The sequence below is a fragment of the Panulirus ornatus genome, chromosome 40 (assembly GCF_036320965.1).
Source record: "Panulirus ornatus isolate Po-2019 chromosome 40, ASM3632096v1, whole genome shotgun sequence".
Classification (NCBI taxonomy): Eukaryota; Metazoa; Arthropoda; class Malacostraca; order Decapoda; family Palinuridae; genus Panulirus; species Panulirus ornatus.
In genome coordinates this window covers 7,850,365-7,994,543 of record NC_092263.1, presented here as the reverse complement: position 1 = coordinate 7,994,543, position 144,179 = coordinate 7,850,365, and the positions used below count along the sequence as shown (strand labels likewise).

Sequence of the window (144,179 nt, the reverse complement as noted above, 5' to 3'; positions counted from 1 at the left end):
CCAGCTACAGATGACCTAGAAAAAAGTATTTACATATAAGCAAAGCCTGTTGTAAATCAATGGCATTAGTTCAGTACAATTACTACACTAAAATTAGACCTGCATCATTTCTTTGATAACTATCTCTGTCTAGCTTATTCCATTCATACAAGCTTTTAATTCATTCTTTGTGTTTCTCACTCTTCCACTGATAAAATGATATCACTGAACTAGGTGAAAAAAGTCCAATTATCACTTAACTGACCCATGACAAAATGGTACATAGTTAGAGACCACTATGAAAAAAGGCATTATTCTCAGTTATGCTCTGCCATCATGCCAACAGGCAATATTCTCATTTATGCTCTTCCATTCCTTATGCCAGATTGGATGTTTTCTATAACCTTTACCAGAGATCATAACTTTGTTATACACTGTTATCTGTGATAGGGATATTTTCTCCACCATCAGCAACCACCTCCTGAGTTTCCTCCTGAGATGGGGTGGCCTCTTCTTCAACTGCAGATGATGGATGCCTCTCTTGTTCCTCATCTTCAAACTCCTCTCTAGCCTCTTCAGCTAATTCTACAGAGTCGTACTTACTAAACTTGTGAAGAGCTTTGTGAAGGGCACTGAAATGACATTCAGATTAAAGAGGAACATTTCAGAGAGCAACAGTCTTTAAAGGCCATAATTTCAATATATTTCCTTAATAATTTCCTTGTGGATTAAGGCCATACATTCAATATACTTCCCTTATATTTTTTTTGTGGAATAGTGCTATTTTTTCAGAAAATTTAATATTAATAACAATATGCCTCACGAAAACACAGCTGCACTACAGTACTACAACTCAGTGCAACACATTTAATTCAGAATCATTCATACTTTTGCTTGTAATTTTTCAGCTGGTCTTGCAGTGAAAGAAGCAAGGATAGTCTCTCCAATTCATTACCTAATAGTATAAAAACACATCAATATATTTTAAAGAAGACTGTGGTATACTACAGTGAACTTACTCACCTGAGGATAACAATAGGGATTATGAGAAGCCCAACAGCCATCAGAAATGTGAGTCCCCGAAATATGTGCCGTGTAGCAGGATAGATACTGTTGAACAGTCCTGATGCAACCAGTGCACAAGCATTTTCCAGCAGAGCTACACAGGCAAACATTTTCCCTGAAAGATCCAAAAGATATAACATGAGTAATTCTTGACAAAATCAGTGAAATTTGAGAATTTAATGTTCATACCTTTTTCTTACAAACCACTGGATGCATAAGTATGCATGGTACACTTAATATTTATAGTTAAAAGTTTGTCTGGATTATCATTATTGATATCATTATTATCATTATGGGGAGAAAGAATACTTCCCACGTACTCCCTGCATGTTGTAGAAGGTGACTAAAAGGGGAGGGAGTGGGGGCTGAAAATCCTTCCCTCCTCATTTTTTAATTTTCCAAAAGAAGGAAGAGAGAAGGGGGCTGAGAGAGGATATTCCCTCTAAGACTTAGTCCTCTGTTCTTAATATGGGAAATGGCAAATATGTATGAAAAAAACACTATCACTACTATTATTAGGGACAGTAGATTGAAAAGTGTGATGGATACCAGAAAATAAGGGCATGAATGATTGAATAAATAATACAAACAATTCACTATCACACACTGCTTATTTTTAATACCAATGATTTGTTCTGCACAGGGTGTGTGTGTGTGTATGTGTGTGTGTGTGTGTGTGTGTGTGTGTGTGTGTGTGTGTGTGTGTGTGTGTACGTGTGTATATGTGTGTGTGTGTGTGTGTGTTTGTGTGTGTGAGTCACATACACACATGCTGAATGGCCAAGGTCCTGCTTTCAATGCATTGCAAATTCAAAACTTTCTGCCAGTCAAGCTCAGGTGTGGCTGGAATCTGTTGATGTTGTTTATTCAATATCTATATCTTATTTTTCGTCAACAAAAGGTGGTGAAGGGTGTCACATTAGGTACTCAAACTAATGTAAATGATTAAGCAAGAGAAGCTGTGACACTGTGAATAAAGGATGATCTACTTATAAAGACCATCAATTACCAGTGTGTTATTGCAAGAATATGCACTGAGAAAAAAAAGAGGAGGTTAAGGATGATTTCTATAGAGAACCTGAAAGAGCAATAATGGGGATAAGCATAGGGATAAACTCAGTTTAATTGGTGATTGGAATGGATGAGTCAGGAGCAGAGAGGTGAAGTGACTGATAGGTGGTTATGAGATTCCCCATGTATAAATAGAAGTGGTGGAAGAATAAGTGACCTGTGTTCATCAGTAGTCATGATTATTGCAAATACATGTTAACAATAAAAATTTTCATAACATCATATACATACATTAAGGATACAAGGAGGGGGGTACAAGCTGAATGATGATTCAGGAATGATGAAAAATACAGGTAGCAAGGACGATGTGCAGTCTAGGAGAGGATTGAGATGGGGTTTCTCAGATCATAGTAATGTATAAATTAGCCTTTTACTGTTGATAATGTAACAACGCACCAGTGAAAAGATTAACCAAAAGGTGAGGAAGAAAAGTGTAAAAATATAAACTTCTAAGGGAAGTTGAATGAAAAACTGGCGAAATAATAAACATTACAGGGCAGTCTAACAAAGCATTATTCTTCCATGTAGGTGTGTGACACTATGTATATAAGTGGCAGAGAGGAACAGTGCAAAGGAAAGAGGATTTAATCCTTTCACTGCAGCAGTCCAATATCCACCATATGCTGAGTGTGGGATATTCTCATACATTCTGTAAAAAGATTCCTTAAGTTTGCTATGATTAATTGTGTAAGCATGTTTTGCAACCTTTAACTTGATGCAGCTAGGTTGCCAAGTGTAGGAGATATGCCAGGAGTAGACAGGCATACTCAATGAGACACGAAGCATTTCTGAAAGTATTTTTGTCACTAACAGATACGATTACAAAGTGTTTTCTATCATCTTAAGAGAGTGTTTCTAAGGATTTTCACTGTTAATATCTCTAATCTTGTAAGGGTGTCACAGCTGTGAAAACTGTTACATAACATGACGGCACAGATCTAGTAAAGGCCTGGTAAGCACCTAATGGTGGTCATCACCTCCTTGGCATCACACAGACTGACTAGTGTATGGAAAAAAATTAAGCTATTATATCTGGTGACAAAGCATGGTATGCAACTACAAATGTCAATGTCAGTATATCTTGCCTCGAGGCAGAAATGACCAATTTTCATGGTGCCAGAGGAATGATTTGGGATCATATGCAATAGAAGTAATCTGTTTGTGGAGATGGTCTGAATGCAGTTATTTGCACTTGACTAGTCACCTTTAAGCACGATATGAAAGATTAAAAAGCAATGTAAAAGTGTGGCATGTTTCAAATTAATACAATACGTATGAGTTGAGGATGTGCAAGAGAGTGATAAGAAAAGACTGCAAGGACGTGATATACCTCATGAAAATCAAGAGGAAGCAAGTCATAGGGTGGGGAAGGGGCGAAGGTTCCAGGAGCGTTGAAGAATGTGTGGAAGGCGAGAATGTTACCTCAAAGATCAAAAATGGGTATTTTTGAAGGAATAGTGGTTCCAACAATGTTATATGGTTGTGAGGCATGGGCTATAGGTTGGGTTGTGCGGAGGAGGGTGGATTTGTTGGAAATGAGATGTCTGAGGACAATATGTGGTGTGAGTGGTTTGATCGAGTAAGTAATGAAAGGGTAAGAGAGATGTGCGGTAATAAAAATGGTGTGGTTGAGAGAGCAGAAGAGGGTGTATTGAAATGGTTTGGTCACATGAAAAGAATGAGTGAGGAAAGATTGACAAAGGGGATACATGTGTCAGAGGTGGAGGGAACGAGAAGTGAAGGACCAAATTGGAGGTGGAAGGATGAAGTGAAAAAGATTTTGAGCAATCAGGGCCTGAACATACAGGAGGGTGAAAGGCATGCAAGGAATAGAGCAAATTGTGTACCGGGGTCGACGTGGTGTCAATGGATTGAACCAGAGCATGTGAAGCATCTGGGGTAAACCATGGAAAGTTTCCTGGGGCCTGGATGTGGAAAGGGAGCCGTCGTTTCAGTGCATTACACATGACAGCTAGAGACTAAGTGTGAATGAATGTGGCCTTTGTTGTCTTTTCCGAGCACTTCCTCGCATGCATGCAGGGGGAGGGGGTGCCATTTCATGTGTGGCGGGGTGGCAGTGGGAATGGATGAAGGCAGCATGTATGAATATGTACATGTGTATATATGTATACGTTTGTGTATATATATGTATGCATACGTTGAAATGTATAGGTATGCATATGTGTGTATGTGGGCGTTTATGTACATACATGTGTATGTGGATGGGTTGGGCCATTCTTTCATCTGTTTCCTTGTGCTACCTCGCTCACGCGGGAGACAGCGACAAAGTATAATGAATAACCACAATAAAATACTTCATATCACAATGCTTTGTCGTTAATTTTCCACATATTAGCTCCTTTTTTTTACATCTCTTGTTTCATAACAATAAATAACCAAAATAAAATACTTTATATCGCAATGCTTTGTCATTGCTCAAAATCTTTTTCACAAATTAGCTCCTTTTTTACATCTCATTTGTTTCATAATAAATAACCAAAATAAAATACTTTATATCACAATGCTTTGTCGTTAAGTTTTCCAAAAATTAGCTCCTTTTTTTGACATCTCATTTATTTCATAATCACATTTCTTATATTCCAAACTATAAACTTTTGGTAGTAAAAATTTCAAAATACCTATAGTAAATGCATGTCATGTTTGTTCATGCAAGCATTTTATACTGTTCCTTTCCCTTTCCCTTCATTTGTAGCATCACCACCTGTTTAGAAGCCGAAACCCATTGCTTGATTCTACACTAAACTTTGGATTGAACTTTCCAACACTTTTTCAAGTTTTTATGTCACCACCTGTTTAGAAGCCGAACCCCACTGTTTGATTCTACCACTAAACTTTGGATTAAACTTTCCAAAACTTTTTCAAGTTTTTCTGTAGTTTACAGCATATACCTTTCTTTACAGATGCCTGAAAGTCTAATGGACCACAGTACTACGACAAATAGTGACAGAGCCCACAAAATAATTTTAGATGTTAAGTTAAAGGTGAAAAGGTACATGAAAACTGATGAAAAACTCAGCAACATCTCAAAGCTTTAGGATAAGCTCCCTCTAAAGTAGCTATAGTGAATCAAAATATGGAAAATTTAAAGGTAAGTTTGAAGAGTTACATTTCTATGAGTCACCAAGCTACCAAGGCAAAATATACTGGTTTCAGTGCACTATACATGACAACAAGAGTTAATGTGAGCAAATGTTGCCATTGTTCATCCGTTCTTGATGCTAACCAGGTAAAGCAAGAAAAAGTGAAGTTATGAAAAAAGGCAAGTTGTTAGAAGCATTGAAAAGTTTTTATTGAGGATGTAAGGCATGTGTACGTGTAGGAAGAGAAGAAAGTGACTGGTTCTCAGTGAATGTAGGTTTGCAGCAGGGGTGTGTGATGTCTCCGTGGTTGTTTAATTTGTTTATGGATAGGATTGTTAGGGAAGTGAATGCAAGAGTTTTGGAAAGAGGGGCAAGTATGCAGTCAGTGGTGGATGAAAGAGCTTTGGAAGTGAGTCAGTTGTTGTTCGCTGATGATACGGCGCTGGTGGCTGATTCATGTGAGAAACTGCAGAAGCTGGTGACTGAGTTTCGTAAAGTGTGTGAAAGAAGAAAGCTGAGAGTAAATGGGAATAAGAGCAAGGGTTATTAGGTACAGTATGGTTGAGGGACAAGTCAACTGGGAGGTAAGTTTGAATGGAGAAAAACTGGAGGAAGTGAAGTGTTTTAGCTAAATATCTGGGAGTGGATTTGGCAGCGGATGGAACCATGGAAATGGAAGTGAATCATAGGGTGGGGGAGGGGGCGAAAGTTCTGGGAGCGTTGAAGAATGTGTGGAAGTCGAGAACATTATCTCAGAAAGCAAAATGGGTATATTTGAAGGAAAAGTGGTTCCAACAATGTTATATGGTTGTGAGGCATGGGCTATGGATACAGTTGTGCAGAGGAGGGTGGATGTGCTGGAAATGAGATGTTTTAGGACAATATGTGGTGTGAGGTGGTTTGATTGAGTAAGTAAGAATAGGGTAAGAGAGATGTGTGGTAATAAAAAGAGTGTGGTTGAGAGAGCAGAAGAGGGTGTTTTGAAATGGTTTAGTCATATGGAGAGAATGAGTGAGGAAAGATTGACCAAGAGGATATATGTGTCAGAGGTGGAGGGAATGAGGAGAAGTGGGAGACCAAATTGGAGGTGGAAAGATGGAGTGAAAAAGATTTTGAGTGATCGGGGCCTGAACATGCAGGAGGGTGAAAGGCGTGCAAGGAATAGAGTGAATTGGAATGATGTGGTATACTGGGGTCGACATGCTGTCAATGGATTGAACCAGGGCATGTGAAGCATCTGGGGTAAACCATGGAAAGTTCTGTGGGGCTTGGATGTGGAAAGGAAGCTGTGGTTTTGGTGCATTATTGCATGACAGCTAGAGACTGAGTGTGAACTAATGTGGCCTTTGTTGTCTTTTCTTAGCGCTACCTCGCGCACATGAGGGGGGGAGGGGGTTGTTATTTCATGTGTGGTGGGGTGGCGATGGGAATGAATAAAGGCAGACAGTATGAACTATGTACATGTATATGTATATGTCTGTGTGTGTGTATATATATGTATATGTTGAGATGTATAGGTTTGTATATTTGCACGTGTGGACATGTATGTATATACATGTGTATGTGGTTGGGTTGGGCCATTCTTTCGTCTGTTTCCTTGCACTACCTCGCTAACACAGGAGACAGCGACAAAGCAAAATAAATAAAATAAAGCAAATAAATGAAAAAAGGCAAATGTGTATTCAAATCCTAGTTCTTTTCAGTATATTTACATACATACTCACCTTGTTCATTAGGTTCAACCAACTTTGACATTGCAGATCTCAGAGTTGGAAGAGGCCAAGTGCTTAACATGGATAGTGCTGAACCTGGAAAAATATGGTAACTATATCAGGAACTGAAATTATCCATTCATTCTTAGATTCTAAAAGTAATATCACATCCGTGCTCTCATTAAATATAAGAACAGATATATTGATTTATCTTTCCTATCAAAAAGTACCTCATTAATAGGGGAAATGGCGATCAAAAATGAAAAAAATAGACTATAAAAGATCTACAGCAGATCTGCATCTGGTTGTCAAAAGATCAAAGAAAAATATTTGCATGACCTTTGTTCATGAATATATTCCCAACTCCCAAATGGCAAACTCTGTGGAACTTTTAATAGCATTAAAGGTAAGGCACCCCTCAACAATTTTCCATTCATCTTCCAAGTTATTCATACCTCTCAAGGTAAAGCAGTTATAAGGGGTGATTATTATGACATTATAGGATAATGAATGCATTCCCTGGGGATAGGGGAGAAAGAATACTTCCCACGTATTCCCTGCGTGTCGTAGAAGGCGACTAAAAGGGAAGGGAGCGGGGGGCTAGAAATCCTCCCCTCTCTCTCTTTTTTTTTTATTTTCCAAAGGAAGGAACAGAGAAGGGGGCTGGATGAGGATGTTTCCTCAGAGGCCCAGTCCTCTGTTCTTAACGCTACCTCGCTGACGCGGGAAATGGCGAATAGTATGAAAAAAAAGAAAAGAATGCATTCTAATACTGAAGAGGACCTGCTCAAAGAAATCTCTTCTGCCATCCAAGGCAGAGGGGATTATTACACAGTAATACTAAATTCATTTATATATATGTGTATATTAAATCTTAGGGAGAATAAAAAGATGTTTTGGAAGGAGGTAAATAAAGTGCGTAAGACAAGAGAACAAATGGGAACATTGGTGAAGGGGGCTAATGGGGAGGTAAAAACAAATAATGGTGAAGTGAGAAGGAGATGGAGTAAGTATTTTGAAGGTTTGTTGAATGCTTTTGATGATAGAGTGGCAGATATAGGGTGTTTTCGTCAAGATGGTGTGCGAAGTGAGAGGGTCAGGGAGAATGGTTTGGTAAACAGAGAAGAGGCAGTGAAAGCTTTGCAGAAAATGAAAGACAGAAAGGCGGCAGGTTTGGATGGTACTGCAGTGGAATTTATTAAAAAACGGGGTGACTGTGTTGTTGATTAGTTGGTAAGGATATTCAATGTCTGTAAGGTTCATGGTGAAGTGCCTGAGGATTGGCAAAATGCATGCATAGTACCATTGTACAAAGGCAAAGGGGATAAAGGTGTGTGTTCAAATTACAGAGGAATAAGTTTGTTGAATGTTCCTGGGAAATTATATGGGAGGGTGTTGATTGAGAGGGTAAAGGCATGTACAGAGCATCAGATTGGGGAAGAGTAGTGTGGTTTCAGAAGTGGTAGAGGATGTGTGGATCATGTGTTTGCTTTGAAGAATGTATGCGAGAAATACTTAGAAAAACAGATGGATTTGTATTTAACATTTATGGATCTGGAAAAGGCATATGATAGGGTTGATAGAGATACTTTGTGGAAAGTATTAAGATTATATGGTGTGGGAGGTAAGTTGCTAAAAGCAGTGAAAAGTTTTTACCAAAGATGTAAGGCATGTGTACGAGTAGGGAGAGAGGAAAGTGACTGGTTCCCAGTGAATGTCAGTTTGCAGCAGGGGTGCATGATGTCTCCATGCTTGTTTAATTTGTTTATCGATGAGGTGGTTAGGGAGGTGAATGCAAGAATTTTGGAGAGAAGGGCAAGTATGCAGTCTGTTGTGGATGAGAGGGCTTGGGAAGTGAGTCAGTTCTTGTTCAGTGATGATACAGCGCTGGTGGCTGATTCCGGTGAGAATAGTGATTCCAACAATGTTATATAGTTGCGAGGCATGGGCTATAAATAGGGCTGTGGGGAGGAGGGTGGATGTTTTGGAAATGAGTTGTTTGAGGACAATATGTGGTGTGAGGTGGTTTGATCGAGTAAGTAATGAGAGGGTAAGAGAGATGTGTGGTAATAAAAAGAGTGTGGTTGAGAGAGCAGAAGAGGGTGTATTGAAATGGTTTGGTCAAATGGAGAGAATGAGTGAGGAAAGATTGACAAAGAGTATATATGTGTCAGAGGTAGAGGGAACGAGGAGAAGCAGGAGACCAAATTGGAGGTGGAAGGATGGAGTGAAAATGATTTTGAGCAATCAGGGTCTGAACATATAGGAGGGTGAAAGGTGTGTAAGGAACAGAGTGAATTGGAACGATGTGGTATACCAGGGTCGACATGCTGTCAATGGATTGAACCAGGGCATGTGAAGCGTCTAGGTAAACCATGGAAAGTTTTGTAGGGCCTGGATGTGGAAAGGGAGCAGTGGTTTCGGTGCATTACACATGACAGCAAGAGACTGAGTGTAAACGAATGTGGCCTCTTTTGTCTTTTCCTAGCACAACCTCACACCCTATTATATGTGTGGTGGGGTGGCGATAAGAATGGATGAAGGCAGCAAGTATGGATATGTACATGTGTATATATGTACATGTCTGTGTATGTATATGTATAATCCTTGGGGATAGGGGAGAAAGAACACTTCTCAAGTATTCACTGCGTGTCGTAGAAGTCGACTAAAAGGGGAGGGAGTGGGGGGCTGGAAATCCTCCCCTCCCATTTATAATTTTCCAAAAGAAGGAACGGAGAAGTGGGCCAAGTGAGGATATACCTTCAAAGGCTCACTCCTCTGTTCTTAAGGCTACCTCGCTAATGTGGGATAAGGCGAATATGTATGAAAAAAAAAATGTAAATGTATGTATACGTTGAAATGTAAAAGTATGTATATGTGCGTGTGTGGGCGTTTATGTATATACATGTGTATGTGGGTGGGTTGGGCCATTCTATCATCTGTTTCCTTGTGCCACCTCACTAACATGGGAGACGGCGATTTAGTATAATAATGATAATAATAAATGTGCATATGAATGATTAGGCTATTCTTTGTCTGTTTCCTCGTGCTACCTAGCTGATGCGGGAAGCAGCGATTAAGTTAAATATATAATAGATAAATAATACTAAATTTAGAACATATTCAAGAACTCAAAAAAATACACTAGTAACTTTATCCAAACATAAGGCAACAAGGAAAGAAAACACCCCTAATGATTTTCACCTCATCTGAAAAATGGTAAATTGTTTTCATTGAATTTAGTCAACCAAAGTTGGGTGGAAAGATGTTTCCCCATACCTTTTAAACAATGCATTAAATCTGCTCTTCTTGGAATAAGGCAAAGCTTCCTCATAACCACATTCTAACAGACTTATCTCTTTACTTTCAACAACTGGAAAAGTCTTAATAAAATGGTCTACAATAGACTATACTGGTATACTGAAACAAATAATAAATATTACCTTCTTATCAGGTCAGTTTTATAAAACAAAGATCAACCATTGATCAATTAGAATGAAGCAGTACAAGAACTGTGAACTTAAGAGAGAGAAAAGTAATTTTAGCTGTTTGTTTTGATAACTCAAAATCTTTAGACAATATATATCGCAGAGCAGTGCTAATCAAACTAGCTAGGTTGGTGAAGAAGCTTTTTAACTGATCCTAAAATATTATAAGTATCATTTATTAAGAAAGCTGTCAGTGAAAATGAATATCGATTCCAGAGTCCCACAAGGAGCCATCATGAGCTCACTATTATTCCAGTGTTTAAGGCAGATAAGCAGACAACTAGTATGTAGTGTAAAATGCTTTGCATTTGAAAATTATATTTGTTTTCATGTTGTAACCAACAATTACAATATAACTATCCAACATATGTAAGCTGCAAATGATTGCTTTGATCTTTGGGGAGAAACCAGGATGCTGATAGTAATATGGAAAAATCATATTCCCACAAAACTACCAAAAAAAGTGATACATCCCACCCATATTACCTTATTCATCTATTTTGTTAAAGGAAATATCAAGGAAAATACACAAAATGTTTACAGTTAAAGCTTACTTTTTCATGAAAAACAACCAAATAAAAGATAAAATTTTGCTTGACAGAAATAGAATTAGCATATATCCCACCCATATTACTTTATTTGCTTATTTTGTTAAAGGAAATATCAAGGAAAATACACAAAAAGTTTACAGTTAAACTTACTTTTTCATGAAAGACTACCCAATAAAAAATGAAATTTGCTTGACTGAAATAGAATTAGTATCTTACACTGGAATTCCATGTCAAAAAAATAAATCTATTATAAGAGCAGACATAATAAGATTAAATTTGAACTTTCCAATTATATCCAATGTAAGCTATGTTTTATCGTCACCAGTGTGTCCCCTTGGCCAGGTTTCTTGCTCCTAGTAAACATCCACCTTATTATTAGAGCCTACAATAGTCTACCAAACAACATCTAAAAGGTATTTTTGAGATTACAATCAAACAAAAGTATGTCAACTCTACAGAAACATATGCAGATGGCTCTAATCAGATGTAAATGAGGTTTCACATGTTGGTGCAGCATTCTATAGTCTGTCAACTGCTGTACAAAACAAATGGAAGGCATTTGGTATTGATAGCAGAATTTTTTGTATCTGGAAAGCACAATCAAACAAAAGTATCTCAACTCTACAGAAACATATGCAGATGGCTCTAATCAGATGTAAATGAGGTTTCACATGTTGGTGCAGCATTCTATAGTCTGTCAACTGCTGTACAAAACAAATGGAAGGCATTTGGTATTGATAGCTGAATTTTTTGTATCTGGAAAGCACTAGCATGGGTATCATGCTCTTTATAACATACATCAGTAGTTTTTCTGTGTTGATTCAACCTCATCACAAGAATCTATAGTACCTACGAAACCCAAATATCCATTATTACTATATACCTGTTCATTCCTATGAGTCCACGGGGAAAATGAAACACGATAAGTTCCCAAGTGCACTTTCGTGTAATAATCACATCATCAACTGACTGTTATATTTCTCTCTTGTTTCTCCCCTGATGATATGATTATTACACGAAAGTGCACTTGGGAACTTATCATGTTTCATTTTCCCCGTGGACTCATAGGAATACCTTGATCATGCGCAAAATTGTGATCCTTTCCAATAACTGTTTATATGATTAAAAATTTCTTTAATAGAGAATTCAAAAAATTTTTGCCTTCCAGCAGACTTCATCACATTTTGGCATCATGGGAAATGAAAAAGCAGACGCAGCTGCAAAATGATGTTTCAAATTACCAGTAATACGATATAAAACCATGGGAAACTGTTTGTGGAAAGAAATCATCAAGAAAGAAGTTTTTCAAAGAATCCAAGAAGAGTCATGCAAGAAAGAATTTTTAAGACAAAGTAACTGGTGCTCTGATCCTTATCCATGAAGCTTAATTGAAGTGACAGGAAGGGTATCAGTTGTTGATAATAAATCTAAGAAATCAACTTTAGATGAAAGAGAATATGTGAAACTAAGATGTGTTCTAGAAAATTATTCTAGTGGTGGTAATGAAATTGGTTTTTATAAATTCAGTATTCAGTATAGCATTTGCTCTCATAAGTGTGAAATATATGTATATATTTTCAGTGTTTCAGAGATGTGGTAATTTGTTCTTATATATTCTATTCTTGTAGATTTATGTGCTGAAAAAGGACTGATGATTGGGAATACCTGGTTTAAAAAGCGAGATATACATAAGTATACTTATGTAAGTAGGAGAGATGGCCAGAGAGCGTTATTGGATTACGTGTTAATTGACAGGCGTGCGAAAGAGAGACTTTTGGATGTTAATGTGCTGAGAGGTGCAACTGGAGGGATGTCTGATCATTATCTTGTGGAGGCTAAGGTGAAAATTAGTATGGGTTTTCAGAAAAGAGGAGTGAATGTTGGGGTGAAGAAGGTGGTGAGAGTGAGTGAGCTTGGGAAGGAGACCTGTGTGGGGAAGTACCAGGAGAGATTGTGTACAGAATGGAAAAAGGTGAGAACAATGGAAGTAAGGGGAGTGGGGGAGGAATGGGATGTATTTAGGGAATCAGTGATGGATTGCGCAAAAGATGCTTGTGGCATGAGAAGAGTAGGAGGTGGGCTGTTTAGAAAGTGAGTGGTGGGATGAAGAAGTAAGAGTATTAGTGAAAGAGAAGAGAGAGGCATTTGGACGATTTGTGCAGGGAAAAAATGCAATTGAGTGGGAGAAGTATAAAAGAAAGAGACAGGAGGTCAAGAGAAAGGTGCAAGAGGTGAAAAAAAGGGCAAATGAGAGTTGGGGTGAGAGACTATCAGTAAATTTTAGGGAGAATAAAAAGATGTTCTGGAAGGAGGTAAATAGGGTGCGTAAGACAAGGGAGCAAATGGGAACTTCAGTGAAGGGCGTAAATGGGGAGGTGATAACAAGTAGCGGTGATGTGAGAAGGAGATGGAATGAGTATTTTGAAGGTTTGTTGAATGTGTCTGATGACAGAGTGGCAGATATAGGGTGTTTTGGTCGAGGTGGTGTGCAAAGTGAGAGGGTTAGGGAAAATGATTTGGTAAACAGAGAAGAGGTAGTAAAAGCTTTGCGGAAGATGAAAGCCGGCAAGGCAGCAGGTTTGGATGGTATTGCAGTGGAATTTATTAAAAAGGGGGGTGACTGTATTGTTGACTGGTTGGTAAGGTTATTTAATGTATGTATGACTCATGGTGAGGTGCCTGAGGATTGGCAGAATGCGTACATAGTGCCATTGTACAAAGGCAAAGGGGATAAGAGTGAGTGCTCAAATTACAGAGGTATAAGTTTGTTGAGTATTCCTGGTAAATTATATGGGAGGGTATTGATTGAGAGGGTGAAGGCATGTACAGAGCATCAGATTGGGGAAGAGCAGTGCGGTTTCAGAAGTGGTAGAGGATGTGTGGATCAGGTGTTTGCTTTGAAGAATGTATGTGAGAAATACTTAGAAAAGCAAATGGATTTGTATGTAGCATTTATGGATCTGGAGAAGGCATATGATAGAGTTGATAGAGATGCTCTGTGGAAGGTATTAAGAATATATGGTGTGGGAGGCAAGTTGTTAGAAGCAGTGAAAAGTTTTTATCAAGGATGTAAGGCATGTGTACGTGTAGGAAGAGAGGAAAGTGATTGGTTCTCAGTGAATGTAGGTTTGCGGCAGGGGTGTGTGATGTCTCCATGGTTGTTTAATTTGTTTATGGATGGGGTTGTTAGGGAGGTAAATGCAAGAGTCCTGGAAAGAGGGGCAAGTATGAAGTCTGTTGGGGATGAGAGAGCTTGGGAAGTGAGTCAGTTGTTGTTCGCTGATGATACAGCGCTGGTGGCTGATTCATGTGAGAAACTGCAGAAGCTGGTGACTGAGTTTGGTAAAGTGTGTGGAAGAAGAAAGTTAAGAGTAAATGTGAATAAGAGCAAGGTTATTAGGTACAGTAGGGGTGAGGGTCAAGTCAATTGGGAGGTGAGTTTGAATGGAGAAAAACTGGAGGAAGTGAAGTGTTTTAGATATCTGGGAGTGGATCTGTCAGCGGATGGAACCATGGAAGCGGAAGTGGATCATAGGGTGGGGGAGGGGGCGAAAATTTTGGGAGCCTTGAAAAATGTGTGGAAGTCGAGAACATTATCTCGGAAAGCAAAAATGGGTATGTTTGAAGGAATAGTGGTTCCAACAATGTTGTATGGTTGCGAGGCGTGGGCTATGGATAGAGATGTGCGCAGGAGGATGGATGTGCTGGAAATGAGATGTTTGAGGACAATGTGTGGTGTGAGGTGGTTTGATCGAGTAAGTAACGTAAGGGTAAGAGAGATGTGTGGAAATAAAAAGAGCGTGGTTGAGAGAGCAGAAGAGGGTGTTTTGAAATGGTTTGGGCACATGGAGAGAATGAGTGAGGAAAGATTGACCAAGAGGATATATGTGTCGGAGGTGGAGGGAATGAGGAGAAGAGGGAGACCAAATTGGAGGTGGAAAGATGGAGTGAAAAAGATTTTGTGTGATCGGGGCCTAAACATGCAGGAGGGTGAAAGGAGGGCAAGGAATAGAGTGAATTGGAGCGATGTGGTATACAGGGGTTGACGTGCTGTCAGTGGATTGAATCAAGGCATGTGAAGCGTCTGGGGTAAACCATGGAAGGCTGTGTAGGTATGTATATTTGCGTGTGTGGACGTATGTACATGTGTATGGGGGGGGTTGGGCCATTTCTTTCGTCTGTTTCCTTGCGCTACCTCGCAAACGCGGGAGACAGCGACAAAGTATGAAAAAAAAAAAAAAAAAAATATTCTATTCTACTGTATACTGCAATCATAAATTTTTAGTAGTCAAGCGCTTGTAAAATCATAGTTGCTTAGACTTGATATTGTTTATGTTGTTTATCTTCTGGATATATTTGCCTCTGGGAAACACTGCACTGGAGTTGCCCTCCTAAAGGATAAGAAGTGGCTCTAGAGTACCAGTTATGCTGGGGAGTAAAAAAGGACAAGCAATTGTGGGCAATGGCTCTGAATGTTACGTGAGAGAGAGAGAGAGAGAGAGAGAGAGAGAGAGAGAGAGAGAGAGAGAGAGAGAGAGAGAGAGAGAGAGAGAGAGAGAGAGATTTAACCTGACAAGAAAATGGAATTTTGCTCAACAGTTTTTTAGGCTATCACCGACTCCCTGTGGTGCATATTAGCATAAGGGAAGAAGCTGCATGCAGCTTTCATGAATCTAAAGAAAGCATACAATAGATTCCAGTGGAATGCTTTTTGGGATGTGTTAGGGATATAATAGATAGGGGTACATTTGGATGGTGTGAAAGCCTTCTATAAAGGATCATATACATGTGTAAGAGTGGAAAGAAATTTGAGTGAAAGTTCTGGTATACATGTTGGTGTGAGGCAGAGCTGTGTGATGTCGTCATGGCTTTTTAACATATTCATGAATGGAGAGATAAGAGAGATGAATGCAAAACTAGGGAAAAAGAGTGTAGAGATGGAGTGTGTTGGTGAGGTATGGTGGCTAGTGATATGCCTGTTTGTGGATACTGTGTTGTTTGCTGAGAGTGAAGAAGAGTTGCAGAAGGTTGTAATTGTGTGTTATGACGTGAGTAAGCATTGGCGTTTGAAGGTATATGCATATAAAAGTAAAGTAATGGTGTATGAAAGAAAACAGTGAAAATATAGACTGCAAAACATACAGAGTGAGAGAAGAGAGTGTCCTATACTTTGTTAAAGATATCGGGGAGAAAGACTAAAGAGCTGACAGAATTTTAGTATTTGGGAGCTATCTTCGAAGTTTTGTGATGTAGAGGTAGAGATAAGAGAGAGCAGTACAGAGTAGAGGAGTAATTTTGGTTCCTTGATAGAATAGCGAAGGGTGGAAGGTCAAGTAAGGAAGTAAAGAGAGAATCCAATTAAGGGACAGCATAGTCCTCCCAACCTTGACCTGCAGCTCACAAAGATCAAACTAAAATTATCATAAATATTTTTCTTCAGTACCTTTCCATATATCAGCCTATTATTAATTTACAAATCATCTAATGCAATATCTCATAATAAAAAAATTAACAATAAATAACATTCAGTATGTTCCCTTTAATTTCTAACAAATACAGACACAGTACTGGAACAAGTATTTCATTTGCACATCCATAATGCTCTTCACTACCACAGAGATGGCATTCTGAATCTGAAACAATCTTGTGAAAGTGGATATATGTAATGGCTCATACAGCATCACCTAGTTACAATAGTGTTATCTTCCAAGATGAGCAACTTTGCTGGAATTCTCAACCATGATTTAATATGCTTTTTAATTTTCAAATGCCAAATGTCTCCAAATGAAGAATTGTAGAGCAAGCTCTTGGGGTCATCACATGATTGCTAATGTTCCCAGATATTTTGACTCATGTTTGGCTGCTAAGTGTCACCTTGATCACAATAAATGCGTATTTCAAGGACTACCACTCTGTACACAATTCTGAAGTGTAAATATATATGTAAAATAAATGTAAATATGGGTGTCACTGGACTCTGCTTACTCAAGGTTACTGAGTAAGGGAAAAGTAACCTTCTCATAGGTACTGTGTTAAGGTAACAAATTGATTACATTTTTTAGGGAATGTTTTTTTTTTTTTTCCGGTCTCCCGCGTTTGCGAGGTAGCACAAGGAAACAGACGAAAGAAATGGCCCAACCCACCCCCATACACATGTATATACATACACGTCCACACACGCAAATATACATACCTACACAGCTTTCCATGGTTTATCCCAGACGCTTCACATGCCCTGATTCAATCCACTGACAGCACGTCAACCCCGGTATACCACATCGATCCAATTCACTCTATTCCTTGCCCTCCTTTCACCCTCCTGCATGTTCAAGCCCCAATCACACAAAATCTTTTTCACTCCATCTTTCCACCTCCAATTTGGTCTCCCACTTCTCCTCGTTCCCTCCACCTCCGACACATATATCCTCTTGGTTAATCTGTCCTCACTCATTCTCTCCATGTGCCCAAACCATTTCAAAACACCCTCTTCTGCTCTCTCAACCATGCTCTTTTTATTTCCACACATCTCTCTTACCCTTACGTTACTTACTCAATCAAACCACCTCACACCACACACTGTCCTCAAACATCTCATTTCCAGCACATCCACCCTCCTGCGCACAACTCTATCCATAGCCCACGCCTCGCAACCATACAACATTGTTGGAACCACTATTCCTTCAAACATACCCATTTTTGCTTTCCGAGATAATGTTCTCGCCTTCCACACATTCTTCAAGGCTCCCAGGATTTTCGCCTCCCCCACCCTATGATCCACTTCCACTTCCATGGTTCCATCCGCTGCCAGATCCACTCCCAGATATCTAAAACACTTTACTTCCTCCAGTTTTTCTCCATTCAAACTTACCTCCCAATTGACTTGACCCTCAACCCTACTGTACCTAATAACCTTGCTCTTATTCACATTTACTCTTAACTTTCTTCTTTCACACACTTTACCAAACTCAGTCACCAGCTTCTCCAGTTTCTCACATGAATCAGCCACCAGCACTGTATCATCAGCGAACAACAACTGACTCACTTCCCAAGCTCTCTCATCCACAACAGACTACATACTTGCCCCTCTTTCCAAAACAGGGAATGTAAGTGCATAATTAACTATGAACACTGATTCTTTTGCTAGTGCAATAACTCATGAATGCTAGGTGATGGAAAGTAAAAGTCATAATATCTATGTATTAAGCTGTGCAAATATGACATACATGATTATGCAAATCACATTTTCACTTGGGACATACAAGTGCTTCTTGTCTATTCATCTTATTCACCTTCTCCCTTGCTTCAAGCTATCCCTAAATTCATCATGGGTTCTACAATGTAGGGATAGGTTAGGTTCAGTGGCTTTCATGTTGTAAAATATTATTTCAAATACCAACCTCTTAGTCTCCATCAAAACCTACATATTTTGGTCAGAAAATGTTAAGAATTATTACGGCAAGTTTGTTTCCTGATTCTACCCATCACCTTCACTATATTTCATCAGTAAGAGGGTTTACTGTAAGATACCTCTAAACCTATGGACTTACTGATGAATACTGCAGTATCTTCGGAAGCTACGCTGAGAAGTGTCAAACCTCCAACCTTGCTCACCAGGCCAATCAAAGCAAGGATCATATCTGGTACTTTTGAGCAAAATGGAAGAATCCCAAGCAGTGTCAAGGCTCCTAGACCATACTTGAGTGAGAAATACCAGGTGAACTTCTCAAAAGACCACTTAATTGGTTTATCCTTAACAAACAGATAAGAAATGTCCATCTCCCCTGAAACAGAAAACATGGTAAACATACAAGAAGAAAATATTTATACACTGTTATAATACATGATAAGATTAAGTCTCTAAACAAAAATATTTTCAGAGACTGATTACTCTTGGTAATATAAACCAAGTTTTTATGCATGTCAGTAATTTTATGGCATCATTACTCAGGTTACAAATGGATGGTTGTATGGTTGTTTGGGCTCTAGGCCTATCAGCTACCAGAGTTAATAAAGCCATCAATGTCAATGTATATCCGCTGACCAGGAAATGCTTACCAACTTATGCAGGTGGTAAGGATAATGCCAAGACTTCATGCACTGTCACTGTGCATGTGGCCCACTGTTACCAGACTTCTAAATGACACTGAGCATTCTATGTGAACTCTAGAATACAAAGGGCATGCTGATTTTATGTGAATATTCCACTGATAATGATAGTGGTTATCTCATTCATGTGTTATTACTCAATTTTATCATTCATGCACTATGTGTAGAGAGTGATTAATAGTGATACATTTTGGTTGATACATTATTGCAACTAAACTATAGTGAAGTACTGCCTAAGCCACAGTTATGGAAATGTACGTATGAGCAGCACTGGAAATACTGACAAAGCAAGTGAGGTACTGATCTGTCATCATACAATAGTAGTATCCTGTGGAAATCACTGAGATGGTGGAGTGCTGCCATTTGGAGTGTTAGTGAAGTAAGGGTAAGGCCTCTGCAGTCTCTGGTGCCATTATTAGAATCATTATCACTGAAGGCCTCTGCAGTTAACAGTGCAATTATTCCTATTAACTTCATTATTATTTCTACTTTGCATTTGCATTTCCTACAAAATGAGGTAGTGCCAGAAACAATGAAGAATGGCATCATTTGCTCACATCCACTCTGTGAATGATCGAGGCTGATCTTCACCTGTTCCTGATGCTACCTCATTAAGTGGGAAACAGTGAACAAGTATGAAAACAATAATATTAGTTATTATTATCATTATCAATCTTTTTTTTTTTTTTCTTTTTGCTTTGTCGCTGTCTCCCGCGTTTGCGAGGTAGCGCAAGGAAACAGATGAAAGAAATGGCCCAACCCACCCCCATACACATGTATATACATACGTCCACACACGCAAAATATACATACCTACACAGCTTTCCATGGTTTACCCCAGACGCTTCACATGCCCTGATTCAATCCACTGACAGCACGTCAACCCCGGTATACCACATCGATCCAGTTCACTCTATTCCTTGCCCTCCTTTCACCCTCCTGCATGTTCAAGCCCCGATCACACAAAATCTTTTTCACTCCATCTTTCCACCTCCAATTTGGTCTCCCACTTCTCCTCGCTCCCTCCACCTCCGACACATATATCCTCTTGGTCAATCTTTCCTCACTCATTCTCTCCATGTGCCCAAACCACTTCAAAACACCCTCTTCTGCTCTCTCAACCACGCTCTTTTTATTTCCACACATCTCTCTTACCCTTACGTTACTTACTCGATCAAACCACCTCACACCACACATTGTCCTCAAACATCTCATTTCCAGCACATCCATCCTCCTGCGCACAACTCTATCCATAGCCCACGCCTCGCAACCATACAACATTGTTGGAACCACCATTCCTTCAAACACACCCACCCCTGCTTTCCGAGATAATGCTCTCGACTTCCACACATTCTTCAAGGCTCCCAGAATTTTCGCCCCCTCCCCCATCCTATGATCCACTTCCGCTTCCATGGTTCCATCCGCTGCCAGATCCACTCCCAGATATCTAAAACACTTCACCTCCTCCAGTTTTTCTCCATCATTATCAATATCTACCTATTTATCTATCTGTATCTTTAAAGCCTGTTCCAACTGGATCTCCCTCAAGGGGGTGGCCACAGCAATAGTCTCCATAACTATTGAACTGCAGTGCTGCTTCTTAGCCCTTAGTGCCTTACCCTTAACAGGCAACTGGCAAAGGGCAACTCTTGCTCAGCGTTTGCAGAGGCTCCTATCTAATGCTCCTACTGACTACTACTACCTAATGCTACTACCCAAAGGTTCCTACCTACTATTTTTATCTACTGCTCTTAACACTTTGCCAAAAGGCGGGCCTAGCACATAGTTCTCACCCAAAAAATTTGGAGTTACGAAGCATGAGCTCTGTGAGTTAAGTGTTGTCAAGTGTTGCATATAAGGAGAGACTGTATGTTTGCAAAATGCCATCAATGCCTTTTTCTGCAGTTTTACAATAAAATTTCTTATATTGTCTTAGTATGCCTATTTTGCCATTTTCTTAAAAAAAATCAAATATCATTCTGCTATAAAAAAAATTCCTAAGTGTCTTTATATTGCTATTTGGTTGTCTTCAAAGACAAGAAAATATCCTGGTCCTTTCCAAGAAGATGATTACAACTGTTAAAATGGAACATTTTCTGTGGCATTGTTCTGACTGATGCTGGATGTGTGTTTATGACTAGTACAACATGTGAGAATATATCTCGACAAGGTGCTTTGTCCTCTGTGGACTAGACCCTAGTGTTTGAGTCAGTCGGTTGTCTTTCTAACAGTGCTGGACACATTCCGTTTACAATGCCTATCGTGAGTCCTTCAAAACTTAGTGGGTTAGTCAAAGAGTTTGGTAGCAATTTGTTGTCTACAGATGGGACAGCATTAGTCTCCAAAATATGTGAAAAATCAGTGAACTACAAGAAGCACAAAGCCTCTGCTGCTTGTAAAACTGGTCATCAGAGCAAATCTCCTTACTTAATGTACTACAGCTTCCAGTCAGCAATCTCAATGTATTTTTGTTGTTGTTGTGGTTGGAAAGGACATGAAGTTTATATTCTCAAATGTGCAATGTTCACATTAAATGTAAAAAATTTTTGTGTTCTACATGTTTTAGAGGGGGACAAGATGTAAATTATATCAATTTAATAAAGAAACTGTTATGTTCTGAAACCATTAAATGTACTTTTGTTTTCATTATGTTCTCCTCAAAAGGAAATTCAAAATCTTTTATGAGAATTTCTGTGTTTTTAATGAATACAAAAACCTGCCAGTTGTTTCCTGTAGTATCTATCCGAAGAAAGAGTGTTATGAAGGGAGAATATGAGAAGTTGGTAACAAAACTATTCTGATGTGGTGCAATCTGTAACTGCAACTTTTTTTACCATGTTTTCTATCAGAGAATCAACAGTTTTAGTTGTGAAAATTAATAAAAATTAGGTAGTTTTGCAAGCAAGTGACTGGTTAACAATAATTCATTGTACAAAGAATGTTGTAATATTACGCATAATATTTGTAAAATAATTTTTCTCAAGTGAAATGATTATTGCCTTTTTTTTAGTTGCCTATTTCTGCCTATTTTAGCAATTTTTTAAAGATCTTAATTGCCTAAACATCCAAGCTCTCCTTATTATCTTTGTCATTACTTCTTCTACATGTTCACTGCTTCCCCTGTTAACAAGGCAGTGTCACAAATTGTCAAAAGACTGGCCTCATTTCCTCACATCTTGTCTCTAGCTATCATGTATAATGCACTAAACTAGCAGCCCCATCCACGACCAAGCCCCACAGACCTTTCCATGGTTTCCCCTAACCACTTCATTTCCCCTGGTTCAATCCATTGACAGCACATTCCCCAATATACAACATTACTCTAATTCACTCTATCCTGTGCATGCCACATACTCTCCTTCATGTTCAGGCCCTTTGCACTCAAGACCTTTTCCACTTCATCCTTCCTTCTCCAATATGGTTTACCCCTTCTCCTTGTCCCCTCTACTTCTGACAAATATACTCTCTCTGTCAACCTCTCCTCATTCATCCTATCCATATTTCCAAACCATTTCAGCAAACTCTTCAGCAATCTCAATCATATTCTTCTTACTAACATATCTCTCTCTTACCCTAACAATCTTTGCTTGATCAACTTTCTTCACACCATATCCTGTCCTTAAGCATTTCATTTCCAACACATTCACCCTCTTCTGAACTTTCTCATTTAAAGGCCATGCATCACATCCATACAAAACCATCAGGACTACTATAGCATCAAACATCCCCATCTTTGACCTTACATAAAATGACCTATATTTCTACACACCATATATTCTTAGTACCTTCCACAGAGCATCTCTATCAACTTTATCATATGCCTTCTCCAGATCCATAAATGCTACATACAAATCCATTTGCTTTTCTAAGTATTTCTCACATACATTCTTCAAAGCAAACACCTGATCCACACATCCTCTACCACTTCTGAAACCACACTGCTCTTCCCCAATCTGATGCTCTGTACATGCCTTCACCCTCTCAATGAATACCCTCCCATACAATTTACCAGGAATACTCAACAAACTTATACCTCTGTAATTTGAGCACTCACTTTTATCCCCTTTGCCTTTGTACAATGGCACTATGCAAGCATTCCACCAATCCTCAGGCACCTCAACATGAGTCATACATACATTAAATAACCTTACCAACCAGTCAACAATAAAGTCACCTTTTTTAATAAATTCCACTGCAATACCATCCAAACCCACTGCCTTGCCAGCTTTCATCTTCCGCAAAACTTTTACTACCTCTTCTCTGTTTACCAAATCATTCTCCCTAACCCTCTCATATATATATATGGATTGAATCAGGGCATGTGAAGCGTCTGGGGTAAACCATGGAAAGTTCTGTGGGGCCTGGATGTGGAAAGGGAGCTGTGATTTCGGTGCATTATTACATGACAGCTAGAGACTGAGTGTGAACAAATGGGGCCTTTGTTGTCTTTTCCTAGCGCTACCTCGCACACGAGGGGGGAGGGTGTTGTTATTCCATGTATGGCTGGGTGGCGAAGGGAATGAATAAAGGCAGACAGTATGAATTATGTACAAGGGTATATATGTATATGTCTGTGTATATGTCTATACATTGAGATGTATAGGTATGTATATGTGCTGTGTGTAATACCTCTGTAATTTGAGCACTCACTTTTATCCCCTTTGCCTTTGTACAATGGCACTATGCAAGCATTCCGCCAATCCTCAGGCACCTCAACATGAGTCATACATACATTAAATAACCTTACCAACCAGTCAACAATAAAGTCACCTTTTTTAATAAATTCCACTGCAATACCATCCAAACCCACTGCCTTGCCAGCTTTCATCTTCCGCAAAACTTTTACTACCTCTTCTCTGTTTACCAAATCATTCTCCCTAACCCTCTCATATATATATATGGATTGAATCAGGGCATGTGAAGCGTCTGGGGTAAACCATGGAAAGTTCTGTGGGGCCTGGATGTGGAAAGGGAGCTGTGATTTCGGTGCATTATTACATGACAGCTAGAGACTGAGTGTGAACAAATGGGGCCTTTGTTGTCTTTTCCTAGCACTACCTCGCACACAAGGGGGGAGGGTGTTGTTATTCCATGTATGGCTGGGTGGCGAAGGGAATGAATAAAGGCAGACAGTATGAATTATGTACAAGGGTATATATGTATATGTCTGTGTATATGTCTATACATTGAGATGTATAGGTATGTATATGTGCTGTGTGTGGACATGTATGTATATACATGTGTATGTGGGTGGGTTGGGCCATTCTTTCATCTGTTTCCTTGTGCTACCTCGCAAAAGCGGGAGACAGCGACAAAGCAAAATAAATAAATAAATAAATATATATATATATATATATATATATATTTTTTCATACATATTTGCCATTTCCCGCATAAGTGAGGTAGTGTTAAGAACAGAGGGCTGAGCCTTAGAAGGTATATTCTCACTTGGCCCCCTTCTCTGTTCCTTCTTTTGGAAAATTAAAACGAGAAGGGAGGATTTCCAGCCCCCTGCTCCCTCCCCTTTTAGTCGCCTTTTACGACACACAGGGAATACGTGGGAAGTATTCTTTCTCCCCTATCCCTATCCCCAGTAAATAATGAAAGGGTAAGAGAGATGTGTGGTAATAAAAAGAGCATGGTTGAGAGAGCAGAAGAGGGTGTTCAATATTGAAATGGTTTGGTCACATGGAGAGAATGAGCGAGGAAAGATTGACAAAGAGGATATATGTGTCAGAGGTGGAGGGAACAAGAAGTGGGAGACCAAATTGGAGGTGGAAGGATGGAGCGAAAAAGATTTTGAGCGATCAGGGCCTGAACATACAGGAGGGTAAAAGGCATGCAAGGAATAGAGTGAATTGGAACGATGTGGTATGCTGGGGTTGACGTGCTGTCAATGGATTGAACTAGGGCATGTGAAGCATCTGGGGTAAACCATGGAAAGTTTTGTGGGGCCTGGATGTGGAAAGGGAGCTGTGGTTTCAGTGCATTACACATGACAGCTAGAGACTGAGTGTGAACGAATGTGGCCTTTGTTGTCTTTCCCTAGCGCTACCCCGTACACGCACACAGGGGGAGGAGGTTGCCTTTTCATATGTGACAGGGTGGCGATGGGAATGGATGAAGGCAGCAAGTATGGATATGTATATTTGTATATATGTACATGTCAGTGTATGTATATGTATGTATACGTTGAAATGTATAGGTATGTATATGTGTGTGTATTTTTTTTTTGCCGCTGTCTCCCGCGTTTGCGAGGTAGCGCAAGGAAACAGACGAAAGAAATGGCCCAACCCACCCCCATACACATGTATATACACACGTCCACACACGCAAATATACATACCTACACAGCTTTCCATGGTTTACCCCAGACACTTCACATGCCCTGATTCAATCCACTGACAGCACGTCAACCCCAGTATACCACATCGATCCAATTCACTCTATTCCTTGCCCTCCTTTCACCCTCCTGCATGTTCAGGCCCCGATCACACAAAATCCTTTTCACTCCATCTTTCCACCTCCAATTTGGTCTCCCACTTCTCCTCGTTCCCTCCACCTCCGACACATATATCCTCTTGGTCAATCTTTCCTCACTCATTCTCTCCATGTGCCCAAACCATTTCAAAACACCCTCTTCTGCTCTCTCAACCATGCTCTTTTTATTTCTACACATCTCTCTTACCCTTTCGTTACTTACTCGATCAAACCACCTCACACCACACATTGTCCTCAAACATCTCATTTCCAGCACATCCATCCTCCTGCGCACAACTCTATCCATAGCCCACGCCTCGCAACCATACAACATTGTTGGAACCACTATTCCTTCAAACATGCCCATTTTTGCTTTCCGAAATAATGTTCTCGACTTCCACACATTCTTCAAGGCTCCCAGGATTTTCGCCCCCTCCCCCACCCTATGATCCACTTCTGCTTCCATGGTTCCATCCGCTGCCAGATCCACTCCCAGATATCTAAAACACTTTACTTCCTCCAGTTTTTCTCCATTCAAACTTACCTCCCAATTGACTTGACCCTCAACCCTACTGTACCTAATAACCTTGCTCTTATTCACATTTACTCTTAACTTTCTTCTTTCACACACTTTACTAAACTCAGTCACCAGCTTCTCCAGTTTCTCACATGAATCAGCCACCAGCGCTGTATCATCAGCGAACAACAACTGACTCACTTCCCAAGCTCTCTCATCCCTAACAGACTTCATACTTGCCCCTATTTCCAAAACTCTTGCATTCACCTCCCTATGTATATATATATGTATGTGGGTGGGTTGGGCCATTCTTTCACCTGTTTCCTTGCACTACCTTGCTAATACAGGAGACAGTGACTAAGTATAATAAACAGAATAAATATATATCATAAGTGGAGATGACAAAGAGAAGGGAATGAATTAGAGATGGAAGAATGGAGTGAAAAAGGTTTTGTGACTTGAGGCCTGAACAAGCAGGAGGGCATGAGGAGTGCATGGGATAAAGCAACTTGGAGTGATGTTTTATACAGACTGCGACTTGCACCATATTGACTGAACCAGGGAATATGAAGCAGTCACAGAAAAGTCTATGGGACCTGGTTGTAGAAAGAGGGATGTGGTTTTGCTGCATTACACGTGATAACTTGAGAATGGACATGAGAGGATGAGGTCTTTCTTCATCTGTTCCTTGTGCCACCTCATTAATGTTGGAATCAGCAAACAAGTATTAAAGAAATAAGGAATGAGTAAAAGTAATAAACCCTGAATCATTCATCTCATTACTGTGGAAAAAAATGTGAAAACTCCCTTACTGAATGTTCTAAGTGTACTTACCAGCTGTACAAATCATAATAATAGTGGCAGCAAGAAGCAGCCACAGTAGGTAAGTTCGACGATTCTCCTGCCTCTCTTTTATCACAGTTTCTGCAGAATCTCTGAGATGTCGACAAGTACACCCACTTCGAACCCATGAGTCTTGTGGAGGATGCCTGAATTCAAAATGCATTGCTCATAAACTTAAGGTAGGTGGAAGGATGAGTAATATTTGTTAAAAGAAAAAATACTTAAAAATTCATAACTAAGTTTGGTTTTGAAAAAAGTAGTTTGCTATGTTGCCTGACATGGTTACTATCTACATCTTTCACCATTTTGTGAGGGAGATGCATGCCTAGAAAAACTGGTGTACAGTGAATCAAGCAAAGCGAACTGAGATTGGGATGCTCTCCTGACACATCCCAAAGTCCCCCTTTTCACTTCCAGCAAGGAAAAACAAGCACTCATCAGTTCAACAGATATGATTTACATAGAGCCTTTGTACAGATTACACATGAGCTTCCAGGCATCTACTTCTATTCCCATTATACATTCAGACCGCCAATATTTTTTTCTCCATTTTCCCTGGCAAAGGATGTCTCATACTTGTCATCTTCCTAACATTTATCTAGTGCCACAGCATTTTTAAGTGTCCCTGCATTCTTCTTAGTCAACTGATTTTTCTGAATTCATTTGCTCACATGATGATCATATCCAAGGACAACAACATACTTGCCAACCATGGCAGTTTGGTAATTTCAAGTTTCATTTTCAATTTTAATATCAACATTATCTTTGCTTCCTTCATAAGGTAAGGAAGGAGGGGGCCATAATGCAAGTAAGTGGTTAAAAACAAAGTAAATTCATGCAAATTACAAGCTCAGTGTATAGATGGTATGTGGAACAAAGGTATGGGTCACAATGAGGCTACATATGGGCTGTAGGTAAAGCCTGTTAGGCATAGATTGTGGAAGCCGTTGAAATACCAGTGCCTTGGCCCAAAAAGGGCCAAGGCTTGAGTAAACATTTTTCACTTTAACAATATCAAAGCCTCCTTTTTGACACAGTAATGAAAGAATGCAGTATCAAATCAATACACACACAAAATGACAAAAGTTCTAATTGGAACTTTAAGCTGATATGAAATTTGTTGCATACATTTGCAGCATTTTTCACTTTTGCAAGTAACTTGAGCTTAGCTAGCTTTGTCCCTTATAGTTTTCTCATATGACAAAGATAAGAAACAGCGATGCTATATTATTCGGTATCAACTGATGATTCAGATGTATTAAACAGAATCCATTCAGTGATACTATAATGATATTTTCATAATTTTTTTTGTCTAAAGGCATTCCCCATCTTAAAGGCAAAGTAGCATCAGCAACAAACAAACAAACAAAAAGAAAAAATAATAATGGTTTCACTTGTACAAGTGGAGCATAAAGCTGGCAATTTTAATGCAACAAAACCTGAGCCCACCTCAAAAACCACTTTTTTCTTCACATCATCTGCACAAATTCAGCTCTATGGAAGCCACATCAATACCAACTCCCCCACACTAACACGCACACATACACACCACAAATCCATTAATTTTATGCATGTCTCTCATCCCTGTTGAATACTCTGGTCCCGATACCCCAATGCTTCCTTCATTCTTCTTTCCATCTTCCTCTAAGTCTCTTCCTCATAGATACTACTCCTTACTCTTTCCATCCCTAACATCTAAACCCACTTAGTCAGCCTTTCTTCAATCATCCTCTCTCTCTCTATGTCTAAAGTATTTCAAAACACTTTACACTGCCCTCTCTGTCAGACTAGATGAATATCATGCCTCTACCTGACACTGTCATCACTTAAGTGACCAATCTATTTCACAATTTTTCATCTTCAGACATTAAATTTCCACTGCATTCACCTTCCATCTTTAATTTGCATTCAAGGCCCAAGGCTCACATATATACCATACTGTCAAGACTACTATACCTTCTGACATACCAATACCTTCTGACATACCTAATTTTGCCCTAATCAACAGTGACTTCTCCTTTCATACACTCCTTAATGCATCAAAGACCTTAGACTCTTCTTCCACTCTATAATTCACTTAAGCTGTATTTCCATCCACTGCCATGTCCACTCCCAGGTATCTAAAATAGGGCCATTCCTCTGTTCTACCAATCAAATTACCACTCAACCTATCCTGTCTTGCCCCTTGCTGCACCATATCATTCTACTTTTACATACATTGACTCTAAACTTCCTCTTTTCACACTCATTCTCCCAAACTCTGATACAAACATTTTGAACTTCTTTCTAGTATCAGCCATCAAAGCCTTGTCATCTAAAAACTGCAACTGACTTACCTACCTAGTCACCCCATCCCCAGCATACTGTAAATCCAACCCTAACATGTGCCTTTCTGATCACCCAGTCCACAAACAGATTAAACTGTCAGGAAGAAATCATGTATCCTTGGCAATTTTCACAAGGAACCACTAAACTTTCCTCCTTTCCTTCTCACACACATGCCTTATTCTCATGGCAAAAATTCCTCACTACATTTAGCTTTCCTCCCGCATCACATACTCATTGCAACTTCTGAAAGGCATTTCTGTCCAACCCTATTATATGCTTACTCCAAATCCAAAAATGTCACTCATATTCCTCTCATTCTCCAAGTATTTCTCAAATGAATTTTTCAAAGTAATCATGTGATCCACACATCCTCTACCACTCCTGAAGCCACACTGCTCCCAAGGTATACTTAAAACATTTATACCTCTATAATTCAGACATTCATTTTGTCCTGCAAACCTCAATAAAGAGACACTATGCATGCATATTCCCAAACCTTTGGTACCTCAGCATGTCAGAAAGCCTAACTAAAGAATCACTAACACTTTCACGACCTTTCCACTCCTACCCCTTTGACACACTTTATCTTATGCAAGACTTTGACGACTCATCTATTTTTACCATTAAATCTGCTATGATTCTCACACTCCACATGCTGCCTCAACCCAAACATACCATGTCAACCTCCCTGCCATCTACCACATTTTGCAATCCTTCAAAATACTAATATCATTTCTTTCTCACATCATCTTTGCCTGTTACTGCTTCCTCATTCCCTCTCCTAATGGTGACATCACCCCCATCTGTTCTCTTGTTCTCGTCACACTATTCTCCTATCAAAACTTTTTATTTTCCCTGAAGTTCACTGATACTTTACTTCATCTTTACTTCCCTTCTTTCACAGCTCCTGCACCTTCCTCTTGCCATCCAGCCACTTTCCCTCTGCCTTCTCCTAGATGCTTCCACTGCCCCACATAGCTTGCCATTCATATCAAACATAAGTATCAATTCTGCTCATACAAACACTGTGAGAGTTACAACTCTTTTATAGCTCTCATATACAGTAAACCCCCATTCTAACAGACTTCAATCTCTATGTATTTTTTCTTGATATCATTTTCAAGTTATACTCACTCTTGTGTTATTTGCAGAACTTATATAACTATACTCATTAACATTCTTATCAGTGGCAGACTTCATAATTATAAATATCACCAAGACTAATACTTTAACCATATTAGATGTTAAACTGGCTTGTCTATACTGTTTAAGTAACAATTCGGATCCCCCACTTTGCATATATCTACTATGGTAGGGTTGGTTAATGCTTTGTCTCAGTAGTACTGTAAGAGGGCTTGCAACTGTTTTCTTTCCTCTTATCTTTTTTTTTTTGAAATACTGTTGGGATTCCATTAGGTTCTTCTGATAAGCTGTCTTTCAAGTTATTAACAGCATTTTTATATCTCATTCTGATACATTAATGTTAGCAAGTGCAGCATGTTCATTATAGTCACTAAATGTAATGTTATCCAATTCTTCAATCACTCTTTTACTGACTACAGACTTAAACTGGTTGATCAACACTTGGCCGAGCCTATTAACACATTACTTATTTATACTGGTTGATCAACACTTGGCCGAGTCTATTAACACATTACTTAAAAAGGGTTAATTTCTTGATTTCTTGGCCTTTTCTTTGTTCATCCATGCTTTGAACAAATTTCTCTCCGTTTAGTCTTTGAGTCTTTGTTCCTTTCTTCTAATTGCTCAACTCTATCCCTGCATGCTGCAATTCCTAGTTTCTACTTCTGCTCTTTTATTATCTATCCACTGTATTAAGAGTGTAGGTATGTTTCTCTTGGTTTTTACATCCTCTTTTGTAAGGCACCATTTTGTGATCAACTGATTTATATACAGGTCATAAACAGGTGTGTTATTCTTTACAATGTTGCTTTGGAGAATTTTTCCAACATGTGTTACTGACAGTACTGTTTACTTCATTCTACTTTGTTAGAGTAGAAATTGAAACTGTTTGTATTGCTTCTGTCTTCACTCATTTCTCTCTTACTGTCTTTGTCAAACTTTACTTTATGGTTTGACACTTGGGTAATGTGATCATCTGACATGCTCAATTTAGTAACCGTAACGTCAGTGATAAGGGCAATGTCATGTGTACACATTTGATAAATGATGTGATCATTTCTTCTTAGCTGGTGCATAACTTGCATTAGACAGATTTCTTTACATATGACTGTTAGTTTAATAAGTTGTTATCCTTCATCAACCAATGCCTTGTTATCAAGCTTGAATTTTTCATTTATCAATTTATTATACTTTGTCGCTGTCTCCCACATTAGTGAGGTAGCGCAAGGAAACAGACGAAAGAATGGCCCAACCCACCCACATACACATGTATATACATACACATCGCATGTTTACCAAATGGCATCCTAGCTTCGTCTCTTCATTGTATATCAACTGACTGTTATATTTCTCTCTTGTGTCTCCCCTGATGATGTGATTATTACATGAAAGTGCACCCGGGAACTTATCAGTGTTTCATTTTCCCCAAGGACTCTTAGGAATATACTTGATCACGCGCAAAATTGTGATCCTTTCCAACAGACATATACATATATACACATGTATATAATTCATACTTGCTGCCTTTATTCACTCCTGTTGCCATCCTGCCACACATGAAATGACAACCCCCTATCTCCACACACGTGCACAGAAGTGCTAGGAAAAGACAACAAAGGCCACATTCGTTCACACTCAGTCTCTAACTGTCATGTATAATGCACCGAAACCACAGCTCCCTTTCAGCATCCAGGCCCCACAAAACTTTCCATGGTTTACCCCAGACGCTTCACATACCCTGGTTCAATCCACTGACAGCACGTCGAGCCCAGTATACCACATCATTCCAATTCACTCTATGCCTTGCACGCCTTTCACCCTCCTGCACGTTCAGGCCCCGATCACTCACAATCTTTTTCACTCCATCCTTCCACCTCCAATTTGGTCTCCCACTTCTCCTCGTTCCTGCACCTCTGACACATATATCCTCTTTGATAATCTTTCCTCACTCATTCTCTCCATGTGACCAAACCATTTCAAAACACCCTCTTCTGCTCTATCAACCTTTCATTACTTATTCAGTCAAACCACCTCACACCACATATTGTCCTCAAACATCTCATTTCCAACACATCCACTCTCCTCCACACAACCCTATCTATAGCCCACGCCTCGCAACCATATAACGTTGATGGAACCACTATTTCTTCAAACATACCCATTTTTACTTTCCAAGATAATGTTCTTGCCTTCCACACATTTTTCAACGCTCTCAGAACTTTCGTCTCCTCCCCCACCCTGTGACTCACTTATGCTTTCATGATTCCATCCACTGCCAAATCCACTCCCAGATATCTAAAACACTTCACTTCCTCTAGTTTTTCTCCATTCAAACTTACCTCCCAATTGACTTGTCCCTCAACACTACTGTACCTAATCACCTTGCTCTTAGTCACATTAACTCTCATCTTCCTTCTTCCACACACTTTACCAAACTCAGTCACTAGCTTCTGCAGTTTCTCACCCGAATCAGCCACCAGTGCTGATTCATCATCGAACAACAACTGACTCATTTCCCAAGCCCTCTCATCCACAACAGACTCCATACTTGCCCCTCTCTCCAAAACTCTTGCATTCACCTCCCTAACAGCCCCATCCATAAACAAATTAAACAACCATTGAGACATCATGCACCCCTGCCACAAACCGACATTCACTGAGAACCAATCACTTTCCTTTCTTCCTAATTGTACACATGCCTTACATCCTCGACAAATACTTTTCGCTGCTTCCAGCAACTTGCCTCTCACACCATATACTCTTAATACCTTCCACAGAGCATCTCTATCAACTTTATCATATGCCTTCTACAGATCCATAAATGCTACATACAAATCCATTTGTTTTCTAAGTATTTCTCAAAGCAAACACCTGATCCACACATCCTCTACCACTTCTGAAACCACACTTCTCTTCCCCAATCTGATGTTCTGTACATGCCTTCACCTCTCAATCAATACCCTCCCATATAATTTCCCAGGAATACTCAAGAAAGAAACTTATACCTCTGTAATATGAACACTCACCTTTATCCCTTTTGCCTTTGTACAATGGCACTATACATGCATTCTGCCAATCCCTCAGGCACTTCACCATGAGCCATACATACATACATACATTGAATATCCACACCTACCAGTCAACAACACAGTCACCCCCTTTTCTAATAAATTTCACTGCAATACCATCCAAACCCGCCGCTTTGCCGGCTTTCATCTTCCGCTAAGCTTTCACTACCTCCTCTCTGTTTACCAAACCATTCTCCCTGACCCTCTCACTTCGCAAACCACCTCGACCAAAACACCATATATCTGCCACTCTATCATCTAACACATTCAATAAATGTTCAAAATACTCACTCCATCTCCTTCTCACATCACCACAACTTGTCATTACCTCCCCATTAGCCCCCTTCACTGATGTTCCCATTTGTTCTCTTGTCTTACACACTTTATTTACCTCCTTCCAAAACATCTTTTTATTCTCTCTAAAATCTAATGATACTCTCTCCACCCAACTCTGATTTGCCCTTTTTTTACCTCTTGTGCCTTTCTCTTGACCTTCTGCCTCTTTCTTTTATACATCTCCCACTCATTTGCACTATTTCCCTGCAAAAATCGTCCAAATGCCTCTCTCTTCTCTTTCACTAATAATCTTACTTCTTCATTCCACCACTCATTACCCTTTCCAATCTGCCCACCTCCCACGCTTCTCATGCCACAAGCATCTTTTGCGCAAGCCATCACTGCTTCCCTAAATACATCCCATTCCTCCCCCACTCCCCTTACGTCCTTTGCTCTCACCTTTTTCCATTCTGTACTCAGTCACTCCTGGTACTTCCTCACACAAGTCTCCTTCCCAAGCTCACTTACTCTCACCACTCTCTTCACCCCAACATTCTCTCCTTTTCTGTAAACCTCTACAAATCTTCACCCTCACCTCCACAACATAATGATCAGACATCTCTCTAGTTCCACCTCTCAGCACATTAACATCCAAAAGTCTCTTTCACATGCCTATCAATTAAAACATAATCCAATAATGCTCTCTGGCCACCTCTCCTACTTACATATGTATACTTATGTATATCTCTCTTTTTAAACCAGGTATTCCCAATCACCAGTCCTTTATCTGCACACAAATCTACAAGCTTTTCACCATTTCCATTTACAACACTGAACACCCCATGTACACCAATTATTCCCTCAACTGCCACATTACTCATGTTTGCATTCAAGTCACCCATCACTACAACCCGGTCTCGTGCATCAAACTGCTAACATACCGACTCAACTGCTCCCAAAGCACTTGCCTTTCATAATGTTTCTTCTCATGCCAAGTTGCACATGCCCCAATAATCACCCATCCCTCTCCATCCACTTCCAGTTTTACCCATATCAATCTAGAGTTTACTTTCTTACACTCTATCACATACTCCCACAACTCCTGTTTCAGGAGTAAACTACTCCTTCCTTTGCTCTTGAATTTTTATTTGTATTTAAATTCTAGCCCATATTTTTTCATTCAATAAGATTACAATTCAAACAATCAAAATTTCAATTCTTAATGACACATCATTGAACTCTGTTGCTTTTGTTTTGGGTGGTCACTCTGTTACACTGTTAATTGTGTTAACGGCTGGAATGTTTAATTCTAGCAACTCACATTTCTTATGAGATAGCCTCAATCTGTGATTAGCTTCAAACTTATTGTCAACATACTCCACCCAGTTCAATTTTTCCTGTCAGCCCTAAAGGTTTCATGGCCTTCCAAATCTGCTTTGATCTATATTTTCTCATTCATACATGTATCACTTATATTGACAAGTATTGTACTTTTGCCACTCATACTTGCAGAAATAATTGGTCTTGAATTAGCAGCTGTCAGTAATCAAACTATGAATATTCATACATACTACAGTATTTTCCATGGCTTACTTTTTCCATGATCAAATAATTTTCTTATGAGCCTGTTCATTTGTGAGGGAGGAAGGGGGGAAGAGAAAACTGAGGAAGAAATGGAGGGATGAAATGAAATAGGCTTTGAGTTGCCATAGCCAGAGCAATCAGGAGGGTGTGCAGTATACATGGGAATGAACAAATTGGAGCAATGTAGTATAAGTAGGAGATGACATGCCATCGATGGGGTGAACCAGGGAAAACCACAAAATGGTCAGATGACCTTGGTTGTGGATGGTGTGCTCTGGTTCTGCAGCATTATTCATGACAGCTAGAGAGTGCATTTGAATAAGTATAGTCATTGTTTCGTTAAACCCTGGCACTACCTCACTGAGGCAGAAAATGGTGAACAAGGGCAAAAAAGGAATAACAATTAAACCTGCATTAGGTATAAAAACACTCTATATAGGATACAATATGTTCAGGCCATGATCTATGGCCCAAGTACATCTAAAATCAATAAAATACCAAAATTCAACCATTGTTTGGGCCCAAGGATTACTAACTTCTGGCATTTTACATGCATTTTCAGGACCCACAGATTCAGACCTACAAATCCTCTTCACTTACTGACAATCAAACCACATTTCACACTACTAATTCTCTTTTCTTAAACGGCAGCTTATAGTATAAATGTACAAGAAAATTATTCTATTAATTCTAGTATCATTTCTTCTTTCATAATCTGATGGAGTGGATCAGGTACATGAATCCTCTGAGCATCACTGTAAAACAACCTATGCCCAGTGTGCTAAAGTGAAACATGAACATCAACATTTGTATAAGTGCTTCTTCTTTATTACTTTATAAACCAAGGAGATCTGTCACGTGAGATGAACATCTCTATTCTTGCTGCTTCCAAACACAAAATGCTCCCATTACATCATTTCTTTAGCATTTTCATTTGATATTTCCCTAATTTTAATACACTATCTAATTACATTTATCCATATCTTCTGCAGTGTACCTCTTCCCCTTGAAGCTTCCACTATACTGCCAAATGTCCTCTTGAACACCCAATCATGTGCCAGATATTCTTCGTTGCATGTGAACATCAAACTTTCTCTCTCTACACACATTCCCATCATTCCCTCAATACTTCTTTCATCTTTATCTGCTCTTCTTCTTTATACTGCATCATCTATACATTACAATACTCTTAACAGCAACTTTGTACAACAAATTAGTATCTGTAGTTCCAACAAAGACTTCACACAACCCAAATCTAAAATAATTCTAAAAATGAAATGGAAAAGACAAATGACATTCTGACTTAAAACTGAATCAAAGGGTTCTAAGATAAACTACTATACTATCAGGATAGAACTTCTATCTTTTGAAACAAAACTAACACAAGTATCAAATAAGCTCACAGACCTTGGTGGAATGTTTCGGACAAATACAATGATGTAGAAGACAACCGCTGCATGACAAGTCATAATGAGAGTGAAAGTGGTAGCCCTTCCACTAATTTTCTGAACCCATCCTCCTACCATTGGTCCAACAGTCCCACCAAGAAATATCATGCTCTCCAAGATGCCAACACGTACTGTCCTTGTATGGAAACTACTGGCCTGTTGATGTGCAGCAATACATATTCATGAGGAAATAAAAATGGAAAATGAAAAATAAATGAGAAAGTGAAGACTTTTAGGATAATGAATACTCTATCTAATTTTTTTCATACTCAATAACAGTTAAGAGATTAGATATTTTATACACTGATGGAACAGCACCAATTTTATCATTATGAATATAAATACAGCATGAAGAGCAATTAGCTTTGAAAAACAGGAATGATCACTGTAAGGCTTTCTTGAATATCAATATGAACCATAAAAGAACTGGTTACAGGAACCAGTAAATGTAATGTCCAAAAAGTTTCTGTTTTACCAATCCTGTACCTTCACTAATAATCCTATACTTTATCAGCCAACTTACTGCTGGACAGTTAATGCTGCAACTGGGATACTTTTCCTTAATCATGTTTCTTAATGGTATGCAAATCATCAAAAGAGTCAAAGTACATCTGCCTTATCTTAATGCATTCTTATATCAATTTGTACTTTTATTTTCTTCACCTGGAAAAAAACAGCTTCTATGTCATTATGCTCCTTCATACTTCATTTCTCAAAGTCTTACCTGTGTCACATAACTCATACATGTCATTATACATGAGGTGAAGCCACCACATATTCCAGTAAGGAATGATCCCAGCAGGATAAGAGAGACAGGAATCTGGTATTGTTGGACACTCATCACAATGTACAGCAAACTGGCAAACATTGCTCCTGTAAAAAGCAGATATGACATGATTCACAGTACAGATAACTTGCTCAAAACATCTTACCAATGACCTTGAAATTTCTATGCATGTATAACAGAAATCAAGTAACCAATTAAAAAGCATGCTGAATGAGCCTTAAAGGGTCTTTTATATCAGAAATGCCACCAAACAACAACCCTAATTAGAAATTAAGGTAAAACTATACTATTCTCATTTTTTTTTAATATTTCCCAAGTTTATATGGCCCAATGACTATCTAAACATAAATCCTAAGGTTAATGCTCTTACCATAACTCATTAACATACATGTAAAGCTTGATCAAACTATAGATTTTCAAAGGATTCATTCTTTCCTTTTCAATGATATTTTCATCAATATAAACTATTCTTTACACCACAAGACTCCTCAAATAAGGAAGACCTCTGCAACCTGTGTTGCTGTGCACTATCCCACACAAGTTAATCTCTAAAAGAATGTGAAAATGGCTGGAAGAGAGCACCAACTCTATGTCTCACACTCTGAATATCAAGTCTCACATCTTCAAATCCCTAAAACTTCATTGCTCAAGGTATGATTTTTAATTCATATCCTGACTGAGTGAAATAAAACTAAAGCATAAACAGGAAGAATGGTTTGGGAATTTCTTTCAGTTAGTGAGAGGGCAAGAGCTAAGGAAAGGGTAGCACTACTGCTAAAGCAGAAGTTGAAGGAAAGTGTGAATGAGTGTAAGGAAGTGAGCACCACTCTGAAGTGGGTAAAATTGGGAGAGGATTATGAAAGATAGATTATTAGTGCGAATGCACCTCGCCAGGAGGAGGAGGAGGAGGAGGAAGAGAATGTTTGGGGAGTAGCAGAGTTAGTGCATCATAAGTTTTGATGCAAGAGATCAGATATCAGTGAAAGGTAATTCAAATGTGAAAGTGGGTAAAGTGGTAGCTGAGGGTATAATCAGGGGGCATGAGATTTTCAGGAAAGTGAGCAGAAATGGTGAACAACTTATGGAGCTGTGTGATGAAAAAGGGCTGGTGATTGGGAATATCTGATTTAAAAAGAGGGACATACATAAGTCTACATGAGTAAGAAAGATGGTAAAAAAGAATTACCAGATTACATACTAACTGATAGGTATGTGGAAGCAAGACTCTTGGATGTGAATGTGCTAAAAAGGAGCACCTGGCGGATGTCAGATCATTACCTGGTTGAATATTTGTAGTGGTTTTCAGAAAAGAGGAAATGAAATGAATGAGGAGAGGGTGGTGAAAGTAATCACGCTTAGAAAAGAAACAAGTGAAGAAATACCGTGCAAAACTAAAAGCGCAGATGTGAAAGAAATTTGGGGCAATGGCAAGCAAAAGGTGGGAGGTGAGCCAATGAGAAAGAGAAGTGAGCGGTGAGACGACATAGTAAAGTTGCTAGTTAAAGAAAAAAGAGATGTATGGGTGGTACTTACTGATGAGTGTGAGTGACCAGGAGATGTACAAGAGAAAGTGACAGAAAGTCAAGGGGAAGGTGTAAGGGCTGAAAAAAGAGGGCAAATGAGAGATAGGGTGAGTGAGTATCAGCAAGCTTCATGGAGAACAAAACAATCTGGAGGGAAGATGATAGAGTGAGAAAAACAAGATAACACATGAGAACATTGGTGATAGGGATAAATGGGGAAGTGTTAACAAGCAGTGATGAGGTGAAGAGGATATGGAGTATGTTGAAGGAATACTGAAAGCGATTTATGAAAGAGTGGAAGATGCAGGGTGTTTGGGTCAGAGAGGTAAGCAAAGTGAGAGTCACAACAAGTAATTTGGTGAAGATAGAAGAGGCAGTGAAAGCCTTACTTCAGATGAAATGTGGCAAGGTGGCTGGAGTAAATGGTACTGCAGTTAAATTTTTTCAGAAAGGGGGTGACTGTGTTGCTAATTTGTTAGTTAAGATTTTCAATGTGCAGGCAAAGCCAAAAGTTAAGGTGTGAGAGGGCCATCAACTTATAGCGGATATTGTTTCATGCCTAACGGAGGCCCTCGCGAGTGTAATAAGTTAAGTTGTGCATCGACAGTGCTAATCATATGTTTGGCAATAATGAGTCAAAGCCATTACTTTGTGTCTAGCAACCATGAGACTCAAGTATGCCTTCTGTTTCCATATGGGTATTTTTTACAATGTTTGTCCAAAATTATCTAATTTTTGTGCTATCTTATTATGCCCTGGAGAGTTACAATGGAGGAAATTGTAGCAATGATAGCTTTACAAAAAGTAGAGCAAAATTTGAAATATATCACGGCAAACAAGTGTCTCCCAGTGGGGAGTCCAAAGTTTGGTAAGGTGTTTTAAGGAATTACGGATGTCTGTTTTTCCCAACTCCTCCTCCCAGTCTGGAAGGCCAAGATAAACATCTCCTTAGACCAAGAAAGTGATTGCAAGATAATTACAGCATGCTCATCCCTGACAGCACATGAAATCAAGCAAAAGAACCCTAACTTGCTGGAACATGTCTTGCTAGAGTATTCAAAAGTTACTTCATAATGACTTGGGAGTTCGTAGTTTTCATGCCTGAAGTAAACCTCTACAGACTGCCACCAACAAGAATAAACACGTGAAATTTTGCAAAAAATACAGTGTTTGGGACCAAGAAACATGAAAATCATGTTGTGGAGTGATGAGATGACATTTAATGTGACTAGAAACAAAAGAGGAAGAGTGTACAGGACACCTCACTCAGGCCTACATGTGCCACAGTACACAGAAAAAACTAAAACAAACTCTTTCAGCTACTATGGTGTTAGTGATTTGGTAATTTTACTCAAAAAAAAAAAAAAAAAGTAGAGCACTTTCATTTACTTACTGACCATTTACCTGATTCATTTGAAAGTGTAAAGGTAAAAATATTTATTCAAGATGGTGCTGCCTGCCATACTGGTAGGTCTGTTACACAGTGGCTGAATGATAGTGAGCTGAATTATTTCAAGGACAAGACAGGAAGCAGCCCTAACCTAAACCCAACTCAAAACCTGTGGTCCATTGCATACCAAAACTTGATGCAGCAATTAAGCAGCTATGAGGTAATTTATCCCAGGATATTCAAGAATCTTGCTGAAAGCACTCCCAACAGGTTACAGGACTGCATCAAGAGGAAGGGTAATGTAACGAAGTATTATTCATGATGGTAAGCGTTAAAGAATATTTTTTTGGCCACTTAACCATAACTTTTTTCAACTTAATTTTTGGCACAGACTGCATGATCCATAGATCATGGAAAGGTGCCAAGGACTGGTGGAATGTATGTATAGTGCCACTATATAAAGGAAAGGGGGCATAAAGGTAAGTGTTCAGATTACAAAGGTATAAGTTTGTTCAGTGTACCTAGTAAGTTAAATGGGAGAGTGGTGTTATTTGCACCTCCATAACAGATTAAAAAGACATACATTTCTCTTTAAGTTACCCATTTGCTTTACTGCTCTCTCTGCACTAAGTTCTATGTTTCTCATCTCTTCCACTACCCCCAACAGCCTTCAAGGGACCCAATGTCTGTTTCCATTTACATTCAACTGCAATCCCTATTTGCTAGATATGGCCACAAGCTTAACAGATCTTAAAAGTGGCCATGCAGCATACCCTAATAATGAAGACCCTTTCATACAGCTTTAAAAACAGTGGGTTTTCTGACGTGATTATAGGTCTGTTCATGTAAGAAAAATCATGAAAAATGATATCAAACTATAATCAAAAGTTAGTGCTTTAGGCAAACACTAACCCTTCACTATGTGTGGACGGTAAATCCCACTCTGTACTTGTTGAAATTAAGGGAACATAAAGTACAACAAACGAGTAATGAAGGGAACATAAAGTACAACAAACGAGAAATGAAGGGAACATAAAGTACAACACTCACCTACTGGAGGTAACAGCATGGGTATTTTGCGGCCATATGTATCACTCCAGGAGCCTAAGAATTGAGCTGTGACAATCGATGGAAGAGCAAGCATGAAGGTGGATCCCTGTAACCAGTGTGAAGAACCAGTCTGAACTTTGTCAAGTGCCACTTCATTTTCGGGAGCATACAAGTCATCACAAACCTTTTTGCTGAAGTCTTCTAGGCAAACCTGTAATATCAAAATGTTATGTGAGGCATAGTCATGCACAGGTATGATATAATTCAGGCAGAAGTGGGAGACCAAACTGGAGGTGGAAAGATGGAGTGAAGAAGATTTTGAGCAATCTGGGCCTGAACATGCAGGAGGGTGAAAGGCGTGCAAGGAATAGAGTGAATTGGAACGATGTGGTATACATACCGGGGTCGACGTGCGGTCAATGGATTGAACCAGGGCATGTGAAGCATCTGGGGTAAACCATGGAAAGTTTTGTGGGGCCTGGATGTGGAAAGGGAGCTGTGGTTTCAGAGCATTATACATGACAGCTAGAGACTGAGTGTGAACGAATATGGCCTTGGTAGTCTTTTCCTAGCGCTACCTTGCGCAAATGCAGGGGGAGGGGGTTGTCATTTCATGTGTGGCGGGGTGGCGACAGGAATGAATAAAGGCAGCAAGTATGAATTATGTACATGTGTATATATGTATATATCTGTGTATGTATATACATATGCATACGTTGAAATGTATAGGTATGTATATGTGTGTGTGTGGACGTGTATGTATATACATGTGTATGTGGGTGGGTTGGGCCATTCTTTCGTCTGTTTCCTTGCGCTACCTCACTAACGCGGGAGACAGCAACAAAGTATAATAACAAAAATAATAATATATACATTCTTTATTATACTTTGTCACTGTCTCCCACATTAGCGAGGTAGGGCAAGGAAACAGACGATAGAGTGGCGCAACCCACCCACACTGGAAAGGCTGCCAAGAGGCGGCAATGCTAACGTAAGTAGGACTGTATAAAAAGGGACATAAAGAAAGTGTTAGTACAAGGATACTTTCATTCCAATGTAGAAATCGGGAGTGGTGTTTTGCACGAAACAGATCTAACAGACTATACTTTCTCTCTAACGTTACCATTTCATCTGTGAGCTTATGAATAAATCATATGTTTTCATTCTTCCACCCAAAGCTTCAAAGCCCAACCCAAGATCTGTTCCTTTACATTTCAAGCATGCAGTCCATTGCTAATCACTGGCCAAGGCTTAATAGATTAAAAACATGCACATCCCTAATAATCGAATACCCTTTCTACACTTAAAATGGTTTTGAACGTGGATTATAGGTTGTTTCATGAAAAAAACATAACAATGTATCAAACTTAATCAAACGTTATGTTTTACAAACACTAACCCTATAACTGAATAAGTGTGATAAACCCACTTTAAGTGAAATTAAAGGAACCATTAGTAAAACGAAGACGAGTAATTAGTATTACAAAGTCAAATACCGATTATACAGTCCCTAAAGTACAACGGTTACATGCAGGTACAGCTGCATTTGGGTCCAAGTTCACTCCTGGAGCTAAGAATTGAGCTGTGTAATCGATGAAGTGGCAGCATGAAGTATTCCCGTAACATTAAAATCCGTCTGACTTGTCAGTGCAGTTCATTGGAAGCTATCATGCTACAATTTTCTGTCTTCAGGAAACAACCGTAATACCAAATGTTATCATGTGTAGCACAGGTATGATACTTAGAAGTGGAGACAACTGGGTTCCATTATGAGTCAGAGATCTGCGGACATCTGCTCTGCACAGGCAGGTCGGTGACTGGCGTTGGCAAGAATAAGTTATGAATTGGAACGAGTGGTATACATACGGGTCGATGTGCGTTCAATATACTCCGCGACAGGAGCATACAGTGGTAAACCATGAAGTTTTGTGGTTGTTGCAGAAACGCGGACTGTGGTTACACATGTATATACATACACATCCACACACACACATATACATACCTAGATATTTTAATGTATACATATACATACATACATAGACATATACATATATACACATGCACATAATTCATACTTATCCCTAGGGACAGGGGAGACAGAATACTTCCCATGTATTCCCTGCATATTGTAGAAGGTGACTAAAAGGGGAGGGAGCAGGGGGCTGGAAATCCTCCCCTCCCGTTTATGATTTTCCAAAAGAAGGACTAGAGAGGTGGGCCAAGTGAGGATACACCCTCTAAGACCCACTCCTCTGTTCTTAACGCTACCTCGCTAATGCAGGATAAGGCGAATATGTCTGAAAAAAAATATATATATATATATTCATTTATATTCATTATACTTGATCACCATTTCCCGCAACAGGAAACAGACAAAGAATGGCCCATCCACACATATACACATTATATTATTCTTTTTTATCATACTTGATCACAGCAACAGTGACAAAGCACTGAGAACAGTCAATCACCCTTCATCCATTCTCTTCACATTCATGTCACTCAATAATTCTTAATTCTCACATCAATCAAAGCCATCTAAGTAATTATTTTTTCTTATAATTTTCATTCTTATGGTGATCACTCTTCTTAGGTCCATAGCCCCTTTAAAAGGAAATCTATTTACACACTTAATAATCTCTAGAGCAGTGGTTCCAAACCCAGCCCCATGGACCCCTGAGCAGCATGTATGTGTATGATGCACACTTCAAGGACCAAAACTTATATACCTCTGGGCTGTTTTGGTAAAGTAGAACCTTTGTTTGGCAAATAAAGTTTGCTCACAGCTTCATCATTTTGATAAGATTTATCAATACAGAAATAAAAAATAGACAAATCTATTCTAAAATAAAAAACAGTCACCATTAAGAGGATGTACAGAATGCCTTACACTGTAGCCAAAGGGTGCAACAAGAAAAAAGGTTAGGAACCACTGCTTCTATTAGAGGAGACTTGTTCTATAACCATGATTCATTTCCGTACACTAAAATTAACTCCAACAGCACCTGATGCTTTTTGTGTCATGTATGGAACAGCAACATCTGGAATGCCAGACATGATTTTCATTCATTTCAATAAGTGAGAATTCTGATGTTACTAAAGAAAAACAATATTCCTTGTTGTGCATGTTCTTCCCCTTCTTATAACAACTTTCTGCTTTCAAATTAATTTCCCATGCCTCTGTCATCTGTTTCCTATCTGTTAGGCCTATGCAACTACTTTCTTTTTATCCTGATTATATATAAAGCCATAACGATACCATTCTTCATTATACGCCTGCCCATTAAACATGAGACTATATTCTGCTTCCTTAAACAAAAATGTATGTGGATATTTACCTTGCTATATATGAGGTCCTGCAGAGCTGGGTACAGCATAAACACTGACAACATATACAGGAACAATACAGGTTCCACAGTAATCTTGTAGTCATTCGCCATGGTTCAGCCAATCTGGGGAGGCAAACTTCCATGTAATATCAAGTTTATCAATACATCTCTTAACTAGCAGTCTTGATGAAGCTTATATACTACAATGGTCTCCAGTGGACATGTGTGGTAGATCATAAGCAAGATAATAGACAGATGGTTAATCAGTGGAGTACAGATAACACCCCACTACATGAGGACCAACAGACAGGAGCTTATCAAACTAAAAAAAAAAAAAAAGACGTGCATAATCATCAAGCCTGATTACTTAAAGAACACTCTACAGGATCTTTCCACTAGCTGAAAACATAAATGTAACAATGAGTAATGGCCAGAACTGGCACAGCAAAACTATAGTCACATGATGCTAATGTCTTTGTATACTGAGTTATTTTGATTTGGGATGACAATGTAGTATCTAAAGAACAGAATATGAATGGCAAAACATGTGAAGCATCAAATTTCATCCAATGATATCACATTCATGGTGAGGGTTATGAAGATGGGAATATAAAAGTGTAATTAATATAAAAGAAGGTAAAACTCTAGTAAAAACTCAACATAACCAATGAAAACCTCACCTAACCTCTCCTTGCACCTGAGATTCATCTCAATTTTGATTTTAGATAAAAAGTTAAAATTGAACTTTTCTCATGCTCTTCACACTCCAGGAGTCACCAGTTTAGTGGTGTTCTTAGTGGAGTGCTATAGCTTGTTATTCCTTGAATCCACTAGGTCATGGTGTGCCACAAAATCATAGCCTTTGATGGGTTGTTGAGCCTTGGCTGTGTGGAAACCCACTGGCCTCTTCGGTCTGGAGTCACATGGAAAAGACTTCAGGAGCCGAATTGATACAATTGTTGTCTGAAGAAAGTCAACTGTATGACTGCCTTGCCTCAGGTGATCCCCTAGTTCAAAAGGGGACAGCAGGGGACAGTCAAGTCTGGTCATGAAAAAGGGCCTTAAGAGTGAATATGGACCTACTAGGGAGTGCAGGCATCACTGACTGTTGAATACCTAATGAAGGTGAAGTTTCTTTCCTTAAGGTTGAAGTTGGTATGTCTGGGTTGAAAACTGCAGGTTCTGACCTCATCTATGCTGGTTGACTGTGTGAACATGGTGAGGTTAGGCAATCTATGAAAGATGGGTCTTCTCAAGGAGAAGTCAAGTCAACTGCTTAATGTGGTAACAATAACAGTAACTTAACTGATGTCATCACCCAATACTACACTTTCTATCTTGGGGCTGGTTGTTGGTTATATAATTTGGTAAGAGGGGTCTTGGACTGTTGTTATGAACTGAGTGCTGAGAATGTCAATGTGAAATTATAAGGAAACTTTTTTTTTCATTGTGCACGTTCCTATCTAACAAGTACCTACCAAAAGATTTTGGCAAAAATAGTAAGACTAGCACACTGTGTTCACTGCATATCTCATAAATAGTTTCCTGTTCTCAGTTTATCTGGGACTGACTCAAGCCATGCTTCCAATCCTCTTTTAAATGCTTCTGTGGTCATGCCATATATGCGTTTTATCTATCCTGGTACTGCATTAAGTAATCATACCATCTTTGCAGGGAACTCATATGTTTTCACCTCATGATGCTTTAGCAGGTTGAAAGAAATTATCCCAGCTTTATATTTCTGTATCTTCCTTTCAGCAAAGCTTTCCAATTCAAAACACTATTTTTAATGCCCTCTCTTTTTATACATATATATTATCATATATGTCTTTCTAGACAGTAGAACTTAAGCTTTTTCAGTGCCTTTTGGTAATTCATACACTTTGGTCCTTCAGTTTTGCCTGCAAAGTGTTCGTGTATCCTTTCTAATTTGTCAGAGAAAAGCTGAACACTGTATTTAATATTGCAATTTCAGTTGTCTACAGCTGACAGTGCCTCCAAACAGTTTCCAAAGGGTTAAATGATCTTTTGCTGGTCCAAAATTTACTTGCTCTACAATTGCTATATTTTCTCAACAGTAAACTATGAAGGTACAAAAGTGTTTTACAATGTGTAAAGTTGTTTGATTTGATTTCTGTTAGGACTGCATTCATAAGTTTGTATTTCTGTAGAAATTAATCATCCCTTCCCAGTTTATGGTGAGGTTGGTTCTGTGTTGTTTTCAATTTTCTTAAGCTTAATAGTAATAAAAACTTCAAATTCAAATTTTCATAGCAATAAAAAATCATTCTGTAAAACTTTCCTTGCTCAACCTTCTCTGCCTCTTTTCTCCCTTTAAATAACTGCTAAAATACATCATTAAATATGAAATAAATTGACAGGGAGGAGGGCTATGAAGATCAAGGAAGATGAAAGGTTGATTAATGTAACAGCAGGTGAAACTCTACTAGATATCATGAGGACTTATGAAAACCTCTCCTGACTTCACCTAATGGGTGGAGACATAATTCAATTTTCAATAGCAAAGATGAATCATGCAAATAATACTGATGTTTGTTGCATCTGCCCACATGGTAAAGAATATGCAATGGAATGTATTCATGCACATCAAAGCAAATGCAAATGAGTGAATATAACAATCACACATTTCTCAAGTAACACTCAAAATAAGGTAAATCTTGGTTGCTAAGGGAGGTATGGTGAGTTTACTAATAAGTCATTAGTTCAATTATGTACGAAAATTAGATATGAATATAAAGTGAACTTGCTCTGCAATAGTTGTGTGGCTTCAAAAAGAATAACAATTGCAGAAATTGATTTGGAACATTACATTTTATTCTACAGTATTAAAGAAAGAAATAATATTAAGCATGTTATAATATCAGGGAAAACAGGAGCCAAGCCAATGAATATTATGTAAAAAAAAAAATCAAAATCCTTACCAAACCTTCCCTATCAGTCAAGTTTTATAACAACATCAATGGATTAGTATTTGTGATTACTATTTGTGTGTTACAGGGAGAGAGTCTTACACTCATGTTGCCCAATCTCTTTACTTCCTGTACATGAACTATCTTTACTTTTATGTATATATATGCACACACGTATGCTAGGCTATGCCAGGGACATTTTAATGACTAGCCCATAGGGAAGAAATGTGATCTGCTGTTGGGAACAACATAGAATGGCTGCTTTTCGATAGAGTGGATGGTGGCACCAACAGTCTCTTGATCATTCAGCTGACATTCATCAGTACTTGCTATGAAGATCAATCAAAGGTATGACTGGTATATTTCAACGTGAATATTCAAAAGTAAGATAAATCCGAGCTGAAAGAGAAGTTTGATTAAGTTTTCATGTAAAAGAGTTTCAACTAATATGTAAATCATTTCTAAACTTTCCCCTACCTCTAACACCTTATTCAATACCATAGAATATAAGACAAAGCTCCAAATATGGCTCTGAAAATTTTATTCTATTTTCAAAACCACTACAATTTCAAACAACACTTTCAAAAGTCCTTTGCTGGGTTTCATATCTAGACAAACTGGTAAACTAATAGCTTTGTAAAAGTTTTTCTGAATTGTTTTGCCTTAAGAGTTTTTCCCACACTTTTATCCTTTTGCATAAACAACTTCACGTTTTCCGTGATCTTCATAGCCCTCACCACTCTAAATGTACTAGAGTAACATAGAAATTAAATCCAATTCATTTCATCCATACAAATTTCTAATTTCTACCATCCTTTGCCCTTGAAATCATTAAAGACGTATATTAATATATGAATGAGGAAGTTCAAGGATCGTAAACAATTACCAGGTACATGAAAATCCTAAATATGGCTCATTCATATGGCAACCTATAAGAGTGTACATGAAATATACTTTACCAACACACCAGTTTTGGACAATTTATAACATTATCTATCCATCATCAAGCAGGACAACTTACCATCAAGCAAAAAAAAAAAAAAATCAATCCGTTCCCGTTCGTCCCACGACACACAACTTCCCCCCCCCCCCCCCATTTACCACAATGAACCAAAAAAACCTACAATAATCAAACTTTACTGGCAATTGTGCAATATACCCCTCATATAAATAGCTTCTCTCACCTTAAGAATCACTGCGGGAATAAATGTTTTAAATTTTTTTTTTTCGAGAGCATGGGAGACGTGGTGGTGATGGTCTGGGCCGCTGGTGATACACGATCATGTGACGACAAAAAAGTCTATAAACTAACTGATCATCTCACTCTTTCTCCTCCTCAGGTCCCGAGTGGTGGCTGCTGCTGCTCTCTCGCTCTCTCTCATGGCGGATGTATATATATATATATTAAATGTCATCCGTGTCTTACGGTCACATGGGAGGAAGGTGAGATTGGCCCACCTGGGCCCGGGGGTTGTGCGTAGTGACAATTTGTTTTTATTTACTTTTTTTTCTTCCTCTGTCTTGAATCCGCGAACGGATGCCTGGCTGGCTCCACCTCCTGCATCCACGAACGCTGCTACTCTCCTGTATGGTTCCTGGACTCATAACTATGCTTAAATCTTACTAAATCAGATCTTATTTATAAAAGGAAGCGCTATTTTTTTTAATTTCGTTCTACCGATTCGCATCACTGCTAAAATCCGCGAAAGGATGGATGGATGGATGGCTCGACCTGCTTCCACGAACACTGCTACTCTCCTGTTTGGTTCCTGGACTTACAACTATACCTAAATCTTACTTACTTAGATATTACTTCTAAAAGGTGCTATTGTTTTAATTTCGTTCTACCGATTAACATCTCTGCTAGAATTGTCATACAGTTGATATCCAATTATGACTCGATATATTTTGTTTTTAATTACTTTCTAATATTTGTTCTACATGCGTGTGTCATTGCTATTATATCTAATTTCATTCTAACAGTTGAATTTCATGTCCTAGCCTAGCACGTTATCATACCTTGAAAGACGTCGTTGAGTAATTGCATTTCTTTATATAACCATTAACGCAAAGTTTGATGATAATAATAACACGAATTTAGTCACCAGCAGGAGCTGGATAAAGGGAGATGCTTTAAGATTTATCATCTATGCAATATTTTCCACAGTCCAGAGCAGTTTAGAGTTCTTAACAATTACACATATAATGGCATCAGTTGCCAGAGACGCTGTTACAGGTCAGTAGTAATTAAAATGCTACAAATATGCCAGGAAATACAGTACGTTATCTTTAGTTAAACGGAGCTATGGGTGTATTTCATATTCTGTTTTATAGGCGCAGTAATTCTACCAATGTGTATCGCTGAAATCATATCTTTAGATTCGCTGTACATAAAACTGTATTTCAGTTTGCATTTTGCCCTTGAAGCAAAATTAAGGTTTTACCGTCTCATATGTTTTACTAACAGTGGTTTCCATTCAGGGATTAAACCCCTCTCCACTCTGACCAGTTTGTCTCTTCCCCTTGATCAATATCATACCCTTACTTTTATCCATAACATAATTTTCCCTGACTCATACATCAGCTTCTCACACGAGTCTGTCATTCAAAAACAGCATCTCACTCACTCACTTCTCACTCCCAGCATATAGTAGATCTGCCCCTTTCTCATACACTTTCATACCTTCCTCCCTCATCACCTTATTTACCAGATTAAACAGCCATGGTGATATGACACACCTTTAACGCAGACCCATCTTCGGCTGGAACCACTCCTCCTCCTTACCTTCGCGCACACTACCCAAACGCTTTGGACAGAAACCATCATTGCTTCTACTCCAAAAAAACCCAGCTCTAACAGTCCTTATCATACGCTTTTTTTTTTTTCAGATCCCTCAATGAGAGGAATTACATTTTTCTGCCATTAATATTTTCTTTCAGACAACCCCATCGTGGGCCAATCAGGCCTCCTGTTCTCTGTCTCTCTCTCATAACTCATGTAAACTTTGTCAGTGCCAAAGCTTAGTCTACATATCTTCTACCACTGCTGACATCACAGTGTTCCTCCCATACAATCAGATACCCTACTAGGGTCCATACATGTAGGGAGTGTCGTAGTCAACCCTTATACTTAGGCACTGTTGGCTACAGACTAATGCTGGCAGTCTATATACAGTCGACTAGGGTGCATTAGAGAGAGAGAGAGAGAGAGAGAGAGAGAGAGAGAGAGAGAGAGAGAGAGAGAGAGAGAGAGAGAGAGAGAGAGAGAGAGAGAGAGAGAGAGAGATTTAGCTTAATACTTAGGTTGCTCTGGATGAAGTCAAAGGACGCAAATATAATATCATCCTTTCCCTTGCCACACAGTCTGTGCTTACGTCGAAGCTTTCCCGTAAAAAAGAACTAAGAAAGAGGGTTCTATGTGATCCATAAAATCCGTCACGTTCTTTGGATTTCTACGTCTATCGCCAGAGACCCAAACAAATCATCTATCACAGACTGTTGTCTGGAAATTCCCATTCATGTTGTGGTGGGGTATATCTGGTGGCATTTCATCCTTGAGGCTAATAAGCTAAGGCTAAATGAGATTCCGCTGTTTCTGTAAGTACGAAGCCTTTTATTTCTACGAGATACCCATCAGATTGGTCTAAATTCTCGACATGTTTGCGATGCCCTCAACCTAAAAAAGAGTTCTGTACATGAGTATATCTTCTATGCAAAATTCCCCTGGCTTCCTGCGATGTTTAATGAACAAGGTAGGGCGTTAGAGCAGTAACTTAAATGAAGTGCAAGCTATGGTCAAAGCCTTACTAACGTCGGTAAAGATTAAAGCTGTGGGATTTAACGCGGTACACAAAGGATTTTCTGATGCTACTTTAGGGATCAAGGAGGATCTAAACGTTTATAAGACAAAGGAGAATCAAATATTACAGCGTTGAAGTGCAAGCTATGGCCGAAGTCTTACTAAAGTCGGTAAAGATTAAAGCTGTGGGATTTAACTCGGTACATAAAGGATTTTCTGATGCTAGTTTAGGGATCAAGGAGGATCTAAACGTTTATAAAACAAAGGAGAATCAAATATTACAGCGCTGAAGTGCAAGCTATGGCCGAAGCCTTACTAAAGTCGGTAAAGATTAAAGTTTTGGGATTTAACTCGGGACACAAAGGATTTTCTGATGCTATTTAGGGATCAAGGAGGATCTAAACGTTTAGAAAACAAAGGAGAATCAAATATCATAGCGCTACTGAGGTCACCTGTCCCTTTATGATTCCCACATATCAGGTTGAAAGATAAATACACCCGAATGAAGTAATCTGAAAGGGATCCATCATGTAATCAAAGTCCCTTAGCTAGACATTTTAATTATGAAGAATATATATATATATATATATATATATATATATATATATATATATATATATATATATATATATATATATATATCCCTCATGGGGATGTACTGTTATTCTAAAATTGACTCTTAAAAGATACGTTTTGTTAAGAAAATATTAAATTATCTATAAAGTCCTAAGCTTTCCACTGTATTCAAAATTCTAAACCTTTACACCCTGTATTTAGGGAACGTAATTTTTATGTCATATTTCACGAGCCAGCCTCCCCGGGGAACCCAGCTCCTGGGGCGAGGGAAAAGCCTAGTCAGTAAATGGCATCGCCTGGTGGGCGACACGGCTAAATCGGGCAAGCCTAACCTAAACTAACCAGGAAGAAAGTGGGGCGCGGGAGTTCATTTTCCACCCCTACCCGTCCTGCGGGAGTCGAAGCCTCAAAAAGACAATACACAGTGAACAAAAGTTCCAGGAACTGAGTTCAGAAGGAACTCATCGAGAACTTTCGTGGTGTAACGGTGAGAGTTGATGATTAGGAGCCATGTACGGGTCTGCCCAGGGTTTCAAGTTTGACAGTCTGGACAGCTGAACGTTCATCCTATCTTAAAGGAGCAGGTCGAAAAATATAAATACCTGGATACCCTTGAATAGAGCAGTCCACTAACCCGTGCCGCCATAGCTTCACAAAAAAAAAAAAAATAAATAGATAAATGAATAAATAAGAAATATAAATGATTTATCTACATAGACTCCTACGAGCTGGTGCTGGGAAAGGCTGGATCCTTGATGAAGCTACAGGCCTGATGTCTCAATTGGCTTAAGGAGCAAAAGTAATCAGATGAATTCCGAAGTCAAATGCAAACAAATACAGGCAAGGGCATTGTAAATAGTGGGGCTAAGGTCGCGTGGGTTCGAACCTAGGGGTGTGGCAGTTAGCCTTAGGGTTCACCCAAATGCTCATCCTTCACTCGGAGTTGGTCGAATATATATATATATATATATATATATATATATATATATATATATATATATATATATATATATATATTGCTTTGTCGCTGTCTCCCGCGTTTGCGAGGTAGCGCAAGGAAACAGACGAAAGAAATGGCCCAACCCACCCCCATACACATGTATATACGAGCCTACGAGGATATATATATATATATATATATATATATATATATATATATATATATATATATATATATATATACATATATATATATATCACATGTTTACCAAATGGCGTCTTAGCTTCGTCTCTTCGATGTATATCAACTGACTGTTATATTTCTCTCTTGTGTCTCCCCTGATGATGTGATTATGACACGAAAGTGCACTTGGGAACTTATCGTGTTTCATTTTCCCCGTGGACTCATAGGAATATATATATATATATATATATATATATATATATATATATATATATATATATATATATATATATATATATATATATATATATATGCCATTTCCCGCGTTAGCGAGGTAGCGCTAACATCAGAGGAAAAAATATTTAGAATAAGAACCAATGAATCTTCTTGCCAGTCGAAGTTGCAACACAGACAGATCAGATGGTAGGAGTAGCAACACAAGCAGCTTGGGTGTCGCTCCTGTCGTGTGTGACAGGCAGTTGACAACAAGCCCTCATTATGATATAGGAGTCAAGATGAATGGTTAAACCTTTATCAGAACTAACCAGGCTGGTTGGTCCTTATTCACACCGGACAAACTGGATTTAGGGGGAGCGGGAAACCTACCCAACCAGCACCACTGGCTCAAGGACAACGATATAAAGTCCTTGGATCAGACATGGTGGGGGAGGCGAGAGAAAGAATCAAAGCCACACTCGCAGGGTAAAAAAAAGCTATAAACCAGGTAAAAGGCTATATAAACCAGAGGATAAAAAGCTATATAAACCAGAGGATAAAATAGGTTGATTCAGTACCAGAGGATAAAATAGGTTGATTCAGTACCAGAGGATAAAATAGGTTGATTCAGTACCACAAGATAAAATAGGTTGATTCAGTACCAGAGGATAAAATAGGTTGATTCAGTACCAGAGGATAAAATAGGTTGATTCAGTACCACAAGATAAAATAGGTTGATTCAGCACCTATGAGTACAAACATACAATGATGCTTCAAGGAGATGAAGACAGCTTCACGTACAGAGAACCCAAGAGGGAATGAGACCTGCCTTTTTTTTTTGTTTCCAGAAGACGAACCTACACTTTAAAGGACACACTAGAAAATAATATTGCCAAAAAAAAAAAAAAAGGTGACAAGACGACAAGAAACACTGCTCAGGGCAGTTGATACCTATGTGTCAGGAGAAACCCAATACAAAAATACGACCCCGCCCCTCAAGGAAGGATTGTGTGCATCTGCTTTGAGTAGCTAGGCTTTGAGAAGGTCTTGATCCAGCAAACAAGTTATATACCACCTGAAGGCTCGCCATCTTCACCATTCTTGTAGGTAGGTTTGGGCCTTCATCTATCCTAAACTAAACTAGAAAGACGTTTAAGGAGTGGGGGGGACGTTTAAGTTGGAGGATTAAACGGTGTTCCTAGGCTACGTTTAGGAAGGTTTCTATCCCCTAACTTAAACATAACAGCCTAGAAAACCGTTTGAGAGAGGGGAATAATGAGGTGATTCTGTGTTAAGTTAGGTTTCGACTCCCGCTAAACTAACTTAACCTAACGACCTAGAAAAACATTGGCAGATTAAAGGAGAAAAACATTAGGTGGTTCTAAGGTACGATAGGTTAGGTTAGGTTAGGTTAGGTTTTTTTCTCTTTGTACCTCCTATAATAACCTCACCTAATTTTATAATCTCCCTGCTTTTGGCGGATGATCCAACACAATAATGGCCATGACGATGCGCAGAAGTGCGCAGCCGTCGTGGTGTGGTGGTGGATGGCATCCGGTGGGAAATCCCACTCGCGCATCCCGAGAGGCTGTGTATGTGGCCTTGTGTCTCATCTCCGCCATGGGATATAGATTGCATGTTCGCTCTTAACTTATACTTGTACTCATTGCCTTTTGTATTTTCATTATAGTTTTTACTCTAAAGAAATGGTAGATAAATTCCCAGTTTCACGAGTAGGCTTCATTTATTTGTACCTAAGAAGGACAAGACTTTTTGCGTTGCTCCGAAGCCCACTTGCCCGCCACCATAGTTCACATATGGCTCCTTAGGTGGCAGCAGTGCTAGTGTTTTGCATCTATACACTATACAGGAACCTTACCTTTTCTTAATTGTGCCTTTCCCTATTCATTTCATCTATTTCTCCTAACAGCCATGTAATAATAATAATAATAATAATAATAATAATAATAATAATAATAATAAAGTAATTCACGGCTGTATAACCTGTAGTGCCCTTGTATCACGAAGATTTTTCGAGTGGTATCTGTAAATTGAGGTCGAGAAACTTAATTACCCTAGTCTGGACTAAAACCCCCCGAGTAAACCATCCAATTAGCACTCCCTGGCAAGGGGCGGAGGGCGCATGCATGGTGACTTGAACAACGAATACAAAGGTCTTGCGTCATGTCCAGATACAACTGGCCTTACCAACTGGGTACAGCCCGCCTCGCCTTGTTCTTACTTGGACCTCACCCTTGACTACAAGGTTGGAACACACCAGCCAGATGCATGCGTCTGTCTTCATCTTCCTGGATCATTTCGGCCCTCTGGCGGTTATTCTGGAACCACCACCAACAAAAAATATGCCATGTTGGTTCCCTCTTAACCTCCCCTTTTCTTCTATCAACACTGTCTCTATCCCAGAACATTTGATTCTCACTCCTGTAGCAGCTTCACGAGACCTACCCCCCTAGCAACAGTATTAAGGGAGGTAACCTACGGCAGGCAGCGCCGCAGGACCTGGGCAGCAGCAGCACCTACGTTTGCCCTCAGGAGAGCGTACAACACCTCATTATTCCTCGATCAGTATCGTAAATTTTCCACTTCATCTTTAATCATGTTCCTGCTGCTTCAGCAACAGCAGCAGCAGCTACTGACCTTGTGGCATTATACCCTAATCCATGTTGATAATGTCGCATTACCTATGTTTCTGTACCAAAACAATATCGAGTATATCTTGTGGAAAACATTTAAGGCGACACTTCAAAGGACAGCATGTGTCTGGAAGGGCAAAATGTGATTTCTTCCTCATAATCCAAATGTAAACAAGGAAATGCCATGACCATGTGGCTCACAGTACCCGTAACCCTAAATAAACCATATACACAACCTTGCTCAATTAAACACCTCTCGTGGCCATTAAGGATCATGCCACGTCAGTAATAATTTCTGTTTTTCATTTACAGATCTATAATTATTTTTGTTATCGAATGTATTGGGGTTTAGGTGGACATGGTGACCCTTAAAGAAGTATATATTACTCACTCTCTAATAAAGGTTGTGTAATTTGCCTCTCATTAATGGAGACAAGGATTGTCCCTGGTTTAGGTCATGTCTATTGTGGCAAAGGTCATGTAACAGTAAAGCAGAATGATAGGAAAAAAGAATTTTACTGATTGACATACCAAATTGCAACAGATGTATGATGGCGTTCTGAAATGCATTTCGAGTGTTTGTCATTTGTCGATAGGGCGGGTCACACACACACACACACACATGCCACTCCTCTCCATCATGCTGAGATAATCGACTGGGCAATACGGATGTAAAATCCTCTCTCCATAACACACAGATAATTACCACACACCATTCGTTCTTCTTCCATGACTGACCAAAAATATAAGGGACCATAATTCTAAAATACTTGTGTTCATAAGTAACAGAAATACGTGACATTTTATATCTACACAGATCTAAGTATTTGAATATCATTATATATAGGTTGTCTGTATTATATTTGAAATAAGAAATATAGTCTCCAAAATTAAAGGACCATAATTCTAAATTGCATGTGCTCCTAGCGAGTTATAGGAATATGAGACATATCTATTAATGGAGATCTACACATATGAATATCAATATATATATATGTAAGTTATCTGTTTTATGTAGACTGCAAATTTACAATATTAGATAAACAAAGTCCTTGTTATGTGCGACGTGAAACGTTAACTCTTCCTTGGGCCATCTACACGACCACAGTAATTGTTTGTTTTCATGGCATTATTAAGATACAGAATCCTTAGCAAATTTATTTTGGTCATTTTCACACAATGTAACAAAGATGATAAATACTTATCAGACTGGAGGCCGGGCATGGTGAAAAATATATATTAAAATATTAGTTCTACCTAAAACAAACTGGAAACTACTCAGACGCCTGCAGTAACAAAGGACAAAAACTGGTTATATTCAAGCGTCTTATTCACTGACAAATTCTTTGTATATATATATATATATATATATATATATATATATATATATATATATATATATATATATATATATATATATACACTCCGTTTTCTTGAAAATCATGCATAATGACTTTTATCTTAATGAGAATAGACATTGTATTGTTTCCTTATAAATATATATATATATATATATATATATATATATATATATATATATATATATATATATATATATATATATATTCTACTTTTCACTGAAAATTATTTAAAACTACTCTTGTTTCATTGATACCCTCACCTCGACGAGAACCATAGATCTTGTATTGTCTCCTCGAGAATTTTGTTTACCAATTTCAAATCTAATTATATATGTATATAAACAAAATTGGGTGAGGTTGGTAAATAAATAGATGTTTAGATTCTAACCGAACTTAAAGTTTAGAAATTGATGCCGGAGAGAAAACTCCACAAAACAGCACCAGCGGCAGCAGACTAGACTCGCTAGCCAATCCCTGCCGTTGCATTGGTCCTCAAGCATAACTATGGACATCTTTCCCATATTTATTGACTGGAGGGACCGCGGGGGGGAATCGGATCTTCGAGGGAGCTTGAATCCTCTGGGAAGGGTTTGATGGAAGACTTTCTTTCGAAGTGCAGCTACGAAGTAGCTCTCATTGATACAAGGGAGAAAGTAATGGAGGCTGGATATTGGTGCCTGAGTTGAGCTATCCACCCAACATATAAAGCTACTCACACAATGTAGGATAATGATGTGGAAAATCGAATATATACAATCTATAATCTTCATATATGCCTGAGGAGAATTTAATCCGTTTTTTTCCCCCCGCCATTCATCTTTCCCCTCCTAATAATTATAATCAATACAATTTTACCTTGATGTTGATTTATGATTTGAATGAGGTCAGGTATATGACATAACCATTTATTTCTCTACAAAAGCATCAATTATATATATATATATATATATATATATATATATATATATATATATATATATATATATATATATATATATATATATATATAATTCCGAAGAAATGACATAAATAAGGAAGACACTGAAGCTAATTCAAACACAGGAGCAGTGGCAAATTGAAGTGGACCCCAGCAGTATGAACCATTCACCCTTCCTTCTTGGAGCTGAATGGGATCTTTAAATCAATTAGTCATAAATACCAATAAGAGACCATATTTCGTTCTATGTGATACAAAAAATTTAGTAAGTGCCAGACATATCCAACAGTGTTTCACTGTAAGGGATTGTTCCCTTAACCCCAAAGTGTAGATGAATATTAAAGATTGAATATATATATATATATATATATATATATATATATATATATATATATATATATATATATATACAGTAGGAGAGTAGGAGAGCCCTTGGGTTGGTTGGGGAGGCTAGGGCACCTTCTCCAGGTCCTGGGAGGTTGGTAGGTGGGCTGGGGAGACTAGTGCACGCTCTCCAGGCCCTGGGAGGTTGGTAGGTCGGTTGGGGAGACTAGTGCACCTTCTCCAGGCCCTGGGAGGTTGGGTGGGGGAGACTAGTGCACCTTCTCCAGGCCCTGGGAGGTTGGTAGGTGGGTTGGGGAGACTAGTGCACCTTCTCCAGGCCCTGGGAGGTTGGGTGGGGGAGACTAGTGCACCTTCTCCAGGCCCTGGGAGGTTGGTAGGTGGGTTGGGGGAGACTAGTGCACCTTCTCCAGGCCCTGGGAGGTTGGTAGGTGGGTTGGGGAGACTAGGGCACCTTCTCCAGGCCCTGGGAGGTTGGTAGGTTGGTTGGGGGAGACTAGGGCACCTTCTCCAGGCCTTGGGAGGTTGGTAAGTGGGCTGGGGGAGACTAGGGCACCTTCTCCAGGCCCTGGGAGGTTGGTAGGTGGGCTGGGGGAGACTAGGGCACCTTCTCCAGGTCCTGGGAGGTTGGTAGGTTGGTTGGGGGAGACTAGGGCACCTTCTCCAGGCCCTGGGAGGTTGGTAGGTGGGTTGGGGAGACTAGGGCACCTTCTCCAGGCCTTGGGAGGTTGGTAAGTGGGCTGGGGGAGACTAGGGCACCTTCTCCAGGCCCTGGGAGGTTGGGAGGTTGGTTGGGGAGACTAGTGCACCTTCTCCAGGCCCTGGGAGGTCGATGGGAAGGTACTGCCGTAGGCGGGCATGTAGCCCTCCCGCCCAGCGGCGGAGAAGGGCGTGAGGACGGAGTTGCCGACGAAGGCGTGCTGGAGCTCCTCCAGCGTGCGCCCGCGGGTCTCCGGTAGGAAGAAGAAGGCCAGCAGCGCCAGCATGAGCTCGAAGGAGGCGAAGACGATCACGGCGTTCCGCAGCCCGATGGTGACAGACACGTCAGGGAACACCTGTGGTAGAGGGGGAGTAACGTGTGGTAGAGGGGGAGTAACGTGTGGGGATGGTGATAGACACATCAGGGAATACCTGTGGTAGAGGGGGAGTAACGTGTGGGGATGGTGATAGACACATCAGGGAATACCTGTGGTAGAGGGGGAGCAACGTGTGGGGATGGTGATAGACACATCAGGGAACACCTGTGGTAGAGGGGGAGCAACGTGTGGGGATGGTGATAGACACATCAGGGAACACCTGTGGTAGAGGGGGAGTAACGTGTGGGGATGGTGATAGACACATCAGGGAACACCTGTGGTAGAGGGGGAGCAACGTGTGGGGATGGTGATAGACACATCAGGGAACACCTGTGGTAGAGGGGGAGCAACGTGTGGGGATGGTGATAGACACATCAGGGAACACCTGTGGTAGAGGGGGAGTAACGTGTGGGGATGGTGATAGACACATCAGGGAACACCTGTGGTAGAGGGGGAGTAACGTGTGGGGATGGTGATAGACACGTCAGGGAACACCTGTGGTAGAGGGGGAGTAACGTGTGGGGATGGTGATAGACACGTCAGGGAACACCTGTGGTAGAGGGGGAGTAACGTGTGGGGATGGTGACAGACACGTCAGGGAACACTTGTGGTAGAGGGGGAGTAACGTGTGGGGATGGTGACAGACACGTCAGGGAACACCTGTGGTAGAGGGGGAGTAACGTGTGGGGATGGTGATAGACACATCAGGGAACACCTGTGGTAGAGGGGGAGCAACGTGTGGTAGAGGGGGAGTAACGTGTGGTAGAGGGGGAGTAACGTGTGGTAGAGGGGGGAGTAACGTGTGGTAGAGAGGGAGTAACGTGTGGTAGAGGGGGAGTAACGTGTGGTAGAGGGGGAGTAACGTGTGGTAGAGGGGGAGTAACGTGTGGTAGAGGGGGAGTAACGTGTGGTAGAGGGGGAGTAACGTGTGGTAGAGGGGGAGTAACGTGTGGTAGAGGGGGAGTAACGTGTGGTAGAGGGGGAGTAACGTGTGGGGATGGTGATAGACACATCAGGGAACACCTGTGGTAGAGGGGGAGCAACGTGTGGTAGAGGGGGAGTAACGTGTGGTAGAGGGGGAGTAACGTGTGGTAGAGGGGGAGTAACGTGTGGTAGAGAGGGAGTAACGTGTGGTAGAGGGGGAGTAACGTGTGGTAGAGGGGGAGTAACGTGTGGTAGAGGGGGAGTAACGTGTGGTAGAGGGGGAGTAACGTGTGGTAGAGGGGGAGTAACGTGTGGTAGAGGGGGAGTAACGTGTGGTAGAGGGGGAGTAACGTGTGGTAGAGGGGGAGTAACGTGTGGTAGAGGGGGAGTAACGTGTGGGGGATGGTGATAGACACGTCAGGGAACACCTGTGGTAGAGGGGGAGTAACGTGTGGTAGAGGGGGAGTAACGTGTGGTAGAGGGGGAGTAACGTGTGGTAGAGAGGGAGTAACGTGTGGTAGAGGGGGAGTAACGTGTGGCAGAGGGGGAGTAACGTGTGGTAGAGGGGGAGTAACGTGTGGTAGAGGGGGAGTAACGTGTGGTAGAGGGGGAGTAACGTGTGGAAGATGATGATTATTATGATCAGGACGACCCCCCCCCCCCCCCCGAGCAACGTCGCACGACCCTCGAGGCACGACTCCTGATACGAACCTTTACGTATGGTGGCCTTTCTGAGTGTCGTCCCGTCGTGGTCGAGGGTCGTTTTCTCGTGCTGAAGGGGTCGTACCGTCGTGGTCAAGAGGGTCGTTTCGTCGTGCTCAAGGGGTCGTCCCGTCGTGTTCAAGAGGGTCGTTTTGTCGTGCTCAATGGGTCGTACCGTCGTGTTCAAGGGGTCGTCCCGTCGTGCTCAAGGGGTCGTCCCGTAGTGTTCAAGAGGGTCGTTTTGTCGTGCTCAATGGGCCGTACCGTCGTGTACAAGAGGGTCGTTTCGTTGTGCTCAAGGGGTCGTCCCGTCGTGTTCAAGAGGGTCGTTTTGTCGTGCTCAAGAGGTCGTCCCGTCGTGTTCGAGAGGGTCGTTTTGTCGTGCTCCAGGGGTCGTCCCTTCGTGCTCAAGGTCGTCTGTCGTGCTCAAGCCCGTATGTCGGTCTCAAAGGGTCGTACCGTCGTGTTCAAGAGAGCCGTTTGTCGTGCTCAAAGGGTCGTACCGTCGTGTTCAAGAGAGCCGTCTGTCGTGCTCAAGAGGGTCGTCCCGTCGTGCTCAAGAGGGTCGTCTTTCGTGGTTCAAGGGGTCGTCCCGTCGTGCTCAAGAGGGTCGTCTGTCGTGCTCAAGGCCGTATGTCGGTCTCAAAGGGTCGTACCGTCGTGTTCACGAGGTCGTCTGTCGTGCTCAAGGGGTCGTACCGTCGTGTTCAAGATGGCCGTCTGTCGTGCTCAAGAGGGTCGTACCGTCGTGCTCAAGGCCGTATGTCGGTCTCAAAGGGTCGTACCGTCGTGTTCACGAGGTCGTCTGTTGTGCTCAAGGGGTCGTCCCGTCGTGTTCAAGAGAGCCGTCTGTCGTGCCTAAGGGGTCGTACTGTCGTGTTCAAGATGGTCGTCTGTCGTGCTCAAGGGGTCGTACCATCGTGCTCAAGGTCGTCTGTCGTGCCTAAGGGGTCGTCCCGTCGAGTTCAAGAGGGTCGTACCGTCGTGTTCAAGAGGCCGTCTGTCGTGCCTAAGGGGTCGTCCCGTCGTGCTCAAGAGGGTCGTCTGTCGTGCTCAAGAGGGTCGTACCGTCGTGCTCAAGGCCGTATGTCGGTCTCAAAGGGTCGTACCGTCGTGTTCAAGAGGTCGTCTGTTGTGCTCAAGGGGTCGTCCCGTCGTGTTCAAGAGAGCCGTCTGTCGTGCCTAAGGGGTCGTACTGTCGTGTTCAAGATGGTCGTCTGTCGTGCTCAAGGGGTCGTACCATCGTGCTCAAGGTCGTCTGTCGTGCCTAAGGGGTCGTCCCGTCGAGTTCAAGAGGGTCGTACCGTCGTGTTCAAGAGGCCGTCTGTCGTGCCTAAGGGGTCGTCCCGTCGTGCTCAAGAGGGTCGTCTGTCGTGCTCAAGAGGGTCGTACCGTCGTGCTCAAGGCCGTATGTCGGTCTCAAAGGGTCGTACCGTCGTGTTCAAGAGGTCGTCTGTTGTGCTCAAGGGGTCGTCCCGTCGTGTTCAAGAGAGCCGTCTGTCGTGCCTAAGGGGTCGTACTGTCGTGTTCAAGATGGTCGTCTGTCGTGCTCAAGGGGTCGTACCATCGTGCTCAAGGTCGTCTGTCGTGCCTAAGGGGTCGTCCCGTCGAGTTCAAGAGGGTCGTACCGTCGTGTTCAAGAGGCCGTCTGTCGTGCCTAAGGGGTCGTCCCGTCGTGCTCAAGAGGGTCGTCTGTCGTGCTCAAGAGGGTCGTACCGTCGTGCTCAAGGCCGTATGTCGGTCTCAAAGGGTCGTACCGTCGTGTTCAAGAGGTCGTCTGTTGTGCTCAAGGGGTCGTCCCGTCGTGTTCAAGAGAGCCGTCTGTCGTGCCTAAGGGGTCGTACTGTCGTGTTCAAGATGGTCGTCTGTCGTGCTCAAGGGGTCGTACCATCGTGCTCAAGGCCGTATGTCGGTCTCAAAGGGTCGTACCGTCGTGTTCAAGAGGGTCGTCTGTCGTGCTCAACGGGTCGTACCGTCGTGCTCAAGGCCGTATGTCGGTCTCAAAGGGTCGTACCGTCGTGTTCAAGAGGGTCGTCTTTCGTGGCTCAAGAGGGTCGTACCGTCGTGCTCAAGGGGTCGTCCCGTCGTGCCTCGAGGGTTTTATGAGGTACTTTGTCACTACGTGAGTGATCATGAGGTGGACATTAATGAGGGACTCGTAGTGAGGAGAGGCAAGTGAGGGGAGAAACCCCATTGGCTCTGACCCACCCACCCACCTCCTCTCTCTCTCTCTCTCTCTCCCCCTCTCTCTCTCTCTCTCTCTCTCTCTCTCTCTCCCTCTCTCTCTCTCTCCTCACCTCCGTTATGAGGAAGAGGACGACGACGAAGGTGCTGGTGGTGATGGAGGCGCCCAGGGAGCGCACGGGCGTGGGCAGCAACTCCCCAAGCAGGATCCACGGCACGGGCCCTGCCCCTAGACCGAAGGACGCCACGTAAACCATGATGGCGAGGAGGGGCACCCACCCCACGCCCTCGGAATCCGCGTACAAGACCCCTCCTGCAGGAGGGTGAGGACATCGTCAGAAGAAAAGGGAGGAGGAGGAGGAGGAGTGTAAACGCTCTTTAGACTCCGTCAGACAGGTCTTCCTCACCTGTGATGAAGAGGGCGACGCCGCACACGACGGAGGAGACGATGAGGAGAGGTCGGCGACCCAGCCTGTCGATGGTAGCGGCCGAGACGAAGGTGAAGACGAGACGACAGATCCCCAGCAGCACAGAGGACGTGAATGGGTCGAGGGCGGCGCCCGCGTTCTCGAAGAAGTAGACGGCGTACATGAAGATGACCATGGCGCCCCCGAGCTCACGCAGGATGAAGATGCTGGTAACGAGCAGGACTGGGCGGTAGTTGCCTGGTTCCTTCAATGACCTAATCTGTGGCAACACACACACACACACCATTAGACCAGGTGGTTCCACATGTGACACGATTACAGGTGTGTCCTCTACCTGTGGGTACATATGTGTCTATCGATGGGTAACATATATGTCTGTTTATCTATGGGTAACATATGTATCTTCCTACCTGTGGATCAATATGTATCTACCCATAGATACATATGTATATGTATACGTATGAGTACATATCTGTCTACCTGTGGGTACATTTCCGTCTATCTGTGGGTATATATCCGTCTACCTGTGGGTACATATCCCTCTACCTGTGGGTACATATCCGTCTACCTGTGGGTATATATGGGTCTACCTGTGGATACATATGTGTCTACTTGTGGGTACATATGTGTCTACTATGACTACATATCTGTCTACTTGTGGGTACATATGTGTCTACTAGTGACGACATATCTGTCTACCTGTGGGTACATATGTGTGTCTCCCTGCGTATATATCTATGTGTGCATACTTGTGACAACATATGTGTATACTTGTGACAACATATGTGTCTACTTGTGGGTACATGTGTATACTTGTGGGTACATGTGTCTACTTGTGACGACATATGTGTATACTTGTGGGTACATATGTGTCTACTTGTGACACCATATGTGTATACTTGTGGGTACATATGTGTCTACTTGTGACGACATATGCATACTTGTGGGTGCATATGTGTCTACTTGTGAGAACATATGTGTATACTTGTGGGTACATATGCGTCTACTTGTGACAACATATATGCATACTTGTGGGTACATATGTGTCTACTTGTGACACCATATGTGTATACTTGTGGGTACATATGTGTCTACTTGTGACGACATATGCATACTTGTGGGTGCATATGTGTCTACTTGTGAGAACATATGTGTATACTTGTGGGTACATATGTGTCTACTTGTGACAACATATATGCATACTTGTGGGTACATATGTGTCTACTTGTGACGACATATGTGCATACTTGTGTGTACATATGTGTCTACTTGTGACAACATATATGCATACTTGTGGGTACATATGTGTCTACTTGTGACAACATATATGCATACTTGTGGGTACATATGTGTCTACTTGTGACAACATATATGCGTACTTGTGGGTACATATGTGTCTACTTGTGACAACATATATGCATACTTGTGGGTACATATGTGTCTACTTGTGACAACATATATGCATACTTGTGGGTACATATGTGTCTACTTGTGACAACATATATGCATACTTGTGGGTACATATGTGTCTACTTGTGACAACATATATGCATACTTGTGGGTACATATGTGTCTACTTGTGACGACATATATGCATACTTGTGGGTACATATGTGTCTACTTGTGACAACATATATGCATACTTGTGGGTACATATGTGTCTACTTGTGACAACATATATGCATACTTGTGGGTACATATGTGTCTACTTGTGACAACATATATGCATACTTGTGGGTACATATGTGTCTACTTGTGACAACATATATGCATACTTGTGGGTACATATGTGTCTACTTGTGACAACATATATGCATACTTGTGGGTGCATATGTGTCTACTTGTGACAACATATATGCATACTTGTGGGTACATATGTGTCTACTTGTGACAACATATATGCATACTTGTGGGTACATATGTGTCTACTTGTGACAACATATATGCATACTTGTGGGTGCATATGTGTCTACTTGTGAGAACATATGTGTATACTTGTGGGTACATATGTGTCTACTTGTGACAACATATATGCATACTTGTGGGTACATATGCGTCTACTTGTGACGACATATGCATACTTGTGGGTACATATGTGTCTACTTGTGACGACATATGTGTATACTTGTGTGTACATATGTGTCTACTTGTGACGACATATGTGTCTACTTGTGACAACATATATGCATACTTGTGGGTACATATGTGTCTACTTGTGACGACATATGCATACTTGTGGGTGCATATGTGTCTACTTGTGAGAACATATGTGTATACTTGTGGGTACATATGTGTCTACTTGTGACAACATATATGCATACTTGTGGGTACATATGTGTCTACTTGTGACAACATATATGCATACTTGTGGGTACATATGTGTCTACTTGTGACAACATATATGCATACTTGTGGGTACATATGTGTCTACTTGTGACAACATATATGCATACTTGTGGGTACATATGTGTCTACTTGTGACGACATATGTGTATACTTGTGGGTACATATGTGTCTACTTGTGACACCATATATGCATACTTGTGGGTACATATGTGTCTACTTGTGACGACATATGCATACTTGTGGGTGCATATGTGTCTACTTGTGAGAACATATGTGTATACTTGTGGGTACATATGTGTCTACTTGTGACAACATATGTGTCCACTTGTGACAACATATGTGTCTACTTGTGGGTACATATGTGTCTACTGTGACAACATATGTGTATACTTGTGGGTACATATGTGTCTACTTGTGACAACATATGTGTATACTTGTGGGCACATATGTGTCTACTTGTGACAACATATGTGTATACTTGTGGGCACATATGTGTCTACTTGTAACAACATATGTGTCCACTTGTGACAACATATGTGTCTACTTGTGGGTACATATGTGTCTACTTGTGACAACATATGTGTATACTTGTGGGCACATATGTGTCTACTTGTAACAACATATGTGTCCACTTGTGACAACATATGTGTCTACTTGTGGGTACATATGTGTCTACTTGTGACGACATATGTGTATACTTGTGGGTACATATGTGTCTACTTGTGACAACATATGTGTCTACTTGTGGGTACATATACATGTACCAGGACGTAGTGAAGGGAACCCATGGTGTGTGGCCACTTCCTCTCTCACCTGTTGCATGATGGTGTTGTGCTCAGCCTGTTGGCTCAGGGCCTCCCGGATGGTCTGCAGCTCAGCGTCCACGTCGTGCTCGGGGGCCCGTAGCTTCATCAGGGCCCTGGGGGAAGATGGGAAGGTGGGAGGGAGGTAAGAAGGCCCCTGGGTTATCATCACCTGACATGACATGATTTGAGTGCGTGAAAGCACTAGGGGCACAGCTTGTGGACAGGGCATTCACTCAGACCTGCTACAAGCACTAGAGGCACAGCTTGTGGACAGAGCATTCACTCAGACCTGCTACAAGCACGAGTGGCACATCTTGTGGACAGGGCATTCATTCAGACCTGCTACAAGCACGAGTGGCACAGCTTGTGGACAGGGCATTCACTCAGACCTTCTACAAGCACTAGAGGCACAGCTTGTGGACAGATCATTCACTCAGACCTACTACAAGCACCAGGGGCACAGCTTGTGGACAGATCATCCACTCAGACGTGCTACAAGCATCAGTAACACAGCTTGTGGACAGGTCATTCACTCAGACCTGCTACAAGCACGAGTGGCATAGCTTGTGGACAGGTCATCCACTCAGACCTGCTACAGACACTCCTACAAGCACGAGTAACACAGCTTGTGGACAGATCATCCACTCAGACCTGTACAAGCACCAGGGGCACAGCTTGTGGACAGATCATCCACTCAGACCTGCTACAGACACTCCTACAAGCACCAGGGGCAGAGCTTGTGGACAGAACATCCACTCAGACCTGCTACAGACACTCCTACAAGCACGAGTAACACAGCTTGTGGCCAGATCATTCACTCAGACCTGCTACAAGCATCAGGGGTACAGCTTGTGGACAGATCATCCACTCAGACCTGCTACAGACACTCCTACAAGCACCAGGGGCACACCTTGTGGACAGAACATCCACTCAGACCTGCTACAAGCACCAGGGATACAGCTTGTGGACAGATCATTCACTCACATCTGCTACAGACACTCCTACAAGCACGAGTAACACAGCTTGTGGACAGATCATCGACTCAGACCTGCTACAAGCACCAGGGGCACAGCTTGTGGATAGATCATTCACTCACATCTGCTACAGACACTCCTACAAGCACGAGTAACACAGCTTGTGGACAGATTATCCACTCAGACCTGCTATAGACACTCCTACAAGCACGAGTAAAACAGCTTGTGGACAGGTCATCCACTCAGACCTGCTACAAGCACCAGGGGCACAGCTTGTGGACAGATCATCCACTCACATCTGCTACAGACACTCCTACAAGCACGAGTAACACAGCTTGTGGCCATATCCTCCACCCAGACCTGCTACAAGCACGAGTAACACAGCTTGTGGCCAAATCATCCACTCAGACCTGGTACAGACCCTTCGTCATTCACTCCCACCTCTCTCTCTCATAACTCCTGCGGGAGGACGTGGTCGTGGGCTCACCTGAGGGCCATCTTCTCCTTCCCCTTCTTCAGTAGCCAGTAAGGCGACTCCGGGACGAAGAGGACGCCCACGGTGACCGGGAAGAGGAGGATCCCACAGACGAGGGTCGTGCTCTGCCAGTCCAGGAAGCGAGCCAGGGTGTACACCAGCAACACGCCGATGCTGACCACGATCTCCGGCAGCGCCGACAGGAGACCTCGCACGTCCGCCGTGCATATCTCCGCCAGGAGCGGCTGCGGGAGGAGATAGAGAGAAAGAGAGAGATAGAGAGATAGAGAAAGAGAGAGTCTACGTTCTTGTGTTGACCTCATCCCCGACTTTTACTCATGTATATTATGTATCATGGCTTGACTTCGACGTATGCAGACACACAGACACGTAGATCGTCAAGGGCGTTCGGAAATGGTTGAGAACGAGGTGGTGTTGTGGGGGCCCCCCCGTCATTAACGAGACCCATTTGCCACTGAGGAGCTCATGGATAGGTGGTTGTGACATCTGCTTCTTCCCCTACAATGCTTAACTCTGGAACTCTTTACCTTCTCATGTTTTTCCTCCACAAGAAGAATTTGCATTATTATTCATTTTCTTTTTTTTAGTACTTTAGAACACTTCTACGTCGACAGGAGTCCCCACTTACACCACCAGTGCCCACGTACACAAGTGGTATCCACGTACACCAGCAGTAACCATCTACACCAGCAGTATCCACTGACACAAGCAGGACCCACCTTCTCCAGCAGGACCCACCTACACCAGCAATATCCACTGACACAAGCAGGACCCAACTACACTATAAGGGCCCACTCACTCCAGCAGTACCCACCTACACCAGCAATATCCACCTACACCAGCAGTATCCACCTACACCAGCAGTATCCACCTACACCAGCAGTATCCACCTACACCAACAAGATCCACTTACACCACCAGCACCCAACTACACCATAAGCACCCACACATACCCGACCCCACCTGCACCAACCACCACTACCCACGTACAACAGCAGCGACCCCACCTACACCAGCCGGAGCAACAGACCCCCCAAGTCTTGTTCAACCATGGCCATCACACCCACCTGCACTACAGTGGTGAGCATCAAACCCACACCGCCTGTGATGATCCGCCCGATGTAGATCCAGAGGAGGGAGTCCGTAACAGCCATCAGGATCCAGCCGACGCAGGCGGGGAGGAGAACGAAGCTGATGAGACGACAAGGACCCACAGCTTCCACCAGGACCCCACTCCCAGCCGTCGAGAAGATGGCAGCCACCCCAGCGCTCGACACTGCAGAGAACCACACGCCGGACGTACATTATTACCAGCGACCACCTCCTCCTCCTCATCATCACGCCTGCTTAGTATACATACAACATATTTGGAGGGGGAGGTGTGTGTGTGTACCGACGTGACCCAGCTTCTGTACATGTGTACCAACCATGTGACCTAATCAGTCTGTGCCCTAGTGTGACCTTATGTGTCTTCCCGTGTTACACTTGTGTTGCCCGACTCTTCTTAATTTTGTATATTATGCATCATGCCTTTACTTCTACGTATGCACACAAACACACACACACACACACCCTAGCCTATGCCAGGTACTTATTCTGTCGACCAGTCCATAGGGAAGGATGAACAGCTGGGTGGACTGTGGACTGGCTACAGCGACCAGTGTTCGAACCAATTTGGGTTAGATTCTAGAGGCGGGCTGGCCCGTGCAAGCGTGATGATCAGTAACGCAAACTCTTACAACAGAGAGATCTTTGTGACCTGTTGTCTACAAGCAACACTATGGGTGTATTCCATTGTTGTGCCCTTGTGTGACTGAACGTCTGTAAATGTACCATTATAAAGTGTCTTTCATTGTTGTGACCATATTCTTTTGTGCCCTTGTGTGACCCAAAGTCTGTAATATGTACCATTATAAAGTGTCTTTCATTGTTGTGACCATATTCTTTTGTGCCCTTGTGTGACCCAAAGTCTGTAATATGTACCATTATAAAGTGTCTTTCATTGTTGTGACCATATTCTTTTGTGCCCTTGTGTGACCCAAAGTCTGTAATATGTACCATTATAAAGTGTCTTTCATTGTTTTGACCTTATTCTCTGTGCCCTTGTGTGACCTTATTTCTGTACCATAAGTGTCTTCCAAGGGGGCTTGACCTTCCAACACATCTTCGTGTTTACCCAAAATTCATTTGCTACTGGGCACTCAACCCTACACACGTTTACGTTTTCAGTTGAATCACGTCGCTTACATCTTAACCAAAGCCATCATTGCCTCAAAAGAAAAAAAAGAAATAAGAAAAAGATGTAAAAACAAAAGACATTTAGAAATAGATGTAATCTTCACATAGCCAGATCTGGAAGAGCCTGGAACTCCAGGGAGGTTTCGAGTTCCAGGCCCTCACTGGGAGTGGAGTTGGTTCGTTTGGGAGCCACTCACCGAGCCACTGCTGGTCGTCCTGCGTCAGGTTGAAGCTGGCAAAAGGATCCATCATCATGCGCGACACCTCCACTGACCACCCAACCACGGTGCCCGTGCACAACACCGAACACACCAGGATGCACGACACGCAGATCTGGGCACGAAGAAACATGTCAGACTCTTTTGTTTACGACACACAGATCTGGGCACGAAGGAACATGTCAGACTTTGTGTTAGTGATCTGGACACATACCACACCAGCATGCACGACACTGAAGAAGAAAGCGTAGCCACATACGAATAAAGCGTAGCTACAGAAGAAGAAAGCGTAGCCACATACGAATAAAGCGTAGCTACAGAAGAAGAAAGCGGTGCCACAGAAGAAGAAAGCGTATCCACATACGAATAGAGCGTAGCCACGTACGAATAAAGCGTAGCTACATACGAATAGAGCGTAGCCACGTACGAATAAAGCGTAGCTACAGAAGAAGAAAGCGTAGCTACAGAAGAAGAAAGCGTAGCTACAGAAGAAGAAAGCGTATCCACATACGAATAGAGCGTAGCCACGTACGAATAAAGCGTAGCTACAGAAGAAGAAAGCGTAGCCACATACGAATAGAGCGTAGCCACGTACGAATAAAGCGTAGCTACAGAAGAAGAAAGCGTATCCACATACGAATAGAGCGTAGCCACGTACGAATAAAGCGTAGCTACAGAAGAAGAAAGCGTAGCCACATACGAATAGAGCGTAGCCACGTACGAATAAAGCGTAGCTACAGAAGAAGAAAGCGTATCCACATACGAATAGAGCGTAGCCACATACGAATAAAGCGTAGCTACAGAAGAAGAAAGCGTAGCCACATACGAATAGAGCGTAGCCACGTACGAATAAAGCGTAGCCACATACGAATAGAGCATAGCCACGTACGAATAAAGCGTAGCTACAGAAGAAGAAAGCGTAGCTACAGAAGAAGAAAGCGTTGTCACAGAAGAAAGGGTAGCCACTTACGAATAAAGCGTAGCTACAGAAGAGAAAGCGCTGTCACAGAAGAAAGCGTAGCCACGTACGAATAAAGCGTAGTTACAGAAGAAGAAAGCGTTGTCACAGAAGAAAGCGTAGCCAAGTACGAATAAAGCGTAGCTACAGAAGAAGAAAGCGTAGCTACAGAAGAATAAAGCGTAGCTCGAAGGGAAAACGTAATATGTTGATATATTCTAAGAGAGAATACAATACGGTAAAAAAAAAAAAATATAAGCGAATGAAGACTTTTAAACGTGCTTGCCAATAATTTAGACGAGAGACATGTGAAAATTAATATGAATATCACAGAGAATCTCTGAAATGAAGGGTGAGTCTGTGGTTGGTCGCCCTAAATGAAGTCTGTGGTTGATTGCCCTAAAGTTTGAAATTAAGAATTTTTTTTTATTAGTGAGAGTGTGGATCATAGGAACTGAATAGCTTGTATGCGTATTTGATGAGAAATGTGTCAATAGAAAAACGCTAAGTACGTTTGCTAAATGAGGAAACCATATGGGTAGGCGCTGTTGTGGGGAAGATATGGATGTGTAAGGTATGAAAAGAATGGAAGGTATATTCCAGGAGAAGGTAAACTGTACACAAATTGTTTTGGAAGAGTGAAAAAAAAAATTACCTGTTTATGTACAGCACTGACAATGTTGTTACATCAGTTTGTGACTGAGCTGAAGATTAGGTGTGTGCAATGGTTTGGACCTATGGAGAGGATGAGTGAGAAGAGGTTGCTGTCTTTTTGAATGTCCGTGTAGGGAAAGAGGAGGGACTATGGAAGTCAGAGGATACGACTGGGAAAAAACTGATTTCAAAGCAGAAAGAAACTGGGAGCTGACGATGTTTGTGATGAAGGCGAAGCGACCTCAGTTCTAAAGGAGTCGAATTATTCGTTGTGAGTGAATAAACAGAGGGTTATGAGGGGTGAAGAACTTCTTTGTTTTTTTGGATTAAATTTACTGATTTAGGAACAAAAACACAGAAGCGAAAGAGTGTGCGAGATACCATCCAGTCTCACCTGTCGCCATCGGTAGATAAACCAGGTTTTAAAAGCCATGATTTATTCTTATCCTTGGTATATCAACCGCACTTTCTTTTGCCTTTGGCCAATGGCGTCGGAGGTTTGTGCTGCTCGCTCCTGGGGAGGTTGCTGGGGTCTCGGGTCGAGCCTGTGGAACAAGAGAGATTAGGTAGGTGGGTCCCAGCCACTATAATAGCCTTGCTCCTGGTGTACGTGTGCTGGCCTTGCTCGCCTGGCTTAGCTCGCCGCTTCTCATGATCACGGACTTGGAAGCTAGAACTCACGGTGGCTTTTGATAGATTTCCTTTTTTTGGCCTCTCACGCGTGACTTTGCATCATCTTGTGAGAAAAGAGGTACAGGATCAAACAAACGCATGTGATATATAAGGTCCGTACTGAAAATAATACACTGAAATCCTAGTGGATATTGTTGTAAAATGGTACGGAACTTATATGTAATGTATAAGTAATACGTAAGTGACAGGTATAGTTACGATGAAACATAATAAATAGAATAGTAGATTTATTTCCCTCAAAGATATCCAGTTAATTCAGTCAAAACGAGTGAGGGCAAACATAAAAGTGAACAGAGTCATCTGATGAAAATATAAGTAAAAAAAAATTCCATATCATAACACTAGGCTCCTTGGAAAATCAATTTTTGAGAAAAATACTAATTGACAAAATCTTCCCAACTTTCACTGGCAATATATAATCCTCTGGGAACACCAGAATAGCCAAAATGATTTCTATTCATTAAAAATAACAAAGATAAAGGTTACAAGCTGTTAAAGACTTCAAAGACAACATTAAGAAGAGATTTTGCACGACGGAATTCCAAGAGACGGTGAAGAACATAGCTGAAACGGTGGGTCTTGTATTCCAAGACTGTCATAGGGTTTTGTGATATTGCCCACCACAAAAGACTGATAAACAGGTTCGACTTCCAAACATACAACTCAGACGGGGTTTGCCTAAGTGGATTGAAAGCTAAGACATGTTTGGGTAGTTTTCCCAGCTGGGCGATCGGAAACAAGTGAGAGTCCCTCTGAATCCATGGATTAGGATTAGATCCACGGATTTCTGAATAAGCTAACTATAATAGGCTATTCAGACTGATAAGAGCAGTGCGGCAAAGTTTTCATAGCTATGTTCTTTATCAAACACAATGATGTGGGAATAATGATAATAATGATAATAAAACAGTCTGTAAAGTTGGTTAACTTACAGCATGGAAAACTTTAACACTCGATCTATCCAGTTCATGGTAAGGTAAGGTTCGGGTATGGCTGGGGCGTCTTTGAAAAAATTGGCCCAGAGTCGGCCCGCTGAGAGCACTGCCATCCCTGTATAACACTTCCCACCAACTCTTTCCGTCCCATGCATGCCTCTCACCCTCCTGAATGTTCAGATGGAGCCACTGCTGTTTCTCATGTGCCAGTTACTTACCCGTGGAAAAAGGAATCGTATCTGGATATATATGAAGGTGAGGCAGAAATTAGAAAGCAAATGAAGAATAATAAAGAATGCAACATGCTGCATAGCAACCAGATTAAAAAAAAGAAAGTGTGAGTTAATCTGGATACAAGATCCAGGAACCAACGTGTGAAAGAGATCTTGGAATTAACATTATGCTAAGCTTATTATCAGAAAAACATTAGGTGAGTAGGATCAATGTCACCTCTGTCTTTAAGTAAGTGGCTAAATACATGTTCAGAAAGACACATACGACCTATGCTCATCCTAAGTTTAGATATCTTTCTACGATTTAGTCTCCTTACCTGGGGAAACCCACAAAGCTGCTGGAGAAGGTCTCAAGGAATGCAAATGAGGATGCTGCCAATTCTGAGTGAAATAAGTCGAGAGCAGTGTAGTTTTCGATTCTTTTAAGCTACAGGAAAGAAGGATTATGGAGATCACACGACTGTCAAGTCTGTATTCTTAAGTGATGGTGACATACATCTATTGTTTAAAACTCAGAGGACCTGCAGCAGAATCACAGAACATAACAGGAAGATGGGCAAGGTAAGTGAAGGCGTATGATATCAATTCTACATCAACAGACTGGTGTGTAAAGGGGAAATAATGTGGAGTGTACTGGTGTGTAAAGGGGAAATAATGTGGAGTGTACTGGTGTGTAAAGGGGAAATAATGTGGAGTGTGCTGGTGTGTAAAGGGGAAATAATGTGGAGTGTACTGGTGTGTAAAGGGGAAATAATGGGGAGTGTGCTGGTGTGTAAAGGGGAAATAATGTGGAGTGTACTGGTGTGTAAAGGGGAAATAATGTGGAGTGTGCTGGTGTGTAAAGGGGAAATAATGTGGAGTGTACTGGTGTGTAAAGGGGAAATAATGTGGAGTGTACTGGTGTGTAAAGGGGAAATAATGTGGAGTGTACTGGTGTGTAAAGGGGAAATAATGTGGAGTGTACTGGTGTGTAAAGGGGAAATAATGTGGAGTGTGCTGGTGTGTAAAGGGGAAATAATGTGGAGTGTACTGGTGTGTAAAGGTGTATGACATGAATTCTACATCAACAGACTGGTGTGTAAAGGGGAAATAATGTGGACTGTACTGGAACACTGATATTCAAAACTATTGGAAAATTGAGGTTGAATTGTTGGGCCCTGCCAGTGTAAGTAAGTCTCCATGTTCCTTAAGTACAAATACACACGTAAAATGACTCCCAAAGAAGTCCCATCATTTTTATACTTCTGACTGTAGTGCAGCCTTGAAGTTACAGGTGGGGGGAGGCACATAAGAGAGAGAGAGAGAGAGAGAGAGAGAGAGAGAGAGAGAGAGAGAGAGAGAGAGAGAGAGAGAGAGAGAGAGAGAGAGAGAGAGAGAGAGAGAGAGAGAGAGAGAGAGAGAGAGAGAGAGAGAGAAAGAGAGAGAGAGACCTCGTCATGTGGGGCAAACCACCGTGTCACATGTCAAACTTGGACGTGACTTTGGGCGAGTGAGAGAGCTTGTTGGTCAACTGTTCATGTTCGTCTTGTGTAGCTCTCACACTCGCTATATTATACATACATATACATATATATATATATATATATATATATATATATATATATATATATATATATATATATATATATCCCTGGGGACAGGAGAGAAAGAATACTTGCCACGTATTCCCTGCGCGTCGTAGAAGGCGACTAAAAGGGGAGGGAGCGAGGGGGCTGGAAATCCTCCCCTCTCGTTTTTAATTTTCCAAAAGAAGGAACAGAGAAGGGGGCCAAGTGAGGATATTTCCCTCAAAGGCTCAGTCCTCTGTTCTTGACGCTACCTCGCTGACGTGGGAAATGGCGAATAGTATGAAATATATATATATGATACAATACCCGAGGGTTAACACAACAGTTTAACTCGAAGCGGATCATCATCTCAGACGGAGAAGGATTTGATCTCATTACAGGCCTTGACGAACTACGTACACACGGCAAAACAAAAAAAATATATAGCCTCTTTCCGGATGGATACGATGAATTCCGAAATGATCAATACCTTTCGTGTTGTTTACAAACAATTATGGTAGCTCCACTTTATAGTTATTTCCATCGAAATACGGAATAGATATATCATTTATTCCCACAAATGACGGGAAATGTCGCTTCCAATTGATATATAAAGACACGATATATAACAATATCATGAAAGCAGGGTTAAATGTGAGATTAGACCAACGGGTATTTCTCAAAATCCTTCATCCGTGGTGTCATATTGCTTCATACAATAAGTGGTAAGATACTTTTTTTTTTCCACGTGTATTTATGATGTTTTATTAAAAACTGACGTAATCCACGACTCTGGGTCATCTGTTGTACATAAGTCTTGGAATCTTGAGTCACGAGGAGCAACATGGAGAACACGAGCGGATTTACAAGCGATTCAGTCCATAAATTTCGTCTTTGAATGATCATGACGCTTCTCTTCCTCTGCCACGGTAATCTGTGAGTTCCTGATCCCTTCTACTATCACAAAGAGTCTCGGGGATGACCCCAGTGCTCTGTTGCTGTATTCTCTCGGGAAGACTACGTCTCTGGCCTGTCAATATGCTAATAGGGAGGTTCTTGGAGTAACTGAGCGCCCTCGCCAGGTTGCTAAGAGCTTTACTGAACTGAAACCAAGTAAGAAGCGACGACTTATGGTCTATGATAAGAAATTAACCCAAGTGACTCGCTCTGTTGCCTAGGATACATTGTCATCAAGTGTCTCTCGGTCTGTTGCATAGGATGCAGTCACCAAGTCTCTCTCTCTCTCTCTCTCTCTGCTGCATAGGATACATCGTCACCAAGTGTGTCTCCCTCTGCTGCATAGGATACATTGTCATCAAGTGTCTCTCCCTCTGCTGCATAGGATACATCGTCACCAAGTGTCTCTCCCTCTGCTGCATAGGATACACCGTCACCAAGTCTTTCTCCCTCTGCTGCATAGGATAGATCATTACACAAGATCAGTATGAACAAGACGATGTCCACGTAATTCCTCTTTCGTCCAGTGACCACATCTATCGTGTTTGACTGAGGACGTCTCGATTTTGACAGTTTCCTGAACAGAACGTCCCAGTCGCCATTCCCACCGCACACAGACGAAGGAAAATGGCACAATTTGAACACAAGGAACACACGTCTGTCTTTAGTACACAGTAAACACAGATAAAGTTTCTACCACACATCCATAGAGATGAACTTGTCTCCTGAACACAGATAGGAAACAGACCACATCTATACCATATACAAAGCGCAGAAGCGTCTATAGTAGCACACGTAACGAAGTGATCCTGTCCAATATGGGTAATGGCGGGTAACATCTGTACCACAAAGATAAAGACTTGATTTTGATGGCGCACGTCCAGAGCACAGGCCTGATCAGACAGCCCAACACAGGGTACACAAGAATCTATATCACACACAAGGGGATGTACCTGTGACACAGTGAGGGGGAAAAAAAGACGTACCTTTCATATCATATGAAAGACAGATGACCAGTTCTTTAACACACACAGACACACACACACACACACACACACACACACACACACAGACACGAAGGAGACAAGTATATGGGGAAGGAGGTGTCCAACAAGCTGTTCATATCCTCCCGAAAGGCCAAAACTAGAATATGGCTCTCAAATTTGGTCGCCATCTCGAGAGAAGCACAAAGAGCTGGTAGAGAAGGTCCAGAGGAGGAGGAGGAGGACCAAGATGGTATGGGACTGGAGGGAGCTGAAGCTTCGAACCTGCCCGAAGAAGAAGAGAGAAAAGCCAGGGGTTGTGACCTGGTCATAACCTCAAGCTTTTAAAAGGGATTGATGATATGAACAATGAACACCTTCTTCAGGAGATGTAGGGACAGAACAACCAGAGAACATAACATGAAATTAAACAAAATACTTTTTAAAAAGATGCACTAAAGTACTTTCATAGTATAAGGTGGTGGATGAATGGAGTTGAATGAGTGAGGACATGGTTAATGCAGACACCATACCTGAATCTAAGAAGCTGTGTGGTAATAGAAAACGTATGAGATTAGAGGACGCCCCATGAGTGTAAAACTCCCTCCCCTTACACTCCACACGGGTAATTACATACGGGAAATGGGGCCTCCAAGGGCGTAAAGTTCCCTCCCCTTACACTCCACATAGGTAATTACATACGGGAAATGGGGCCTCCAAGGGCGTAAAGTTCCCTCCCCTTACACTCCACACGGGTAATTACATACGGGAAATGGGGCCTCCAAGGGCGTAAAGTTCCCTCCCCTTACACTCCACATAGGTAATTACATACAGGAAATGGGGCCCCCAAGGGCGTAAACTCCCTCCCCTTTCAGTCCACGTAGGTAATTACATACGGGAAATGGGGCCCCCAAGGGCGTAAAACTCCCTCCCCTTTCAATCCACAAAGGTAATTTCATACGGGAAATGGGGCCCCCAAGGGCGTAAAACTCCCTCCCCTTACAATCCACGTAGGTAATTTCATACGGGAAATGGGACCCCCAGAGGCATAAAACTCCCTCCCCTTTCAATCCACAAAGGTAATTTCATACGAGAAATGGGGCCCCCAGAGGCATAAAACTCCCTCCCCTTTCAGTCCACGTAGGTAATTTCATACGTGAAATGGGGCCCCAAGGGCGTAAAACTCCCTCCCCTTTCAATCCACATGGGTAATTTCATACGGGAAATGGGGCCCCCAAGGGCATAAAACTCCCTCCCCTTACAATCCACGTAGGTAATTACATACGGGAAATGGGGCCCCCAAGGGCGTAAAACTCCCTCCCCTTACACTCCACATAGGTAATTACAGACAGGAAATGGGGCCTCCAAGGGCGTAAAGTTCCCTCCCCTTACAATCCACAAAGGTAATTTCGTACGTGAAATGGGGCCCCCAAGGGCGTAAAACTCCCTCCCCTTTCAGTCCACGTAGGTAATTACATTCGGGAAATGGGGCCCCCAAGGGCATAAAACTCCCTCCCCTTTCAATCCACATGGGTAATTTCATACGGGAAATGGGGCCCCCAAGGGCGTAAAACTCCCTCCCCTTGATATCCACACAGGTAATTACATACAGGAAATGGGGCCTCCAAGGCCATAAAACTCCCCCCCTTTCAGTCCACGTAGGCAATTTCATACAGGAAATGGGGCCCCCACGATTGAAAAACTCCCTTCCCTTCCCTCACAGTAGACTGGAGGGAACGACACAAGAGGCTGACCTGACCACCTGACCACACGACGTACCAGGTGAGGGAGGGAGGGAGATGATGACGACGAGCCAGGTGAACCACGACCCAGCCTCCTACACACACAGCTGGAGGTGGACTGACCCCTTTTGCAGGCGTGTGAGGGAAAGGGGGGGCCCGGCGCGCGCGCGCGCAGGAGCTGGAGGCTCAGGCCAGGCGAGGGCACGTTGGTATATACTCCTCCTCCTCCTCCCGTGTCGTAATCCGGGTCAAAGCTGTCGCGTCATCGTCATGTGAAGACCTGCTTACAATCGAGGCTGACTTTGACGGCCCTCTTTTGTGTGGGGGGTCACGCGCGCACCTTGTCTTAACCCACCTCACCTCACCTCCAGCCCCAAGCCCCAGCCCCAGCCCGTCCTGCGTGGCTGCCAACCCCAGACTTAAACACACACACACACACACACACACACACACACACACACACACACACACACCCCAGGTCCACGCCTCTCTCTCTCTCTCTCTCTCTCTCTCTTTTGTCTGTAGCACCCCAGTCTTAAACACACACCCCAGGTCCACGCCTCTCTCTCTCTCTCTCTCTCTCTCTCTCTCTCTTTTGTCTGTAGCACCCCAGTCTTAAACACACACCCCAGGTCCACGCCTCTCTCTCTCTCTCTCTCTCTCTTTTGTCTGTAGCACCCCAGTCTTAAACACACACCCCAGGTCCACGCCTCTCTCTCTCTCTCTCTTCTGTCTGTAGCACCCCAGTCTTAAAAACACACACCCCAGGTCCACGCCCGCCTCTCTCTCTCTCTCTCTCTCTCTCTCTCTCTCTCTCTCTCTCTCTCTCTCTCTCTCTCTCTCTCTCTCTCTCTTGTCTGTGGCACCCCAGTCTCAAAAACACACACCCCAGGTCCACGCCCGCCTCTCTCTCTCTCTCTCTCTCTCTCTCTCTCTCTCTCTCTCTCTCTCTCTCTCTCTCTCTTGTCTGTGGCACCCCAGTCTTGAAACACACACCCCAGGTCCACGCCTCTCTCTCTCTCTCTCTAGCACCCCAGTCTTAAAAACACACACCCCAGGTCCACACCTCTCTCTCTCTCTCTCTTCTGTCTGTAGCACCCCAGTCTTAAAAACACACACCCTAGGTCCACGCCTCTCTCTCTCTCTCTCTCTCTCTCTCTCTCTCTCTCTCTCTCTCTCTCTCTTGTCTGTGGCACCCCAGTCTTGAAACACACACCCCAGGTCCACGCCTCTCTCTCTCTCTCTCTCTCTCTCTCTCTCTCTCTCTCTCTCTCTCTCTCTCTCTTGTCTGTGGCACCCCAGTCTTAAAAACACACACCCCAGGTCCACGCGCCTCTCTCTCTCTCTCTCTCTCTCTCTCTCTCTCTCTCTCTCTCTCTCTCTCTCTCTCTTGTCTGTAGCACCCCAGTCTTAAAAACACACACCCCAGGTCCACGCGCCTCTCTCTCTCTCTCTCTCTCTCTCTCTCTCTCTCTCTCTCTCTCTCTCTCTCTCTCTCTCTCTTGTCTGTGGCACCCCAGTCTTGAAACACACACCCCAGGTCCACGCACGCCTCTCTCTCTCTCTCTCTCTCTCTCTCTCTCTCTCTCTCTCTCTCTCTCTCTCTCTCTCTCTCTCTTCTGTCTGTAGCACCCCAGACTTAAACACACACCCCAGGTCCACGCCTCTCTCTCTCTCTCTCTCTCTCTCTCTCTCTCTCTCTCTCTCTCTCTCTCTCTCTCTCTCTCTTGTCTGTGGCACTCCAGTCTTAAACACACACCCCAGGTCCACGTGCCTCTCTCTCTCTCTCTCTCTCTCTCTCTCTCTCTCTCTCTTGTCTGTGGCACCCCAGTCTTAAAAACACACACCCCAGGTCCACGCCCGCCTCTCTCTCTCTCTCTCTCTCTCTCTCTCTCTCTCTCTCTCTCTCTCTCTCTCTCTCTCTCTCTCTCTTGTCTGTAGCACCTCAGTCTCAAAAACACACACCCCAGGTCCACGCCTCTCTCTCTCTCTCTCTCTCTCTCTCTCTCTCTCTCTCTCTCTCTCTCTCTCTCTCTTCTGTCTGTAGCACCCCAGTCTTGAAACACATACACCCCAGGTCCACGCCCGCCTCTCTCTCTCTCTCTCTCTCTCTCTCTCTTGTCTGTAGCACCTCAGTCTCAAAAACACACACCCCAGGTCCATGCCTCTCTCTCTCTCTCTCTCTCTCTCTCTCTCTCTCTCTCTCTCTCTCTCTCTCTCTCTCTCTCTTGTCTGTAGCACCTCAGTCTCAAAAACACACACCCCAGGTCCACGCCTCTCTCTCTCTCTCTCTTGTCTGTGGCACCCCAGTCTTGAAACACACACCCCCAGGTCCATCTTGCTCTTCCTTGCTGCCCGCTGCTCGCCTTGTCTAACCCCCAACCTCTCTCCGTCTTCCTCATGTTCTGTGTAACCTCAATAAACCCACATACCAACCCCAGTCTACGCTATCCTGCATGACCAACCTCGTCCCAACCTCACTCATTCTTTCGGTGTGTGTCGCCTTGAAGTCTGCTTAACCCCACGCCTCTAACCAACCCCCCAACCTCTCGTTCTCTCTGCCTCCCTCCCTCTTCCCCGACAGCCTAACCCATTCTCCTTCAACCTCAATATCCTCCCTACCTTGTATACCTTAGTAAACCCCCCCCTCCAACCCCACTATGTTGGCATGAATTACCCCAACCTCACTCTACTCCAACCCCAGACTCACGCAGTTGTCCAGTGTGACTTTCATCCCCTACAAAACCCCACATTTCTTGGTCTATAACCCCACCCCAGTCACACTTTGCCCTCCAGTGCGACTTCAAACCTCATCCCAACCCCAACTCTGATACACTGTGTGACTCCTAACCCAAAATCATTCTGGGGTTTCTGTTTGTCGTCCTGTTATCCTGGGGTTTCTGTTTGTCGTTCTGTTATTCTGGGGTTTCATTATGTCGTTCTGTTATCCTGGGGTTTCTATTTGTCGTAGTGTTATCCAGGGGTTTCTGTTTGTCGTCCTGTTATCCTGGGGTTTCTGTTTGTCGTTCTGTTATCCTGGGGTTTCTATTTGTCGTAGTGTTATCCTGGGGTTTCTGTTTGTCGTCCTGTTATCCTGGGGATTCTGTTTGTCGTCCTGTTATCCTGGGGTTTCTGTTTGTCGTTCTGTTATCCTGGGATTTCTGTTTGTCGTTCTGTTATCCTGGGGTTTCTGCTTGTCGTTCTGTTATCCTGGGGATTCTGTTTGTCGTCCTGTTATCCTGGGGTTTCTGTTCGTCGTCCTGTTATCCTGGGGTTTCAGTATGTCATACTTGAAAGCTTTTCCACAGATCAAATGAGAAACCATGACCATAATAGATAAATTCAAGTCTTTTACTTAAGCATATATCCATATATATATATATATATATATATATATATATATATATATATATATATATATATATATATATATATATATATATATATATATAATCATGTTATGAAATATAACAAAATTTCACTGATTTTCGAAAGCTTATCCCTTGATCAAATGAGAGTCCGCGTTCATAAAGAAAAATTTCGTCTTTTATTTGACTTCTCACATTCACTATCCAATGCTACGTGAGATATATATATATATATATATATATATATATATATATATATATATATATATATATATATATATATATATATATATATATTAGGTACAGTAGGGTTGAGGGTCAAGTCAACTGGGAGGTGAGTTTGAATGGAGAAAAACTGGAGGAAGTGAAGTGTTTTAGATATCAGGGAGTGGATCTGGCAGCGGATGGAACCATGGAAGCGGAAGTGGATCATAGGGTGGGGGAGGGGGCGAAAATTCTGGGGGCCTTGAAGAATGTGTGGAAGTCGAGAACATTATCTCGGAAAGCAAAAATGGGTATGTTTGAAGGAATAGTGGTTCCAACAATGTTGTATGGTTGCGAGGCGTGGGCTATGGATAGAGTTGTGCGCAGGAGGATGGATGTGCTGGAAATGAGATGTTTGAGGACAATGTGTGGTGTGAGGTGGTTTGATCGAGTGAGTAACGTAAGGGTAAGAGAGATGTGTGGAAATAAAAAGAGCGTGGTTGAGAGAGCAGAAGAGGGTGTTTTGAAGTGGTTTGGGCACATGGAGAGAATGAGGAAAGATTGACCAAGAGGATATATGTGTCGGAGGTGGAGGGAACGAGGAGAAGAGGGAGACCAAATTGGAGGTGGAAAGATGGAGTGAAAAAGATTTTGTGTGATCGGGGCCTGAACATGCAGGAGGGTGAAAGGAGGGCAAGGAATAGAGTGAATTGGAGCGATGTGGTATACCGGGGTTGACGTGCTGTCAGTGGATTGAATCAAGGCATGTGAAGCGTCTGGGGTAAACCATGGAAAGCTGTGTAGGTATGTATATTTGCGTGTGTAGATGTATGTATATACATGTGTATGGGGGGGGGGGCCATTTCTTTCGTCTGTTTCCTTGCGCTACCTCGCAAACGCGGGAGACAGCGACAAAGTATAATAAATATAAATATATATATATATATATATATATATATATATATATATATATATATATATATATATATATATATATATATATATATACACCTTCCACAGAGCATCTCTATCAACTCTATCATATGCCTTCTCCAGATCCATAAATGCTACATACAAATCCATTTGCTTTTCTAAGTATTTCTCACATACATTCTTCAAAGCAAACACCTGATCCACACATCCTCTACCACTTCTGAAACCGCACTGCTCTTCCCCAATCTGATGCTCTGTACATGCCTTCACCCTCTCAATCAATACCCTCCCATATGATTTACCAGGAATACTCAACAAACTTATACCTCTGTAATTTGAGCACTCACTTTTATCCCCTTTGCCTTTGTGCAATGGCACTATGCAAGCATTCCGCCAATCCTCAGGCACCTCACCATGAGTCATACATAAATTAAATACCCTTACCAACCAGTCAACAATACAGTCACCCCCTTTTTTAATAGATTCTACTGCATTACCATCCAAACCCGCTGCCTTACCGGCTTTCATATTCCGCAAAGCTTTTAGTACTTCTTCTCTGTTTACCAAATCATTCTCCCTAACCCTCTCACTTTGCACACCACCTCGACCAAAACACCCTATATCCGCCACTCTATCATCAAACACATTCAACAAACCTTCAAAATACTCACTCCATCTCCTTCTCACAAACTGATTTGTATTGCACTTTCATCACTACACCTTCATTACCTTTAGATCATTACCACAACACCTCTATCTTTATCATGCCCTCAACTTTACTACATGTTCAGTTTCACTGCACCTCATCCTAACTACACATTTGTATTCACCGTACACTTAAGATTCAGCTGTAAGTCCACTTCATTACACTCTTAAACTTCACTTTCATCGATATACCCTCATGCGACCCGCACTGCCAGTGACCTGCCTCCATCTACAGCTACCCTGGCTCCTACTCGGGTCCACATATAACCCTCCTATGTCCATGTAATGTACCCACTGTACGCTCTATACCGTGTACAGTGTCTGCCTGGAGACCCACTTCATGTAATCATCTGATCATAAAATTAGAATAACAATTCAATCACTGTTGCTGTTATTATTACCACCTTCTTCTGCGGGCATGTAGCCGAGACTTGGCTCTTGCCCGGATCATACTGGGGGAGGGAGAGGCTTTATGTTAAAAGGCCATCTTCCCTACACCCTCGTATCAAATAAACTACATTTTCCCATCTACAAATAAATTTTCAATACTTACATCTTCACTACACCTTTATCATCTGTATGCCCTTCTGTTCCCAACAACCTGGTTTATATTGCACTTTTATCTTCACTACACCCCATCCTAACTAAACATTTGTATTCACTGTACACTCAAGATTAAGCTGTAAGTCTACTTAATTACACTCTTCACTTTCATCAATATACCCTCATCTTTTATTGTATTGTTTATCTTAACGCAAACCTCATTTTCACAAAAACCTTTACTTCCACCATATTCTAACTTCACTCTTTTCACTACGTCCTCGTCTTCACTGCTATGGTCATCATCATTACATCCTTATCTTCAATCAGAGGCCATCACCACCACACACACATATTTAAAGTATAATCGTATCTATACCACTTTCAACTTACCTATTTAGGGCATCAAGGATATTACAGGTACCTCAGCAACCAAAACATTACGATGATTATTAGGGCAAAAATGGCAGAATTCAGACCACATCAAGTCTTGATCTCCGAGGAGGTGATGGACCATATCTATGCCCAATTCTTCCGGGATGCACCAGAATCCGAGCTGAAGGACGTGTACCGATTCTGCTATCGTCTCCAGCGGGCCCGTTGGTATTACATTGAAGAGTGTGCAGAAACACGGCAAGACCAGAAAATAGACCTCTTCTCATTTGGAGAACAACTTGTAAGTCACCCACAGATATCCCCACCCCCTGGTGATCTCCACAGCCATATATTGTACTACAAGGAGTATAAAACCCACATACCAACATATGGGGCCATAATGATCAGTGACGACCATTCCCAAGTCCTCCTAGTCCAGGCACAAAAGTCTAGGAAATGGGGATTTCCCAAAGGGAAAATTGAAGATGGGGAGTCCCCTGAGGACTGCGCAGTACGAGAGGTCATGGAGGAAACTGGTTACGATATTTCCGGTAAAGTGGACGTAAACCATTATTTGGAAAGACAAATAGGTCCTCACACAGTCGGTCTTTACATCATACCAGGAGTCCCGCTCGACACTAAGTTTACCCCAGGCAGCAAGTGGGAGATAAGAGAACTGAGATGGTTCCCCTTGTACGAACTCCCCACTCACAAAAATGACTGGTATTATCAAGGGCAACACGGTTCCTCCAACAAGTTCTATGTTGCCCGACCTTTCATTAAGGATATCCAGTATTGGGTGCGAAGGCACCATCACCAATGAGTTTGAGAGACGTCGCCAGCCAACCGTGTGAGGACCTGTAACCCTTCTCCCTCGCCTGGTTGCTGTCCCTCCCTCTGATCTTTACTCCAGCCACGACACGAATGGACAGTGAGGGAATGATTTCAAAAAAGGACGCCATTTTGATTTCTCTTAAAAAAAACAAACAAAAAAAAAAACTGTCTTTTTTTCTAAAACTTTCATATTTCTTAATTACCTTCACCGGAACCTTAATTTTTAGGAGAAAGATGTTTACTTTATCATTCCTATTATTTTTATTATTATGATTATCAATAGTCTTCTTCTTATCATTATTTTTATTATCATTATTATTATTAATCTTATTATCATTATTATTATTATTATTATTATTATTATTATTATTATTATTATTATCATTATAATACTTGATATATATATATATATATATATATATATATATATACATTATTATAATACTTGATATATATATATATATATATATATATATATATATATATATATATATATATATATATATACATTATTATAATACTTGATATATATATATATATATATATATATATATATATATATATATATATATATATATATATATATATATATATATATAAAGTATTATGATAATGATAATAATAATAATAGTAATAATGATAAGAAGAAGAAGAAGGAGGAGACTATTGATGATTATGATAATAAGAATATATATATATATATACAGTATATATATTCCTATGAGTCCATATATATGCTTTCCAACATATATATGCTTTCTTTCAAACTATTCGCCATTTCCCGCGTTAGCGAGGTAGCGTTAAGAAAAGAGAACTTGGGCCTTTGAGGGAATATCCTCACCTGGCCCCCTTCTCTGTTCCTTCTTCTAGAAAATTAAAAAAAATGAGGGGGGGGGGATTTCCAGCTCTCATATTTATCATTTTAACTTTCATCTTCAATGGCTATGACTGGGATATATATATATATATATATATATATATATATATATATATATATATATATATATATATATATATATATATATATATATTATATACATATATATATATATATATATATATATATATATATATATATATATATATATATATATATATATATATATATATTATATACATATATATATATATATATATATATATATATATATATATATATATATATATATATATATATATATATATATATATATATATATATGGGGGGTTGGGCCATTTCTTTCGTCTGTTTCCTTGCGCTACCTCGCAAACGCGGGAGACAGCGACAAAGTATAAAATATATATATATATATATATATATATATATATATATATATATATATATATATATATATATATATATATATATATATATATATATATATATTAGCGGGGGGCTGGAAATCCTCCCCTCTCGTTTCTTTTTTTAATTTTCCAAAAGAAGGAACAGAGAAGGGAGCCAGGTGAGGATATTCCAAAAAAAGACCCAGTCCTCTGTTCTTAGCGCTACCTCGCTAACGCGGGAAATGGCGAATAGTTTATAAGAAAAAAGAAAATATATATATATATATATATATATATATATATATATATATATATATATATATATATATATATATATCTTTCTTTCATACCATTCGCCATCTCCCGCATTAGCGAGGTAGCGTTATGAACAGAGGACTGGGCCTTAGAGGGAATATCCTCACCTGGCTCCCTTCTCTGTTCCTTCTCTTGAAAAATTAAAAAAAAAAAAAACGAGAGGGGAGGATTTCCAGGCACCCGCTCCCTCCCCTTTTAGTCGCTTTCTACGGCACGCAGGGAATACGTGGCAAGTTTCTTCTCCCCTATCCCCAGGGATAATATATATATATATATATATATATATATATATATATATATATATATATATATATATATATATACCGATGTTCATTTTCCCTTAGGCTTTGAAAGAAAGTCATGTTCTCGCTCCTATGTCTTGTTCTTCCTCGTTTTTCTCTTAACCTTTCCCATCTGTGGCTTATGGTCACAGGCCCGACTTCCCGACTTCTTCTTGCCTCCCTTACTTGTTATCACCTCCCCATTAGGCCCCTTCACTGAAGTTCCCATTTACTCCCTTGTCTTACGCACTTTATTTACCTCCTTCCAAAACATCTTTTTATTCTCCCTAAAATTTAATGATACTCTCTCACCCCAACTCTCATTTGCCCTCTTTTTCACCTCTTGCACCTTTCTCTTGACCTCCTGCCTCTTTCTTTTATACATCTCCCAGTCATTTGCATTATTTCCCTGCAAAAATCGTCCAAATGCCTCTCTCTTCTCTCTCACTAATAATCTTACTTCTTCATCCCACCACTCACTACCCTTTCTAATCAACCCACCTCCCACTCTTCTCATGCCACAAGCATCTTTTGCGCAATCCATCACTGATTCCCTAAATACATCCCATTCCTCCCCCACTCCCCTTACCTCCTTTGTTCTCACCTTTTTCCAATCTGTACTCATTCTCTCCTGGTACTTCCTCACACAAGTCTCCTTCCCAAGCTCACTTACTCTCACCACTCTCTTCACCCCAACATTCTCTCTTCTTTTCTCAAAACCCATACAAATCTTCAACTTCGCCTCCACAAGATAATGATCAGACATCCTTCCAGTTGCACCTCTCAACACATGAACATCCAAAAGTCTCTCTTTCGCGCGCCTACCAATTATTAACACGTAATCCAATAACGCTCTCTGGCGTTATGTTGAAGAACGTATTAAAAATTTCTCTGATTTACGAAAGCTTATCCCTTGATCAGATGAGAGACCGCGATCATAACGAATTCAAGTCTCAGTGATTTACGAAGGCTTATCCACTGAGCTAATCGGATAATGGCCTGACGGTAATATATATATATATATATATATATATATATATATATATATATATATATATATATATATATATATATATATATATTATCCCTGGGTGGGGATAGGGGAGAAAGAATACTTGCCACGTATTCCCTGCGTGTCGTAGAAGGCGACTAAAAGGGAAGGGAGCGGGGGGCTGGAAATCCTCCCCTCTCGTTTTTCTTTTTTTTTTTTCTAATTTTCCAAAAGAAGGAACAGAGAAGGGGGCCAGGTGAGGATATTCCCTCAGAGGCCCAGTCCTCTGTTCTTAACGCTACCTCGCTAATGCGGGAAATGGCGAATAGTATGAAAGAAAGATATATATATATATATATATATATATATATATATATATATATATATATATATATATATATATATATATATATATATACATATATATATATATATTTTATCTTTTCAAACACTTAAAAGAAATTTACATCAGTCAGGCATACATTATGAGAGCTTGATTTTTATATCCAGTTTCTTTTGTCCTTGTTTATTTACTTATTTGTTTTCTGTTTTCCAAGTCGCGCTCACCTGCAGCAGAGAGAGAGAGAGAGAGAGAGAGAGAGAGAGAGAGAGAGAGAGAGAGAGAGAGAGAGAGAGAGAGAGATCGTGCCGCGAGCCAGCGCCAGCAACGGCGCGTAGCGCTCACCACAGGACAATGTAGGGTTACGAAGACCGAGGCTTGTGAGTTACATGTTCTGCGACGTCATGTGTGTATGTGTGTGTGTGTGTGTGTGTGTGTGTGTGTGTGTGATATCAGCAGGCCACGTGTGATGGGTGAGATAAAATGAAGAAAAATGAATGCAACCTGGGCCGAGGGACACGGAACTCAGCGTGAAGTAAGTGACACGGGACCTGAGAGACACGGAACTCAGCGTGAACAAAGTGTCACGGGACCTGAGAGACACGGAACTCACAGAGTTCCCATCCACTTTGAGAAGCAGCTGGCCTGGGGCTGGACGCTGATAGTGGTATACAGGGTTAAATGACGTTATCTTCAGGTATATAGAAGAGGCTTCTACTGATAACTTAACTCCACAAGATTTATCTAACCTTGAGCTAATGGTAGAGATAACCAAGGAATGGACTAAGTCTATATATATATATATATATATATATATATATATATATATATATATATATATATATATATATATATATATATATATATATATTCCTATGAGTCCATGGGGAAAAATGAGACACGATATGTTCCCAAGTGCACTTTTGTGTAATAATCACATCATCAGGGGAGACACAAGAGAGAGAAATATAAGTCAATCACATGTTTACCAAATGGCGTCCTAGCTTCGTCTCTTCGATGTATATCAACTGACTTATATTTCTCTCTCTTGTGTCTCCCCTGATGATGTGATTATTACACGAAAGTGCACTTGGGAACTAATCGTGTTTCATTTTCCCCGTGGACTCATAGGAATATACTTGATCACGCGCAAAATTGTGATCCTTTCCAACATATATATGTATATATATATACATATATATATATATATATATATATATATATATATATATATATATATACATATATATATATATATATATATATATATATATATATATATATATATATATATATATATATATATATATATATATATATATATATATATATATATATCCCTTGGGGGAGAAAGAATAATTCCCCCTCCCCTCCAGTTTTTACTTTTCCAAAAGAAGGAACAGAGAAGGTGGCCAAGTGAGGATTTTCCCTCTAAGGCTCAGTCCTCTGTTCTTAACGCTACCTCGCTAACGCGGAAAATGGCGAATATGTATGAAAAAGAGTGGGGGAGGGATGGGATGTATTTAGTGAAGCAGTGATGGCTTGCGCAAAAGATGCTTGTGGCATGAGAAGCGTGGGAGGTGGGTTGATTAGAAAGGGTAGTGAGTGGTGGGATGAAGAAGTAAGATTATTAGCGAAAGAAGAGAGGCATTTGGACGATTTTTGTAGGGAAATAGTGCAAATGACTGGGAGATGTATAAAAGAAAGAGGCAGGAGGTCAAGAGAAAGGTGCAAGAGGTGAGAAGAGGGCAAATGAGATTTGGGTGAGAAAGTATCGTTAAATTTCAGAGAGAATCCAAAGATGTTTTGGAAGAAGGTAAATAAAATGCGTAAGGCAAGAGAACAAATGGGAACATCGGCGAAGGGGGCAAAAGGGGAGGTGATAACAAGTAGTGGTGATGTGAGAAGGAGGTGGAGTGAGTATTTTGAAGGTTTGCTGAATGTGTTTGATGATAGAGTGGCGGATATAGGGTGTTTTGGTCGAGGTGGTGTACGAAGTGAGAGGGTTAGGGAGAATGATTTGGTAAACAGAGAAGAGGTAGTGAAAGCTTTGTGGAAGATTAAAGCCGGCAAGGCGGCGGGTTTGGATGGTATTGCAGTGAAATTTATTAAAAAAGGGGGTGACGGTATTGTTTACTGGTTGGTGAGAATATTCAGTGTATGTATGGCTCATGGTGAAGTGCCTGAGGATTGGCGAAATGCATGCATAGTGCCATTGTACAAATGCAAAGGGGATAAAGGTGAGTGTTCAAATTACAGAGGTATAAGTTTGTTGAGTATTCCTGGTAAATTATATGGGAGGGTATCAATTGAGAGGGTGAAGGCATGTACAGAGCATCAGACTGGGGAAGAGTAGTGTGGTTTCAGAAGTGGTAGAGGATGTGTGGATCAGGTGTTTGCTTTGAAGAATGTATGTGAGAAATACTTAGAAAACAAATGGATTTGTATGTAGCATTTATGGATCTGGAGAAGGCATATGATAGAGTTGATAGAGATGCTCTGTGAAAGGTATTAAGAGTATATGGTGTGGGATGCAAGTTGCTGGAAGCAGTGAAAAGTATTTATCGATGATGTAAGGCATGTGTACGAGTAGGAAGAGAGGAAAGTGATTGGTTCTCAGTGAATATCGGTTTGCGGCAGGGGTGTGTGATGTCTCCATTGTTGTTTGATTTGTTTATGGATGGAGTTGTTAGGGAGATGAATGCAAGAGTTTTGGGGAGAGGGGCAAGTATGCAGTCTGTTGTGGATGAGAGGGCTTGGGAAGTGAGTCAGTTGTTGTTCGCTGATGATACAGCGCTGATGGCGAATTCGGGTGAGAAACTGCAGAAGCTGGTGACTGAGTTTGGTAAAGTGCGTGAAAGAAGAAAGCTGAGAGCAAATGTGAAAAAAGAGCAAGGTTATTAGGTACAGTAGGGTTGAGGGACAAGTCAAGTGGGAGGTAAGTTTGAATGGAGAAAAACTGGAGGAAGTGAAGTGGTTTAGATATCTGGGAGTGGATTTGGCAGCGGATGGAACCATAGAAGTGGAAGTGAATCATAGGGTGGGGGAGGGGGCGAAAATTCTGGGAGCCTTGAAGAATGTGTGGAAGTCGAGAACATTATCTCGGAAAGCAAAAATGGGTATGTTTGAGGGAATCCTGGTTCCAACAATGTTGTATGGTTGCGAGGCGTGGGCTATGGATAGAGTTGTGCGCAGGAGGGTGGATGTGCTGGAAATGAGATGTTTGAGGACAATATGTGGTGTGAGGTGGTTTGATCGAGTAAGTAAGAATAGGGTAAGAGAGATGTGTGGTAAAAAAAAATAAGTGTAGTTGAGAGAGCAGAAGAGGGTGTATTGAAATGGTTTGGTCACATGGAGAGAATGAGTGAGGAAAGATTGACCAAGAGGATATATGTGTCAGAGGTGGAGGGAACGAGGAAAAGTGGGAGAGCAAATTGGAGGTGGAGGGATAGAGTGAAAAAGATTTTGAGCGATCGGGGCCTGAACATGCAGGAGGGTGAAAGGCGTGCAAGGAATAGAGTGGATTGGATCGATGTGGTATACTGGGGTCGACGTGCTGCCAATGGATTGAACCAGGGCATGTGAAGCGTCTGGGTTAAACCATGGAAAGCTGTGTAGGTATGTATAATTTGCGTGTGTAGATGTATGTATATACATGTGTATGGGGGGGGGGCCATTTCTTTCGTCTGTTTCCTTGCGCTACCTCGCAAACGCGGGAGACAGCGACAAAGTATAATAAATATAAAAATATATATAATATATATATATTATATATATATATATATATATATATATATATATATATATATATATATATATATATACACCTTCCACAGAGGCATCTCTATCAACTCTATCATATGCCTATTCCAGATCCATAAATGCTACATACAAATCCATTTGCTTTTCTAAGTATTTCTCACATACATTCTTCAAAGCAAACACCTGATCCACACATCCTCTACCACTTCTGAAACCGCACTGCTCTTCCCCAATCTGATGCTCTGTACATGCCTCCACCCTCTCAATCAATACCCTCCCATATGATTTACCAGGAATACTCAACAAACTTATACCTCTGTAATTTGAGCACTCACTTTTATCCCCTTTGCCTTTGTACAATGGCACTATGCAGCATTCCGCCAATCCTCAGGCACCTCACCATGATCATACATAAATTAAATACCTTACAACCAGTCAACAATACAGTCACCCCCTTTTTTAATAGATTCTACTGCAATACCATCCAAACCCGCTGCCTCACCGGCTTTCATCTTCCGCAAAGCTTTTACTACCTCTTCTCTGTTTACCAAATCATTCTCCCTAACCCTCTCACTTTGCACACCACCTCGACCCAAACACCCTATATCCGCCACTCTATCATCAAACACATTCAACAAACCTTCAAAATACTCACTCCATCTTCTCACAAACTGATTTGTATTACACTTTCATCTTCACTACACCTTCATTACCTTTAGATCATTACCACAACACCTCTATCTTTATCATGCCCTCAACTTTACTACATGTTCAGTTTCACTGCACCTCATCCTAACTACACATTTGTATTCACCGTACACTTAAGATTCAGCTGAAAGTCCACTTCATTACACTCTTAAACTTCACTTTCATCGATATACCCTCATGCGACCCGCACTGCCAGTGACCTGCCTCCATCTACAGCTACCCTGGCTCCTACTCGGGTCCACATATAACCCTCCTATGTCCATGTAATGTACCCACTGTACGCTCTATACCGTGTACAGTGTCTGCCTGGAGACCCACTTCATGTAATCATCTGATTATAAAATTAGAATAACAATTCAATCACTGTTGCTGTTATTATTACCACCTTCTTCTGCGGGCATGTATCCGAGACTTGGCTCTTGCCCGGATCATACTGCGGGAGGGAGAGGCTTTATGTTAAAAGGCCATCTTCCCTACACCCTCGTATCAAATAAACTACATTTTCCCATCTACAAATAAATTTTCAATACTTACATCTTCACTACACCCTTATCATCTGTATGCCCTTCTGTTCCCAACAACCTGGTTTATATTGCACTTTTATCTTCACTACACCCCATCCTAACTAAACATTTGTATTCACTGTACACTCAAGATTAAGCTGTAAGTCTACTTAATTACACTCTTCACTTTCATCAATATACCCTCATCTTTTATTGTATTGTTTATCTTAACGCAATCCTCATTTTCACAAAAACCTTTACTTCCACCATATTCTAACTTCACTCTTTTCACTACGTCCTCGTCTTCACTGCTATGGTCATCATCATTACATCCTTATCTTCAATCAGAGGCCATCACCACCACACACACATATTTAAAGTATAATCGTATCTATACCACTTTCAACTTACCTATTTAGGGCATCAAGGATATTACAGGTACCTCAGCAACCAAAACATTACGATGATTATTAGGGCAAAAATGGCAGAATTCAGACCACATCAAGTCTTGATCTCCGAGGAGGTGATGGACCATATCTATGCCCAATTCTTCCGGGATGCACCAGAATCCGAGCTGAAGGACGTGTACCGATTCTGCTATCGTCTCCAGCAGGCTCGATGGTATTACATTGAAGAGTGTGCAGAAACACGGCAAGACCAGAAAATAGACCTCTTCTCATTTGGAGAACAACTTGTAAGTCACCCACAGATATCCCCACCCCCTGGTGATCTCCACAGCCATATATTGTACTACAAGGAGTATAAAACCCACATACCAACATATGGGGCCATAATGATCAGTGACGACCATTCCCAAGTCCTCCTAGTCCAGGCACAAAAGTCTAGGAAATGGGGATTTCCCAAAGGGAAAATTGAAGATGGGGAATCCCCTGAGGACTGCGCAGTACGAGAGGTCATGGAGGAAACTGGTTACGATATTTCCGGTAAAGTGGACGTAAACCATTATTTGGAAAGACAAATAGGTCCTCACACAGTCGGTCTTTACATCATACCAGGAGTCCCGCTCGACACTAAGTTTACCCCAGGCAGCAAGTGGGAGATAAGAGAACTGAGATGGTTCCCCTTGTACGAACTCCCCACTCACAAAAATGACTGGTATTATCAAGGGCAACACGGTTCCTCCAACAAGTTCTATGTTGCCCGACCTTTCATTAAGGATATCCAGTATTGGGTGCGAAGGCACATCACCAATGAGTTTGAGAGACGTCGCCAGCCAACCGTGTGAGGACCTGTAACCCTTCTCCCTCGCCTGGTTGCTGTCCCTCCCTCTCATCTTTACTCCAGCCACGACACGAATGGCCCAGTGAGGGAATGATTTCAAAAAAGGACGCCATTTTGATTTCTCTTAAAAAAAACAAACAAAAAAAAAACTGTCTTTTTTCTAAAACTTTCATATTTCTTAATTACCTTCACCGGAACCTTAATTTTTAGGAGAAAGATGTTTACTTTATTATTCCTATTATTTTTATTATTATGATTATCAATAGTCTTCTTCTTATCATTATTTTTATTATTATTATTATCATTAATCTTATTATCATTATTATTATTATTATTATTATCATTATCATTATAATACTTGATATATATATATATATATATATATATATATATATATATATATATATATATATATATATACATTATTATAATACTTGATATATATATATATATATATATATATATATATATATATATATATATATATATATATATATATATATATATATATATATATATATATATATATATATATATACATATATATATACATATATATATATATATATATATATATATATATATATATATATATATATATATATATATATATATATATATATATATATATAAAGTATTATGATAATAATAATAATAGTAATAATGATAAGAAGAAGAAGAAGGAGGAGACTATTGATGATTATGATAATAAGAATATATATATACAGTATATATATTCCTATGAGTCCATATATATGCTTTCCAACATATATATGCTTTCTTTCAAACTATTCGCCATTTCCCGCGTTAGCGAGGTAGCGTTAAGAAAAGAGAACTGGGCCTTTGAGGGAATATCCTCACCTGGCCCCCTTCTCTGTTCCTTCTTCTAGAAAATTAAAAAAAAAATGAGGGGGGGGATTTCCAGCTCTCATATTTATCATTTTAACTTTCATCTTCAATGGCTATGACTGGGATAATATAATATATATATATATATATATATATATATATATATATATATATATATATATATATATATATATATATATTAGTGGGGGGCTGGAAATCCTCCCCTCTCGTTTTTTTTTTTTTTTAATTTTCCAAAAGAAGGAACAGAGAAGGGGGCCAGGTGAGGATATTCCAAAAAAGGCCCAGTCCCCTGTTCTTAGCGCTACCTTGCTAACGCGGGAAATGGCGAATAGTTTAAAAGAAAAAAGAAAATATATATATATATATATATATATATATATATATATATATATATATATATATATATATATATAAATATCTTTCTTTCATACCATTCGCCATCTCCCGCATTAGCGAGGTAGCGTTATGAACAGAGGACTGGGCCTTAGAGGGAATATCCTCACCTGGTCCCCTTCTCTGTTCCTTCTTTTGGAAAATTAAAAAAGAAAAAAAAAAAAAACGAGAGGGGAGGATTTCCAGGCACCCGGTCCCTCCCCTTTTAGTCGTCTTCTACGGCACGCAGGGAATACGTGGCAAGTATTCTTCTCCCCTATCCCCACCCAGGGATAATATATATATATACATACATATATATATATATATATATATATATATATATATATATATATATATATATATATATATATATATATATATATATATATACCGATGTTCATTTTCCCTTAGGCTTTGAAAGAAAGTCATGTTCTCGCTCCTATGTCTTGTTCTTCCTCGTTTTTCTCTTTCCTTTCCCATCTGTGGCTTATGGTCACAGGCCCGACTTCCCGACTTCTTCTTGCCTCCCTTACTTGTTATCACCTCCCCATTAGCCCCCTTCACTGAAGTTCCCATTTACTCCCTTGTCTTACGCACTTTATTTACCTCCTTCCAAAACATCATTTTATTCTCCCTAAAATTTAATGATACTCTCTCACCCCAACTCTCATTTGCCCTCTTTTTCACCTCTTGCACCTTTCTCTTGACCTCCTGCCTCTTTCTTTTATACATCTCCCAGTCATTTGCATTATTTCCCTGCAAAAATCGTCCAAATGCCTCTCTCTTCTCTCTCACTAATAATCTTACTTCTTCATCCCATCACTCACTACCCTTTCTAATCAACCCACCTCCCACGCTTCTCATGCCACAAGCATCTTTTGCGCAAGCCATCACTGCTTCCCTAAATACATCCCATTCCTCCCCCACTCCCCTTACCTCCTTTGTTCTCACCTTTTTCCATTCTGTACTCATTCTCTCCTAATACTTCCTCACACAAGTCTCCTTCCCAAGCTCACTTACTCTCACCACTCTCTTCACCCCAACATTCTCTCTTCTTTTCTGAAAACCCATACAAATCTTCAACTTCGCCTCCACAAGATAATGATCAGACATCCTTCCAGTTGCACCTCTCAATACATTAACATCCAAAAGTCTCTCTTTCGCGCGCCTACCAATTATTAACACGTAATCCAATAACGCTCTCTGGCGTTATGTTGAAGAACGTATTAAAAATTTCTCTGATTTACGAAAGCTTATCCCTTGATCAGATGAGAGACCGCGATCATAACGAATTCAAGTCTCAGTGATTTACGAAGGCTTATCCACTGAGCTAATCGGATAATGGCCTGACGGTAATATATATATATATATATATATATATATATATATATATATATATATATATATATATATATATATATATATATTTTATCCCTGGGTGGGGATAGGGGAGAAAGAATACTTGCCACGTATTCCCTGCGTGTCGTAGAAGGCGACTAAAAGGGAAGGGAGCGGGGGGCTGGAAATCCTCCCTCTCGTTTTTTTTTTTTTTTTCTAATTTTCCAAAAGAAGGAACAGAGAAGGGGGCCAGGTGAGGATATTCCCTCAGAGGCCCAGTCCTCTGTTCTTAACGCTACCTCGCTAATGCGGGAAATGGCGAATAGTATGAAAGAAAGATATATATATATATATATATATATATATATATATATATATATATATATATATATATATATATATATATATATATACATATATATATATATATATATATTTTATCTTTTCAAACACTTAAAAGAAATTTACATCAGTCAGGCATACATTATGAGAGCTTGATTTTTATATCCAGTTTCTTTTGTCCTTGTTTATTTACTTATTTGTTTTCTGTTTTCCAAGTCGCGCTCACCTGCAGCCGAGAGAGAGAGAGAGAGAGAGAGAGAGAGAGAGAGAGAGAGAGAGAGAGAGAGAGAGAGAGAGAGAGATCGTGCCGCGAGCCAGCGCCAGCAGCGGCGCGTAGCGCTCACCACAGGACAATGTAGGGTTACGAAGACCGAGGCTTGTGAGTTACATGTTCTGCGACGTCATATGTGTGTGTGTATGTGTGTGTGTGTGTGTGTGTGTGTGATATCAGCAGGCCACGTGTGATGGGCGAGATAAAATGAAGAAAAATGAATGTAACCTGGGCCGAGGGACACGGAACTCAGCGTGAAGGAAGTGACACAGGACCTGAGAGACACGGAACTCAGCGTGAACAAAGTGTCACGGGACCTGAGAGACACGGAACTCACAGAGTTCCCATCCAGTTTGAGAAGCAGCTGGCCTGGGGTTGGACGCTGATAGTGGTATACAGGGTTAAATGACGTTATCTTCAGGTATATAGAAGAGGCTTCTACTGATAACTTAACTCCACAAGATTTATCTAACCTTGAGCTAATGGTAGAGATAACCAAGGAATGGACTAAGTCTATATATATATATATATATATATATATATATATATATATATATATATATATATATATATATATATATATATATATATATATATTCCTATGAGTCCATGGGGAAAAATGAGACACGATATGTTCCCAAGTGCACTTTTGTGTAATAATCACATCATCAGGGGAGACACAAGAGAGAGAAATATAAGTCAATCACATGTTTACCAAATGGCGTCCTAGCTTCGTCTCTTCGATGTATATCAACTGACTTATATTTCTCTCTCTTGTGTCTCCCCTGATGATGTGATTATTACACGAAAGTGCACTTGGGAACTAATCGTGTTTCATTTTCCCCGTGGACTCATAGGAATATACTTGATCACGCGCAAAATTGTGATCCTTTCCAACATATATATGTATATATATATACATATATATATATATATATATATATATATATATATATATATATATATATATACATATATATATACATATATATGTATATATATATATATATATATATATATATATATATATATATATATATATATATATATATATATATATATATATCCCTTGGGGGAGAAAGAATAATTCCCCCTCCCCTCCAGTTTTTACTTTTCCAAAAGAAGGAACAGAGAAGGTGGCCAAGTGAGGATTTTCCCTCTAAGGCTCAGTCCTCTGTTCTTAACGCTACCTCGCTAACGCGGAAAATGGCGAATATGTATGAAAAAGAGTGGGGGAGGGATGGGATGTATTTAGTGAAGCAGTGATGGCTTGCGCAAAAGATGCTTGTGGCATGAGAAGCGTGGAGGTGGGTTGATTAGAAAGGGTAGTGAGTGGTGGGATGAAGAAGTAAGATTATTAGCGAAAGAAGAGGCATTTGGACGATTTTTGTAGGGAAATAGTGCAAATGACTGGGAGATGTATAAAAGAAAGAGGCAGGAGGTCAAGAGAAAGGTGCAAGAGGTGAGAAGAGGGCAAATGAGATTTGGGGTGAGAAAGTATCGTTAAATTTCAGAGAGAATCCAAAGATGTTTTGGAAGAAGGTAAATAAAATGCGTAAGACAAGAGAACAAATGGGAACATCGGTGAAGGGGGCAAAAGGGGAGGTGATAACAAGTAGTGGTGATGTGAGGAGATGGAGTGAGTATTTTGAAGGTTTGCTGAATGTGTCTGATGACAGAGTGGCAGATATAGGGTGTTTTGGTCGAGGTGGTGTGCAAAGTGAGAGGGTTAGGGAGAATGATTTGGTAAACAGAGAAGAGGTAGTGAAAGCTTTGTGGAAGATGAAAGCCGGCAAGGCGGCGGGTTTGGATGGTATTGCAGTGAAATTTATTAAAAAAGGGGGTGACTGTATTGTTTACTGGTTGGTGAGAATATTCAGTGTATGTATGGCTCATGGTGAAGTGCCTGAGGATTGGCGGAATGCATGCATAGTGCCATTGTACAAAGGCAAAGGGGATAAAGGTGAGTGTTCAAATTACAGAGGTATAAGTTTGTTGAGTATTCCTGGGAAATTATATGGGAGGGTATTGATTGAGAGGGTGAAGGCATGTACAGAGCATCAGATTGGGGAAGAGTAGTGAGGTTTCAGAAGTGGTAAAGGATGTGTGGATCAGGTGTTTGCTTTGAAGAATGTATGTGAGAAATACTTAGAAAAACAAATGGATTTGTATGTAGCATTTATGGATATGGAGAAGGCATATGATAGAGTTGATAGAGGTGCTCTGTGAAAGATATTAAGAGTATATGGTGTGGGATGCAAGTTGCTGGAAGCAGTGAAAAGTATTTATCGAGGATGTAAGGCATGTGTACGAGTAGGAAGAGAGGAAAGTGACTGGTTCTCAGTGAATATCGGTTTGCGGCAGGGGTGCGTGATGTCTCCATGGTTGTTTAATTTGTTTATGGATGGAGTTGTTAGGGAGGTGAATGCAAGAGTTTTGGAAAGAGGGGCAAGTATGAAGTCTGTTGTGGATGAGAGGGCTTGGGAAGTGAGTCAGTTGTTGTTCGCTGATGATACAGCGCTGATGGCGGATTCGGGTGAGAAACTGCAGAAGCTGGTGACTGAGTTTGGTAAAGTGCGTGAAAGAAGAAAGCTGAGAGCAAATGTGAAAAAGAGCAAGGTTATTAGGTACAGTAGGGTTGAGGGTCAAGTCAAGTGGGAAGTAAGTTTGAATGGAGAAAAACTGGAGGAAGTGAAGTGTTTTAGATATCTGGAAGTGGATTTGGCAGCGGATGAAACCATGGAAGCGGAAGTGAGGGGAGGGGCGAAAGTTCTGGGAGCGTTGAAGAATGTGTGGATGTCGAGAATGTTATCTTGGAAAGCAAAAATGGGTATGTTTGAAGGAATAGTGGTTCCAACAATGTTGTATGGTTGCGAGGCGTGGGCTATAGATAGGGTTGCGCGGGGGAGGGTGGATGTGTTGGAAATGAGATGTTTCAGGACAATATGTGGTGTGAGGTGGTTTGATCGAGTAAGTAATGAAAAGGTAAGAGAGATGTGTGGTAAAAAAAAAAAAGAAAAGAGTGTGGTTGAGAGAACAGAAGAGGGTGTATTGAAATGGTTTGGTCACATGGAGAGAATGAGTGAGGAAAGATTGACCAAGAGGATATATGTGTCAGAGGTGGAGGGAACGAGGAGAAGTGGGAGAGCAAATTGGAGGTGGAAGGATGGAGTGAAAAAGATTTTGAGCGACCGGGGCCTGAGCATGCAGGAGGGTGAAAGGCGTGCAAGGAATAGAGTGGATTGGAACGATGTGGTATACCGGGGTCGACGTGCTGTCAATGGATTGAACCAGGGCATGTGAAGCGTCTGGGGTAAACCATGGAAAGTTTTGTGGGGACTGGATGTGGAAAGGGAGCTGTGGTTTCGGTGCATTATACATGACAGCTAGAGACTGAGTGTGAACAAATGTGGCCTTTGTTGTCTTTTCCTAGCGCTACCTCGCACACATGTGGGGTGGGGGGGGGCGACGGGAAGGAATAAATGTAGCAACTATGAATTATGTACATGTGCATATATGTATATGTCTATGCATGTATATATATATATATATATATATATATATATATATATATATATATATATATATATATATATATATATATCCCTGGGGATAGGGGAGAAAGAATACTTCCCACGTATTCCCTGCGTGTCGTAGAAGGCGACTAAAAGGGGAGGGAGCGGGTGGCTGGAAATCCTCCCCTCTCGTTTTTTTTTAATTTTCCAAAAGAAAAAACAGAGAAGGGGGTCAGGTGAGGATATTCCCTTTAAGGCCCAGTTCTCTGTTCTTAACGCTACCTCGCTAACGCGGGAAATGGCAAATAGTATGAAAAAAATATATATATATATATATATATATATATGTATTCGTTGAAATGTATAGGTATGTATATGTGCATGTGTGGACGTGTATGTATATACATGTGTATGTGGGTGGATTGGACCATTCTTTCGTCTGTTTCCTTGCGCTACCTCGCTAACGCGGGAGACAGCGCGCGCGTGGCTGAAAATTCCCTCCTTGCAGTGTCTGGCAACCCTGACGGTCTGGAAGATGACAACATGGATGATATCATATTAAAGTTACGTACCTGAAGAAGGTGCAGGAGATTATTCGAGTCATCATAATAAATTGACATCTGTGGCCTTAACCTTGGCGATGATCAGCTTAGAGACGTGATAAAGAACCAGCCAACCACCGAAAAATACATGGCAACTCGGCCATTGTGTGTTGACACAGCAGTACGTTCAAATTCCGTCGTCGAAGGAGATAGTTAAGGGCGATGTTGAAACCCCCCCCGTAGCTGGAGGCTTCTGTGTTCGGGTGTGAGGTCACCTCCCTGTGTAGGGTGTGCAGGGGAGTGGCTTGTGTTTAGGAAAAGCTTCGGGTTGTGGAGGAGGTGGCAGTAGCTTGGGGGGCGGCTGGCAGCGGAGTGGAACTGAGGGGGAGGGTGAACAATGGCGTGGTTGTATATACCCAGAATGGAGGACGGGTTAGCTAGGCTGCATTTGATCACGGAGAACCACCAGAGAGACAGTAAAGGATCATCTTAATTGGTCGAAACCTCATTTATGTTCTCTGTTCTTTAACCATAACTTCTTTTTTTTTGGATTTTGTTTGAACCTGAATGTTGTAACAGGTGTGTCTTGTTAACTGGTGTTTGCGGTGGGACTCGCTGCTATTTTGTATTATGAATATTTATGAAGAAGCCATGCGAAGTTGATTGGCTTTATCAAGCAAATCACTTCTATTAATCTGTGGATCTGTGCTACTCAGGAAGTGAGTAAATACAGACAATTTCAGTCCAACGCAGGCCATTCTCAATCAGCAACAAATGTGGTTTCAGCCTTTTACCTTCGTAAATATCTACGACAATGTGTTGTTCTATCTCTCCATCTTTCTATTTATCTATCTATCTATCTATGCATCTATCTATGTCTATCTATCTATCTATCCGGCAGTCGGCCCACAGTCAACCCAGCATCTAAGATGGAAACAATATGTCTACAAGCAATATACATATTTTTGATGGCCACGAAACCACACACACACACACACACACACACAGGTAAATAACATCACGTAAGCAACTGTTCTTCTAATCTTATGTAGAGGAATGCTACTACAAGTCTCACCTTGAGGGCGTGTGCTGGTCCGCTGATCCTGACTTTGCAATCATACCCAGCCCAACCTGTTGACCTCCGCCATCTTGTCGGCAGCCGTCTTTTATTCCTGACCGCTTTTTATGTTCCTGGAGCAGGACGCTTTTGAGAGAGAGAGAGAGAGAGAGAGAGAGAGAGAGAGAGAGAGAGAGAGAGAGAGAGAGTCAGTCAGTCAGTCATGGAAGTCCGGTAATCATTGTAGTTGTAATAATAACCGCAAAGATGAACACTAGCTAGGTGCTAAAGTTTTGATTACGCTTTGGGTACATGGCAATAGGTTACGTTTGTACCTATAACTATAATCTAAGAGCTTAAGAAGAACAATGTTTTGTATAGGCGATGGCGAATCTTCACCAAGTGACATCCCTCGATATTTCTAATTTATAAATGTGTTACAACTTTAACAATGGTTTCTTTATTGTCCCCCTTTGACCAAGCTGGCTTTTTTCGACTTTAACCTGTAAGGCTCCGATTAAATGTATCTTCACCATACCCTCAGGTCAGGTCAGAGGCCAGGGTAATGGGTGTTGATTGTCGTACAGGTGAAATTAAGAAAAGGAAGTTAATGCTAGTGCCAGAGCCAGAAGTCAACATGGATGCCATCATTGATGCCAATGCTGCTAGCAACCAACACCATACCGGCATCTGTACCACAGCTGGTTATATACCACTCTGTTCATACCACTAGGTGTCAACACTAGTGGGGCCCACTGACGCCACAGTGGTGACGATAATGGTGCCAATACTGGTACATAAAGATAGTAATTCTACAATACTTATAAGATTTTTTTTTTCAAGAACTAGTTGGCAACATTAGGCCTCCAGGCTATGAGCACCAATCAGAGGAGGCGCTGCCAAATGCATCAACCTCGTTAACGAGAATCCATTGCAAGTAAAACATTTTACGGTGAATGGCAGCAAAGATGGAGCCAGCTACCAAAAACCCACTTCATCTGAGCAACTTCTCTGAAAATTACAATTCAGTCCAACCAACAGTTGCTGAGATATATGTGCAGTAGGAGAAATAACGAAGATAAACCACTACAATAAAGCCAGTTTCCGAAAGAGATTAAAGATATTAATGATAAAAGTAACAATGATAATAATAAATAATGATAATGAAACTAAATTATCCCTAATTTCGACCAGCAATCAGAAAAACGAATGTTTCAAAGGGAGAAAGATATATACAGTGGCAACTCTAAGTAATGAACTCAAGTGGGTTCTAAGGATCACTTGTAGGTAAGCCAAGATGGGTTCTAAAACACAACGACTTAACGAATACTTATATCTAAAAACCAGTGGCAAAAGGCAGGAGAAGACTACATCTTTATATATATATCATAGGGATAAGATTTTTCAAGAGGATTACCTGGCAACACTAGGCCTCCAGGCTGTGAGCGCCAATCAGACATGGATCCGCCTCGCTACCAAGAACCAGAAGTGATAATTACGATTTCCCAGAAAATAGAAGCAAAATTAAATGCCATTAATAAGTAATGTTTCTACACGTACAAAAGTGTTGATAATTCACTTCCTATTGATACTAAGAACAACTTTCTAAGGGTAGTAATGTATGGAGGAATTGCGCTCACATAATGACCCTCAAAAAAAAACCTAAGAAAAGGATATAGAAAAACAGCTGGGATCGTAGGTCATCTTTGTTCATAGAAGAATAGCAAGATACTGAACAAAAACAATATATCCCTTCTAGACAAAGAGACGAGAGACGTGACTGACAGAATATCTTTGTAAATTATATGTATACACGCATGTAGGTACAGAATGATGAGAGAATATTAAGGTTTTTCTCACAAGCAGAGAAATATGTCCACCGTTATCACTGTCACAGAAGAACAATAATTCTAAGATACTGTAACATGTTATGTGTAACGTATGTCGGTAGTAGACTGCTTTTCTTAATGATATGGTCGGGATTGTATTACTATTTTCCCCTTAAATCAAGGATTAACGTAAACTAAACAAATCTAGAATTTTCATGGAATTGATTAAGCCAGTTACATTTTTTTTTTTTACCTATAACGCATAATCAATAACTTAGCCCCATTATACAGTACGAATTAGTAAATGGGCCGGAAAGGAATCATTGTTTCACTTATTGATCATGAACTAAGCTGTCGTTAGCAGATGTTCACACTTGAACAAAAGAAAAAAGATCAAAGGTTCGATGCTTGGATTACATAAGTATGTAACATGCTAAAATGATCTATTCCCTTATTTATCAAAGATACACAATATAGAATATTTACCTTCCAACACTTGAGATAATGCTTTTAAGATCCATTAATAGGCAAAATCCACTGTATATTGTGTATTGACGTTATACAAGAGCTGGTATTACGTAATTCTCACTTTACAACGTTTAAATTCTCCCGCGGACGCGATCAGCTGGTACGGCGTCAGCTGATCCTTCTGGCATCTGGTGTATACTATTAGCGACTTTTGTTGAACGTGCAACGCTATCCTAACTAAGAAATATAGATCAGGCCACGATAAAGACAGTAACTGGAAAAGGAAAAATCAGATAGACGATGAGGCGTCTTTTATGAAAAATAAATCCAGTAGACGTGTGACAAATGCGCTTTTCAGCTGGTTATTACTAGTTACAGAAATCCTTCGTATGAGATAACGGGAATACATTGGGCCCCTAAAATCGCCAGAAAAGTTTATTCCCCGACGAGAAGTGATTCAGGGGACCAAGGGAGGGACATATCCTGTGACGTAGAAGTATAAATTCGAGGTGGGGTCGTGAAGGACCACGAGAGTGTGTGTGTTGTGTGTCGCCATCATCATCAAAACAAATGTGTTGCTCTGGCGGGCTGGACCCCGTGACTAGACTTTAAAAGAACACTCTCCTCCCCTCTCGTATATTTTTCTCTCACCGTGACTTGGACTGTGATTGAAGTCTTGTCTTATGGATCAGTGAACGACATTCCTCGCAGTTATGCCTCCCAAAAACAGAAAAGTAGCCGTGATGGGTTACAGAAGTGTTGGTAAGGTCCCCCCCACACCTAAAACAACCACAACCTCCCCCCTAACCAGAGTGTTTTGTGCTATCCTTAGTGTACCAGGGATGTGCTTATGTCTGTGTCGTCCTAACACTTACCCTAGTGCAGTCAAGCTGGGAAAGGCTGGGGCTTGCCTGTTATCTGCTAACGGGTGGAGGCGGCATGGCATCTGTTAGGAGGTAGATGGGTTCAAGTTAGTTGGGAGGGTTTCCTTAGCCCCCATAGTCCTAACCTCCCCATATAACAGTGTGACATGAGATGAAAAGGGCTATTCTTGTAGTTTATATGTTCATTTTGGGGATTAGAATGCATTTCAGTGATCACCCTTACTGCTGTAGTGTGTATTGTCCTGTAGACCCTAAAGGAGCAGTTAGGCAGCTTATAGATTTAGGTTCTTGTATTTCTGTAGAATATATTTGGTTTGGCAGCAGTGATTTAGTGTATTATATACTTTCCCACGTGGCATGCTGTTTGTATATTATTAACTTTTACTGTAGTGCTATAGGGTAAAGTTCCTTTGAATACGCAACGCAAAATTAACTTACGTACTTTAAAGAAATGCTTGTAAGTGGGTTACTTATACTTAGTAGGAATGATTAATACCAGGGGGCATTATTAAGAGTAATATTTAGTCATCCAAACCTACATGAGTGGGTGGGGATGGTTTTAATAGATGAATCATGAAAGATCATTAGAATCAAATAAAACTTTGGCTGACTTCTCCTAGAGGCTGAGATTTCCCTTGATTTTCAGTCATATAGTAATGACATTGTTGCCATCTTCCTTCATTTGTTTTGGACTCGTTCTGTGAGAGGAAGTAAACTCACTGAATGCAACAAAGTCATCAGTCGAACTTCTCGACAACTGAATGCAAAGATATTACCGTTCTATATAATGTTCATGTATTTTTCAAATGAAATTGGAGATAGAATTAGATTGTTAGGGGAAGTTAGGTGAGGTTTTCATTGGTTCTTTTGTTTTCTGAAGTGTTTCAGTTCTAAGCCCATGTTTTTTCCTTGTGATCTCATTTATTGTTTTAGGGGATAAAAATGTAGTTTATCTCTGTATTGCTATTGGCAGTGGACATTAACTGATTTTTTTTGCACTCTTAGTGTAATATCCTGGTGTTTTGAGACATGATTTAGAACATATTGAATGATTTTAGATAAGGTGAGGTGATTGAGGGTTATGTAGAACTGTTGAAAAACTCCACTTAATTTATGTAAGACTAGGTAATACACTTATTATTTATTGATATAACATAAAACATCCTCACTCACTGGAATTCTAGGAGAAAGATTAAATTAGTCTTGGTTGCTAGGGAGGTTTGGTGAGGTTTTCATAGGACCTGTGGATGTTTTATGAATGTAACACTTACTTGTACTTTGATTAACCCAACAGTTTTCCTCATATACTATTGTCACTGAATTTGATATTGTTTGATAAAGTATAGTGCTCAAAATAATTTTCTGTGGTTGTTATTGTATTCGTCATTCATTACACTGGCTTTGCAGAACAGAATGGTTAAACTGCTCGTACTGATAGGGTTAAAGATTAAACTGCTTTTACTGATAGGGTTAAAGATTATGCTCTGAATTGCACTCCCCAGTTGAAGGAACTTTTGATAAGTTTAAAGAATTCATTGATAGGTTAATGTTTTTGTTGCCCCTAAACTGGAACTTTACTAACAAGATGTTGCACTTTTTGAGAATGTCATGGTCTTTTTTCTAACAAATTGGCACCATTGGGCTAGTACTGGCATCACTGCTAACTTTCTGTTTTCCATTGCTCTGCTAGGTTTCTGGATTTATTAAAACTAATAGACACTTTTGGGATGCACTTAGGTTGCATAGAGCTTGCAATTTTGGGTATGTTGACTCCTGCTCCAGGGTTAGATGAGGTTCTTTGCTTGACTGTTTTTACGTAACACTTTCCTAGCATTTCAAGGTGGTAATAGGTATTATCTCTAGTGATCCCATTCGACTTAAATAAATCAGAATTGTTGATTTTACTCGGCAGATTCAATATATAAATTGATGTGTACAGGAACATTTCTTCCATGGAAAAGTCATTATATTCATTGATAAAGTAAAAATAAAGGAAATTAAATGGACAGTACAATGTGGTTTGATTCACTGGTTCCTATCTGCCAGCAAAATAACCTCTTTTAACAGGAAAGGGACAGACATAGTTTTTGGTCACTAGAAATGTGATTGTGTAGCATACGTGACTGTTTTGTTATGGCAGTACTTTGCTTAGAGAGGACAACTAGACCTTTAGAGCATGTCTAAATATGATTTTTATTGTCTTGTGATAAGTTGATAATGGCTGTGAAGATAAAGAAAATGTGGGGTTAATGTAAAGTGGATGAAGCACTTCAAGAGATCAACAGAACCTGTTAAAACATACAGCTTCCTGTTGTAGCCAAACCTTATTTTCACTGTTATTTCAAAACATGTACTTGTTATGGTTGTCTTTGCCTATCCTCTTGCATTTAGGTTGTCATTTGAAGGATGACTGTTTTGACTATTTTCATCTGAAAGTTCATTTACATACTCTTTTGAGCTATTTCAATGCAGTTCTTGAAATATCATACTGAAAATTAGATGAAAAGTATTATGATAGTTCTTTCTTAAAGCTTTCTGAAGAAATTGCTTTATAGAAATACTTTTAGAATGCAACTTATCTGAGGCCTAATTGTTGAATGATGTTTTCACTTGCCTGTTTTTCATATTCAAATATAATCTCACGATTCTGGTTCAGATGGGTGTCTGTGCTTATTCCATCATCAGCACACCTGTTGCATACCTCAGGAACCTTGAATCTCCAAACTTTGATGTTATCTGGTTCAAGGTCTGTCTCTCACCTGCCATGCATTTCTTTTGTTTCACCTACTGCTCTTGTGATTCTACAAATTTTGTATCTTTCTTTGACTATTTAAACTCCTGTCATGAGGCCATTGCATTCTCTCACATGCAAGTCAAGATCCTCTTGCCTTGTAGATTGCAATATTCCCCATAGGGAATGGTTGTATTCCTCTCTTATGGATAGCTGGGGGGATTGAAGCCCTCATGCTTTCCATTCTCGGTGATTTAGAGCAAAATATCTCCCACCCCACCCATATTCCTGAACGTTGTGACCACGTTCCGGATATTCTGGATCTGTTTTCACCTCTAATCCTCAGCGCTATAGCTACGCAGTATCACCTCTAATTGTTTCATCTGTCCACTTTCAAAAATGTATCTATTTTAATGGCACCTCCTCCTTCGGTAGCCTCTTCCAAGTGTAAATATCGGTACCTTGACAAAGCTGACACGAATGACTTGCAGAAATTCTTTTCTGACTTTGCTTATTGTTATAGAAATGGAAACATTTATTCCCTCTTCCTCCTAGATGATCTTTTTCCAACCCATGGTTCTGCTGATCCTGTTTTTAGGCCATTCAGGAAAGGAATTAGGCATATTGAGCATGGAAAAGCTCTCCTTCTTTTAACTGCCATTTAGCATTTACCAATGATCATAGTAATTGCGAGTACGTTATCTGTGAGGTAAAGCATTCCTTTATGCGCAGGAAGTGTGATAACCTCTTCTTCATCCACTGATACATCTTTTTAGTCTTTAGATAAAGGCATCTCTAAAAACCTCTATTGTTCTACCTTTCCTTCACTTTTCTGTTCTGATGATACTGTAGTTGTTTGTCTGAAGCCAACACAGCTCTTTTTGGTTGTCTTTTCTCCTCTAACTCTACCTTTGATGACTAATATTTATTCATCCCCCTGATGATCCTCTTACTAATCCTGTGCCCCTACCCATGATCTCTTTACAAGCAGTCTGAAAAAATGCTTTTCTCAGGACACAAGGAAGGCTTATGATCCTGATGGATGGATGGCATCCATCCCTGTATACTGGAATAGTGTGTCTCTAAACTTGTCCCTCTGCTTACGTTTTTGTTAAAAACCAGATTTTTCCCTTCTCTTTTGCCTGCATTGGTATATCCCATCCTTGAGAAGGATGACCATTCTCAATCCTCAATCATCCTGTTGCTCTGACATCCACCATTTCCAGTCTTTGAATCCGTCCTCAGCTTCCATATCCTCTGACATCTTGAATCTAGTAGCCTTTTCTCTGATCATAAGAGTGCCTTTGTAAGGCAATATCCACTGGTAATATTCTTTCCTATCACACTAATATCTGCTCATCATTCCTGAAAGATTTTGAGGAATCCTGTGGAGTTGCCCTTGATATATTCAAAGCTGTTGACAGCGTGTGGTATCGGGGTGTCATTTCTAAGTTCGCCTCTTTTGGTTTCCCTCCTTCACCTTGCTCCCTCATGTCTAGCTTCCTCTTTGGCTGATGCATCACCATGATTGTTGATGGATCAGCCTCTCTCTTTTCTTCATTAACACTGGTGTCCCTGAGAGCTCAACACTGTATTTTTCCACATCCTTCATTTGTGCTCCTCTTTCTCTCACTTGATCTGCATCTCGCCTGGACACAACTTCCTCAATAAACTCATACTTAGACTGGATGTCTCATTGGGGTTGACAAAATCTGGTTATGTTTAATGCTTCCAAGACCCAGTTTCTGCCCATTTCTCTATTGAAAACTCCTTACATCTTTCCTTTCTCCTTCAGTGGTTCTTCATTTTCACCTTTTAACTCAATAAACATACTTTCATAACATCCACTCTCTTGGAAACCCCACATGATGGAAATGGCTAAGTTTTCTATGGAGAAACTATGAGTCTCGTTTAAATGTCAAGATTTCTTTTTACTGAATAATTGCTCCATTTATACAAAGGATTGACCCTTCCTTGCATGGAGTACTTTTCTAGCTCTGTATCCTTACTTAAAGGTGGTCCAAATTATCGACTCTTCCAGGCTAACCTCTGAAGTCAATATACTTGCCATATGCTACAATGCTGGTTCACTTTCCTTCTTCTGTAGGTATTACTTTGGTTTTTGCTCCTGAGAGCTGGCTGCGTGTGTTCCTCCCACCACTAGCTAGACCATGCAATACTTGGCAAGGTGCTGTGTCACATGATTACTATGTGGCTGTTGGCAACTCAGGGGTGGGCTGTTTTAGTAACTTTCTCTACACCTTGAAGCTTTGGAACTCTCTATTCTACCCTTTCATGTCTTTCCCAATAACTATGATGTGGCACTTCCTCCAAAATTTGTAAATACTTTCCCTTGTTTCCTTTTTCCCTCTCAGTAACCTCTCTATGTTTAAGTAAAGGCCCAGCTATGATGTGGACTTTTGTCTTGACTGAAGCCTCCAACATAAATAAAGATACAGCTAAGATACCTACAGGTCAGACTTTATGCTGTATAGGTAACTATCATTGGGATTTTTTTCTGGGTGTGCAGTGCAGTTGCCTGTGACGTAAGGCACCTCATCATAGCAATAAAGTGTCCCTTTGACTGTAAATGAGGGTACTTATATTGTACAATTATGACTAGGGTCCCTATATGGTGACACATACAAGTACAACTAGGGTCCTTTTGGGGCTAATAGGAAAGAATTTTAGGCATTATAATGTATTCATAAAGTAATCATGCATTTCATATTAATGTCATAGCAGAACACTTTTTGGTTTGATTCCCTCCCAGTGGCAAAATGCATTTTGGTTCATGTCCCTCTTACTAGTGGTTAGCCTGTGAACTAAGATGATTGTGATCAAAAGCTTGTTCTTAGAGGAAGGAGCGTATGCATATCAGATGTTTAGGATCCATGGGTTGTGTTATAATCAGAAAATTCTGTGTCAATGAATGACTATTTTAAAAGTGTATTACCTGTAAATTGGAAACAGGTGAATCAGATGGTTCAGGGATGTGATGTACATTAGCCAAGGATGGGCCCAGAACAAGTGAGCTGGCCAGTATATAGTTGAAAGGGTAGCTGTGGGTGGTGATAGCAAGTGTTCCCCACTGGACGAACAGAGGGTTAGAAGGTCCTAAACTATATCCCTAGTCTTGGAGAGAAAAGGTTTATTATTTTTTGTAGAGAGACTAACACAACCTTCCAATTTATGATGGCTTGAATTATGATGTTTCACGTTTATACCGGTTGAGAATTAGGGTGCATGTTTGGAGAGCATCACATGAGCCCTCAGAATTGTAAAAAAAGATTAAAAGAATCCATATTTAAACTGCCTTGAGATACTAATTTTTTTGGTAATCATTAGCAAGGAGGAGAAGACCATTATAGGTTTAAAAGCTACCAAAGGTTGCTTGATGCTTCATACTTAGAGGGAACGCTTAGGGAGATTAAGCCCTTGACGATGTTTCATTCAGAAAACCCCTGGGTTAAGTTAACCCATGGAGTGCTGATGTGCTGTACAGCAAGCCTTCCAATTATGACATTGCAGGCTCATAGCACTTTGGAATTTAGAGTATGAGGACCTATGACATTATGCTTTGACTTAGAAAAAGAAAAGTTTTTCCTCTCTGAATTGTTGAAGTCTAAAAGAGTATTTTCATAAGTATGTCACCTTAATTTGAAGTAATTGTGTACTTATCACTCTTGAGTTAGCTGTGTCATTGCAAGCACCCTTTGATTTGTATCTTGCCATTTTACAAAGTAGTATGTTCTTTAGTGTTCACCTCTACCATATTATTTTCCACATTCAGAGTAAGGGTAGGCATTTCAGTAAGTCATGTGGAAGCTACAAACATATTCATGGGAGTACAGGACTTGAGCCTATCTCTGTTAAAGGTAAATTAGAGATACTTTGCAGGTCAAAAACTCATAGATATAGTCATTTTGTGGGTGTCACTAACTCTGCTACCTTTACGTTTTTATTGTGTGAACTGAACTGCTTCTAATTTTAATGATATGATGTATCAGGATATTTCAAATTGTGTGTATATTGGTCATTTGCATTTCAGTGGCATCTGCAAAATCTACTCCATTTGATTGTAATCCCACTAGTTGGCATAATGTTCATTTGTTTTTGCTGCAACTTCATTATTCACTACTTCCACTGTAAGTCAGTAAGTGCAGGCATTTCAGTATATCTGGAAGGAATGCCAAAAATACTTATAGAATTACTGGACATACGGCTATTACTCTTGATGTCAAATTAGAGGTACTGAGGAAGTTTGATAATGATCAGAACCTCATAGAGATAACCAAGTCTGGCCCCTCCTGTTACCTTTTATCTTCATTGTTTGTGACATACTACTTTTAATTATATGTCAGGATATTTAAGAGTATTTGTGTACTGATCATGCATATTTTGATGTGGCAAAATTCCACATGTTCACAATTTGCCAGTGTTTCAGATCATATTCCACCAGCTATTACACAGTTGTGTACTCCAACCTGTGTCTGGGTTTCCACTTAAAAATTATTTGTGTATGCTGAGAATTAATTCGGAAGGAGGTTACGCACCAGAGCAAATGTTTTGTGGATGAGACTGACTTATTCTGGAAAAGAAGTCAAGGAAGTAGCACCAAGAATACTGGTAAAATCCTTATCACCATATCTATTAATTTTTTACTGAAATTTTCTCCCGTAATTTTGGTGAATATTTTTATGATGATTAGTTTGATTTTTTCATAACTGTTCATTGTTTTGTAGCATAGCAAGGAACATATGAAGAATGGCCTCATTTTCTTCCATCCACATTTTCATGTAAAATGCATCGAAACTTAAGCCCCCCCATCCACAACCAGGCTCTCACACCTTCCTCTGGTTTTCCTTGACTGGTTGATCTGGTTCAGCCCATTGACAACATGAATCCCTCTTTATACCACATCACTCCAAATTGCTTTATCCTCTTCTTGCATGTTCAGGCCCAAATATCTCAAAGCATCGTTCACTTAATCCTTTCACCTCCTCCCTGATTCTCCCCATCCTTGCCCCTTTTCTTTGTTCCTTACTCTTTCGACATATAGACCCTTTTAGTAATGCTATCCTCTCTCATCATTTCCTGAAGTCCAAACCAGTTAAGCACACCCTCTTCATCTCTCTCATACATACAGCATCTTTTTGTGACCCTACCATATCTTATTTTTAGATCAATCCTTCTCACTCCATGTATTCTCAGACATTTGATGTCCAGCACATACAGTAACTCTTGTAAGTATAAGTGCTGAAACACAATTTCTCCTTATACCTCTGTCTAAGAATCTTTCGTTTCCCTTCGTTCAGTTTCACACCACAATTCAACCTAGCAATATCACAAACATGTTGGGCCTAACAGTATCGTTCACTCTTCCATGGAAACCCCACATAACCAACATTGCAAAGTCAGTTTCCCAAAAGCTAGGAGTGTTGTGTTGGTGCCATGATTAATTTCATATCTACAGGTGCTTTATTCATCAAAGGATGGAGTGCTGCTCACATATTTAGGATGGCTCACCCCTCTTTTAACCAGAGGTGAATCAAAAGCCTCCTGTCTCATTAATTCACATGTTATCACATCTCCTTAACCTTCCCTTTCCATATACCATGAGGTTGCTGCTTTATCAGCAGTAATATTTTGGTTACTGTTCTCGAGTTGTCTTTATATGGGTCCACATCCATGACTTGCATCCGAGGCATGCATTTGGCCTCTGCTCCCCACTGTTCCTGCGTGAAGACCAACAACTTGGAGATTGGCTATTGTGATACCTCTTCTTCCCCAGAACAGCTGAGTTGTGGAATTGTCTTCCTTCTTTTGTGTTTGATCTTCGTACTACCTTTCTTCCAATAAGAGCTAGGTCTACAAGGAATCTTAAGAGCCTTGATTAATTTCTACTCTTCATTTTTTTTCACCCAAGATGGCCTTTGATTGGGGCATGTTTTCTCATGTCATATTGGTCACTATAAAAGAAAAAAAGAAACTGTACCTTATACATTTACTGTGGTAGCATGTATGTTCATGTTTGTTTTTAATTTGAAATGTAATCTTTGAAGACTTGTTTTGGTGATGACATATTCTTTATGATAATTATTTTGATATGAATTGCAGGAAAATCCTCGTTGTGCATCCAGTTTGTTGATGGCCAATTTGTGGACAGCTATGATCCGACCATTGAGAATACTTTCACAAAGAAGCTCCGGGTAAGTGTTATCATCCCTGCATTGTCATTTAGTGACTTTCTGTGTGTGTTGTTAAAATCCACGTTAAGGTGATATAGTTGTAAGCATTGCTGGATTGAATGTCTGTTGAGGCTTTGTGTTTCACCCCTTCCTTGAAAGGATAAGAAAGTAATGGTTATATCAAAAGATTGAAGTACAGATTCAGTTATTATAGCATCTATTTCTTCTGTTTGTGGTTTCATTAGCTCAGGTAGTGGTGATAATTTTATTTTCTTTCTAGTCTTCCATTGTTGCTGTTTCTTGACTTTTGTTGTAGAATATTTTCCCCCCTTGAGTTTGTCCCTCAGGCATGAGAGTTATCCTTCAGAAATATTGGGTAGAACCTTCTAGCCTTTAGTTTTTCTGGTGGGGAACACTGGCTTTTCCTACCTTTTGCAATGCATCTAATGAGATGGTGACCATATGCTCATAGTAGGCATGTCCTCAGCCAATTAGGGACGACCACAGAGATGATGTCATCGACTTACTGGCTCCTGGTCACTGACAGCTAAGTAGTTCTCCAGGTTGCACATTGTCAAGATGTGCAACCAGACCAGCATTTTCCATCCCATGGATTAACATCTCTCTCCTTCATTTTTATATATTATTATTTAGTTTGTAAAAGAATTACAAAGGTATAAGTCTGTTGAATATATATAGTAGATTGTTTGGGAGAATGATGTTTGAGAGGATGTTTCCATGCACAGGGCATCAGAGTTGAGGTATTCAGTGTGGTTTCAAAAGTTGTAGAGGATATGTGGACCAGGTGTTTGCTCTGAACAATTTGTCTGAGAAATACTTTGAGAAACAGAAGATTACTTAAGGGTAAGTACTGTAAATTTTTTCTAAAATTTCTATTTTGTAAAAATTCAGCCAGAAACATGGGACCATTTCAACAGCTAATGGGAAAAGAACAGTCATGCATCTAATGGAAAGAGACTGTCTTGACTGAGGTTGAGGTTGACCCTAGTACGTATCGACTGAGATTGAGCCTATTATGTCTTGAATGAGGTTGAGCCTTGTTAGTGAGGAGGTAACGATAAATTGATTAAAGAGGATATATAAAGGTTTTTATTCATCGTGTGTTTTGTAATGATGGCAGAAGGGGAGTGGTTTGTATACTACTGGTGGGAAGGTACTGTAGCTCATAATCACATGAACGTTTTCTGGGTCTTTATAATGATACATGTTGCTATGCTTTGTTTATGGTGAAAAACTAAGTTTGTCCATTACAGTATGTATTTCAGTATTTGCATGAATATTTGATGTTCCTTGTGGAGTAGCCTTTACTGACTGGAGTGTGAGTCTAAACAATTTTGCCAGTGCTTTCAGTTTGAACTCATGGGGAATTGGGCGATTGCTTGGTATTTTTTTTCTTAATGATAAAAGAACTGAAATTTTAATGTTTGTTCATTCTCCATTTTAGGGGCACCACAGAAATTATTACAAGGGATTTTTTCATACATTGAGAATGTAGTAATTTTAGGTTTCTTGGGGAATTAAGTAAGATTTGCATTGGTTCTGTTTAATTTTATGTGTTTCTGCATAGCCCTCCCCACCCAGTTTTGGTAAGGTTTACATAGGCTCTATTGAATTTTATGTTTCTTTTACTCTAGGCTTTGTAGAATTGTGCATTTCTTTTACTTTTATGTACCCCTGTGGTGTAGCAATTAGCATTCCTGACCTTGATGCTTTCATGGGCTGCCCAGAGTCGAGCACAAAGGTTCTAATCCTGGTTGCAGCAGTCAGTCCACAGTCAACCCAGCTCTTCATCCATCCCTAGGGATTGGCCGATAAAATGGGTACCTGGCTCAGGTTAGGGTATATATATATATATATATATATATATATATATATATATATATATATATATATATATTCCCTGGGGAAAGGGGAGAAAGAATACTTCCCACGTATTCCCTGCGTGTCGTAGAAGGCGACTAAAAGGGAAGGGAGCGGGGGGCTGGAAATCCTCCCCTCTCGTTTTTTTTTTATTTTTTTTTTTTTTTTTAATTTTCCAAAAGAAGGAACAGAGAAGAGGTCCAGGTGAGGATGTTCCCTCAAAGGCCCAGTCCTCTGTTCTTAACGCTACCTCGCTATCGCGGGAAATAGCGAATAGTATGAAAAAAAAAAATATATATGTGTGTGTTGTAAATGGAAATGGTGAAGAGCTTGTAGATGTATGTGCTGAAAAAGGACTGGTGATTGGGAATACCTGGTTTAAAAAGCGAGATATACATAAGTATACGTATGTAAGTAGGAGAGATGGCCAGAGAGCGTTATTGGATTACGTGTTAATTGACAGGCGCGCGAAAGAGAGACTTTTGGATGTTAATGTGCTGAGAGGTGCAACTGGAGGGATGTCTGATCATTATCTTGTGGAGGCTAAGGTGAAGATTTGTATGGGTTTTCAGAAAAGAAGAGTGAATGTTGGGGTGAAGAGGGTGATGAGAGTACGTGAGCTTGGGAAGGAGACTTGTGTGAGGAAGTACCAGGAGAGACTGAGTACAGAATGGAAAAAGGTGAGAACAATGGAAGTAAGGGGAGTGGGGGAGGAATGGGATGTATTTAGGGAATCAGTGATGGATTGCGCAAAAGATGCTTGTGGCATGAGAAGAGTGGGAGGTGGGTTGATTAGAAAGGGTAGTGAGTGGTGGGATGAAGAAGTAAGATTATTAGTGAAAGAGAAGAGAGAGGCATTTGGACGATTTTTGCAGGGAAAAAATGCAATTGAGTGGGAGATGTATAAAAGAAAGAGACAGGAGGTCAAGAGAAAGGTGCAAGAGGTGAAAAAGAGGGCAAATGAGAGTTGGGGGTGAGAGAGTATCATTAAATTTTAGGGAGAATAAAAAGATGTTCTGGAAGGAGGTAAATAAAGTGCGTAAGACAAGGGAGCAAATGGGAACTTCAGTGAAGGGCGCAAATGGGGAGGTGATAACAAGTAGTGGTGATGTGAGAAGATAGAGTGAGTCTTTTGAAGGTTTGTTGAATGTGTTTGATGATAGAGTGGCAGATATAGGGTGTTTTGGTTGAGGTGGTGTGCAAAATGAGAGGGTTAGGGAAAATGATTTGGTAAACAGAGAAGAGGTAGTAAAAGCTTTGCGGAAGATGAAAGCCAGCAAGGCAGCAGGTTTGGATGGTATTGCAGTGGAATTTATTAAAAAAGGGGGTGACTGTATTGTTGACTGGTTGGTAAGGTTATTTAATGTATGTATGACTCTTGGTGAGGTGCCTGAGGATTGGCGGAATGTGTGCATAGTGCCATTGTACAAAGGCAAAGGGGATAAGAGTGAGTGCTCAAATTACAGAGGTATAAGTTTGTTGAGTATTCCTGGTAAATTATATGGGAGGGTATTGATTGAGAGGGTGAAGACATGTACAGAGCATCAGATTGGGGAAGAGCAGTGTGGTTTCAGAAGTGGTAGAGGATGTGTGGATCAGGTGTTTGCTTTGAAGAATGTATGTGAGAAATACTTAGAAAAGCAAATGGATTTGTATGTAGCATTTATGGATCTGGAGAAGGCATATGATAGAGTTTATAGAGATGCTCTGTGGAAGGTACTAAGAATATATGGTGTGGGAGGCAAGTTGTTAGAAGCAGTGAAAAGTTTTTATCGAGGATGTAAGGCATTTGTACGTGTAGGAAGAGAGGAAAGTGATTGGTTCTCAGTGAATGTAGGTTTACGGCAGGGGTGTGTGATGTCTCCATGGTTGTTTAATTTGTTTATGGATGGGGTTGTTAGGGAGGTGAATGCAAGAGTTTTGGAAAGAGGGGCAAGTATGAAGTCTGTTGGGGATGAGAGAGCTTGGGAAGTGAGTCAGTTGTTGTTCACTGATGATACAGCGCTGGTGGCTGATTCATGTGAGAAACTGCAGAAGCTGTTGACTGAGTTTGGTAAAGTGTGTGAAAGAAGAAAGTTAAGAGTAAATATGAATAAGAGCAAGGTTATTAGGTAAAGTAGGGTTGAGGGTCAAGTCAATTGGGAGGTAAGTTTGAATGGAGAAAAACTGGAGGAAGTAAAGTGTTTTAGATATCTGGGAGTGGATCTGGCAGCGGATGGAACCATGGAAGCGGAAGTGAATCATAGGTTGGGGGAGGGGGCGAAAATCCTGGCATCCTTGAAGAATGTGTGGAAGTTGAGAACTATCTCGGAAAGCAAAAATGGCTATGTTTGAAGGAATAGTGGTTCCAACAATGTTGTATGGTTGCGAGGCATGGGCTATGGATAGAGTCGTGCGCAGGAGGGTGGATGTGCTGGAAATGAGATGTTTGAGGACAATATGTGGTGTGAGGTGGTTTGATCGAGTAAGTAATGTAAGGGTAAGAGAGATGTGTGGAAATAAAAAGAGCGTGGTTGAGAGAGCAGAAGAGGGTGTTTTGAAATGGTTTTTGCACATGGAGAGAATGAGTGAGGAAAGATTGACCAAGAGGATATATATGTTGGAGGTGGAGGGAACGAGGAGAAGTGGGAGACCAAATTGGAGGTGGAAAGATGGAGTGAAAAAGATTTTGAGTGATCAGGGCTTGAACATGCAGGAGGGTGAAAGGTGGGCAAGGAATAGAGTGAATTGGATCGATGTGGTATACTGGGGTCGATGTGCTGTCAATGGATTGAATCAGGGCATGTGAAGCGTCTGGGGTAAACCATGGAAAGTTGTGTGGGGCCTGGATGTGGAAAGGGAGCTGTGGTTTCGGGCTTTATTGCATGACAGCTAGAGACTGAGTGTGAACGAATGGGGCCTTTGTTGTCTTTACCTAGCGCTACCTTGCACACATGAGGGGGGAGGGGTATGTTATTCCATGTGTGGCGAGGCGGCGATGGGAATGAATAAAGGCAGACAGTGTGAATTGTGTGCATGTGTATATATGTATGTGTCTGTGTGTGTGTATATATATGTGTACATTGAGATGTATGGGTATGTTAATTTGCATGTGTGGACGTGTATGTATATACATGTGTATGGGGGTGGGTTGGACCATTTCTTTCTTCTGTTTCCTTACGCTACCTCGCAAAGGCGGGAGACAGCGACAAAGCAAAATAATAATAATAATAAAATATATATTATTATCAACTCTATCATATGCCTTCTCCAGATCCATAAATGCTACATACAAATCCATTTGCTTTTCTAAGTAGTTCTCACATACATTCTTCAAAGCAAACACCTGATCCACACATCCTCTACCACTTCTGAATCCACACTGCTCTTCCCCAATCTGATGCTCTGTACATACCTTCACCCTCTCAATCAATACCCTCCCATATAATTTACCAGGAATACTCAACAAACTTATACCTCTGTAATTTGAGCACTCACTCTTATCCCCTTTGCCTTTGTACAATGGCACTATGCACGCATTCCACGAATCCTCAGGCACCTCACCATGAGTCATACATACATTAAATTACCTTACCAACCAGTCAATAATACAGTCACCCCCTTTTTTAATAAATTCCACTGCAATACCATCCAAACCTGTTGCCTTGCCGGCTTTCATCTTCCGCAAAGCTTTTACTACCTCTTCTCTGTTTACCAAATCATTTTCCCTAACCCTCTCACTTTGCACACCACCTCGACCAAAACACCCTATATCTGCCACTCTATCATCAAACACATTCAACAAACCTTCAAAATACTCACTCCATCTCCTTCTCTGTGGAAGGTATTAAGAATATATGGTGTGGGAGGCAAGTTGTTAGAAGCAGTGAAAAGTTTTTATCGAGGATGTAAGGCATGTGTACGTGTAGGAAGAGAGGAGAGTGATTGGTTCTCAGTGAATGTAGGTTTGCGGCAGGGGTGTGTGATGTCTCCATGGTTGTTTAATTTGTTTATGGATGGGGCTGTTAGGGTGGTGAATGCAAGAGTTTTGGAAAGAGGGGCAAGTATGAAGTCTGTTGGGGATGAGAGAGCTTGGGAAGTGAGTCAGTTGTTGTTCGCTGATGATACAGCGCTGGTGGCTGATTCATGTGAGAAACTGCAGAAGCTGTTGACTGAGTTTGGTAAAGTGTATGAAAGAAGAAAGTTAAGAGTAAATGTGAATAAGAGCAAGGTTATTAGGTACAGTAGGGTTGAGGGTCAAGTCAATTGGGAGGTAAGTTTGAATGGAGAAAAACTGGAGGAAGTAAAGTGTTTTAGATATCTGGGAGTGGATCTGGCAGCGGATGGAACCATGGAAGCGGAAGTGGATCATAGGGTGGGGGAGGGGGCGAAAATCCTGGGAGCCTTGAAGAATGTGTGGAAGTTGAGAACTATCTCGGAAAGCAAAAATGGGTATGTTTAAAGGAATAGTGGTTCCAACAATGTTGTATGGTTGCGAGGCGTGGGCTATGGATAGAGTTGTGCGCAGGAGGATGGATGTGCTGGAAATGAGATGTTTGAGAACAATGTGTGGTGTGAGGTGGTTTGATCGAGTCAGTAACGTAAGGGTAAGAGAGATGTGTGGAAATAAAAATAGCGTGGTTGAGAGAGCAGAAGAGGGTGTTTTGAAATGGTTTGGGCACATGGAGAGAATGAGTGAGGAAAGATTGACCAAGAGGATATATGTGTCGGAGGTGGAGGGAACGAGAAGTGGGAGACCAAATTGGAGGTCGAAAGATGGAGTGAAAAATATTTTGTGTGATCGGGGCCTGAACATGCAGGAGGGTGAAAGGAGGGCAAGGAATAGAGTGAATTGGATCGATGTGGTATACCGGGGTTGACGTGCTGTCAGTGGATTGATTCAGGGCATGTGAAGCGTCTGGGGTAAACCATGGAAAGCTGTGTAGGTATGTATATTTGCGTGTGTGGATGTATGTATATACATGTGTATGGGGGTGGGTTGGGCCATATCTTTCGTCTGTTTCCTTGCGCTACCTCGCAAACGCGGGAGACAGCGACAAAGCAAAAAAAGAAAAAAAAAATATTTTTATTATATTATTTTGCTTTGTCGCTGTCTCCGTGTTAGCGAGATAGCACCAGGAAACAGACGAAAGAATGGCCCAACCCACCCACATACACATGTATATACATACACGTCCACACACACAAATATACATACCTATACATCTCAATGTATACATATATATATACACACAGACATATACATATATACACATGTACACAATTCATACTGTCTGCCCTTATTCATTCCCATCGCCACCTCACCACACATGGAATAACAACCCCCTCCCCCCCAATGTGCGACGTAGCGCTAGGAAAAGACAACAAAGGCCCCATTCACTCACACTCAGTCTCTAGCTGTCATGTAATAATGCACCGAAACCACAGCTCCCTTTCCACATCCAGGCCCCACAGAACTTTCCCTGGTTTACCCCAGACGCTTCACATGCCCTGGTTCAATCCACTGACAGCACGTCGACCACGGTATACCACATCGATCCAATTCACTCTATTCCTTGCACGCCTTTCACCCTGCTGCATGTTCAGGCCCCGATCACTCAAAATCTCTTTCACTCCATCTGTCCACCTCCAATTTGGTCTCCCACTTCTCGTTCCCTCCACCTCTGACACATATATCCTATTGGTCAATCTTTCCCCACTCATTCTCTCCATGTGACCAAACCATTTCAAAACACCGTCTTCTGCTCTCTCAACCACACTCTTTTTATTTCCACACATCTCTCTTACCCTTACATTACTTACTTGATCAGACCACCTCACACCACATATTGTCCTCAAACATCTCATTTCCAGCACATCCACCCTCCTGCACACAACTCTATCCATAGCCCACGCCTCGCAACCGAACAACATCGTTGGAACCACTATTCCTTCAAACATACCCATTTTTGCTTTCGGAGATAATGTTCTCGACTTCCACACATTCTTCAAGGCTCCCAGAATTTTCGCCCCCTCCCCCACCCTATGATATATATATTTATTTATTTTATTTTATTTATTTTGCTTTGTCGCTGTCTCCCGCGTTTGCGAGGTAGCGCAAGGAAACAGACGAAATAAATGGCCCAACCCACCCCAATACACATGTATATACATACACGTCCACACAGGCAAATATACATACCCATACATCTCAATGTACACATATATATACACACACAGACACATACATATATACACATGCACACAATTCACACTGTCTGCCTTTATTCATTCCCATCGCCGCCTCGCCACACATGGAATAACATCCCCTTCCCCCTCTCATGTGTGCGAGGTAGCGCTAGGAAAAGACAACAAAGGCCCCATTCGTTCACACTCAGTCTCTAGCTGTCATGCAATAATGCCCGAAACCACAGCTCCCTTTCCACATCCAGGCCCCACACAACTTTCCATGGTTTACCCCAGACACTTCACATGCCCTGATTCAATCCATTGACAGCACGTCGACCTTGCTTAGGGCCTCTGCTGCTTGAGCCATCTTGGCTAAAATTGAAAAATATCCACATTTTCCGAGATCGGGCTAGGTGTCCCTACTGTCACTTACGTAAGGTTTTCATGGGGTCTATTAAATCTTGAAATTTTTTTTACATTTTGTTCCATCACATTTTTGTAGTTAAGCATAACCCTACCCAGTATCAGTTTAGGTAAAGTTTTTGTTTGTTCTTTTGAATTTTAAGTTTTCCCAACTTTTATATTTCACACTTTTCCAGATCAGCATAGCTTTCTGCACTGTCAGTTAGGTAAGGTTTTCATTGACTTTGTTGATTTTTGACCCCTTTGTTCCCAAAGTAGAATGTCCTATGAGTATCAGACTTAAGTTGCATGGAAACTGTACCGAATGAAGCAATTTCAAAGATATCCCTATGACCATGAAAATGTGTCTTTAGAGGTATATTTTATCCATTAGCTTCACTCAGGTAATGTTTAGAAGCTCTGTAGATGTTTCAGCACTGTGGGATAGAATTTGCTGGGAAGGCTAGAGTTTCAAACGAGTTAAAAATGTGCATGTTTTTGTTGTGTTTTATTTATGCTGAAAAAGTGATTTTTAAGTTGATATTTTTTATCTGATATGATAATTTTTATCTAGTTACAATTGATGCGATTCATTGATAATTTTTCATAACAGCAAAAGTATAAAAGTTTAAAATCACCAGCTGCACCAGTCAGATGTGGTTTTAATGTTATGTGGCACAGTCAGCATTGCCTATACTTTTGCCAGAAACACCTGTCTCACCTTGGTCATCTGAAAGTGCTGGAAGAGTCATTTTTCATGAAATGACTCCCCACATGATGTACAGACAAATCATCATCAAGTAATTCAGGATCATCGTCTTGGTCCTCTAAAAGTAGCTAAGAGCTGCTGAGTTTCCTTCCTAGAAAACTCATAAGAATGTTCTGTCATTGGCCTAGCTGGAGGATGAGTAACTGTGGTGAGGTGAAATTATTGCACACTGCCACCATAGCGGCCAACCAGGCTCACTGGGGAGCTTTGAAATAAAAGTGTGAACTTAAGTGTGTATATTTACCTCTGGAGTTGTCCAGCTTGCATAAATATCTGTGTAGAGGAGTTAAGAGATTAAAAGCATTTCGCTTTAATGGTACTCCACAATTTCTCAGATTAACATATTCCTTCTCACTTACCAGTGAGGTAAGGTTTTTCAGGAACAGCATATTTTTTGTTCAGGAAAGTAACCCCAGTTAAGACATAGGTTTCAATGAGTGGCATATGACAGATTGCAAGAGCGACAAATCTGAAGAATTGTAACCCTTGGGACTTTTCATTTTTCATCTTTCTTTGTGTTTATTGGCATATTTCTGATATATGTTAATATTGGATACATGTAATTGGAAATTGCAGAATTATAATGTAATTGCTCAGTTTTTAGTTGTAGTTATGTAACCCCTGGACCTCCTCTTTGGGCTCTTGCAGCTTCAAAGCAGTGCAACAGCAGGAAAATGTTGGATTTTTTTTGATTGCTTATTCATCATTAAATTGTACTCTTTTCACTGAATGATGATTATACATCCTCACCAAAGGTGACTTTTCACCTGCAGGGTAACCATGCGGAGATGAAGCCTAACATGTCCTAGTTGCATATATTTTGGTGAAACGAGGATACATTGTGTAACTGAGAGTTTCAGTATGTACTTTTTATTTGGGAAGGCCTCCATACTCATATGTAAAACTTTTTCTTATTTGGTTATACAATATGTGTTTCAGAAAAAATAACTTTTGAATGTTAAAGCCAAAATATTATCGATTTTTTTTTTTTTTTAAAGTGCCATACTGGGGTTACACATTTCCAGCAGCCACAGTCACTGGATTAATTTTTGTTCTGGATTATCAGAGAGTGGAAACAAAAATGAAACCCATCTCCTCTTGGACAATTCTCAATAATACCCAACCACTCTTTGTGGTGTACATTGAAATATTTAGTACCGAGAGTTTTAGTGAATGGATGTAAAGAAAGGATTGAATCACACCATGAATCATGGAGTTCAAGGGGAATACAGAAAAACGCTAAAGTAAAGTTGGAAATGGTAAACGTTTTGAGCCAGATGACTCTAAAGTTTGGAGGCTTAAGATCCAGGAGACAGGAAGTGGGTGTTCTTGTAGTACAGTTGGGCTTCATTTAAGAGACACATATCAGGGGAGGAATTAAACAAATATAGGTAAGCTGAGGGGAGTTAGATTTGGGACTGCAGATGTTGCAGATATGGATGGAGAAAGAGCCAGGTTTAGGGACAGTGTCAGTTAGAGTTGAGGTGGGTCCCAGTTGCCTGATGATAGTCAAAGAGCCTAGGAACCAACCAGGTCCCTTCTTGACTGGTGGCACCATTTCGATTCAGTGTTGGAGAAACTTTGTTTTGGTGTAGCTCCAGTTGTATTTATAAAAGTGGAGGAAATTTGAAATATGATTGAAAAAAAAAAATCATATGAAATACATCTTTTCATGTTACTTGATAGATAGAGTTAGTGTTTGTGAATTGAATGCTAGCAACCCACTCATGGGTATGGCAGGAAGAAAAGACAGCACCCTGGGTCGTGGGGGAACCTTATAACCACCACAGTGCTAGCTCACCATGTTGCCATCACTAACCTTCCTTATACCAAGGCAGTTGTACCTTTGATTGTTGAGCTGTCTATCAACAAGCTTTTACAGGCAAGCTGTTCCTGATAAGCTGTTTGCCAGCATGCTATTTTCAATAAGCTCTCATCAACCTTTTTAAAGGCAAGCTGTCAGCAGGCAAGCTGCCTGTGGGAAACTATCTATGGCTGCTTGCAGGTTGTCCATTTTTAGACAACATCCTTAGCACAGAGCTCCATTCCAGATTCTTGGCTCATAGGCATTGTTGACCATCCAAGCTCTACAGCCAGTCACTTCAATGAAAGTTAAATAATGCAGGATATTTTAGTCTTGTTAGGCCCTCCCATGGAGTTATTTGCACTTAAGTCTGCAGGGAAAAAATGCAATTGAGTGGGAGAAGTATAAAAGAAAGAGACAGGAGGTCAAGAGAAAGGTGCAAGAGGTGAAAAAAAGGGCAAATGAGAGTTGGGGTGAGAGACTATCAGTAAATTTTAGGGAGAATAAAAAGATGTTCTGGAAGGAGGTAAATAGGGTGCGTAAGACAAGGGAGCAAATGGGAACTTCAGTAAAGGGCGTAAATGGGGAGGTGATAACAAGTAGTGGTGATGTGAGAAGGAGATGGAATGAGTATTTTGAAGGTTTGTTGAATGTGTCTGATGACAGAGTGGCAGATATAGGGTGTTTGGGTCGAGGTGGTGTGCAAAGTGAGAGGGTTAGGGAAAATGATTTGGTAAACAGAGAAGAGGTAGTAAAAGCTTTGCGGAAGATGAAAGCCGGCAAGGCAGCAGGTTTGGATGGTATTGCAGTGGAATTTGTTAAAAAAGGGGGTGACTGTATTGTTGACGGTTGTAAGTTTTAATGTATGTAACCCCTGGACGTCCTCGTTGGGTGTTGCGCTAAAGCTTGCAACATGCAGGAATGTTGATTTTTTCAGAATGGTTTATTAATAATCTATTTACTGAAGTATGTTAGTATTCCTGGAATATATGGGAGTATTGATATGAGGGTAAGCATGTACGAAGCTAATTGGGCTAAGTGCATAGTGTTTAGAGTGGTAAGAGTTGGATAGTGTGTATTGAAGAATGTTTCGAGAATCTAGAAAGCAATGGATTGTATACATTATGTCTGGAAGCATATTTATTGATTTGGAGATGCCTGTGAGGTATTAAGAAATTGTGTGGAGGATTGTTTAAGAAGGTTAAAAAATTTAATCGAGGTTTAAGATGTAAAGTAAAGAAGGAAATTTTTTGTTTTTTAATGTAAGGGTTTGCAGCAGGTGGCTAGTCCGATGTTTTTATTTTGTTATGAGTGGGGTAAAAATGTAACATCGAAAGTTTTGGAAAAGCGGCAACAATCTTTGAGTACTTGAATTATACGAGAGAGTTAAGTGAATCAGGTGTAAGAAATGGATGAACCTGTGGCGGATCATGGTTGGAAACTGCAGAAGTGTGACGGAGTTTGGTAAAGTGTGAAGAAGAAAGTTAAGAGTAAATGTCAATAGGAAAGGTAATAGGTCATTTAGGGAGGGCAGTCAATTTGGAGGTTAGTTCGATGGTGAGAGGGGAGAAGTGAAGTGTTTTGTTCTGAGGAGTGGTCTTCAGGAGAACCATGAAGGCGGAATAAAGAATATAGGGTGGGAGGGGGGTAAATTTGGGACTGCCTTGAAAAATGGTGGAAAGCAGTTCGGAACAGGTCATTATCGGAAGAGGCAAAAATCGGTTGTTTGAAGAATAGTAAGAGTCCTAGAACAACATGGTCTGTTGGAGGTGGGCTCCATTTGATTAGTGTGGAGAGATGGTTTGCTGAAGCAGTGTTGTAGTATGAAATGGGAATTTGAATGTGGTTTGAAAAAAAAGCAACATAGTAAATAAGATTTTTGGTAATAATAAAAGAGTAGTGTTTGTGGAGAGAAGGGGTGTTAAATGGTTTGGGCAGGAGAAAAGAGAAAGCACTTGGGCAGGGATATATTGTCGAGCACGGGACGAAGAGCGTGAGCCAAACTTCTTGGAAAGATGGGAGAAAAGGATTTTGATGTTGATCGGCCTAACATTCAGGAGGGTCTGATAAGCGTTGCAGATGCATAGAATAAGCTTCATTGAGCTTTTATAGCAGGGTCTAGACGTCGTCTGATGAATCAAGCTGTGAAGCTCTGGGTCTCAGGACAGTTTTTAACAATGCTATATTGGGCTCCTTCCAGGATGTTGCTTACATGTATGGGGGGGGTTGGGCCAATTCTTCGCTGTCCTATGCAGTAAAAACTCGGATAAATCAGTCTGTAGGCACAAGTAAATAATAAAAAAAAAATATAAATGAAACTAGTAAAGGTTGAGGTGACTTCAGTGAACTGAATGTTACCAGTGTCATATGAACACTTTTTATGGTGAATTTTCTCCAGGAACTTGATTTTGGTGGCTCATCGCTGGATGAACACTGATGAAATCAGTCACATGAGCAATACTGCTCAGCTGTTGATTTGCTGCTTCATCAGAATCATACTGACCATACAGCTCTTAACTTGGTTATAGAGAAGACAGTAACTTTATTTGGTATTTTATGCTTAAGTGAAAGGGATAAAAAGAATAAGAGGACCTGGGAGTGGCTAGATAGGAGAAATTCAGAGTGTGCTTTACAGACATACACCACTTGTGGCCTTGAGTGATCGAAACATAAACAATTATAGTCCGTACCATTCAGATCAACAATTGATAAGCAATCTATATGGAATTTTGATATGTAAGAATGTATTTCTTTCATATAATTGCTGTTAAAGTTCATCATTGAAATGTAATTGTTATCTCTTGATGGGCACAAATCTCAAAAATCTTGTTAGAGGCTACTAGGCAGATTGAACCATAACTTTACAAAAATGAGGGATGTTTGGTCCTCTAACAACTTTTTTCATTTTTTGCTGCTCTGACATCCAATATGACTGCCATCCATTTTAGCCATCTGAGTGATACAGGCTCATTAAGCCTTAGGTTGATTTTAGTCATAATTATGAATTTGCTTTCAATATGTGTATGTACTTTTTATCATTTAGAGTAAAATTAGAGTGTTGACAAATTAAATACATTACTGAAGAGAGACAAATGGTGAAAGAATACGTGGAATGGTGTATGCAAGTGAGGCATGAAAGGAGAAAGGGGATAAGTGGAGACTCTTGCCATGGAGACATCCTTAATGGGAGTTCTGGGATGGAATAGGCATCAGAGATATATATGGACAGATTTATAATGGCCAAAAGGCTGTTTTAATTGATAGAAGTGGATATTTCATATTTGTTTTAATTTATAAGGATGATGTGGATCATGATAATATGTGTACAGTCAGCTTAGTTGTTTGCCATTATGATTGCCCCTAAGGAACTTTTCAGTTGGGGAAAGCATATTTCCTTTTCTCCTTTGCTATTATATCCATGAATGATCTAGTCTTGCCTGTCTTGAAAACTATTTTTACTTACAGAAAGTTTAAAAATGTAATTTGTATGTTTTTTTATGAATATTTCTTCCAGTTGCATGACAAGAAGATTGTAGATTCTGTGAACCCCTTTTTGATCTTTTTTGCAGATAAGAGGACAAGACTATGGATTGGAACTAGTAGACACAGCTGGTCAAGATGAGTATAGCATCTTCCCTGCACAGTACTCCATGGATATCCATGGTTATGTTCTTGTGTACTCCATTACTTCAGAGAAGTCATTTGAAGTGGCAAAAGTCATTTATGATAAGATTCTTGACATGATGGGCAAAGTCACGTGAGTTTACAGAGTACAGATGCTCCCCGGCATACGTCCGAGTTCCGTTCTGACCAACTGGTTGGATCTCGAAATGGACGTAAGTCGGACGTATGTCAGCATGGCATGTAGAATTTGAGTACTTGTAGAGCATTCTTTTATCCTACTCAGTGTCTATCATGATTATCACATGATAATCAGTTTTATTATGTGATGCTATAGTGTCTTTTTACCTTTAAGTTTCTTTAGTTCGTAGATTGACTTATCCAAACTTTCAGTGAAACTTTTGGCAGCTCCTTCATCAGCACTTGCTGCTTCACTTGTGACTCGAACATTGTGCAAGCTGTATCTTCTTTTAGATCCATTGAACCAACCATGACTTGTGAGGTTCTCCATATAATCCTCTCCCACTCACTCCTTGACTTGCTGTGAGGTTCTCCATATAATCCTCTTCCACTCGCTCCTTCAAAGTCTCAAAAAGACCTCCAACCTTCTCCTGAATTGTTAGTAAGCTTAGTGGTACACATTTTTTAATTTGATCTTCCATCCACAGCATCAACATTTTTACAGTTTTGTGGATGGGCTGTTGTTGTTGCTTTGTAGTTATCATAGACTTCATACTTGCTGAACCTGTCACTGCTTCATGTATTTTTTGTTTCTCCTTTAAGATGTGGAGACCATCAAATGGGACAATTATAGATCACGTGCAATCACATTAACTTTTTCCCCCTTCATATTGGGTGATTATCTTTTTCTCAGTTCCTAATTGAGCGTCTTCCTTGACTTCTTGCCAGATCCATCAACTTGTGATGGGATTTTCTTCTTGCTCATCATGTTCTTTGGGGTTTAATGAAAAACTGCGTAATCTAGCTCAAAAATTCATTGGATTCGCTTTAATAATGCATGCTTACTGAATGTTAACCGAGAGTGAGAATTGAGAAAGATGCTGCGATGTACACAATGCCAGGATATTGTTTAACAGTCACTATCATACGCACCAAGCCGTTAGCACTGGTGAATGTACGACCAAGTGTAATATTTATGTTTACTTATATTATTTCCATTCACTGGGAAATAGTCACTTTCCTCTCTTCCTACACTTACACATGCTTCCATCCTTGGTAAAACCTTTTCTCTGCTTTTAGCAACTTCCCTCCCACACCATATACTCTTAAAATCTTCCACAAAGCATCTCTATCAGCCTTATCATATGCCTTCTCCAGATCCATAAATGCTACATACAAATCCATCTGTTTTTCTAAGTATTTCTCACATTCATTCTTCAAAGCAAACACCTGATCCACACATCCTCTGCCACTTCTGAAACCACATTGCTTTTCCCCAATCTGATGCTCTGTATATGCCTTTACCCTCTCAAGCAATGCCCTCCCATATAATGTCCCAGGAATACTCAACAAACTCATACCCACATACACATATGTATATATATAAATGCCCATACACGTACATATACATCCACAGACATGTACATTTATACACATTTACATGTTCATACTTGCTGCTTTCATCCATTCCGTTGCAACCCCACCACACAGGAAACAGCATCCCCCCTCCCCTCCCCTCCAGTGAGGTAGCACCAGGAAAAGACAAAAAGGCCACATTTGTTCACACTTAGTCTGTAGTTGTCATTTGTAATGCACAAAAACCACAGCTCCCTTTCAACACCTCCAGGCCCCACAGACCTTTCCATGGTTTACCCCAGATGCTTCACATGCCCTGGTTCAATCCATTGACAGGACGTTGACCCCGGTATACCACATTGTTCCATTTCACTCTATTCCTTGCATGCCTTTCTCCCTCCTGTATGTTCAGGCCCTGATCACTCAAAATTTTTTTCACTCCATCCTTCCACCTCCAATTTGGTCTCTCACTTCTCTTTTTTCCCTCCACCTCTTTCTAAATCTTTCCTCACTCATTCTCTCCATATGTCCAAACCATTTCAATACACCCTCTTCTGCTCTCTCACCCACACTCTATTACCATACATCCCTCTCACTACTTACTTGATCAAACCACCTCACACCACATATTGTCCTCAAACATTTCATTTCCAACACATTCACCCTCCTCTGCACAACCATATGTCATTGTTGGAACCATTATTCCTTCAAACATACCCATTTTTGCTCTCTGAGATAATATTCTCACCTTCCACACATTCTTCAACGCTTCCAGAACTTTCGCTCCCTCCCCCACTTTGATATAACATACAAACCTCCAACAGCCAGGATCGAACGTGGGGCCCCTGTGTAGCAGGTGGGAGCACTTCTGCTAGGCTATGATCACCCCTAATAGGGAAATGATTTCAGATACTATGTTAGGGGCAATCATAGCCTAGTGGTAGTGCTCCTGCCTACCATGTAGGGGTCCTGGAATCAATCCTGGCTGTTGGGGGTTTGTATGTTATATGAAAGTGCACACTCATATCCACTATATTCGTATAGATGTACCTCCATGTTGTACAGTTAGGTTCTGTAAAATGCTATCTGCTGGTTGTGTGAGCCTGATGGAAAATGACTAGTCGAGACCCTATTGCATATTGTCAGAAGACCATTTCTGATGCTTTGTCACCAGTTTCAACAAATTCACATTGGCATCTTTAGCCTTGATTATCAGTATAGTCCTCTTTGTTCAAGTTTCCTTTAGGGGATGAAGATACCAGAGGTCATTTGAAGCTGTTGTGCAAAACATGTTCATTAAACTTAACATTATGTACAATCATAATAGATGTGTAAAGGAATGCATGAATTATCCAAAGTGCACCCACTGAGAAAAGGGGAGCAGTGTAACTTTACATCATGCTGATATTTGAACTACATCATACTAATGATTTATTTATTTATTATACTTTGTCGCTGTCTCCCACGTTAGCGAGATAGCGCAAGGAAACAGTCGAAAGAATGGCCCAACCCACCCACATACACATGTATACACATACACGTCCACACATGCACATACACATATATACACATGTACATAATTCATACTTGCTGCGCTCTTTCATTCCCGTCGCAACCCAGCCACACATGAAATGACAACCCCCTCCCCACACATGTGCGTGAAGTAGCACTAGGAAAAGACAACAAAGACCACATTTGTTCACACTCAGTCTCTAGCTGTCATGTATAATGCACTGAAACCACAGCTCCCTTTCCACATTCAGGCCCCACAAAACTTTCCATGGTTTACCCCAGACGCTCCACGTGCCCTTGTTCAATCCATTGACAGCTCATCAACCAAGGTATACCACATCATTCCAATTTACTCTATTCCTTGCATGCCTTTCACCCTCCTTAATGTTCAGGCCCCGATCGCCCAAAATCTTTTTCACTTCATCCTTCCGCCTATTATTTGGTCTCCCACTTCTCCTCATTCCCTACATCTCTGACACATATATCCTCTTTGCCAGTCTTTCCTCACTCTTTCTCTCCATGTGACCAAACCATTTCAGAACACCCTCTTCTGCTCTCTCAACCACATTCTTTTTATTACCACACATCTCTCTTACCCTTTCATTACTTACTCGATCTCATTTCCAACACATCCACCCTCCTCCGCACAACTCTTTTTATAGCCCACGTCTCGCAACCATATAACATTGTTGGTACCACTATTCCTTCAAACATTCCCCAATTTTGCTTTCGGAGATAATGTTCTCGCCTTCCACACATTTTTCAACGCTCCCAGAACTTTCACCCCTCCCCCACCCTGTGACTCACTTCCGCTTCCATGGTTCCATCTGCTGCCAAACACTCCCAGATATCTAAAACATTTCACTTCCTCCAGTTTTTCTCCATTCAAACTTACCTCCTGATTGACTTGTCCCTCAACCCTACTAATCTTGCTCTTATTCACAATTACTCTCAGCTTTCTTTTTTCACACACTTTACCAAACTTAGTCACTAGCTTCTGCAGTTTCTTACCCAAATCAGCCACCAGTGCTGTATCATCAGCAAACAACAACTGACCCACTTCCCTAGTCCTCTCATCCACAACAGACTGCATACTTTCCCCTCTCTCCAAAACTGTTACATTCACCTCCCTAACGACCCCATCCATAAACAAATTAAACAGCCAATGAGACATCACACACTCCTGCTGCATACCACCATTCAATAAGAACCAATCACTTTCCTCTCTTCCTACTGGTACACATGCCTTACATCCTCGAGAAAAACTTTTCACTGCTTCTAGCAACTTGCCTCAAACACCATATATTCTTAATACTTTCCACAGAGCATCTCTATCAACTCTTATCATATTCCTTCTCCAGATCCATAAATGCTACATACAAATCCTTTGGTTTTTCTAAGTATTTCTCACATACATTCTTCAAAGCAAACACCTGATCCACACATCCTCTACCACCTCTGAAACCACACTGCTCTTCCCCAATCTGATGCACTGTACATGCTTTCACCCTCTCAATCAATACCTTCCCATTAATTTCCCAGGAATACTCAACAAACTTTTACCTCAGTAATTTGAGCACTCACCCTTATCCCCTTTGCCTTTGTACAATGGCACTATGCATGCATTCCGCCAGTCCTCAGGCACCTGACCATGAGTCATACAAACACTGAATATCCTTACCATCCAGTCAACAACACGGTCACCCCCTTTTTTTAAAAAATTCCACTGCAATACCATCCAAACCTGCTGCCTTGCCGGCTTTCATCTTCCACAAAGCTTTTACTACCTTTTGTCTGTTTACGAAATCATTCTCCCTAACCCTCTCAATTCGCACACCACCTCGACCAAAACACCCTATATCTGCCAATCTATCATCTAACACATTCAACAAACCTTCAAAATACTCACTCCATCTCCTTCTCACATCATCACTACTTGTTATTACCTCCCCATAAGCCCCCTTCACTGATGTTTCCTTTTGTTCCCTTGTCTTATGCACTTCATTTTCATCTTCCAAAACATCTTTTTATTCTCCCTAAAATTTAATGATACTCTCACCCCAACTCTCATTTGCCCTCTTTTTCTTTTTCTCTTGCACCTTTCTTTTATACATCTCCCAGTCATTTGCACTATTTCCCTGCAAAAATCATCCAAATGCCTCTCTCTTATCTTTTACTAAAAATCTTATATCTTCATCCCACTCACTACCCTTTCCAATCTGCCCACCTCCCACGCTTCTCATGCCAGAAGCATCTTTTGCGCAAGCCATCACTGCTTCCCTAAATACATCCCATTCCTCCCCCACTCCCCTTATGTCCTTTGCTCTCACCATTTTCCATTCTGCACTCAGTCTCTCCTGATACTTTCTCACACAAGTCTCCTTTCCAAGCTCATCACTCTCTTCACCCCAACATTCTCTCTTCTGAAAACCTCTACAAATCTTCACTTTCGCCTCCACAAGATAATGATCATACATCCTTCCTGTTGCACCTCTCAGCTCATTAATATCCAAAAGTCTCTCTTTCACACGCCTATCAATTAACACGTAATCTAGTAATGCTCTTAGGCCATCTCTCCTACTTACATATGTATACTTATGTATATCTCTCCTTTTAAACCAGGTATTCCCAATCACATCATACTAATATTTAAACAAATTGCTGATTGGCTTAGAAGCACTGTTTATGCACTTCCTTCAACATTTTTTGTGTTTGGTTAGAGTCATCTATGCTTCAACTTGTACAGATTATAGCTTGCATTGGCTAATTGTTTATGACTAATACATCAAAGTGGTTTATCTTTGACACTCTTGAATGATTTTTCCATGGTAAATGAAGCAACTTTACCTGACACTTAATTCGTGGTTTGTCCTTGTTTATGACAAATACTGGTGGATAATTTCTTTAACATCAAAGTGGTTTATCCTTGACATTCATGAATGATTTTTCCATGATAAATGAAGCAACTTTACCTGACACTTAATTCTCGGTTTGTCCTTGTTCTAAACTCGAAATTCCTTTTGTTTAAGTGCTGTAAAGTATTTGCCACAGCAGAATCTGAGTACTGTGTCTGTTCATTGAGAGTGAATCATTACTGGAGGGAGAATAGTGGCTCAGAAGTAAGAAAAAGCATATTTTCACCTTAGCTGAACTGCTTCTGTTATAAGGGGACTCCATTCATCCCCACTAATGTTTTGCCTGTGTTTCATGAATGCACCTCCTTCCAGTAGGTGGGAGAAGGTGCTTGCATAATAGATGGGTTAGAAGTTCAGTAACCATATGAACTGGTCCAGCCAGTCATTTGTGAACCTCCAGCTTGTGCCATGGCTGGACTAGTTCAGAAGGGGTTAAAGTACTTATTTTACATCAGCATTTTTTCCTTCCAGTGTTCCTGTTGTTTTAGTTGGCAACAAAGTTGACCTTCATATGGAACGTGTGGTGAGCACTGATGAAGGACGCAAGGTTGCAGAAACTTGGAAGGCTCTCTTTCGTGAAACTAGTGCCAAGCAGCATGAGGTCAGTTTACTGAAACTAAATGAAAGCTGATACTCTTTTTTTATCATATATGGTATGATATCTTTATGGGTATGTTTGAAGGAATAGTGGTTCCAACAATGTTGTATGGTTGCGAGCCGTGGGCTATGGATAGAGTTGTGCGCAGGAGGATGGATGTGCTGGAAATGAGATGTTTGAGGACAATGTGTGGTGTGAGGTGGTTTGATCGAGTAAGTAACGTAAGGGTAAGAGAGATGTGTGGAAATAAAAAGAGCGTGGTTGAGAGAGCAGAAGAGGGTGTTTTGAAATGGTTTGGGCACATGGAGAGAATGAGTGAGGAAAGATTGACCAAGAGGATATATGTGTCGGAGGTGGAGGGAACGAGGAGAAGTGGGAGACCAAATTGGAGGTGGAAAGATGGAGTGAAAAAGATTTTGTGTGATCGGGGCCAGAACATGCAGGAGGGTGAAAGGAGGGCAAGGAATAGAGTGAATTGGATCGATGTGGTATACCGGGGTTGACGTGCTGTCAGGGGATTGAATCAGGGCATGTGAAGCGTCTGGGGTAAACCATGGAAAGCTGTGTAGGTATTTATATTTGCGTGTGTGGACGTATGTATATACATGTGTATGGGGGTGGGTTGGGCCATTTCTTTCGTCTGTTTCCTTGCGCTACCTTCGCAAACGCGGGAGACAGTGGGAAAAAAAAAAAATCTTTATGTGCATTACACATGACAGCTAGAGACTGAGTGTGAATGAATGTGACTTTTGTTGTCTTTTCCTAGTGCTACCTCGCACGCACATGTGGGGAGGGGGGTGCCATTTCATGTGTGGCGGGGTGGCGGTGGGAATGGATGAAGGCAGCATGTATGAATATGTACATGTGTATATATGTGTATGTCCGTGCATGTATATGTATGCATACATTGAAATGTATAGGTACGTACGTGTGCATGTGTGGGCGTTTATGTATATACTTGTTTATGTCGGTGGGTTGGGCTATTCTTTCGTCTGTTTCCTTGCGTTACCTCGCTAACACGGGAGACAGCGACAAAGTATAAAAAAAAATCTTTATGTAAACCAAGTGTCTCATTAAAAACACCATAGTATTTGCACTACCATATGCTAGCTATATTTATGTATTGGAAAGATTAAGGGAGTATGTTGATGGCTTTGTCCATCTGAAGATGTGTTTGCTTTCATGTAAAAACTAGAAATTTGTTGAGTTAAGAATCTGGATTATGCATGGCATTAACGTAGATCAGGGAATATCTAGTATCATAGTTTAAGATATAAAAATAAAAAGCAGACTGTAGAAAAGATCAATAGGTAAAGCTGTAAAGATGATTAGAGCTAGATATATTTCAGATTAAGGTATAATTTACTTTTATATTTCAGGCTGTAAATGATATTTTCACGCAAGTAATTTTGGAGATCGAGAAGGCTGATGGAAACTTGAGTCCAGAGGGAAAATGCTTTGTTTCATGAAGTTGCTGTGTCATAGGATGGATTTTGTAATGCCGTCTCTATCATCTTGACTCCTGATTTGGATATGAGGAAGGACTATGTATATGGGTTAATCTGTTTATCAGGATTAACCAAGCCTGGTTTTCGGTGTATTCTTATGTTGTACGTATTGTTTATGGCCTTGCCCATGTGTGAGTATGAGCCATCCTTCTAGATATTATGTACTTCTCCTTGCTCTTTATAGTCTCACCAAAAGGATTTTTTTTAGGAGCTAGAAGGTATGGCTTATAACTCGAGGCTCAGGTATAATTGGGGTAGTTGAAACTCGTTTTTCACTTCCTCGTATAATGGCTACAGATATTTAATGCAAGTCCTCATTTTGTCTCAGAAGCTTATGGGAACATGTTTTTCATTACGTGGATAAAGAAAACCCGTACAACATTTGATCTGTGGATACTGGTAATAATTGATTTCATATTTTTTGAATTCTTCTGAGTGTTCTATAGTTATGAAGGACTGAAGTAATTTTAAGACTTTGGGCACATTTTATTCATGTACTTTCTCATTCTGCCTCCAAGATGGTTGTAGTCACAAATAATTGAATTATGAATGTTGAGGGTGACAGCAGTGAATATAATTTGTAAAAAATGGAAATGCCTTTTTTGGACTGCCATATAGAAATTCCACTTGCATTTTGCAGAAAAGATGAACTTTATGAGCAAATAATGTCACTAGGCACTGTTTCTAAATAATGTAATATTAAGGGGTTGATGAGAGTATGGGATTATGTAAACAAAATATTTGGTAAAATAGTTAGTTGAACAGAATTTTCTTAGATAATGCAATAAAGTTTATAGACAAAACCTTTTTGACTTTGATTGGAATTACTGATTTAACAACTTTTATAAAATGCTGTTTATTTTTGATTGAAGAGGGATTTTCTTGCTGAACCATTTTCAAGTATATTACTGAGCATCATTTCACAGACCATTATGTTAAGTGGTTGCTTTTAGACATTTTGTGCTTCTGTATGTACACTTTAGCAGTCTTATATCAGCTAAAAGGGCATCTCATACAAAGTTGTAGTCTTTCTCTAAGTTGAAAGCATGTATAATTACCTATTGGAAATCACCTGCTTGCACTGTACAGGTACTGTGCACTACCACAAAGCCTCTCGAATTTATTTATGGTCTCTGCATTAACCATGTCCTCAGTGACTCTCTTCCATTCATCCGTCACTTTTGTACTATGGAAGTATTTCTTTGCATCCTTTATAACAAGTTTCTTGCTCAATTTCATGTTATGTTCTGTGCTCTATCCGCACATCTCATAAACACTAAAAGGTCAAAATCAGGTCACCTCTCACTTTTCTATCTTCCAAGGTGGGTGAATTTAAAGCCAAAAACATTTCCCAGTAACTTAGTTTTCTTAATTCTGGTACCATTTTTGTTGTGCTCTTCTGGACCTTCTCTATTAAGTCTATGGTGTTTTATGTGCAGTTACTACATGGGAAAAATATATTCTAGTTTTGGCTGTATTTAGGATATGAAAAGTGTGCTAAATATTCTCTTACCCATTTACTTAAAAGCTGTTTTGATACCAGCAAATGATTTTACTTCCTAACTATTTCCTAATGTAGGACTCTTGGCAACCATCTGGACCACCTGAACATATCTCTATATCCACTTGCTCCATAGTATTGTTGTCTTTTCCATTTTTATATTTCTTAATATCCATTGTCATAGTTGACCTCCACCATTGCAGACTTAAGGTTTCAGTTTATGAATACTTTGAGGTTTACTGCAGTAGCCAATCATTTTACACTTTCAGTTCCATAAGTCCTTGGGCAATTTGCATTCCTCTTTTCACTTACCCTTAACTTCATTCTGTTCTTTATGTGCTTTAAGAAACACAATTTTCTGTATTCAAATCCGGGTTATACATGCAGATTCTCAAGGTACATCTATCTAAATATCAATCTATCTATGTATATATCTGATGCCTATTCTTATATGAACTCACATAATGGGGTGGCCATAGCAAAAGTTTCCTTAACTATTGAACTCCAGTGCCACTTCCTAGGCTTCAGTGCCTCACCCTTAACAGGCCATTGGCAGAGGGCATCTCTTGTCATGTTCCTACCGACTACTTCTACCTAATATTTGTGACTAACGTTCCAACCAGAACCTAATGTTCCTTCCTACTACTTTTGCCAAATGCTCCTCTAATATTCCTAACTACCATTTTACCAAAAAGGCACAGTGCTCACCACAGGAAAATTTAGAGTTATGTAGAATGAGTTGTATGAGTTAAGTGTTGTCAAGTGTTATGTGTGACAAGGAGAGATTTTATGTCTGTGGACAGACTGCCAGCAGCCCATGTGTGTAATAGGCAGAAAGAAAGCCAGCTACCTGGGTCAGAGGAGTGCAGCTTGACAACCAATGAAGTGTTCGCTTACTATGCTGCTGTCACTAACCCTCCTGATACCCAGGCAGGCAGTAACAATAATATTCCTCCCTGGTTGGTGGCTTCCTACCACCTGCTGCTTAGAATATCAAGATGACTTGCCATGTTTCTTCTTCACATTACTACTCTGACACAGCTGTGCTCTTCTCCTTACTTCACTCCTACAGACATTCATGACAGTGAAAACTCTAAAGAATACCTTTTCATCAGGCCCCTACAACACAGCAAACTTCCAAATACAACACCTTTGCATAAGTGTAATCAAAGCAGCAAGTGATATCATAAACTACTCTGGCCTCCATAAAATCCCAGACATCTGGAAACTTGTCAAAGCTTGACTACTCCCCAAAGTCCACATAACTGGAAACTCTTAACATAATGTTCATCCTGAAACCCACCAAGCCCAACTTTTCTTCCTTCTCTGCCCCATGTCATTGCTATCAACATCCAAACACCTTGAAAAACTAATTTGCATTGGAATAAAAACAACCCAATCTCTTTCAGGAAACATGGCTTCAGATCAAAACACTTGACAACCACACTGCACATAAATCTCACACAACACATTCTGGGTGGCTCCAACCTCCCACAGCTTCCCTTCAGCACAGTAACAGTGGTATCAAACATTAACAATGCATTTGGTACCATGACTTAGTGTATCCTTGCAAGAAAAATCCTTGATAATGCCATCCATGATAATGAGATAATCTGGTTGGCCACCTCTCAAGCCATTAAGCTGGATTTAACCACAAATGCCACACTTCTAAAACTCTCAAGCTCTTTAGTGGAATTTCCCATGCAGATGACCTTGCATCACAGCAACGCAGTTCTGCAGAAGCTTTAGCAAACTTGCAGTTCTTTTTTTTCTCATACTTGATCGCTGCATCCTGTGTTAGTGGGGAAGATCCAGGAAGAAAGGCCATATCCATTCTCATCCATTCTTTACCTGTCGTGTAATGCACTGAAACCATAACTCCCTATCCACAACGAGGACCCACAGACCTTTCCTTTGTTTACCATGGACGCTTCACATACCCTGGATCAGTCCATTGACAGCATGTCGAATTCTGTATACCACGTCATTCCAAATCATTCTATCCTGTGCTCTCCTTTCACCTTCCTGCACGTTCAAGCCCCAATCGCTCAAAATCTGATATACTCCAATATTTGATATCCAGTTTGGTTTTCCCCATTCTTGTTTACTTTTGACAGATATATTTTCTGTCAAGCTGCAGCATTATGTCACACAGTTAGAACACTGGATTTGACTAAAAAGATACCATCAGTCTCTTAACCCTAGAGTCATGCATCCAGCTTGCACCCTACCATCATCCGGAGTGATCAACCACTCCCATTCAGCAAAAGACCAACTATAGTAGGGCTCACTCGGTACACATTCATGACACCCTGTCACAGCATCAACAGAATTGTCCACAAACAAATTAAATTCTCCCAGAACCCTCAGAATTCCTCTGTCCTATTCAAACAATTTATCCAGTCTACTTCACACTCATCCTCTCCAGCCTGATGGCCTACTTCTTCAAAAGTAAACAAACTAATGCAAAACCACCTAAAACATCACTTGGAGCAATTATTAGTAGCACATTAAAATAAAGGTCATTCCAAATGAATTCCATTCTGACATGCACGGTACTCAATTTTATGCAACAGCTTGTGTACATTCCTATCCAATTTGCTCTATAAATAATCCACCAACCTTTACACATACTTCAGTTACCTGTACTCCCAGTCCCAACCCTCATAGCAAAAAGTAGCATCAAAACACATGCACTGAATAACTGAGAAATGTTAAATACCCCATCCCAGTCTTGAACTCCATTCCATCAGAGTTGTACTCATTGGGAAAAATTATTATTGATTGGTTTTTTACCTTGAAAGAAGTGATTGTATCTGCATTCCAATTTGGTTGCAGAAAGATGCAATCTACCACAGATACCTTGATACAAAAGGAGGACTGACTAATCATGCAAGAGTAATATTCTTTGATTTAAAGAGTAAGTGAGCTTGTAAAGGAGACTTGTGTGAGAAAGTACCAGGAGAGATTGAGCACAGAACGGAAAAAGGTGAGAGCAAATGATGTAAGGGGAGTGGGGGAGGAATGGGATGTATTTAGGGAAGCAGTGATGGCTTGTGCAAAAGATGCTTGTGGCATAAGATTGTTAGTGAAAGAGAAGAGAGAGGCATTTGGACGATTTTTGCAGGGAAATAGTGCAAACGACTGGGAGACGTATAAAATAAAGAGGCAAGAGGTCAAGAGAAAGGTACAAGAGGTGAAAAAGAGGGCAAATGAGATTTGGTGTGAGAGAGTGTCATTGAATTTTAGGGAGAATAAAGAGATGTTTTGGAAGGAGGTAAATAAAGTGCGTAAGATGAGAACAAATGGGAACATC

The 144,179-nt window shown here is 40.7% G+C and overlaps 4 protein-coding genes and 1 pseudogene across 5 annotated transcripts in view; 3 read left to right on the top strand and 2 right to left on the bottom strand.

Annotated features, from left to right (window-relative positions):
* LOC139761338 (proton-coupled folate transporter-like) overlaps positions 1 to 49,248 on the bottom strand; it is a 50,153-nt gene extending 905 nt beyond the window's left edge. The window contains exons 1-10 of the mRNA XM_071685406.1: positions 48,954 to 49,248; positions 44,849 to 44,962; positions 41,511 to 41,721; positions 37,485 to 37,633; positions 36,720 to 36,916; positions 26,905 to 27,059; positions 18,515 to 18,748; positions 6,941 to 7,024; positions 1,003 to 1,159; positions 1 to 611 (exon numbers count right to left, since the gene is read on the bottom strand). The exon at positions 1 to 611 is cut by the window's left edge and continues 905 nt beyond it. Of these exons, the coding sequence (XP_071541507.1) occupies positions 407 to 611; positions 1,003 to 1,159; positions 6,941 to 7,024; positions 18,515 to 18,748; positions 26,905 to 27,059; positions 36,720 to 36,916; positions 37,485 to 37,633; positions 41,511 to 41,721; positions 44,849 to 44,950 (1,494 nt within the window). The 5' untranslated portion in view covers positions 44,951 to 44,962; positions 48,954 to 49,248 and the 3' untranslated portion in view covers positions 1 to 406. The remainder of the gene's footprint in view (positions 612 to 1,002; positions 1,160 to 6,940; positions 7,025 to 18,514; positions 18,749 to 26,904; positions 27,060 to 36,719; positions 36,917 to 37,484; positions 37,634 to 41,510; positions 41,722 to 44,848; positions 44,963 to 48,953) is intronic.
* Positions 49,249 to 59,055: 9,807 nt separating this feature from the next.
* LOC139761337 (trehalose transporter 1-like protein) lies at positions 59,056 to 104,583 on the bottom strand. 2 transcript variants are annotated; one of them, XM_071685405.1, is made up of 9 exons: positions 104,564 to 104,583; positions 73,176 to 73,326; positions 71,149 to 71,284; positions 69,781 to 69,989; positions 68,705 to 68,937; positions 67,251 to 67,356; positions 64,071 to 64,350; positions 63,777 to 63,976; positions 59,056 to 59,832 (listed from the first exon to the last, which is right to left on the bottom strand). In XM_071685405.1, the coding sequence occupies exons 2-9, from the start codon at positions 73,212 to 73,214 to the stop codon at positions 59,578 to 59,580; spliced, it is 1,458 nt and encodes a 485-aa protein (XP_071541506.1). In that variant the 5' UTR covers positions 73,215 to 73,326; positions 104,564 to 104,583; the 3' UTR covers positions 59,056 to 59,577. The 2 variants fall into 2 exon arrangements, with proteins under 2 accessions (XP_071541506.1, XP_071541505.1); XM_071685404.1 differs by lacking the exon at positions 104,564 to 104,583 and adding an exon at positions 79,909 to 80,061.
* Positions 86,085 to 86,819, top strand: LOC139761505 (m7GpppN-mRNA hydrolase pseudogene; annotated as a pseudogene).
* On the top strand, positions 95,475 to 96,239 carry LOC139761504 (m7GpppN-mRNA hydrolase-like). The gene has a single exon (XM_071685769.1). The coding sequence runs from the start codon at positions 95,475 to 95,477 to the stop codon at positions 96,237 to 96,239; it is 765 nt and encodes a 254-aa protein (XP_071541870.1).
* Positions 104,584 to 107,171: 2,588 nt separating the features above from the next.
* Rheb (Ras homolog enriched in brain) lies at positions 107,172 to 140,165 on the top strand. The gene is made up of 5 exons (XM_071685403.1): positions 107,172 to 107,604; positions 116,578 to 116,669; positions 131,242 to 131,429; positions 137,728 to 137,857; positions 139,234 to 140,165. The coding sequence occupies exons 1-5, from the start codon at positions 107,556 to 107,558 to the stop codon at positions 139,321 to 139,323; spliced, it is 549 nt and encodes a 182-aa protein (XP_071541504.1). The 5' UTR covers positions 107,172 to 107,555; the 3' UTR covers positions 139,324 to 140,165.
* Positions 140,166 to 144,179: the final 4,014 nt, after the last annotated feature.

Excerpts from the sequence above, each read along its gene's own strand:
- LOC139761337 (XM_071685405.1), bottom strand. The coding sequence starts at position 73,214 with ATGGCTTTTAAAACCTGGTTTATCTACCGATGGCGACAG. Across the intron at positions 67,357-68,704 it reads AAGGAGAAGATGGCCCTCAG|GGCCCTGATGAAGCTACGGG; the intron begins GTGAGCCCACGA and ends ATCTTCCCCCAG. Across the intron at positions 59,833-63,776 it reads TCCTCTTCCTCATAACGGAG|GTGTTCCCTGACGTGTCTGT; the intron begins GTGAGGAGAGAG and ends CCTCTACCACAG.
- Rheb (XM_071685403.1), top strand. The coding sequence starts at position 107,556 with ATGCCTCCCAAAAACAGAAAAGTAGCCGTGATGGGTTACAGAAGTGTT. Across the intron at positions 131,430-137,727 it reads GACATGATGGGCAAAGTCAC|TGTTCCTGTTGTTTTAGTTG; the intron begins GTGAGTTTACAG and ends TTTTCCTTCCAG. Across the intron at positions 137,858-139,233 it reads CTAGTGCCAAGCAGCATGAG|GCTGTAAATGATATTTTCAC; the intron begins GTCAGTTTACTG and ends TTTATATTTCAG.
- LOC139761504 (XM_071685769.1), top strand. The coding sequence starts at position 95,475 with ATGGCAGAATTCAGACCACATCAAGTCTTGATCTCCGAGGAGGTGATG.